Source organism: Eumetopias jubatus, unplaced genomic scaffold (genome assembly GCF_037043125.1).
Source record: "Eumetopias jubatus isolate StellerSeaLion01/CBP00866 unplaced genomic scaffold, mEumJub1_p1.0 scaffold_8, whole genome shotgun sequence".
In the NCBI taxonomy this organism is placed as follows: Eukaryota; Metazoa; Chordata; class Mammalia; order Carnivora; family Otariidae; genus Eumetopias; species Eumetopias jubatus.
The window spans coordinates 138,553,586-138,670,103 of NW_028274814.1; the positions used below are offsets into that span (position 1 = coordinate 138,553,586).

Consider the following 116,518-nt stretch of genomic DNA (forward strand, 5'->3'; position numbering starts at 1 on the left):
AGCCAGAAGGCCAGGGGCTATGCCCATCCTGCTACACCCCTGCTCTTCCACAGCTCAGCATGTGACCTTGGCCCTAACCTCTCCTGACCTCAGTGGCCTCATCGCCTCCACAGATGCAGGCCTGGGCACCTCTGGCTCTGACCACAGTTGTAGGGTTGCGGTTCGGGGGGTCCACCCAGGGGCCACAGCTGGGGGAAGGCCTCACAGAGCAGGGCAGGAAAACGGGCGCTTCCGAATGACTTTAGCCAAGGCCCCCCAGCCGGCCTCGCCCCGTCTGGGATCTGTGGATCCTGAAGGTGCTGCGGCCTGGTCCTCAGGCCTTCCCCCTCCAGTCTGTCTTCTCTCCCTTTCTCCCTCCTTCCTTCCTTCTTTCTCACTGATAACCTTTCAGTTTCTCCAAGCCAGCTCCCTCCTATGGACGGAGGGCATGGGCAGGAAGGCGGCCCTCTCTCCCTGGCCTGCGTTTGGGCGGGTGCGGGACGCTCCGGGCCCTCCCCGGCTCCTCCTTCACAACTGGCATTAAAGCCTTGCCTGGGGCCTGGCGGTCCTGGGAGCCGCTATGTGCTGGGCCTGGGCTGGACCCTGAGTCCTTGGGGATATGGCTCCAACATCTGGGGACAGATAAGGACAGGGATGAGCTGGAGAGAGGAGATGTGTAGCACAGGGACCTGCTGTGAGAGCATGTGGGCCCGCACCTCGCAGGAAAGGCTTGTGGGAGGCTTGTCTCAGGGGAGGCTTGTCCCAGGGGATGGGGCTTGTCCCAGGGGATGGGGCTTGTCTCAGGGGATGGGGCTTGTCTCGGGGGAGGCTTGTTTTCAGGGGATAAAGTTTGTCTCAGGGAGGCTCTGCCAGGAAGACTTATCCTGGGGCTGGGGTTGTTGGTGAGGAAGGGAGCCCGGCAGCCAGAGGGGTCAGCCCAGGCAAACGTTCAGAGAGGTGTGTTGTGGCTGGAACGGGCCACAGGAAAGCGTGCCTGCCCAGGGCTGCTGGAGCTCCAGGGAGACCAGCCAGGGCTGCCCCACAGGCTCACCCTGGCTCTGGGGTATGACAAGGGAGGGGCCAGGAGGCTGAGCAGAGGGCCTGGCAGGCCAGGGGCGGTTCAGAGGGCAACCGGAGCCCCTGCTGGGTTCCCACACGGGACAGTGGGGCAGGTGTGGCCTCAGGGTCAGCGAGCGGCGGGAGGCTAGGGAAAGCCCGGGTATCTGGCCCGGGCAGGCGGGCTAGAGCCTCAACCAATTAACCTGCAATCGCCCGGGGAGATGCTAAGGGGATTTGCCTTTTGTCTGGCTAATTATTCTGCATCTACACTTTCCCTTTCCTAGGGAGCTCAGACCCTTTGCAGAGCTTTAATTAAAAGGAAGCCGCTTTCTCAATTACCCCAAGGGTGGGGCAACCAGTGAAAACCCCAGAGGTCGCCCTCCTGGGCCCAAGCAGAGGCTCTGGGGCATCTTCCCAGGGCCCGGCTCCAGCTCCCACAATGCTGGTGGGGATTATCCGCCTGGCTAGGAGGAGGCCTAGGCCCCAGAGGGGAGCTTCTGTCCTGAGGCCAGAGGCCCACCAGCACTGGCTCTCCCACCTGCCCCCGCCCCGGAGCTCCAAGTCATCCCCAGAAAAAGGCAGGAGGCCCTGGTAGCTCAGGGGAGTGGAGCTGTGGCTGTCTGGTTGTGAGGTCTCACAGAGAGGACCCGGGGAATCTCCCAGTCCTGTGACAAGAGGGCCACTTCCTGGGCCCACCAGACCCGAGGGGCATGAGGCAGGCGTCAGGTCCAGCCTGTGAGACCCCCACGCGCCCAGTCCCCAGCCCTACTGGACACCCAGAAGGGTCAGAGAACGTTCACTGCGTCGAGAAGAAAGACGGGAGGCCACAGAGGTCAAATCGCCCTGTTGACATCGTTCCTGCAGCCGCCACCAGCGTGGGGCACTTGGGACCTCATAGAACCCTGAGATTACCCTGCAGGGTGGGCACAAGCCCCATGTACAGATGAAGCCACAGGCCAGAGAGAGTGAAGGAACCAGGGGCTTTCCCTTGGGCGTGCACAGGCCCCAGGCTGAGGAGGACCCTGCGCGCGGAGAGGCTCAGGCCTGCTGGAACTGAGAGCCACGGGGCCCAACGCGGCAAGGTCAGGTGCAGGGAGGAGGAAGAGCCTCCTATGGGGCAGACCCGGCAGCCGCCATGGGTCCAAAGAGCCTCATTCACACTCTCAAGTTCGATGTATCTTTGGGGTTTAACTGCTCCGCCCACAGCTCCCACTCTGGAGCAACGGCTTTGGGAAGCCAAGCGCTTCCTTTATACCTGGGGTTGTGTCTACCACCTTCCTTACCTGGGCCATTTAGACCTCATGGAGCTTGAGGTTAGAAAATTCCCACTTTACAGAAGAGAAAGCTGAGGCTTGCAGAGGTTAGGCCGCCCGGCCCCAGGTCTGGGCAGAAACAGGAGGGCCAGGCACGGACATAGAGGCCACACTCTGCCACCATGCCAGGCCCTCGTGTGCAGGAGTCTCTCCCACCAGAAGCAAGCCCCCCAGGCCCTGCTCCGGGCCTGCATTCGGGTGGGCGCCTGGGGCTGCTGCTGGCGGAACGACAGTATAGCCCCTCACAGCCCCTGGCAACCCTGGAGCCCCTGCTCCTGCCCTTGTTTGCACAGCACTGGAGACTTCCTGGAGGAGAGGATGCATGAACCGGTCTTGAAGGATGCGTAGGAGTTTGCCCAGCAGAGAGGACTCGAAGGTCCCCTTAGGCAAGGAACGGTGAGCCAGTCGGCCCAGGGGGAGCAGGTGCACCAAGAAAGGAAGGGGCTCAGGGCCCTGTGGATTTGAGTATGGGCTACTCCAACCTGCTGGGGGTGTTCAAGAAGCCAGCAGTCAGCGAGGCCCTGCAGATCAGAGCCCGGGCTGAGCCCTGTGTAGCCCCTGGCAGGGTCCTACATGGGTAGGGCCTGGAGTCTTGCTCCTCTGCCCTCCCTCCCTCCTTCCCTCATTCATTCACTTATTCATCCTTTGGTTCATCCTTCAATATTTTATTCTTTCACTTGTCACCTTTGGGAGGCCTGGGGGCAGGTGCTGGCTGTGGGGCCCATGGAGGAGAGGTCTTCCTGACTACGTGGACAATCAGTAGTGGCAGCTGAAAGCCCAGAGTGAGAAGTGTGAGAGCATCCACTGATTTGACCCCCGGGTCACCAGGCCACGGCCAGGATCACCAGGGGTGGAAGCAGAGTCAGTGGCCCGGGCTTGATATTCAAGGCCCTGAACACTTAGACCCAAACCCCTGCTGGCCTAAGAACACTGGGACGGTCTCCCCTCAATCTGGCCCTCAAGCTCCCTGAGCTTTCCTGAACTTCAGCCTTGCCTCCAGAAGTCCTTCCCCAGCCCTGCCAGTCAGATCACGAGGGTTGAATTCTGCTTAGAAAGCTGTGGGGTGGTCTGCCTTGTCTGAGCCCCGCAGCGCTCCCTCCCCCCAGAGGCTTCTCTCTGGGCCCTGGATCCTTGTCTGGTTTCCTGGCGGGCAGCTCCTTCCAGCAATGCCAAGCCTTTCTCACGCCACGGGGTCCAAACAGGAGGCCCAGGGGGTCTCTGGAGTGTTGGGGGATGGGCTCCCCTGTCGCCTCATGAGATTGATCACGGGGCACGGGGGGACTCTGCCCGAGCTCCCCTCTCCATGGGGTGACACCTAGCAGTGGACAGTGGCAGCCGGCCCTCCCAGGAAACAGCAGGAGTGTCATGGACCATACTCCCAGGTAAGCCAGCCTGCACCCAGGAACAAGGCTCCCTGCGCCGTCTACTCTGACCCATGAGCTCAGTTACCAATTAGCATATGCCTAAAAGTTCTCAAAGCCTTCCTGCAACTTGTTTTTCCTGGGACGATCTCACTGAAGAACATTCGAGCGCAGTTTCCTGGCTTTGACTTTCCACCGGGACTTTGCTTCGGGACCTCCAGCTGAGTGCGGGGTGATGGGATTGGAGCTGGGCTGCTCTGTCCCAGGCCAGCCCTGGGGGTTTGGGAAGCCCAGCTTCAGGGAGCCTCTGTTTGGGGTGGAGCCAGGGGACCCGTGCAGCCTGTATGGCCTGGGGCAGACCAGGTCCCTCTCTGAGACTTGCACACCTTCCATGGAACTACAGAGTTGGTCTCCCTTCGTGGTTTTCCAACACTTTTTTTAAAAATTTGTTTTTATTTATTTGAGAGAGGGAGAGAGCCGGACAGGGAGGGGCACGGAGGGAGAGGGAGAATCTTAAGCAGATTCTGTGCTAAGCACAGAGTCTGATGCAGGGCCCGATCTCACGATCCCGAGATCATACCCTAAGTTGAAACCAAGAGTCAGATGCTTAACCTACTGCACCGCCCAGGCGCCCCGATTTTCTGACATTTTTAACAGGGGAGCCTCTTCGTCAAATTAACGCTTCTGTGGAAACCTATCAAAACCGGCCACAGCAGAGGTGCCCTGCGGCGGTGGGTCTGAGGGCCAGAGCCCCTGCACAGAAGCCGGGGCTCCTGGGGCACAGGAGAACAGCCACGGGAGGCACGCCCCACCCCACATCCTCCTGCTCTGCCCCAGGCCCTGTCACCGGGCCGCGATGATGAAAAGGCAGCCGTATCCCATCCAAGCGTGAGCGCGCTGGCAGAACCAACCAGAAGCCTGGGGGACGAGCTCCGTGAGAGGTCGGGGGAACAGGCCGCTTCTAAGCGTGGAGCCTGGAAGGATCTCGGAGTCGGTGGCCACCACGCTGAGCCCTGAGGAGCAGGAAGGCGGCCACAGCCATGCAGTGGTCTTTGAAAAGAGCGTCCCAGTCAGAGGATACGTTTCACCCCCACAGGCAGGCCGGGGGACGGGAGGAACTCCAAGGGTCCTGGGCAGACCCTAACCAAGTTGGAGGTGAACCCGACAGCCCTGGGCAGGAGGGAATGGGTGGGGACAGAGCCGTCTCGAGAATGATAAGAGACACGGCTTACCGAATGTTTATTGAGGCAACACCTCGAGGGCGAGGGAGGACCCACGGAGCCAAGGACCGTGGTGACCCGCATGGCTTCTTGATGGCTCTGGAGTGTGAGGGATGCCAGCCCAGGCCTGTTTCGCCCCATCGAGGCCCTCAACTGCCTGGTAGCCCGTGATGCAACAAGAGCTTGTGTTTCTCTCCAAACCCAAATTCTGGGTGCCGCAGTTTCTGGTCTGCCCTCTGCCTTGGTGGACTTCTCCCTGCTTTGCCCACTTCTCTTCCGGGAGAGTCTGTCTTCATGGAGACTTCACGGAGTCTCTCAGCCTCAGGGACATCCAGGTTCTAATCCCAGAGCCTGTAAGTGTTTCCCTCTATGGGACATGTGATTAAGGGAGGGTTTTGAGATGGGGGATGACCTGACCCTGGATTGTCCTCGGGCCTAAAATGCCATCACAGGGGACCTTCTGAGAGGGAGCAGAGGGGGGTCTGGTGCACACGGAGGAGCAGGGCACACAGAGAGACGGGCAGATGTTGGCCTTGGAGGCTGGAATGACACGGCCATAAGCCAAGCATGCTGGCAGCCGCCGGGAGCTGGAGCGGTCCTCCCCTCGAGTCTCAGAGGGAGGCAGTCCTGCGGACACCTTGACTTTGGACTCTGGTCTCAGAACCCCCAGAAAGTAATTGTCTGTTCTTCAAAGCTACCCTGGCTGCTGTCATTCATCAGCGCGGCCCTGGGCAAGGCGCCCAGCACGCAGGGAAGCCAAGTTGCCATCCTCGTGGTGCAGCTCAAACATTCCCGTGCCTCTCCCTGAGGCCGTGAGCCCCCTGGGGATGTCCTCCTCACGTCTGCTTCCCTGGGACACAGCTCGGGAGCTGACACGGAGCAGTCAGAATGGTGCTCCTCAATAGGGCTGTCTGCCCCCCCCCCCCCCGCCACCGTTGTTAACAGAAGGGGCTGGGGGACTGCAGGGAATCCGAAGCAGGGGAAGGCTTCCGCAGAGCAGGAATTTCTAGAATGCCAGATTTCCAAGCCGGAGGCCCGTAAAGAGAGGGGCTGGCGGTCCAGGCCGGAGGGACACCAGGCTGAGCAAGGCGGGAGGCGGGAAGTTGCCTGGCTAGTTCCGTAAAGGACAGCAAGGGTGGGTGGGGCCCCGAGAGGCTCCTGGAGCCGCAGGGTGGGGTCCCCAGGAGGGAGCGCAGGGTGGGGCGTGTGGGGACAGGCGAGGCTTCCTCCAAGCCAGCGTGGCTCAACCAAGCGTGTGCTTCAGGCCCCAAACCCGCCACCCGAGCCCTTTTAAGAATAAAAACAAATATTTGTGTTGCATGTTGTGTGTGTTGGGGTTTAGTTTTCCTCTGGAGGCTAAAAATAGGTGCATCTCAGCGTCCCCGCGGGGATTCCTCCCCCTGCGCCCCACCCCGCGTTGTGCAAGGCCTGGCCGGGCGCTCTGGGGCTCGTGCCAAGTTTTGACTTAACTGCCAGTGACAGGGGTATGAAGGTATCAGAAGATGATTATGGGATGAAGGTACCCATTACGGCTGCGCAGGAGGCAAGTCCTCGCCGGCCAGCCACACCCAGGTGGGCAGGCGGCAGGGCCAGGGGCACGCACCCTTCACCCGACAGCCGTCACAATCACCCACCCGCCTTTCAGAGTAAACGGACAACAATAACATGGCCTGATGGCGGTAGTGCAGGGCACCTGGTGCAGAGCGGGGCATCCCAGAAGAAGTGACCTCAGGGCCACCAGGAGGGAGGCCGGAGGGCCCCAAGGAGGGTGGAAGGGAGGGGTGGGTGAAAAGCCTGAAGGCCTGTGGGGGATGGAAGGGAAGTGGGGAAATGTGATTGGCCAGTTCAAGGGGTCTGAGCAGGGTGGGGGCCCACCAGACGGCCCAGGTGCCCCAGCTGCACAAGGCGGCATTCCAGGGGTACAGCTGGAACATGAACCTGGGGGTCCTTGGGGAGGGGGGTCGGCCAGGCTGCAGGGAGGAGTCCCGGGCAAGAGGCCCCAGGGAGTCCCAGAGGGACAGACGCAGTTCGGCGGGATGTGCTGGGTGCCTCTGGTGGGAGCCGATGGCCAAAGAGATCAGTGGCCACGGCAGCCAGAAAGACAGACAGCTTCCTGGCCATGAAAGCCCCGCGAAGGGGACAGGGGGGGACCCTGGGGTCCCTGAGGCCTAGCCTCAGTTGGGGGCCAGCCAAAGGCAAGAGACCCCCAGGAGGAGATGGAGAGGGGAAGGGCACCAGCTTGTAGGGGGACGCTTGAAGACCAGGGAGAGGCTGGGACCTGGGGCTTCCAGGCCCTGAGCCAGAATATAGTCCTGGGGACCTCCATAAGCTGTAAAGTGTAGTGACTACACGAGGGCAGGGCGCTGGTGTCTTCCCAAAGCGCTGCATATTTCTTAGCAGCCCCGATGCCTTCTCAGGTACCTGTCTTCCCCGGAGAGACAGTCAGGCTTTCACGTCAGGGAAGGATAGGGAGGGGTCTGCCAGGCCCTACAGCACCCCTCCACTGATGAGCCTGCCCAGTGAAGGGGCCCCTGAGCAGGTGGGAGGTAAAGGGGCTCCCCAGCATTAATGTTTGCCTGTCAGCTTGAGGGGCACGTTCGCCCCTCTGTTCCTCAGTTGGCCTGGATGGTGAGGGGGGGGCGGTGGGGGAGGGGGCGGCTGCTGACTTCTGCTGACTCATCACTGGCCATCCCGTGGGACCCTCCTCACAGTCCCTAGGCAGGCATTCTCGTCCTACCTTACGGAGGGGAAACCGAGGCAGAGTGGGGCTGAAGTCCCACAGGCAGGACGTATGGGACCCAGAGCCCCAGCGTGCTCCCAGGCACAGCTGCCCTGGCCACTCCTTTGATCCACAGGCTACACGGGGGTGGCGGAAAAGGGCAGGTGTTCCTCCAACATCCCTCTGAGCAGCAGGGGGGCCTGCGTCCTGGTTCCTCCTGATCCTGCACGAGCCCTGGGGTAGGTCCTTCCCCACTGCCCTCAAGGGACAGCCGGGGTGCCCAGCCTGGGCTGAGCCTGGAGTTGGCCTCCTCTGGCCTTCCCCTTTCTGGGGATTCCTGTCCAAGGCCTGGGACAGGAAATGCATTGGGAAATGCTGCTGATCTGCCTGCCAAACCCACCCAGAATCCTCTGCTTCTCCCACGGCACTTCCCACCTGGACTAAGTCAGTCGCCCCCTCACCCTGTCTCCTTGCTTCCTGGCTACAGGGAGAAGCCCCTGAGACCTTTCCCATCTCTCATCCTATGAGAGATGAAGGTAGACCCATAGCCCTACCTGCCAAAAACCTTGCAGTGCCTGTGGCTGGGAGAAAAAGCTCAAGACCTCACAGGTGCCCATGACCCAGAGCTGCTGTCTGTCCAGCCACTTCCCTGCTCTCCCTTCCCTCACTCTGTTCCAGCCACGGCGCCCCTGCAGCTCCCCCAGCCTGCCCCTCATTCTCTTTCCTCCACACCTCTGGCCTGGCTGTCCTTCTGCCTGGAAGTCCCTCCACGTCTTCCTGGTCTCCCTCATGCGCTGGCTCATCCACGTGGCCCACTCTGACCCCGCTCATCTGACGTAACCTGCCCTGACTTTTTCCTTCTGCCTTGCCAAATACTTGATGGTTCGTGATGTTTTCCCATTCTCGGTAGATGCTTTTTGCCTAGTGCACCCTCCAGACCATCGGCCCCCCCTTGGTGGCTTCCCCAGCACCTGACACATGGGGGTGCACAATATTTGTGGAATGCATGAACAAAGGTGAGGCAAAGAGCGTCTCACCTCCAGAGGGAACTCCAGTGTCAGGGCAGCCTTCTCTGAGCCTGGCACAGTCCGCCCTCCTCCCCGACCCAGAACTGTGATGTCTCCCAACCACAGAACCTAGAGTCCTGGACCCAAGCTGCACAGCACATACTCTCCAAGTCTGAGAATCGTGGGATCAGAGTACCAGAGAACTGCATACCTCCCTCTCCATTACATGGAGATCAAACCATACTTGGATTCCTCCAGTGACTGTCAGGAACTCCCTCTTTATATAGCTTTGGCTGTGAGAAAGTTCTCCTAATATGGCCTGAGGCCTGTCCCCTGCTGGGCCTCCCAAGGCTGTCCCAAAGTCTCCTCAATGAGGCGCTGGCTGACCCTGATGGCCTGCAGGCCCCTCCATGAGAGAGGGGCCCTTTGAGTAAGGGAGCACCCCACTCTGCATCGGGCACTCCCTTCGTTCCCAGAGAGAATCAGCTCAGCTATGTTGCCACCAACTTCCCCGCCTCTCCCAGAGTGCTTGCCACTGAGATTTAATCGATCTCTCTTCCCTGGGAACCCAGAAGGGGAAGCGGGTGTTAATCACCCCGCCCATGTCAGGACACATCGACAAGGCCATCCCCACTCTCTCAGCAGGCAGGGTGTGCCCTCCCAGATTGGAAGACAAGGAGAAGCTCAAAATCCTGGTGTGGCCTTGTTAGCCCAAAGAGGCCAGCCCTGGGGGTGGCCTGCTCAGGGCTCACCCAGGCTGGGCCCATCCTGGCTCTGATGAGGACCCTAGGATCAGCCAGTCCAAACAGAGCAACTGAGGCCCAGGGAGGCCTCTCCTCGAATGTTTTCACTAAGCCGGTGGGACCTCATAAAGCAGCCCAAGGCCTGGAAAACCCTTGGTAACCAGCAGCCCTGGCCCTCTATGGAGCCCAGCAGAAGGACGGGGAGGTGGCCAGGAACGGCCTCAGGAGGGCCCCTGGTGCCCAGCCCTCACTCCCCACCCCCTTCACAGCCCGAGAGCCCTTATTTGAGATACTTTTCTACTGGAAAACCGGGGCTCCAGACAGAGTGTCAGGGAAGCCAGCTGGTATACAGGCCCTTTGCCCAGAAGGCATGGGATTCTGTCGGCCACATGGGGAAGGGTGCCCGGAGTGTTCCTGCCAGATGCTGAAAACCGTGAGGTTCAAGTGCAAGGTTCCCTCATGGCCTTCCAGAGCCTTCCGGAACCTTATCAGGTGTGGGGCGGCTCTTCAAGCTCTGTTCTCCCCCCTGCCCAGCCCCCTAAGCTGCAAGCTCCCCATCCACAGTCACCCCAGGCCACGTTAGAGCCTCTCCCCTCCAGCCTCGTGCCCGAAGCATCGCTTTTCCTTCTGCGGCCCCCTCCCACCCCCTTTCTCTCTTCCCTTTTCTTCTGGGCCTCGGCCTGGATGCCAGCTCCTGTAAGAAGCCTTCACCCTCCACCCCAGCGTCCACCCAAAGCTGGGTTCCACACTTCTCTGCACTCCCAGGCCCTACTGCCCTCTGCCGCAGCCCTGGGTATGGGGGCGCCGAAGGGGCCTGTTTGTTCACCCTTCTGACCCCTATCCCAGCCTGGGACTAACTAAGAGAAGAGCTCATCTCACATTCAGCTCTGGAACCCCCGGGCCGTAGCCAAGCACTGGGCACTGAGGAGATCAGCAATGATGGACAAAAGAACGTGTGAATGGTTGGATGCCGTATCCTGCCCTGCTCGGTGGAAAAGCCGGGGGCTCAGGAACCAGAAGTGAGGGTTTGAGCCAGAAACCAGGGGACAGACCTTAGGCAAAGCCCCCCTCCTCACCAGCCCACATTGGGGTGGATGGAGTACACAGGCCAAGCCAGCGGAAGGGCCCCGGTTGTGGCCCAGACCCAGCAGCTCAGACAGGGGGCTTCTGGAGCTGCAGACACCTGGAGAGGCCTCCCCAGGTGTCCTGCCCGGAGGTGCCAGCCTAGACCCCCTACTGGGTCGGTCCTGGAAGGACTGGCGTCCTAAAGGCCACCCTCAGGCCTCAAAGTGGGTGGGCTGGCCACCCCCGGGAGACCAGCGGCCCCAAGAAGGCCACCTGTGTCCACCATCTGGAGGGTGTCCCAGAGCTGCCCTGTCGGCCACTGGCATCTGCCTGCAGGTGGAGTAAGAGGACCCCTGATCCTGGACCTGCACGGCCTGCCTCTGGGTTCCTTCCTTGCAAGGCCATGAGGGCTTTTTTTTTTTTCTACCCCGTCCCAGACGGCTGCAGAATTCGTGCCATGTCCAAAGACACAGGGGAAGGGCCAGGCAGGGGAGCCAACCAGGCAGTTCCGGCCTTATCCCGGGCGGGCTGTAAGGGAGCCCCAAGCCCCAGTGTCTTTGCCAAACCCCGACCACCGCCCAGGCCTCTGTTGGGCCCTGCAGTGGCTGCCAAGCCCACAGCCCTCTCGGGCCTTCCGAGACTCACAAGGGCCTGGGACGCCCAGGCCAGACTGCTGAGTCCCCGGGCCCTGCAAGGCCAAGGACTTGATGGGCAGGCAGGCAGCACCCCAGAGAAGGAAGGTGGACACAAGCTCAGACCCAGAGGAGGGAAGAGGCCAGGACGCGGCAGCAGGCGAGCTCCAGACTGACATCCAGCTGGACCTCTTGGCTCCTGGCTGTGCCCCATTCCTGGCTGGCCTGGTGCCTCCCAGGAGCAGCCCTGGCCGCCCCACTCAGAGGAACTCGCACTTTCCCTGTTTGCCTGAGTACGAGGAGCCCCAGTCTCCGCTCGCCTCTCTTCCCCAGCCCACCTGCCTCCCAACTCAGGGGAGGTGTGAAGTTCACCCAGACGTGTAACCCAGATCCTGCCTGCTGCCTGCAACCTGGTCTTTCCAGTTCTGTCCTCGGCCAAGACAGAGCATGGCCATCACCTCCTCCCCAGGACTTGCCTCAGCCATTCCCTTCCCGCTCGTCTCTGTACGGCCTTGGGCAAGATCCCAGGGCCTCAGTTTCCCCTCATGGGGGGAGGCATATGAGTTGGGTAGAAGGAAGACCCTGGAGGACAGGAGTTCAAATCCTGATTCTGCCTCTGCCGGCTATGTGTGACCTTGGGCAGAACGCTTTTGTTCTCTGTGCCTGGGTTTGCCCATCTGTAAAATGGAGCTAGCCCTGACCTGTGTAGGGAAGGGGTATTGTGAAGGTGGTGCGTCCCTGTGAACCAGACCCCGTGTCCAGCATAGTGGGAGTGTTCAGGGTTCCATAAAGCCTCTCACTTCTAAGGCCCCTAGGCCTGCTGGGTGCAGGGACAGTCATGGCAGCGACAGCCCTCTCTGTCAGGGTAAAAACTGGGCTGGAGGGTGAAGGAGGGAGCAGGGCCCCAGCAAGCTTGCTGGGAAGGTGGGCATTATGGGAAGGAGGGGTGTGGGCAAGGAATGTGGTAGAAAGGCCATCCCGGTGGGAGGGCACAGCACGGATGGAGCCTGGGCAGGGGCAGGAGGTGGTGTGGAGCTCCATGGGGAGGCTGGGGAGGGCTGGCTTGCCAGCAGGGCAGGGGGCTCTGTATGGAGGCAGGGTGGAGATGGGCTGTAGGAGATGGACTCTGAAGGCCACACCAAGGAGCAAACCTCTACCTACCAGGGCCACGGGACCCTGTGAGCTCCCACCACAGACAGCATCTGGGTGGACAGCCTGCGCAGCCCTGGGCGGGGGGCAGGTGGGAAGTGGTCCTGGTGCTAAAGCTCAGCTCGTGAGCGAAGTGTGGGCAGGGGCACCCTCCACACAGAGAAAGAGGGAGCCGGGCCTGGCCGGGCATTTCTTGCTCCCCTATACCCATTCTAGAGAGGAAAACTGAGGCCCAGAGCTGTGCAAGCACCCACCCAAAGCCTTTTCCTGTCTTTCAGGCTGTCTCAGCCAGCAGCTGCACCTGAGAATAGGTGGCTGCTCAGGGCAGGGGAGCCAAGTGAAGAGCCAGAGCCCCTGGAGGTCAAGGCCAGGCATGAGCCCCCACTGTTCCCAGGGCCCAGCCTCCAGCGCCACAGAACAAGTGAATGCGCAAGAAATGAATGAATGCCTGGTAGCCTGCCCACATCCGACACCTGCTTGGTGACTGCCTCTTGGAGCACAGCGGGAAGGCAAGTCTGGAGAAGGAGCGCCCCTGGCAAACGCGGAGAGGCAGGAAGGCACCTGGCATGCCCGGGGCCAGCTAAGTGCAAGGCGACCAGAGCCAAGGGGACAGGGACGCCACTCGGATGGGAACGAGCCACTGTCGGGGCTGGAGGCTGCCTGGGGATGCTCCTGAAATCTTAGCCTCAGAGGCGGAGCCCGGGGCTGGGGGTCAGGTGGGTCCCCAGGCAGGCTGGGCCGTGTGAGCTCGATGCCTCAGGCAGGGCCCCTCGGAAGGATGTGCCGGGCGGCCCTGGGAGGCCGGGGCTGGGGTTGAACCATGGCCAAGAAGTAAGTACAGTCTGGGCACCGGGGCCGTGGCATTCTCGAAGCTCTTTCCTCATTCCTGGCCCTGTGGGAGTAGCCGGACCCCGGCGTTCTGCTGCAGCCACCGCCGCGGATTTGCTTACCGTCTCGCAGGGAACCGGGGCCTCCTGCCAAACTGCCCAGCCCAGGCCCCAGCCCCACGGGCCCCACTAACCACCAAGTGCTGGCCTGGGCCACCTCCTGCTCTCAGATGGGGAAACTGAGGCCATATATCGGGTAGGGCCACCCTAGTGGCTGTCCGTGCCCGGGTGTCAGAAGGGAATGGGCTTCGGCTTCAAGTCCAGGGATTTTTGCATCTGTCTCCCCGTCTCCACACCCTCCAGGGACACGTGCTCCTCCAGAAGCCCACTGGGTGGCCCCTCCACTGGGATCTGGGTCTGGGGCCAGGCTCCGTGGGTGCCCCGGCGGGCACAGTGTGGACGGGGTCTTGTTGGATCAGCGGTTCCGCCCGATGCCAGGCTGCCGGGACAGCGGGCAGTGGCCAAACCGGCCCCGCCGCATGCCTTCCAGCCCTCGGCAGGAATGCCATTCATCCTCCTGTGCTCACACGGTTACCACAAGTGCGGAGGCCTGGTGGCACCCAGGCCTCTAGGGAGAAACAGCAGGGCCTGGTGGCCAGCCAGGGGCTGCCTAGCTCCCAGGGGCCTCGGGCTGTCTTCCCACGCCCGGAGAGGGCTAAGAGCACCCCAAGGGGGGCACTTGAGCCAACACCCCCCCCCCCGCCAGGCACAACTGATGGACCCGTAGGGATCCTAAGACCTGTCAGGGTCCAAAGCAGAAGGGAGACACAGAGGGAAACAGATGGAACCGGGGCCTCCTGGCTGCGGGTCCCCCACCTCCAAGCCCCCCATTCTCCTAAGAACAGTCCCCACCCAGCCCCGTGAGTTGATTCTGGCACCAGACCCGTGGCCTCTTCTCCCCATACCCGGAGCCCAGGCTGTCCAGAGAGGCCTCCGGGTCTGTGTCCAGCCACCACCAGTGGCCCTTGCTGGGTGGGGTGGCCCCCAAATGTGCCTGGAGGCTTCGATGGCTCAAGGCCTCCCTTGGGACCTGGGCAAGGTAGAAGGACGGAGGTACATGGGCACAGAGCCTGCCCAGCCTGCAGGGAGAGGTAAGGAAGTCAGAAAGGTGGGGCACCTGAAGGCCAAGGCGCTTGAGACTCAGGGTCCTCCGTGGACAGCACGTACGTCCCCACCCCCAGGGGAAAAGAGCTGCAAGGGCGTCGCATGGGTTCCACACACACTCACTTCTGATTCCAGCTTTATTGGAGCCGGGCGCTCCCCTCCAGGGAAGGCAGGACACAGCCCATCCGAAACCCACCAGCTCTCCTCAAGTGTGAGCGCCACAGGGACACACGGGGCCCTGACCGCCACCGCCCCACCTGGGCCACATTGACCCCCTCTCCCCCAAGGGAAGGGCTGCCGCTGACAGACTATGGAGGAGGGTCTCGGCAGAGGCGCCTGGACAGTGCGCTTGTCAATGGCATCAGGGGTCCCAAGAGTCCGTTTCAAGCAGAAGGAGGAGCCTGGCTCGGGGGAACGCACGAGGCTGTCCCCTCCCTCCAGTACCCAGTGTAGGTCACAATAATTTAAAAGACATGATAGACATTTCAACGCTATAAACAATATAAGTTAACCAGGTTCCTTGGCAGAGGGCGCCGGGCCCGTGGACTCAGAGTGTCCTGGGACCCGGGGAGGTGGGGGGGCCGGGGGCGGGTCATTCACCGTGGCCTGGAAGTACCCGGAACAGCAGCTGATGGAGTGTCCTGGCATCGTCGGGGGCACATGGGGTAGATGGCAGGGCCGGGGCCCGGACAGGGTCACTCGGCCCAGGCTAATGTCTAGCCCACTTGGCTTGTCAGCTGCCTGAGGACACATTTCCACAGGTTTCTGCAAGAAAATACCGTAAACCTGGGGCAGGGAGTGGGCGCACGGGCAGTGGAGGGCAGCACACCAGAAGCCACCTTGCCTCCTTGCCGGCAAGTCACCCCCTCGATGCCTCAGACTCCCCGAGGGACAGTGGAGTGCTCACAGAGGACACCTCAGCCCCAAGTCCCAAGGCTCTGGCCTCTCCCCACAGCATGCACGGTTGAGACCTGAGCGGGGGCCCCTTCTCGAGTTTCAGGGTGAGCTGAACTTCAGGGGAGCGTGTGCACCCTGGGAGGGTCTGGAGGGCAGACACCTGCCGGGACAGCAGGCAGGGCCCTGGCCAAGTGACACCCTGGATCCGAGCTTTCCCAGCATCGGAGTCAGGGCCCAAGGAGGAGGACTGGACATGAGGCCGCTAGAGGAACCCCGGCAGGTACCTTTGGGGGTGCAGGTCCCCGTGCAGCTGACGGCAGGGGAGGAGGGGCACAGCCAGATCTCTCAAATCACGGGGGCAGTCTCATGCCACCATGGGGGTCCCCAGGGCACGCAGCCCAGAGTCATAACTTTAGGGTCTCTGGCTCATTCTCGAGCCCTTCTGGGCCTCAGCGCCTGCATCTGTCAAAGAAGGAAGACAGCCCTGAACCGTCCCCACCCCGCCATCCCACTGCCAGCGCAGGGCTGTCCGAGGGTTCCGGCTGGCTCCCAGCGAGGGGCAGAGGGGAGGGTGAGGAAGGGCGGGGAGGGGGCTCTGTAAACTGAGGCTGCCAGGCTCGCGGGGGCGCTGGGCGGGTGACAGCATCGGGGAGGGGACACAGCACTCCTGGAGCCTGACGTGGGTGACATTTTGCTTTGTGTGATATGACGTTCAAGAAGAAAGGTCCCTGTCCATGGCTCTCCTCAGAGGCCCTCTCGGGGCAGGGCCAGAGGGTGCTGTGCACGGGGATGCTCCGCCGGGCCAGAGAGGCGGGGAGAGGAAGCAGAGGGCCACCGGGGATGCGCTAACACGGAGTACAGAGTTAGGACTGGCTATGCCTTGGTGCTAAGAATTCTCTTCTGATACTAAGAACACATAAATAAACTTTGTCAACATCTGCCCAGACCACCCCGAGGCCCCGGCGGCTGATGGGGTCCCGCGTGGCGTCGGCCGGCCGGCATGGCATTTCCACGTCCGTCCGTCCATCCGCCCGTCGGTCCGTGCCGCCAGGTGGGGGAGGGGGACGCTCGGAGTCTCGTCACTCTGCTTTTTCCAGGAGGGTTCGCTTCCCCAGAGAAAAGCAGAGGAACTCCCTGGGCCCCAGAGGGACACCAGGGCCGTCGGCCTCGCCCTCTCGGCCGGGTCTGGGGCACGGCTCGGCCACAGGAAGCGCCCAGCGGGGCGGGAGGAGCCCCTGGGGGCGGCGAGGGGCGCCCGGCGCGGTGTGCGCGTGCGCGTGCGGGCGGGCGGTGCGGGCGCGGCGCTCACTTGCACGTGAAGACCTCGGTGCGCTCGCTGCAGGTGTTGCACTTGACGAAGCAGCACCAGTGGAACTTGCAGTTGCACTGCCACACCTTGGTGTACTGGTGCGTGTTGTAGCCACGGCCGCAGCACATGGTGTCGCAGCCGTCCGCGCCCAGCGACGTGCGGTTGCACAGGCGGCCCTGCGTGCCCACGCTGCCCGTGGCCGCGTCCTCCTCGCAGTAGTTGGGCGACTTCTCAATGTACACCAGGTCCGTCTCCATGGGCTTCTGGTAGCTGCGCAGCTGCTTGATGCGCAGGAAGGTGGGCTGCCGCAGGCGGCTGGCCCGCACCACCTCCACCTGCACGGCCGCGTTGTACTTCTCCTTGAGCATGTGGCCCACCTCGCGGAACTTGGGCAGCGTGGTCCAGCACGTCTTGGTGGTGCACGAGCCCGACACGCCGTGGCACTTGCACTCCAGCTTCATGCGCTCCTCCAGGACCTGCGGGCGACAGGGCAGGAGCTCGGTGTGCGTGGACCACCCCCCCCCAACCGCCTGGGCACCCCACCCCCACCTGCCCTTGCCTCCAGCCTGGCCCCGAGCCGGCACCCCGACTTCCCGCTGCAGGACCACGCCGGAGTGCCTCCCCCTCCTGAGCTTCCCTCTCCTCATCCATGTAAGGGGGCTGCTGACCGTAGGTCCCTACTGCGGGCGACCTTGTGAGGGTCCAATGAGAATGTCCAGGACTTGGCACAGCACAGTATATGTTTATCAAATGTGGTTCACTGAATTCTCACAATCCTTCAGGTCAATGCGCTGATGGGGAAACTGAGGCTCGGGAGCGTGGGGCTTGCACCCAGCCAGGTGGGGAGGAGGTGCCTGATGGTGATCCCGGCCCAGCTACAGTAGGTGCTTATTAACTACAGATCCCCACCTCTCCATCTCTGTCCTCCCTGCCCTCATGCCCAGGGTAGGGCCCAGCATGTAGTTGGTGCTTAATAAATGGCTGTTCAGTGAAAGCGTGGTATTTGCATGGAGCTCTGTGCGCGTCTGCTGAAGGATGGGAGGGGGCGGATGAGCAGGAGGTGAGGGCACGGGTCAGCGAGGCCCAGGCGTGCCACCTGCTGGGAAGCCAGCCCCCGACAGTGTTGTTCTTTCTTCCCAGCTCCCCGAGGGCCCACGATGGGCGCAGCCGTGTGTTTTCCTTGGGCCTCCCTCCGTGGTCCCGGAAGGCCGATTCCCAGAGCCAGCCCTGACCCCAGGTACTCATTTACCTGGATCGAAAGGGCCCTGCCAGCCGGCCTGATTAAAGATGGGGAATCATTAGCTGCCGCCCCACAGCTGAAGAAGGGCCATTTGTCAGCTGTCCCGGCTCTGCTGGCCTCACTTGGGCAGCCCAGCCCTGAGGGAACTTGGCCACCCCCTGCCTCCTGGGCCAGAACCCCAGCCCTGGCCCAGACTAGGAGCCCCACAGTGAATGAATGAATGAATGAATGAATGAGAGGAATATCCCACAGAGCCAACCACTATCCCGATCACTTTCCCTGCCCTACCCTCATGGGCCTCTGGTCCCGGGCAAGGACCACGGGGGCTCGCAGTCCAGCACGGGGAACGGAAGAGGAAGCCTACACAAACCGTCAGGTGGGAGCTCTGGGAGCCGCCCCCCGCCATGGTAAGGGGGGTTCCTGGAGGAGGGGTGCCTGCATGGAGTGTGGATGGAGAAGGAGGAGCTACTCATTCGGCAGAGAGGAGGATGTTCCAGGAGGGTGCAGTGTAGACAAGACCACGTGAGCGTCATGTGGGTGCTGGGGGGGCCCTGAGGCTGATGTCCTGGATCTGGGGTTGGGGGGGTCCCTGAGGCTGATGTCCTGGATCTGGGGTTGGGGGGGGCCCTGAGGCTGATGTCCTGGATCTGGGGTGGGGGGGGTCCCTGAGGCTGATGTCCTGGATCTGGGGTTGGGGGGGGTCCCTGAGGCTGATGTCCTGGATCTGGGGTTGGGGTGGGCCCTGAGGCTGATGTCCTGGATCTGGGGTGGGGGGGGCCCTGAGGCTGATGTCCTGGATCTGGGGTGGGGGGGGTTCCTGGTCCAGCATTCTGTGGATGATGTCCTGAGGGGGGAGACCCGGGAGGCTGGGATAGGAGGCGGGGGGAGGCTTATGGTCCACCAGGGAAGGACTGAGCAGGAGAGGCCCCCAGTGTCAGGAGGAAGGAATATTCCAACCCGGAACTGCAGGGCCACTGGGTGTCTGGGTTGAGGGCATGGACCAGAAATCTCTGGGGTCTAGGGAAGGGTGGGACCCCCTCCAGGGGAAAGCATATCCTCTCTGCTTCCTGCCCCTCCCCCCTCCCTCACCCCCACACCATGTTCCTCTTTGCTTCAACTCCCCCCTCCCCAGAAAGACCCTGCTCCCACCAACCTGCCCTTCAAGGCCAGGAAGCTTCTCTTGCCCCGGCCGTCCTGCCTGCCATGTCCGCCCCTCAGGCCAAGAGCTGAGCAGATGGGTGCCCCTCTCAGAGTCCCCAGCGTGGGGGGCAGTGCACCCCACCCCAGGCTGCTGGCCCAGATGATTCCTCCTCAGATAGGCCGTGATGGCCTGAGACCTGCCAGGGGTGTCCAGGCCAGGTGACCCAGGCTGCCCCCCACCTCACCCTGCCACCTGCCCCCACCTCCCTGTCCTCACCAAGCCCTCGCAGCCCTGCCCCCACCGCCTGCTCCGCTGTCTGCCCGCCCAGGCACATTCAGCCCCTGCACGGCCAGGCCGGTGAGAATCGGCAAATGAAGCCGATTGGGCAGCTGTCTGCAGAGCAGGGAGCCGCATCCTCGCTTGGCTGGGTCCCCTGGGACCGAGCCTGTCCTGGGAAGTGATCACAGGATTCAAGAATGTGCCGTTTCCGTCTCCAGCGCCCTCAAGATAAGAGTGACAGCGATGGTGGCGCCAGCCCTGCTGCCCCAGGAGACCACCCTGGGAGGGTGCAGAGTGACCCGGCCTCGCCCAGGGGAGTGGGGCCTCGGTTTCCCCCGACCCGGGTCACGTGGGGGTGGAATGGGGGCCTCCAGGAAAAGGCCGACCTGGTATTCTTTCTGGAATAAGGGTGTGGCCCAGGCTCTGGGAACAGTGCTCAGTTGTGGCCAGGCTGAGGGTGGGGGGGTGGTCACAGTCCTGGCACCCACGGAAGCCACGTGACCCACCATTCCGGCAGTGGCCTCGGGCAGGTGGGAGGGAAGCGGCACACGCCCTGGGCCGTGGTATGCCTCACACTTTTGTTTCTGGGCCCTCAGTGGTGGCCTGACCCTCCATGGGTGTGTGAGGCCTGGGCGGGGGGGGGGGGGGGTTGGTGAGGCCCACGTCGGCTTCACCCTCTCGTCCAGGCCGCAGTGTGATGGGCATGGGCACCGAGTGAAGAGCCCAGGCCATGAGGGAGAGAGGGGGCCAAGTGGCTCCAGTTGCCTGGGGGCCCAGCGTGGCCAGCAACTTCTCAGCCGGGGACTTCGCAAAAGTCACCTCTCCCTGGACCCTGGGTTTTCATCCAGACAACAGGAATGATGTGCCCCTGGGGCAGGACCAGCTTGGAGCCTAGACGAGGTCAGGTAAGAGCTGTGGCCGCCTAAGGGGGGGTCCTGCCCGAGCTCCCAGTGCTCGGGCCCTTGTCAGCGATGGCTTCAGACCTCTGTCACCCACAAGAGGAGCCCGGAGCCCTCCTGACGACAACCCCCAGGCCTTCCCAGCTGGGCAGGCTCCTGCCTTACGGGGTCGGTAGGTGCAGAGATCCGCTGCTCAGGCATCACCGCCTTCTGCACTTGCCGCCCCTCTACTCGGGACCACACAGCAGGGTAGCTGCTCGGTAAAGGCCACGCTGCCCACGAGAGGGCTAGGCAGGGCGGCCTTGGCCTAGATCCCGCAGAAGCCGGCAGTGAGCGGGTCTCCTGCTCAGCCTGTCTGACCCTGGCCCACCGGGGGCATGGTGGGCTGAATAATGTCTCCCCACTCGGAACCTCAGGATGCGACCTTATTTGGAAATAGGTCTTTGCTGGTGTAATTAAGGCTCAAGATGAGGTCATCCTGGATCAGGGTGTGTCCTAACCCCAAGGACACATGTCTTTGTAGGGACAGAAGAGAAACTGGGCCCAGAGCTGGAGACCATGTGCAGATGGGGGCAGACGATGATGAGGCTGATGAGGCCACAAGCCAAGGAGCCTCTGGAGCCGCCGAAAGGCAGGTAGGGTCCTCCCCCAGAGCCATCAGAGGGCGCGGCCCTGCTAACACCTGGATTTAGGACTTCTGGCTCCAGAACTATGAGAATAAATTTCTGTTGCTTTTAGCCCTCCAGGCTGTGGGACTTCATGTGGCACCAGTGAGCTTGCTTCCCACCCAACTTGCTGAACTCTGGCCCTGGAGGGCCAGAGGTAGCCTAGACAAACTATGATGGGGACCAGGAAGAAGATCCAGACTCAGTTGTTAGATCCGGACTCAGTTCTTACGGAAACCTCAAAAGCCATAGCCCCCCACCCCACCGCTACCACCATGATCAGAGCTGCTGGGAGCAGAAGGACCCCTGCCCCCCAGGGCCACGGCTGCCACCACCAGTGGCTTTCGCCAGGGGCTCAGGCTACATGTGTGCTCCACAGCTCAGGATCGGGGGCTGTGGGAAGGACAGCGGGGGAAGGGGACAAGGTATATTATGTCCACTGTACGGATGAGCAGACTGAGGCTCAGAAGAGGACTTGCAGACAGCCAGGGACAGTGCTAGCCCTGGCCCTAGAATCCTGGCTGCTGACCCCTCGAGAGCCCTTTCCTGAAGCCTCCCTGCCCTGCCGGGCCCTCTCCCCCACAACCTGCCTCTCCCCCACTCCCCGTCTCTGTTTCCAGCTTCATGGTTCAAAACCCGACGTGCTGACCCTCCTACACGCAGGCCCCCTGGCCCTCAAGCCACTAGCATCACTGCCTCAGGGACCTGCCATGACGCCCGTGGCCCAGAGGCCAGAATCCAGCGTGGCTGTCGTGGCCCCCTTCACCAAGAAGCCCGTCCCATGCACCAGCCTCCTCACCTGCCCCTGAGCTGGGCCAGCAGCCTCACTGCACCGCACATGTGACGCGAGGCGCACCCCCACCCCACCCGCCCCAGCCCCCCAGCCCTGCCTCGGTTGTGCTGGTCCCTCCGCCTGGAGGGCCCTTCCCCACATCTCTGCTGCTTCCTCGGACACTTCTCCACAAGCACTAACCAGAGCTCAGGGCTCGGGAGCCACCAGGGCCTCTGCTGCCCACTGTGGGCCTCCGTGTCCTCATGCGTGAAATGGAGATAGTGAGACCTTCCTCCCAGGGGTGCTGGAAAGCCCCTCCTTGGGACCTAAGCTACGGCAGAGGCTCAAGGGGCGGTGGTCCCGTCGAGGGCTCAGTGCACCTCCTCCTCCAGGGAGCCCTCCTCATACTTCCAGGGACGTGAACCTTGCCTTCCTCTGCCTCCTGTGGTATAGATGGAGATCTGACTGTCCCTACAGGCTGTCTGCGAGCTCCTTAGAGGCAAGGACTGTGTCACTCCTTTTATTCATCCATCCGTCCAACCATTTGCCAACAATTTAATAACCACTGGTTGCTTACGACTACAAGATAAAGTCGGTCCCTTGGCCTGGCCTTCAAGGCCTGTCCCAGCGTTTGCTTACTTCTTGAGCAGGCTGCCCCTGCTCCGAGTGCCCTACTCCTTCTGCCTGGGCTCTTCTCAGCGCCGACGTGTCCTTCAAGGCTCTGCTTGGACATTACCACCCCCAGAAACTTCTGCTCCCTCCCCGAGGGTCTCCATGCTCTCGCAGCTCCTGGCTATGTCCTCTGCACCCCTCATGTGGACCTGGCTGGTGCCGTGGGAGTTCCTACGGCCAGGGCGGTGTCTCCCTCCTCCTTGTCTCCCCTGCCCAGCCTAGCTAACGCCTGGCACAGAGAAGGGGCAGGGAGTGTTTGTTGAGTGAACAAGTGAGCAACGGGTGGCCTCTGCAGTGGTCCCTGGGGCAGAGGGCAGGCACACCCGTCTCATGCCTGCAGAAACCCGCAGGCCCTGGTGCCCTGGGCGCAGCCCCCGGGGCTGGGGAGCCAGACCTGGAGAGGCGTTCCGCTCGGCTGGTGCCCTATCTCGGGCCATCTTGCCGCCATGGCGGCCGCTCCTCCCAGCCCAATATCTGGGGCCCTCATCTCCCTGAGACGGGGCCAGGCTCGCCCTGACTTCTGCCCCAGTGTGGTCCTGCCCGGATGTCCTCCATTATCGCCCCACCACACTGCTCCGCCCCAGGTGTGAAGCTGGCAGCTCCTCGCAAGCCCCCCGCTTGGAGTTTCCACCCTTCCTCAGGCTGCTCCAGCCTCCGGGGAACATCCCTACCTCCAGTCTGTCAGGGCCATCCAAGCCAAAGGCGGCCTCCTCCAGGAAGCTTTCCCGGTGTGCTGGTACGACCCGTCTGGTACCAGGGCAGGGATACAGTACTGTGGCCCAGGGGCCACCCCCACCCTCGGCCCTGGTCTCCGCCCTGCCACCCAGCCGCTGAAGACCGGAGCCCTACTCCCAGCCTCAGTCTTCAGACCTCTGGAAGGGGAAGAGTCAGGCCCGCAACTTAGAGCTGCCGGGAGGGTCAGGCAGGACGTCGGGCCCAGTGCCCCCAGCCACACAGCTCCGGGGCCCCAGCCCCCAAGCACCACCCCCCCCCAGAGGCTCAGTGCAGGGCAGAGCCCAGGTGGGGCCACAGCCGCTCCCCCTGCCCCGACCGCTCCCCCACTCCCACCCGGGGCAGCCCTACCTTTCTGCCGGCCTCATTGTTGTGCAGGTTCATGAGGCGCCGCGCGTTCTTCTTGATCTCACGGGCGTCCACGAAGCGCCGGGAGAAGTCGATGCCGTAGCGCACGTCGGCCGAGCAGCCGCCCCACTTCCAGCCCTCAGCCTGGTTGTAGTAACCCTGCTTCTCGCGGTCACACCCGCAGTTGCTCAGGTTCCCCTGGCTGCAGGCGGCCGTGACGGCGTGGGCCACGCCGGCCGCGGTGATGGCATATGTGAAGGCGGCCTCGCGGCTCCCTGCGGGGGGGATCGGGTGCGCTCGGTGAGGCCCCGCGGGTCTCAGCCCCGTCCTGCTGCTGGCCCGCTGTGCGCCCCTGGCCTGGGCGCTGGCCCTCTCTGAGCTGCTGGCTCAGCAACGTGGGGCCGACGGATCCCATCTCGCAGGGCCGTGGTGAGGACAGTGCCCCAGCCCTGCCACCAGCACGTGAGACCACCGTCACCTTGTCTCCCTGTCCCAAGAGCCTGGGCTGGAGAGGTGTAGTTTCCCCAACGTTGGCAGAGAGCCGTGGCAGGCCCTGCGAGGAGGCCTGTGGGGTCTGGGCCCCGCCCCCCTCCCCTCTGCCCGCCTCTGAGTGCTGCTCTTCGAGAACCAGCCACTTGTGCTGATCTCCGTGGCACACTCACCCACCAGCCGAGAAGCAGGCAGAATCCACGCAGCTCGGAGCGCCCCGACTCCAGGCTCTTTGTTGCCTCCTCCCTGTCTCTGACCACCCCGTCATCCCATCACTCAGCCCCAGCTCCCCGGGCCTCTCCTCTCTTCCAGCACCCCGGCCTGGATCAGAGACCCCCCTGAACTGCCCAGATCTTGGGCGCCAGTCCTCCCCGGCTCCCTCACGCCCCTGCCACCAGCCCGGGGGCCCACAGTGCCGTTTGGGCACCTCTACCCTGCACCTTCACTGCTTCTCCTCTGCCTGAGCTGGGAAGGGAAGGCCCTCCGTCCGAGCCCAGGGGGCTTCCCCGTCCCTCTCTCCCAGTCCTTTGTCCAAAACAACAACTCTTTCCTTCCGCTGCTGCTCATGTGCTCCTGGGTTCTCCTGGTCTTTTTAATGGAATTTCCTTCCCCTTCCCAAATCCTAACGACCTTCCAAGGCCAGTTCCAATGCCGCCTCCTCCAGGTAGCCTTTCCAGACTGCCAGCCAGCAGGGGGCCCTGGCTGCCCCGGCTCTCTCAGTCATAGATCTGACTCCTCTTTGCACTTGACCCCGTTCACCTGGTTAGCTCTGTCGCTGGGCTGTCCTGGCCCCATAGGGGCCCATGGCCTCCCAGATGGATGGGTCCAGCGCTAATCCATCTTTATTCTCCACGGGCTCTGGCAGCGCCCCGGGCATCCTGCCTCCCTGGCCTGGCCTCTCTTGCCCCTGAGCTCCGAGGCTCTCTGCAGGCCACGGGCAGGTTTGTGTGGCCCTGAGCGGCTGGCACTCTGGGCGTGGAGATCAGTGAGGTCCCTGTGCTTGCCCAGACCCCATGCCTGTGACCACCGCTATCCCCGTTACTGGAGCTAGAGGGATCGCCCCCAGATTGAGAGAGGGTTGAAGGTCAAGTCATGTCCTTTCCGTGAACATCCATTAAGCACTGCCTGCATGCCCCCTGTGATCGGCCTTGAATATGTGCTCTGGGGTCCACCTCCTCACCTACCAGCCTGCTGGTGGGGAGCTTCCCCTGGGGGGCCCTCCCTCTGTGAGGTTCCTGTTCCCTGGGGTTTCTCCCATCTGGGCTGAGGACCAGGGTAGGACCTGCTGGTCTTGGAGGCCCAGTGTAGAGGAGGCTTTGGTTGACCTCTGCTGCCAAGGAGGGGCCAGGGCTCCCTGGAAACGTCCCTCCTCTGAGAAGAGCTAAGGGAGAGTGGTGTTGGGCATTCCTTCCCCCCCAGCAAGACTAGGGTCTGCAAAGGACACAGGGCTGCCACAGCCTTCCTGTCCAGCCCCTGCCCCTCTCCGGGTGCTTGCTGCCCACACCCGCCCCCCCCACCCCACCTGGGGTCAGTGCACGACCCCCCACGACCTGCCGACCCGCAGCATAGGGTTCTGCTCCCCTGCCACCACTCCTGTGAGAAGCGTCTCTCAGCACTACTGCCCTTTGGGGAGCACCGAGGAGCCCCCGGCTGGGCACGTCAAGGTGGGCTGGCTGGGAGCTCCCAGGCAGACACAGGGTCAAGCACAGGGAGAATATGGGGCTCACCCTCCCTGGCTTCAAGTTAGGTCCAGGTGATCTGAAAGGAAGGGCATCGGGTTACTGAGCTCCCTGCTGTTGCTGGCCTGCTGACAAGCTCACGCACATGGACGCATGAGGCACACACGGCAGGGGAGCGTGCAGTAAACTATGTCGGGGGTTCCAGGAGAGAAGGTGACCACAGAGCTCTGCAGGAAGGGGCGCAGGGGTCAAGGAACCTCAAAGGGTGTCCCCACCTGCCTCTGTGAGGGGCGGAGTCAGGGAAGGCTTCCTGGAGGAGGTGACACTTTCGGTAAAGGGAGTCTTAACAAGAGGTTAAAGTTAACTCCCTGCAAGTGCATATGAGTGTGTGTGTGGCATGGGTGAGCGTGTACGTGTATGGCGTGTGTCTGCGGAGTGTCTGTGTGGCCTGTGGCCGTGTGCAGTGGGTGTGTGCACTCCTGGCAGTGGGCATGGCAGGACCAAAGGTGCCAAGGTGTGAAACAGTTTGCTGACCTGGAGCTAGAAGTATGAGCTCAAGCGTAAGAAGGAAAGAGGCCGTCGAGATCTAGGGGGAGCCAGTCGTGGGTAGCCGGAGACATCCCCTGAAGCGCACGGTGCTTTCTGTCCTGGTGCCGGGGCCAGGGCGGTGGACTTGGTGCCCGAGCCTGCTCTGGCTCTGGGAACGATGGAGAGAGCCGGCCCCAGAGCTGAGCTTCCCAAATCATTGCTCTCACTCACCAGCTCTCCCTGGGCGCCAGACACCCTCACACTCACGTGTGAGCCCCTCAGACTAGGGGTTAGTGGCCGGAGCAGGATCTGAACCCAGGCAGTGGCATCAAAACCCTCCAAAGCGAGGGAGGGTCTCTTTGCAGCTAAGCGACTTTGGGCAGAAGAGAGGACAGAAGAGGCACCGACGGGGGCCCTTGGGGAGGAAATGCTGCTTTTGGACGATCTGTGAACCCTGGGGCCCAGCGACTGGTCAGCAGGTGAACGCAGGTGGGAGCCAGCCTCACAGAGGGCACGTCCCAAGCTCGGCGCCTGGGAGGTGGGGCGGAACTCACAGGATTGCGCAATCACACCCAGAGGCCTGGCCGACGGCGTTACCAGTCCCGCGACCAAGCCCTGCCTGAGTTGGGACGGTGTGGGTGTTCCCTCGGAGGCCCTGGGACCTGCCACCCGACCCTCCGCTGCCCAAAATTCAACCTGCTGCCTCCCACGCCCCGCTGTCCCGAAGCCCCCAAGCAGGTAAACAGGCACAGAGGCCCGTGCGCTTGGAGGACATTTCTCGAAAGCCTCCCTTCCATCCATTGTGCGAGTTCCTGGCATCCCCTGGTTCATACCCATGCCCAGCAGACTCCCAGTTACTCATCAGTTACTCACAGGGTGGCCACTCCCACTAATTTCTTTTTTATTTGGTTTTAATGAGCCAAACCCTCTGTCTCGCCGTGAAGACAAGGGGGCGGTGATCGGGGAGCAAGTGGCGTTTGGGGGAGAATCACGGAAGGTGACATTAGGTCTTAGATCGGGGGCTTCACGGCCCCCTGCTCTCTGCACACACACCTCATGTCATTCACACGACAGCCCCACGGGCTGGGAGCATCACTGTGCCCACCCACCCACAGAGCTGGATGCTGCCTCGTGGGGCTTCACAGTGTGTGCGGGCATGGGGGGTGGGGGACAGTCACTCCTGGGGCCATTTGCCAGCCCCCGGTGCACTGCCTGCACATCCTCCTCCCGGGGAGAACGAGTGGGTGTTGGGTTTAGAAAGAAGCCCCTCGAACTTCTGGGCTTGCTCAGCAAACGCGGGTAGCTCGCCAGACCTCTGAGACGACTTCAAGCCCCTAGGATCTGACCCCACCCATCCCCACCTGCCATTCCCCCCAGCCTCGCTGGGCCAGGCCCACCCGGGGGGCAGATGCGGCTGCCTTCAGTGCACACCACTAGCCTTGAATAGAGGATCCGCCTGGTTCCCTGATGCCTGCCCAGGTGGGCGCTGGCCCGCTGCCGCCCAGGTCCACGCGGTCCACAGCTCCCCGCGCTCGGATGCAGCGGGGATGCCCCTGCTCCCAGGAGCCCCGACAGGGTGAGGCAACCTCCTCTGCGCTCCTGCCAGTGCCCCTTGGGCTGTAGGGGTGGAGGGCTGGACCCAGGTCTGATGACTTTGTGTCCCCCCCAACATTGTCCCCAAGCCCTGCACACGAGCAGGTCTGGGGCTGGGCGCTTTACACACTTTGCCTTCTTTTACCTCCATAGCAACACCCTGAAATCAGTCCGGTTGCTCAGACCATCTCAGGGAGGGACGGGAACACGGAGCCAGCCTCCAGGCGGGAAAAGCTTCGTTCCAGGTGACGGGGACAGCGGCCATCTGAGCTCAGCAGCTGCTTCAGGTGTGTCTGGTGACGGGGAGCTGGGTAAAGGCTGCACGGGTGGTCTGCTTGCGTCCAGCAGCAGTTCGGGGGGGCACACATTATTCCCGGGAGGCCCAGGGCCCCTCCTGGGATCCAGAGCCCACCCCAGCACGGATCCGCACCCTCCGACGCCGGAGCCAGCATCCGCATCCAGTAGTATCCCTGGGAAATGCTAGAGGCAGGCAGGCTGCTCGTTGGCTGCCCCCACCTCCATGGCCTCATGAGCCCTGGGTGGGTCCCTGCACACACTGGCCCTGAGGCAGTCACTGCTATTTCCAGGGCCATCTGCTTCTGGTGCCTGGCAGGTCAAGGCGAAAACCATTGCGAGAACCTGCAAGGCCCAAGGTGTCAACAAAGCAGAGTGAAGAGTGGGACACTCAGGCCGGAATAGGCAGGAGAGCACTGGACCTGGAGTCGTACCTGCTGTGCAGCTCTGGGCAAGTCACTCACCCTCTCTGAGCTTGTGTCCCCAGCGGCCCAGTGGGACTCACAATTCTCACCTGCTCCACTGCCCCAGGAGCAGCTCTGAGAACAAACAGGACAGACGGGCATCACCCCAAATGGTGAGCAGGCCTGAGGAGGCTGGGGTTGACCAGGTAAAGCCCAGGGCTTCCAGAACAAGCCCAGACATCACTCTGCTTCCTCCCAGGGGCTGGCCCTGCCCCGCTACCCCCTCCCCAAATATTCTGGATAAACCCAAAATATCTGGAGCAACAGAACCCTCAGAAACCACTGCCACATGGGTAAAAACTGAGGCACCAGGCCCCCTTGGGGGCTACCCAGCTCTATTCCTTCTTTCTGATGGATTGTTCACAGCTCAGCCCTCGCTGACCCTGCTGGGATGCCAGGCTCAGAGAGAGCAGATGCAGGCCCCTGCCCGCTCCATGCCCTCACGGTGCCAGCCAGACCTCGATACCCCGGGTGAGGGGACCTGCCCGGGGCAGTGGGACCTAGTCCCTCCGTCATCCCCTCACTCTGACCCAAAGGAGGACACCGGGCACCAGGCAGATCTTGATGAGCAGCTGCCGGAGGGGACAAATGTCTCCTGAGCAAAGTGGGACAGAACTGAGCACTCCCTACCCTCCTGGGATGGAGCTGGGGGCTGAGCCCACCCTCCCCATGCCCCAGATGCTCCCCCCACTGTCCACTCAAAGCTACCTGCCACTTCGGGATGTGGCGTACTATTTTTAGAAGGCCATAAGTGAGCTCCTAATGACCTGATTAACTGCAGGTCTGGGGAGGCAGGGTGTGAAAGGCACTTGGTTCGCTCTTGGAAGGCAGGCCAAGAATCTGGGACCTCAGAGCTAAGGACCACCCAGGGCCATCCCTCTGTCTCCAACCAGGAGCCGGGGGCCCAGACAGAGTGCGCATGCTGCCCCATGTCACACAGCAGCTCGGGGAGTGGGGGAGTGCAGACCCGAAGTTCTGAAGTGACTCGGGGTTTCAAAGGTCTGGGGCCACACACACTCCGGGGGGGAGGTCAGAGTCTGACACCTGGAGTTCAAGTCTAGACCCTAAAATTGGCCAGTTGGGTGACTTTGGACCAGTCAAGGGGCCCTTCATGTCTCTGTCTCCCCACCTGCCAAATGAAGATAATAGCTCTGATATGGCCGGGTGGCTGTACCAGAGGGCCTGGGGGGCAGGCCTGACCCCCACGAATGACACGCCACACATGGGGTCTCCGTGGGTGTACCTCTGCGTGCATGCACACGAGTGTGGCCCTGGGCATACACCGGGGCTTACGCATGAATGTGGCTCCCATGAGTGTGAGCAAGCACGTGCACCTGTGCATGTCCCGGGCTGGTGGCCAACGCCGTTCAGTTCCCCTTGCCTCTCCACCAACCTGTACTGGCCCCTCTTAAATATGGCATTTCCTTCTTTATTTTTAAAGATTTTATTTATTTGAGAGAAAGAGGGAGAGAGAGAGAGAGAGAGAGAGAACAAGTGGGGGGTGGGGCAGAGGGGGAAGCAGGCTTCCCGCTGAGCAGGGAGCCTGAGGTGGGGCTTGATTCCAGGACCCTGGGATCATGACCTGAGCCGGAGGCAGACACTTAATGACTGAGCCACCCAGGCGCCCCAATATGGCATTTTCTACAACTCAATAATAGAAAGGCAAACAACCCAATGACAAATGGGCAAAGGATCCGAAAAGACATTTCTCCAAAGACGGTATAAAAACAGCCAGTAAGGACAGGAAAGATGCTCAACATCCTGAGCCATCAAGGAAATATAAATCGAAACCACAGTGGGATGCCACTCCAGCCCCACCGGGATGGCTCAAACAAGACAGACAGACAATAATAAGTGTCAGTGCGGACGCCAGACACCAGAACTCTCACGTGCTGTTGGGCGGGGGGATGGAAAATGCCACAGCCATCATAGAGTTACTGCAGGACTCAGAAATCCCCTGCAGGGTGCAGCCCCAGGAGAAATGAACACACAGAAATTTCTATGTAAATACGGCAGCGGCGTTTGCAACAGCCGGTCCGGTGCCCATCGGCAACAAATGGATAAACAAGAGGTGGGCTGGCCACAAAACAGAATAGTCCCCCGCCACAGAAAGGACTCAAACACAGACACACACTACAACAGGGAGAGATCTCAAAAACATGTATGGAGTGAAAGACGCCAGCCACAAAAGGCCACCTAGTGTATGATCCCACTGATGGGAAATTTCCAGAATAGGTACGTCCCTAGGGACAGGAAGCAGATGAGTGTTGTCAAAGGCTGGGGGCTTGGAGGATGACAGCTGAGGGGTTCAGGGTTTCTTTTCGGGGTGATGACAACGTTCCAAAATTGAAGGTGGTGATGGGTGGACAGCTCTGTGAAGAGACTAGAAACTACGGAATTGGACGCTTACACAGATGAATTGTGGGGTATGTGGATTCTACCTCAATAAGCTGTCTTAAAAACATACAGCACTTGATGGTTTTTAGGGGTTGCGCACAACTAGTCCTCGATTTAAACACCCATGGTTAGGATGCTGGGCTCAGAGTAGGCAGGTGACGGGCCCTAGGTCACACAGCAGGCCAGCCACAGAGCTGGGATCTGACCCGGGACCCCAGAGTCATGCTCAGATTGCTCCCTGCCCGCCGGACAGGGAAAGCACGCTGTCCTGCCTCCCATCCCACTGACCACGCCTGCGACTTGGGCTGGCCGGCGCCCGCCCCTGCCATCCTCTCTTACCATCCGGTGCCCCCAACGCCAAGCACAGCCTGCCCTCCGGCCAAACCCCCAGAGCCCCAGGGGTGAGGCCCCCAGCTCAGGGCCAAGCACACAGCTGGGAGGGGCTTCCCCGAGAGCATGGGCAGAGGGCCATGGTCACCACGAGGGCCATCAGGACAGGTGCCTGGGGGGTGACCAGGGAGGGCCCCTCTTGGGGACATCCTGAATGATGAGAGACATGAGCCATGCACAGGTGCAGGGAACAGTGTGCAGGCAGAGGATACTGCAAGGTTAAGGCCCTGAGAAGAGAACAAGATGGGCGTGAGCAGTCTGACCCCACGAAGAGGGTGAAACATGAAATGGGCCACACCGCGTCGACTTGGGGAGCTCAGGGGGAGGGGGCTGGACTTTAAGAAGAGGGGGAGCCCCTGGAGGGTGCCGCTGTGACCGACATTGAAAGGGCCCCTCCAGCTGACTGTGGCCAGCACGGTGGGAGCAGGGCACAAGGGTCTGGGTAAGAAACACTGGTGGCCGGCCAGGTGGAGGCGGTGAGGACGGCCGGCTTGGGACACAGTCTGAGGGTGGAAGCAACGGAGCAGCAGGTGGACTGAGTGAGGGTTTCAGGAAAGACGAATCCAGAAGTCTCCCGAAGTGGGGCCTGGGCAGCTAGGCACCAAGACTGTGGGGCAGAGGACCAGGTTTGGGGGAAATCAAGGAGCTGCCTTGACCACAGGGAGATTGGGGCACGCAGGACACAGTGGAAGCGGAGGCTGGGCACTCAAGCCCTGCCTGGGGGGCCCCCGGCCCTGCTGCTCACCATCACGGGTGCCAACCCAGGTGGAACCAGGGGCCACCCAGCCCTTCACTCCCCTCAGCCTCAGTTTCCCCATGTAATACGGGAGTGAGGCCAGTGCAGCGGGTTCTAAACCTCTTTAGCAGGGAGCTTTTGGATCTCCCTGAGAAGCAGGTCAGAACAGGGAAGCCGGGGCTGAGGTGGGGTAGGGCCATGGATGGTAGGGATGGAGTGGGGACCCCGAGTCTTCCAGGCCTGAGGCCTGGCCACTGGGACACTGCGAGCTGGTGAGTGCGCCTGAGCCCCCGCGCCCACCCCACCCGGCCCCCAGGCTCTCCCAAGCCTAGAAGTGGCTGTGAGAATACTGTCCCCACCTCCCGTCTATGGGTGGAGACGCTGAGGCGAGGGAGACCAGGAGACACCCCAGGCCAAGCCGGCATCTCCTGGTGTCACCCAGGCAAGCAGGTGCAGCGCCCATGTCAGGTGTTAGGATGCACAGGAGCTGGGGGGAGAAGCCCGGGGGCCCAGGGTGGGCCCAGCGAGGCTTCCGGGCCCCTTGGCCCCAGACGGGGCTCGGTCACCGGCCCTGGGCATGCAACTGCCTGCCTGAGCTTATCCCAGCACACGCGGGGCTCAGGCTCAGGGGCTCCGGAGGCAGGGACAATGGGGGTCCGGCGACCCCAGAGACACCTCCAAGCCCAGCGAGGTCCCAAATCCCTATGTGTGCAGTTGAAGATGGCCTGGGGTTCCCGCAGGGGCCTGGAGGGCCAGGGCTCTGCCGGGGGACAAGTGGGCGGGCTGCCTCGGACGCTCATGCCTGTCCCTGCACCTGTTAAAGAGAGGTAGTGAAGCATCCACCCGCAGGGGCCCATGCCGCGTGAGTGAGTGCAGTGGGGGGCTCGCAGCAGCTGGGCGCGGGAGGGGCTCCATGCCCATGGGCTGCTTTCACTCTGCGTCTCAGGACGGGCTGAGACCCTGGGCCTGGGGCAGACGTGTGGGTGTGCGTGTGTGCACGTGTGGGCGTGTGTGCACGTGTGGGCGTGCCTCTATGTCTGTGCTTATGTTGCCCTCTGTCCCTCTTTCTGTGTGTCTCTGTCCCCATCTGTCCCTCTGTTTCTTTCTGGCCCCACCCAGGCCCCCACCCCAGCTCACCTGTGGCTGAGTCAGTGTCTCCACACGAAGCTCTTCCCTGCCCTTGTCATAAACAGAGCATTGGAAAAAGCCACACCAGGTCCGAACACGCCGGCATCCCCGAGTGCCCGAGGCCTTTGTTCTGACCCAGTGAGGCCCTCACATGCCACGCAGCAGCCGTCGAGGTGGGCCGCGCTCCAGCTGGGTACGGGGGTCAACGGGTGGAGAAGGGGCAGAGCCTGGCTTAGGACCACATCGTGAGGGGCAGCATGAGCTGGAGCCTCGGGATCTGTGTCCCAAGCTGGGATGGCTGTCCAGGAGCTTCCACCCCTCCCCGGAGCTTTGGGGAGCCTGAGAAGGCCTCTCGTGCAGGCCTGGCTTCCAGCAGCCCCTCTTGTTAGGGAGGTCAGCCTCGGACTGCCTGCCCTCGTGCACAGCCCCTCGTCCCGGCGTGTGGGAAATTAGCAACTGCTCATGTGTGAGGACGCGGTGGCGTCCGAACCCCTTCCTCCCGAGGCTATCCTCTGGCCCCCTGGAGTCTAGAGTCCTGCTGGGACACCGGGCTGTCCTGCCAGGTTCAAATCTCTAGGCCCTAGCGCTATGTGACCTTGGGTGTGTCATGAGCCTCTCGCGAGCCTCCGTCTCGCCATCTATGATATATGGACAGTAGAACATGGGATGAGCCGTATGGAAGGGTCCACCCACAGCCGGCCTTGGAGGCGGCTGCAGCTGTAACAGAAATCATCCTCTCAACACCGAAGCAGGAGGATGGGGCTTGGAGACCGGCCGAGGTCCGTCCAGGCCTTGACTTTCGGAGGCCAAGGGTGAAGGCCTGCCCACCCTGTGATCTGGGTCCTGCCTCCGTAGACCAGAGCCCAGAGCCCTGGACCCCTTGTCCACTAGACTCTTGGGCAGAACCCCAGTGTGGGCGCTCAGGAGGTGGAGGGCCTTCCTGCCCTAAATCCTGAGGAGAGACCCCAAGTTCTGGCTGAATCCTGGCCCCAGCCTCAGCCCACCGGTATGGGTGGGTAGACAGACCAGGAGAGCACGAGCCTGTGACCAAGTTACACAGCGGGCCCCGAGCAGCTAGCTCGCTGGCTCCCCCGGAGCATCCTGGGTGCAAGGTTCCAAGCCCAGGGCCAGGTGGTCTTCGCTCCACCTCCTGGCACCCTTTCCCAGGACTGACATACAGCAGGCGCTCAATGAATGCAGGCTGAACCCCAGGGGCCACCAGGACAGTCACCCTCACACTCCTGCCCTGCCCCAGGAAGCAGCCGGCGAGTGACCCTCTGCCCTCCGTCTGCTGCGCCCCGGGCTGGAGGAGACAGTCGGATCTGGGTTCGAGTGTGCACGCCGGCCCTGCCCAGGCTGCGTCTGGACAAGCGTGTGCCCCTAAGCGCAGTGCCACCCAGCAGAAGTCTCACGTGAGCCACATATGCCATTTAAGGAACGGGAGGATAAGCAGGTGGACTTCATTTTGGTAACATCATTTATTTAGCCAATATACCCAAACATTACCACGTCAACATGGGCTCGTTGTAAAGATCAGTAGAGATATTTTACTTGCTCTTTTCCTTTGGAAGTCTTCAAAATCTGTTGTGTACCTGACACTTAGGGCATTTGTCCGTTTGCACCAGCCAGCCGTGGCCCTGGAGCCCTCGTCCCTCCCGGGAACCAATGTCACACCTCCCCTGGGCCCGGCCGGCAAAACCCCAGGCAAGGCGCCCGGGCACACAGTCAGCCCCCTCCTCCAAGGATTCGCCAGTGGCTACTTTGGAAGCCTCGAGACTCTCATCCCTCAGTCAGAGGTAAGTCACTCTGCCCCCTCGGATTGTCCAGGAACCAACGGCCTTTGCTAAGCCCCTACTGCAGACCCAGCCGCCAGCCCCAGGCAGCCACGTGAGCCAGGATTAGGGGCGGCCCCTATGCCTGGTCATGTCTGGGGCTGCACATGATGGGCGGGACTCAGTGTTGCTTGGCAGCGGGGTGGGGGTGGGGGCAGGAGTGCACAGAGCTGCAGTCCCCATGCCCCCTGCCAGTGGGTCCCACGGGGCTCGGGGCTCGGGCGAGGGGTGAGGCCGTGGCTGGAGGGTGCCAGTGTTTGAGGGAAGTCCCTCTCCTGCTCAGAACCCTCCCTGCCTTCTGTGGGGCCCTTGGGGTCCCTGCGGCCCAGCTCTGCCCCCTCTTCTGGGCTCTGATCTTCCAGCCTTCTGGTTCACCCTCTTACAGTCCCTGGAAAATACCATCCACTTTCTGGCCTCTGAGCCTTGGCATTGCTGTTCCCTCTGCCTGGAACCCCCTTCCCTGCGCTCACCCCAGGCTGGTCTGGGTCACCCGAATTCTCACTTGGGTCTCATCTCATAGGTCACCCTGTCAGGGAAGCCCCTGACAACAGTCCCAACCCAATTACTGTGCCTGTAAGAAATGCTCTGTCTTGCTCTGGGTCACTGGGGGCCCAAGTTTCTAACAAGCATCCCTGGAAGACAAGTTCACCCCCCAGCTCTCGTGTCATTCCCCCCTACCCCAGGACAGAAGAGTTGAGGACACATTCACCCCCCCCTCCCCAAGCTCATTGCCCCCTAACAGAAGAGATGGGTCAAGAGGGGCCTGGCCATAAGCATCTGTCGCTAAATGGGGAAATAGGCCTGGGGTGGGCTCAGGTTGCCAGAGGGTGGGGGCCGCCAGACACGAGGTGACACCATGGGTGGGTCTTGACTCCCTGAAGGGAGCAGAGCAACTGGTACCTGGGGGGCCTCAGGGCAAAGCCAGGGCAGCAGCATCATTAGAAAGATCTAGCTCAGGCGCCTGGGTGGCTCAGTTGGTTAAGCGACTGCCTTCGGCTCAGGTCATGATCCTGGAGTCCCGGGATCGAGTCCCACATCGGGCTTCCTGCTCAGCAGGGAGTCTGCTTCTCCCTCTGACTCTCTTCCCTCTCGTGCTTTCTATCTCTCATTCTCTCTCTCTCTCTCAAATAAATAAATAAAATCTTTAAAAAAAAAAAAAACTAAACATGCTTTTAAAAAAAAAAGAAAGAAAGATCTAGCTCATGTGGCGTGGTGAGCTCCCCGTCCCAGGAGGTGTACAAGCAACAGCACCAGGTGCTGGAAAAGGGATTGGAACCTTGCACAGGGGTTCATTTGCCCATTGAGGGGTTTCCCTTCAACTCTCAAGATCTAGGCACAGCCCAAGGTCACAGGCAAGGCCTGAAGGGGGCCGTCCCTCCGACCCAGGCCATCCCCCCACTTGGGGCCAATCATTAATTGGCATCGCTTGAGTGGCTGCTCCCACGAGTCCCCCGGCTGCCTGCCAGCTCATGGCCCGTCTCCCATCTCGTGCCCGGGGCAGCCGCATGCCTCTGACATGGGCTGGCTTTGCCACTCGGCCCCACTTCCTGCTCGTGACTCCCAGCCCCTGAGTTCTGGGAGGAGCAGGGGCCTGCTCAGACCACCATCACGGTGCCCACAGGACCCCGCAAGCCAGAGCCCTCCTGGCTGAAGTGGGAGCTGGGCCTTCCTTCCCGGGGGCCAGCCTGGAGCCAAGGAGGGCTTTGAGCAGGGCAAGAGGCCTCCGCCCAGGTGGTAGGGAGCCGGCCCCTGCCACCCCCGGGGCAGAGTGAAGGGAACGCTGAGGCAGGTGCTGAGCTGGCCCGGGGCTGAGAGACTCGGGATGAAGCTCCAGGATGTGTCTGGCCTGGCTGTGGACAGGAAGAGCCAGGGAGGGGTGAGATTTCCTTCTCCAGAGAAATCAGATGTGAATAAGCAGAGCAGAGGGGAAGGGCCTCCCAGGGTTACAGGCAGTGGGGGCAAAGTCCCAGAGGAGGAAAGGGTTGGCATGCTCTGGGAAGAGGAAGAAGTCAGCCAGGGTGAAGCCAAGAGAGGTGGGGGTGATGTATGACAGGGATTACCCAGACTCCAAGCTAAGGAGTTAACTTTATCCTGGAGCAATAGGGAGCTACTGCAGGTTTTGGAGGAAGGGAGTGACATGGCATGACCAGGGCTGGAGGGGAGGCAGGGGGAGGCACTGACAGCTGCCAGGGGAGACCCAGAGAGGCAGGCCCTGCAGGGGCTGTGGGGCAGGGTGGAGGGATGGACAGGGAAACACCGGGTTTCTGCTGAGACAACAGGAACTCAGGTCAAGGGGAAGGCCAAGAACAGCAGATTTAAGCAACAAGATGCTGAGCATGTTGAGCCAGAGGTTCCCAGGGAGCGGCCACACTGGTCTTGGTCCCAGGGGAGAACAGATTGGGGCAGGGCTCAGGGCTCAGGAGACCCAGCCAGAGAGACCAGAGGAAGCCAGGTGAGCTGGGGCCCCGGCAAGGAAGGGGGGCATCGGTCAGCCACATGAAGGTCGTTAACGGCCTGGACAGGGGTGGCAGGAACAAGACGGTGAGGGATGGGGGCGTATCGGGTGTAGACAGCTCTGCCGAAAAGTTTGCCTCTGAAATGCTCATGGAAGGGAGAGGAGGTGCCTTAGGTGGGCTCCCTAGAAGCAGAGCCTGAGACGCCTATTCCCAAGGGGAGCTCAGGGCATGAAGAGCACTGCAGAGCACCCCCACCCACAAGGGTAGAGTTCACACCCTCTGCACCAGTCCGTCCATGGCTGTAGCTGACCCTCCCCGCGGGCCAGGCTTGCAGACCCTCCCAGGCTCCTACTGGGCTGAGGGCTAGTCTCCAAGGAGGAACAGCTGTGAGCTGTTAGCCGTGATCCAGGGGATATGTGACGGCCAGTAAAGGTAATCTGGGTGGGGACTGGCGGTGTCCACTACGGGGGGACGGCGCGGGTCATGGGCTGGGGCCAAAGCCACTCCTCTCGGGCTTTTTATTGGCATTTATTGTGGACCACCGGTGAAGGCCCCCCCCCGCCCCCGCCTGGGACCTGACCATGAGAAGGGGCTCTGAGTGGCTGCGTCTCCCTCACTCCCTGTGTCTCATGGTCCCGAATAAAGTCCGAGCCCCCACCCCTCTGCAAGCCATGGGACCATGTCCACTGCCCATCTCTCCACACAGTGAAGAAGCAAGGTGAATAGGCCAGGTGGCAGGTGGGGACCTGGATCTGAACCCAGCTCCGTCATGGGCAAACCTTGTGGCCGCAGGCGACCTCACCACTCAGCTGCATCCTGGGGGTGCTCACAGCGGCCTCAGAGCCCAGAGTCTCAGGGGTGAGGGGCTGGGGAGGCAAGCGGACCCCCGGCAGCGAGCAGGCACCAAGCAAGCACTGGCGCCGACGCCCCCCCACCTGCGGAGGATGGGGCAGGCAGCCCCGCCCTCCCCAGCTGGCACCTGCAGGGAGGGAGCTGCACTTGGGTGGTGGGGCCCCAGGGAGGGGGTGGTGCCACCCTCCCACCTGTGCCAGGTGCCACCCACAGGCTGCTCACCGCAGAGGGGCCCCGGGGGCTTTCCCCTGCGCCACCCCCAGCCCTATGCCAGGCGTTCCAAGCCCCGCAGAGCTTGGCTCTGGCCTGGGTCCCAGCAGCTGTGGCTCCTTGGCCCGCTGGGATCGGAAGGATGTGTTGTGCCTACAGGCTGGGGTCTGAAATAACAGGGCACCCCCTGCATGCCTGGCGCGGTGCCCCCAAGTTATCACGCCCCCATCTGACCCTCCTGGAAGGGCAGGTGGCATCACCTCCCCACCCTCACCAGTTCAACAGCAGTTTATGCGTACCTACTGCGTGCTGGCCTGGGAGAAGCACTAGGGACCCAGATGAGGGCCCGCTCGCTCAGAGCTCATGTTACAACTGAGGACACTGAGGCCCTGAGCGGCCCGAAGTGCCATGCCCAGGGTCACGCAGCTGGATTCCAATCAAGGTCGGGCTCTGGAAGTCCCACTTTTCCCTGTAAGCTCCCCCCAACCGGGCCTCAGTCTCCTTCTCTGTAAAATGGGCACCAGGGAGCCTCCCTCGGGGCTCTGTGAGGACACGGAGATGGAGCATGTGACCTAGGGACGGTATATGGTGCAGTGGGACACAGCCGGCAGAGACCTGGCCAACCCTGCTTGGCATCCTTCAGTTGCTGCCACTGCCCATAGCACTGGAGGCCCACCGCCTTCCCCAGCCCGACTCCACCTGCACCCCCCCCCCCGCCCCCCTGCCCTGCCCTCCAGCCCGTCAGACTCCTCGGCGCTCCCACACGTGTGCACAGCATCCCACGCGTCTCTGCTTGCACTCTCCCTCTGCCTGGAACGCCTTCCACATAAATGGCACTATTTGCCTCCAGCCCCCACCCCCACACCAAAACCCCACGCAGGAAGTCCTGCTCTTATCCCATTTCCAGGTACAGAACGGAGGCAGGGAGCGACGAAGAGGCGTGCCTAGTTCCGCTCGGCCATCGAGCAGGGCGCGTCTCTAACCGCTGCGTGGCGCTGCCCGCCCGTGGGCTCACAGCCTCGCCGGAGCGCCGTCCTCCAACCCTACGGCCCGGCGAGACACCCCTCGGCCACTCATACGGTTGGGTCTCCCTGGGGTGCTGGGCCCCCTCCAGGCCAGGTTCGGAGAAGGGCGCAGGGCAAGCTGCTCTAACAGAGACACTGGGACTGGTGTGGCCCGGGGAGCGTGCGCAGCCCCATGCAGCCTTCCGTGGGGACGGGGGAGTGGCCTGGCCCCTGGAGCCCCGACCGTGGCTGGGTCCCTGCAAGCCCGGAGGCGCCCTTACCTACTCGGAGCTCTTGCCCGAAGACAGTCTTCTCGCCGAGGGCGGAGCAGTTCCAGCGTCCGAAGCGGAACTGGTACTGGCACTCATTGATGCCCATCTGCGCCCCCTCCCCGATCACGATGATGGCATCGGGCCGGCTCTGGCAGATGGCGCGCTGCCGCGGGGCCAAGCCAGGAATCTTGTTGCAGATGATGTTGGCTCCCAGGGCCACGACGGACGACAGTGCTCTGCGGAGAGGGGAGAGGACACGGGCAGGTGAGTGGCGGCACAGGGCCTCTCGCCCTCCGCCTGCCGTCCTGCCTCGCTCAGTCTCTCGGTCAGCCAGTGGGCTCCGGGCGCCCACCATGTGCCAAGTTCTTCCTAGAGATTCCCTAGAGAATCCATTTCCCATGGACCAAAACGCATGATCCCAGCCTGAAAAGGCACTCACGCCCGTGCCTTCTCAGCCTCAGCGTGGCCAGAGCCATGGGTCACAGGTCCCGGGAGTCAACAGTCCCACGGAAAGCAAGAACCCCAGCTCCCCGTGCCTCTGAATCAGACACACAGACCCTTCGGGTCAGAGAACCTCGCGCCTGGGATTCGACAACCGTCAGCTCCAAATTGTCTGCAGCTACCCCCGAGAGCAGCCCCAACTCCTGACCCCTGGGCTTCCCCATCACTTGTAGCTCCTGGGCCGGGAAGGCTGCTGAGCTGGCTGGCCCTGCTGAGAGTCAAGCCCACCGGGTCCTGACTCCACGTGCAACCCGTCTGTAATCTTGGGAAGGTGCTCTGCCTGAGCCTCAGTATTCACATCCATGAAATGGGAGTATAAAACATCTGACGCCCCCCCCCCATCACCACTTCCACCACATAGGCTCAGACCGGACAACCACAAGGAGAAAGGCGGCACCCATGGGGCAACTGCAGTTGTCATTCACTCGTTTCTGGACGACTGGGTAGACTCGGGGAGGAATCAGGAGCTCATGTGAATTGAGCATCTACTGTGTGCTGGGCTGGGCAGGGTCCTCTTTGCAACACTGTATCCTCAGAGTGGTCCCCTGGGCGCGCAGTGTAATTCATCTGGCGCCCTCCCAAGACCGGAGGGCACTTGCCAGGCTCACTCTGCTCACTTGAGGTGTTACCGGCCTGTTTATTTTCTGAGGGGACCTACCGTACAGGTAACCATTTTGAAGGGTACAGTCTGCAGCACTTAGTCATGTTCCAAGATATTTTCACCACCCCCAAAATGAAACCCCATGCCCCTCAGCAGGCACTCCCGATTCTCTCCCCTCCCCCAGGCCCTGCAACCGGGAATCGCTCTTTCCATAGAGATGCAGTCACATAATATGTGCCCTTCCGTGTCTGGCTGCTCTCACTTCGCATCGTGTTTCCCAGGTTCGGCCACATTGTGGCAGGTGTCCGTGCTTCCGTCCCTTCTGTGGCTGAGTAATATTCCATCACGTGCAGGGACCACCTTCCGTGTATCCACTCACCAGTTAGTGGACAGTGGGCTCCCACCACCTCTGGGCACTTGTGAACAGATCTGTTACAAACACGGGCATATAAGGTTTTGTCTGAGTCCCTGTTTTCAATTTTGGGGGGCATATTCCTAGGAGTGGAATTGCTGGGTCATGTGGCCGTTTGTTTAGCTTTTTGAGGAACCACCAAACTATTTTCCACAGAAGGGGCACGAGTTATTTGGTTTTGAGCACCCAGAGGAGGGGGTGGACAGCAAGTAGGGAAGGAGGTGGGGGCTGGTTTGGGCAAACCTATGGGCAAACAGCCGAGTTTCAGAGTGGCATCTGGCTTCCAAACCAGAGACCAGACTGGCTTAGTGAGGGACAAAGTGTGGGGATGAGGGAGACCACCAGGGGCTCCCCAAGCTGACATCCACGGCCCTGGCCTCCCAGTGCCCTGAGTTCTCTGCTCCTGCCCACTGGCCGCCAGCCCCTTTCTTGAGAGGAACAAGTCAGTGTTTTTCCAGGGCAGCCAAGCACCCACAGCCAGCTGGGAAAGTCCCCGTGTGGTGCGAGCCCACAGCACGTGCTGCAAGCCGGGCCCCCCGGCGACACTCAATCCCCATGGCCTGCCCGCCCCACTCACTAATCTGGCCAAGACCCCCCTGGGTCTCCCACGGGCACAATGGGCAGAAATGCCCGAGGCTGGCATGGAAGAAGAGCCTCTGGGCGGGCTGGGCTGGGAGTGCGCTGGAATCTGGGGAATTCAGCCCAAAGTAATTGTAGATGCTCAGAAAACCGACCCGGGGAACTGAGATGGATGGGAACCAGCCTCCAGGCCTCGGGACGGAGCCCACTTTGGATCCTGGATGCTAAAAGCAAGCTCCCCGTTCCCAAATTCTTCCAGCAGTCTCTAGGCTGCAGAGCACCCCCCCCCCACTGCCTGGGGTAAGAACCCTGTTGGGGGTAGGAGCTTGGACAAATGGGTTCTGAATGGGGGGCACCCAGTGGACTGAGGATGGACCCCAGGGGCCGAAACAGTCCTGGTCTCCTGCCTCCAGGCAGACTCCCAGCCCCCGCCAGCACCCAGGTCTGACCATGTCACTCCCCTGCTCAAAGCCCATCCATAGCTCCCCAGGCTCCTTGGTGTAGAATCAGAGGCCTCCCGGGATCTGGCCTCCGACCACCCTGCCACCTTTGCTTGTGCTGGTCCCTCTGCCCGGGATGCCGTTCGTTCTCCCTTTTCTGTCCGGCAAACTCTACCTGCCTCGTGCCCAAGTGCAAGTCCCCTGAGCTCAAACCCCTTGGCCCCCAGGCATGGAGGAAGCACACGGTGGGCACCTGTCTCTCAAGTACCACCCTCACCCCTGGGCCCCCACTGTGGCCCTTTTCACAGCCTTCCCAGCAGACCACAAGCACCTGAGGACAGGGCCAGGTCCCAGCTAAATCCGGGGTTCCCAGGGCTGCCCCCTGTAGCTGCCCATGACTGTTTGTGGCATTACTGAACAAATGAGTAAATACTCAGATAATGTCTGAAAGAGCTCCCGCCTCTTAATAACAAAAAGATAATCAATTTAAACATGGTCAAAGGACCTGAATAGGTATTTCTCCAAAGAGCCGTAAATGACCAACAAGCAAGTGAAAAGATCCTAAATTCACTCATGAGGGCAATGCAAATCAAAACCAGCGAGGTGCCACCTCACACGCGCTAAGATGCCCCTGGTCAAAACAAGAGAAAGTGCCAGGTGTTGGCAGGCTGTGCGGAAATCGGAGCCCTCGTGCATCGCCAACAGGAACGCGGGCAGCCACTGTGGATGACAGTCAGGAAGTTCCTCAAAAAGGGAAACATAGAATTACCATAGGTCCCAGCAATTCCGCTCCTCGGTCTATGCCCAGAACTGAAGACAGGTATTCAGACAGAGACTGTCCACAAGAGCCAGAAGGAGCCAAGACCCCGGATGTCCACCAGGGGCGGAAGGGGCAGACAGACGGTGGTCTATCCATACTGTGTATGGAATGCTACTTGGTCATGAGCAGGAATGAAGTATGGATCCATGCTCCATGGAGGAACCTCAAAACTAGTACGCTGAGTACACAGACACACAGACTACACATTGGATGATTGCATTTGCATGAAGTGTCCGGCAAAGGACAGAAGGTGGACCCGTGGTCGCCTGGGGCTGCAGGGAGGAGGCACCGGGAGCGCCGGCTTGGCAGGTGTGATGACAAAGTTATGCAGCCCAATTGAGGTGATCGGGAATGCACTTATACCCCTCTGAGTGACACACTTTCAAATGGTTAAAGTGGCAAATTTTATGTGTATTTTAAACACAATTTTTAAAAAGTCCATCTACACACAGGCCTTCTGCACCTTGGACATCAGTGGGATGGGTAGCTGGGGACAAGAAGGGCCTTGCCCAGCTAATCCCGCTTGTATGCTTTCCCAGGACACGTGGAGCTGATGGAGCAGGGGGCACGGGGGCCCCCAGCCAGCCCCCAGCAGCCGGTGTGCGGGCCAAAGGTGAAGTAAAGGCGTCGGAGAAGACAGTCACACAGTATTTTGTGCCAGGAACATAAATACTGAGAAATGGCTAATTCAGAAGTCAATTTGAAACTGTCTCCCTTAGAGTGTGGGGGTTTATCCACTCACAATTTAAATACACCCATTCTGAACGCTAGCCGCAGACCCCGCGGGCCTCTCCTGGGTCTCAATCCTCTCTCCTTACATCCCCATGTTGTAGCTGTGCAGACCGCAGCTCAGAGAGGCGAGGGGATGTGCCTGAGGCTGCACAGCCAGACTCAGAGCCCAGTCCCTGATTCCAGAACTCAGGCAGAGGCAGCGTGGTGCCCCATAGCAGGGGCATACCAAGCACCAGAGCCTAGAGCGGGAAACAGTGCCCACTTTTTCGTCTTGAAACACAGCTTTAAATCTTTCTCCTGCTCAAAATCCTCCAAGGTCACTCACGAATTCAGTTCCGGGTTGATGGACAGCTTCCACTGCTGGAGTTTGAGGTCTCAGCCACCCTGCCCCTTCCCTCCCCTACGGCCCACACGCTCGCAGCGAGCCCGACCACTGCCCTCCCTGAGAAGGCCTGGCCCTGCCAGCCACACCCCTAGCCTTGGCCACACTGTTTCTTCCACCTGGAGGGTTAGGCGGGGGCTGCAGTTATGGGAATCCTCGTTAGGGAATCCACCAGAGTGGAAAGGGGCAAAAATACATGGTAACTTGAAATTGGTGATCTGGAGGAGGGGCAAGGAGGGTGGAAGGAGGGGGGGAAGGGGAAAGGGGACATAGGGGGAGGGAGAGGAGTGGGGAGCAGGGAGGAGTGGAGGAGGGGCAAGGAGCAGCAGGGGAGGAGGGCGAGTGCAGGCTGCGTCCTGGAATAATTGGCAGTTTGGGAGCGAGTTTGGCATCTCAGCCAGCCGCCCTCAGGGTGGGCCTGGCTCTCACCCCCAAGCAGCAAGATAACCCCGGGTGGCTTCTCGGCCCGCAACTGCCCACCAGGTGCCCCGGGAGAGCTAGCAGGGAGGTTGCGAGTGGCCCTGAGCACAGAGAGGCCGGGCTGGCCGCTCCGGTTTCAGTCGCTGACTTTTTCCGTGGAAAACTCTGCTCCAGATTCATCTCCTTGCGCTATTCGGGGGCCTCGGGACAAAGGTAAGATGCGGAGGAGCGGGCAAAGCTGAAAGTCTGGAACTGTTCCTCAGCCCTGGCCTGGGCCAGCCCCACGAAGGGAGCCTGCAGGACAAGGGGCTCCTGTCTTGTCCCCGGGGACTGATCTCCAACCAGAGGTGCCGAAGCTGGCAGAGGACCTGCAGGGATGCGCTTCCCTGTTGTTTCCTGGCACTGGGCACGGGGTGCCAGCAGGGCCTGCCGAGGGACAAGACAAAGAGCTTCCTACCTGCCAGAGGCCCCAAGGGATCAGGGCTGCCTCTAGGACTAGGGGATGCCAGAGGGTGAGGGGCGAGGTGACCACTGCCAGGCGACAGATGGTGCAGAAGAAGCCAGGAAGGTGGGACGCTTGCTATGACATTAGCCGGGTACCACATCACCCACCGGGCAGCCCTGTGGGGCAGGGGGTGGGAAGGTGAGTGAGACCTTTGGTAAGTTGCTTAACCTGCCTGGGCCTCGGCTTCCACATGCGCGGAGTGACTCCTGATAACACTGGTCCATCGGGGCTGCTGGGACGAGTACATGACGTGGGCCGATGACGAGAGGGCACCGAGGTTGGCCATTATTAACACTCACTGGGGACCCATCACTGACCTCCATTCACTGAGCCCCCGGGATGCCGTCCCTCGTGGGGATCAGGGACCAGCCGTGCTTATCGCGAGGACCAGTGCCCACACGGGCAATTCGGAAGCCAGTGGGTGTCCACACCCACCACTGCACCCACCACAATTGGGTTCATTCCTGGATCGGCCCTTCCTTCTGACGCAGCGGATGCAGTCCAGGGTCTAGACACCCCGGGGAAGCTAGTGCTCACATTCGCCACAGGGCAGGCACAGGTGTCTCCAGCCCAAGCTGGAACAACCACTCGGGTGTCCATCAGCAGGAGGATGACAGAGTTGACATACTCACACGGTGGGAGGCTACGAAGAGCTTACGTGTGACAACGTGAGTGACTCTCCCCCACTGCCGAGCGGAAGAGCCAGGCAGGAGAACATAAGCTCCAGAAGTCAGCAGTTACCCTTAGCTCGGAGGCACGGACAGGGAGGGGGCCCGAGGGAGCCTGCTGGGTTCCAGACTGTTCTCTAGCCCTAGCTGAGAAATGGTTTACGTGAGTGCCCACACACGTAAAAACGCATCAAGCTGTCCACTCGCGATTTCTGTACTTTATCTAAGTTATATCTCAACAAGAAAGCAAAATGTGGCAATACAAAACGTCATAGGGCTGGCAAAATCAGAATGAAAACTCTCGTGTTTTCTTATAAAAGTTAAAATAAAGAAAATACACGTAAGAAATACAATATGAATGTTAACAGTCATCCCCTCGTGCCTTGTCTGTGTGTGCCGGGCCTTGGGGGGTCCTAACCTCTCCTGCAGCAGGTGCTGGTGGAGACCACTGTGAGCTGGGCCAGCCACCCCCTGCAGACAGCGCTGGGCTGGGCCAGAGTGCAGCCCAAATCTGGTTAAGACCTCATCTAGGTCAAGCCCCACTCTGGCCAAGGCCCAGCCTGGGGGCTCCAAGGGGCATCCCCCCTCCACTGACTTCCTTGGGGAACAATACCTGGGCGACCTCACAGTCAGGGACCCTGAGGCTCAGCGAGGAGAGAGATGGGGGAGCCAGTGTCCCCCCTGTGCCCAGGGACTAGAGCCATCCTATCTTCCCCCGTCTCCACAGAGGACACCGCTGCTTCACTCAGGAGGTCACAACCCTCCAAATCCTGTCCCGGGAGCCAAGTGTCTAACCTAAATCCCTCACGCCATTCAGAGTTAGTGCCTCAAGGCCGAGTGAACACCTACCATGTGCTGGATTCTGGGATAAGAGTTTCCCTCAGTGGGAAGGCGGTCTATTATTATTACTATTATGGCCGTCGTTGTTGTTGTTCTACTGCTCCCTCAGAATGGGAACCAGAGGTCCAGAAAGGCCCAGCCACTTGCTGAGCAGCTCAGGGAGGGAGGGTAGGGAACAAGGTTTGGGACCCACACTTCCTGACCCCAGACGCGTCTGTGCCTCCTCATCCCTGTCCCTGACCCTCAAAGATAATTAGGGGGTGCTCACTTGTTTACCTGGAGAGCCAGCCTCCCCCATTGGTCCCTAGGGAGGGCAGGAGGCTGCCCTGGGGGCCAACCTACGCCGGGGAGCCTTCACCAAGTGGTTCCTGAAGGAGGACCCCAATTCGTGCCAGCGGCTGAGTCACGAACTCTCTCCAAACAGGCCAGCCCCCGGCCCTGTTGCTGGCCCCAGGATGGCAGGAAGCCTTGTCTCATCCCCCACTGTGCTCCACGCTGGGCACCGACCCTCAGTGGTCATCACGGAACGAGTGAATGAAAGAAGGGCAGAGTGAATGAGTGGAATGCACGAATGGAAGCCTTCACACCTGCTGAGGGGGCCCCTTCCAGGGACAGCTACCCCAGCGGGCACAGGGAGCAAGATGCTGCTGAGACATCCTCAGTGGCCCGGGGGGCTGCAGGCTGGGTGGGCAGGCAGCTGGGGGCACTCATAGCATACCCCCGCTTTCACTTAGACTGCTACAGGTTGGTTAAAAATTAGCTTTTATTCCCATTTTACGTATGATTGAGAAAATGTCAGCCTTCCATGTGAAGGCCTAGCGCATCAAGTCGTGGGAGGTGGGCAGAGTGGGTCCAGGGCCTGTGGGGATAAAGCCACCCCAAGGTAGCCCTCAAAAGGGCTTTGATCCGTTGGCATTACCAGGCACTGGACAAGTTGTGCCTTTTTTATTTAAAGAGCCAGAGAGAAATGCTGTCATCACAAGCCCAGGACCACGTGGCAGACCAGCCTCTCAGACCCCGGGGAAGCCTCGTGCCATCTGATCTGTGCACAGGGCCCTAAAACTATGGGCACCGATGTGGCCGCGTGTCCTGAGGAGGCCGCAGGACCCAGGCAACTCCACCTCAGTCCCATTTCTCTATACAAATTCCCCAGCAACCGACCCCACAAACCACAGGCCAGGATAGAGATGCCCCAGTGGAGGGGGAATGCCCCCCCCCACATCAGGGCCCCCTACCCAGCCCAGCCCGAGCTCCTCTTCTGCACCTACTCTCTGGACTGAGCACCAGCTGTAATGCAGCCCACCCCCACTCCCAGGCTTCTGGGCTGGGGCAGCCCCTGCCCCGAACCAACCACAGAATCCTGGGAATGTTCCTAAGGCCAGGACCGGGGCAGCCCTCCATGGGCAAGACGCAGTATCCAAGTGCTTCCCAGAACTCAGACCTCATGACGGAGCCTGCTGGACCTCAACATCCCAGCCCCCTCCCCCATAAGCCACAGGAACCAGAGGGGGGCCACTGGGGGACACCTGCCCCTCCCTGGGTCCCCCTCCCCCTGCTCAGGTGGCGAGTACCACTTCTAGGAAGGTCAGCGGTGATGAGAAAGGGCTTCCCCATGGGCAGCCCACCCTCCGCCTCTGCCCTCTGGGCCACCCACCTCCCTGCCCCGCAGAGCTGGACAGCAGCCCCGGAGCCTGAGCCGGGCCTCCCAGCCCTGCGCTGTCAGGGATGTGTGTGTCAGCCATGAGGTCAGCCCCAGGCGCCCCCTATTTGCTCCTCCTCCATCACTCCGCCCTTGCACCTTCGTTCTCCTTCCAGACCCACTGACCTCCCCACGGCCGAGCCCTTCCTCCTCGAGACCTTTCCACCCACCCGCCCCCCAAGGGGCCAGGACTCTGTGCTTGACCCCCTCAGGCCTTTCTAAAGACATTGAAGGTAAGGTTTATCCACCCCCACAAGCTATGAGTTCCCCAGGGCAGGGATCCCCAACACGGCCCAGCACCCACCCCAGCCCTGAGCTGGCCTTGGACATGAACTCCCAGCCCAGCCCCAGCGCCCTGGGAGGTGGGGACAGGCTGGTCGGGCCTGGGCCAGATCCCCTGTCTCCCTCTGGGGCCCCATCCCCGGCCCTGGCCCCGGCTGCCCAGCTGCCCAGAGCTCCTACAGCCCACGCTCCTGGCCCCGGGCGCTTTATAATTCTTCCTTCTCGGGCATCCTCCGGCAAAATATTTGAAGAATGTTCTAATTATCTGCGATCAGCCAGGGAGGCGGGCCTGGGTCCACTTGTCCAGGAAGTAACTCGGCAAATACCTAGGAAGATGGCAGCTGGCCCCCGCGACCACCCACCCCATGCCCCACCCCCCCAGCTTCTCTCTCAGGTGGGCAGGGGTCAGCCCAGAACTTCCCAGCCACAGGTGGGCCGGAAGAGGCTCTTCTGCTCTGGAGCCGGTGGGAGTCCCGAGAGCCACAGCTGGTGGCAGCCTCAGTGCTCCTGCCTGTCAAATGGGGATAAGAATGTCTTCCAGGTCTCGGGTCACTCTGCAGACCGCTCAAGCCACCAGCACAGTGCCAGAGCTTGGCACCAGCGGGGTCCCCACAGCCCTCCTCTGTGGGGTGGAGCAGGATGACACAGAACAGATGGGGCAGAGCTGGACACGGCCGCTGCAAAGGCCCGGGGGCATTCAGCCCACCTGTCCTCCTGGTGTTCCTTAAGTCTGCTCACCTCCCTCCCCTGCTGGGGCTCTCGGTCCTGTTCAGTGGGCAGCATGGGGCCTGGGGACATGCCTGGACCTCGGGAAGGCCGCCCTCACGGTCTGTTCTGAGCCTCAGTCTTCCCATCTGAAAATAGGGATGATCAGCCCTGTTTTGGCCAATGGCTTCTCCCCCTACTGGCCTGGGCGGGAAGAACTTGGAAGGGGTGGGGGGATGCCCTGCAGGGGAGGGACAAGCCAAAATGACCCCCCTCCCTGAGTGGTATCCCCCGCCCTGCCCCACCCCCCCCACCCCTGCCCCGCAGCAACTCAGGGTGGACCTTGCCGGCCTCACTTTACAGATGAGGAATGGGGCTCCCAGAGAACACCCAGAGGGAGCCGCATGGCTGCTGGGCAGGGGTTCCCCAGTGGAGGTGCTGAGAGAGGGTGGAGGCAGGAAGGGGCCCAGCTGGCAAAGGAAGCCATCCCTCTACCCCTCCCTGCCCTGCCCAGGCCTCAGTTTCCCATCTGCCTGTGTAGTGAGGGACCAAAGCGATACCTGTGGCTGAATCCTAAAGAGGGTTCTTGGGGCTTGGGGTCCTGTGTTCGGGGTCTGCTTGGCCGCTGACTCTCACTGGCCTCGGTTTGCCCATCTGTCCAATGGGGAGAAGAGCCCCTGCTCGCAGGTGGGGCTCCTGCAGGCTGGCTCCCTCCACCACGGGTTCCCCCTGCTGCAATCTTTCCAGCCCACTGCCCCGCTCAGCTCACTGCCCGCAGTGTTCCCGGGGAAGAGAGCGGAGCGTCCGCCTGCTCCCTCGCGCCCCCGGCGGGCGGGCAACCGCCCGCCCTCCCCACATAGCTGGCATTCCTGGCCTGGCATTCTGGGACCCCACCCTGGAGGGAAACCAGGCACTCCTGGGAGAAAGCAGGAGTGGACCCCAGTGGACAGGGGTCTTGGGCAGGGCTGAGGCTGCTAGAGGTGGGCAAGCACAGCCAGGGGGGCACAGGGAGCTGCAGAAGAGGGGGCACGGGGTCCGGAGGGTCCATCCAGCCCCCACATCTGTTAAGTCAGTGAAACCAGAACCTCATCCGCTCCCTGTGACCACAAAACCGCAGGTCATTGACCTCTGACCTCAGAAACTTCCAGACCTCTGTTGGGCATCCAGGGCCCATCACGACACTCCTGACTTCAGGCCACACTGACCAGCAAGGAGAGAGGTGCCCAGACCCCTCCAGCAGCCAGGCAGGATTCCAGGCCCGGCTTGGTGCCTCTTCCTCCGAGAAGCCTGCCCCTGGTCTCCCCTCTGTCCTCCCTCCCAACATGGTCACAGCTAAGCCAGCCTCCTGAGGAGGCTGCTGGGGGCTGAGGTTCGGCCATACCTGTCCGGCCAGGCCATGAACATACTTCCTGCGATTTCTGTGGACCTTCCCAGAATTACCCCTGGCCTTTCTCCTCACTTCCCGTGGTACAGGGGTGGACGCTGACACCACAAAGGTGCATGACAACTGAGGCCACATAGGGGATGAGACCCCCAGACCTGGCCTTGGCCTAGGCCCTAATGCCCCAGATCTGTCACACCGGGGCACCCTGCAGGCCTGGGTGACCAGGACGGCAACCTGAAACCTCAGGACAGAGGGATGGACAGACAGGCGAGGGGAACAGGCGGGAGGAAGCCGGCACGGCATCTGGCCCATGGCCGGGCTGGGAGTCTGGGAACGCGATGGGTCGGCCAGCACCTCAGCCTTCCGGGCTACTCTGGACACGGTCTGAGCAGTGGGTTCAGGGGCTGAGTCCCTGTAAGCAGAGGACACCGGGCCATCACCTCGTGCAGAGTGCAGAGCAGGGCTGAGTCCCCAGTCCCGGGACCTGGCCTCAGGCCAGCATCCTGGGGGACCCCTTTCCAGGAACGGATGAAGGTGGGGGCCTGCCTGGGCCACGGGGCACCTCAGGGCAGAGCCCAGCCCCAGCCAGGCTCTCCCCAGCTCTACAGCCCTGCCCCCTGCTCTCACCAAACCTGGGGACCCCTCTGGGCCAGAGCACCCCAGGCAAGGCTCCTTCACCACCCACGTCACTTTTTAAGCATCCCACTGCTCCCCGTGAGAATTCCTGGGCCACCGGGGCACCCCAGCCAACTGCCTTGGCTAGGATGCTTTATGGGACAGGGTGCTCACTCCCCCACCCCAGGAGCAGCCCGCTCCGCCCTTCATTAGTCTTGGCTGTGATGAGCCACATGATGTGGCGAGCGGTTATGGGGGCTTGCACCTTCAGAACCCCTCCCTGGGCTCAGCAATCCCCCCTCCCACCACATGCCCTCACTAAGTGGCCCGGAGTCCTGAGCACCGCCCCTGCCTTCCGCAGCCAGCCTCCACCTCTCGTCCGAGGCCACACAGACACCTAGCAGGGGTTAGGTATCAGCGCCAAGAGGAGGACCCAGCCCTGCGGGCTTTCTCCCCACTTCTGGGCTCTCTGCCCCAGGCCCTAAGGACGTGTTTCCTCAGCCTCCCCCTCCTGCTCTCCTCCTCCTCCCCCTGCAGGAATGTCCACCTCTGAAGGGAGGCAGTGAGAGGGAGCCAGGGGTCGCTCTGGGCTCACACTCAGACTCGCCTGGAGCCCTCGGCTCTCCCCACCCCTCTAGAAGGGGCTGGCAAACAACCTGTGGCCCAGGTCCCCTGGGGCAGACGCTGGGCAACAAGGAGGATGTCCCCAGCAATGCAGTCATCACACCTCACTCCCTGCCTCTTGGCTCCTGGAGCTGCCGTTAGGAGATGATGGAAGGGGCGTGGGGGAGTCCACCCTCCAACCACCACTCCAGCCACGGCCTGGAGTGAAGCCCTGCCTGATCACAAGGCCAGGCAGGCAGGGTCTGCGACAGAAGACACACGGGAGCCCCGGGGCAGCTCTCAGCCCTCTGCCCAGCACCCCTCCCCAGACAATGACCAACAGCAGGCTTGACCTGGCATAACCTGGGGTCCCCCACGTCCTGTGCTCTGAGCTACTGGGCACAGAGTGAGCAACCAGAACCAGGCTGCTGACTCCGTGCCCCCCAGGCTCCCCGATGTGTACTCCTTGGCACCTCCTTGGCACCCCCCCCCACAGGCTGGCTGCTGGTGCCCTAGCCTGTGTCATGGGTGCAGGCATCGTGCTCCACCACGGGCAGTGCCACCAAGGGGGGCAATGACTCTGCCAGGGCTGTGAGGGGGGCTTGGCCCATAGGTGTGGCACTCGAGCCCACCGTGGGGCCTGACATGGGTGGATGGCCCACAGGACGGGCCCCCAGGGAAGAAGGGGATGGCAGGTGATAGACGTGGGCTCCTTCCAAAGGGGGGCGTGTCGGCAGCACCTGGAAATTCCCGGTGCTTCCCGCCAGCAGTGAAGTCACCCTGGGCAGACCTGAGTCAAGGAGTCAGGAAATCACCCAGCCCCCTAGCCCACCCTGTGCCCACCCACGCGCACTGGGGGCCGGCACACCTGGGGCCATCCACTGGGCAAGTGGGTCCTGACCAGGTCGATGGGCCTCGCTGGGACCGACACAGGAGCCACCATCCGACCATCCAAGAGGGTGTTTCCTGGGCACCACCTTAGCACCAAGTGCTGCACTGAGTGCTAGACGGTGGGGGGCGGGGGGGCAGGGAGGAGTGACCTACTTGCAGCTGCTACCACAGGCCCGGCCTCCAAGTGTGCTGACGGCACCCCCTCTGCCACACGCTGCCCCCCATCCACCCCGTGGGTCCTGCCTCAGGGAAACCCGTCCCCTGTCCTCAGCCCCACCCGCATCGGACATGGGCAGCAGGACCAGCCTCCCCCCCGCCCCGTTTCCCCTGCTCTGCTCGGTGCGCACTCATACCCAGGGGCCCTCCTTAGCGCGGGTGAAGCAGCTCATCCCTGCGCTGCTTGAGACCTGCCCTCCCGTGGCTCCCCAGGCCTGGGGCTGCGCTATCACCACTGTGACCTCACCTCCCACCGCGACAGCCTGCTCCCCGGGCCCCCTGCCCGCCCACGGCTGCCCCTCAGCCAAGAACGCCACTCTCCCCAGCACATTCTTTAGGGCCCAGGTCGGAGGCCACCTTCTGTGAGGGGTCTCCCCTGATCCGCCATCACTGCGGATGGGTCGGGCTCCTGCTCTGTAGGACCCCACAGGGCTTTGTGTACATGACGGGGAAGGAGGGGCGCTTCCCAGTTACACCCGCATACACGGACAGCCTTGTTCGCCTGGCTCGGGGGTTGCAGTTGCTGCTAAGAAGGGCAAGCTCGGAGTAGTGTGGCAGGCCTGGCAGGAAGGGCAGGTGGGGACAGAAGGGGCCTGAAGCACTGAGACTCACCACCCACAGCGACAGGCCAAGGCAGAAAACGGGAGGGTTGGGGGGGCGCCTGGGCGGCTCAGTCGTTAAGCATCTGCCTTCGGCTCAGGTCATGATTCCAGGTCCTGGGATTGAGCCCTGCATCGGGCTCCCCGCTCTGGGGGAAGCCTGCGTCTGAACCCTCTCCCACTCCCCCTGCTTGTGTTCCCTCTCTCGCTGTGTCTCTCTCTGTCAAATAAATAAATAAAATCTTAAAAAAAAAAAAAAAAGGAGAACGGGAGGGTTGCCCGAAGTCCATGGTACATGGCAACTACACACATGCTGGCCCAACTTAGAAGCTCATGAGGGGCCAGCGGGGACCACCTTCTCTCTCTGTGCTCAAGGGGGTCTCAGGGCCCCTTGGATTGGGGCCCAAGGCGGAGAGGGACCCCGGAGCAGGAATCTGAGGGCCTCTTGGTCCCTTCACACGCCTGGAGGGAAAGGTGTCCCTCTGGTTCCAAGTCTAAACATGTGGAGGTGGGGGCGGGGAAGAGAGAGAGACAGAGAGAGAGCCCTCGCTCAGAGCCTCGTGACTCCTGGTCCCTAGACAATTCTAACCAGCCGGAGTAGTTGGTTTCTCTTACAAACAGTGAATGAGAAGACAGACAGGCCTGGGTTTGAACATGAGCCCAGCCACCTTGAGCGTGACCTAGGGAGTTACTGGGCGCTCTGCCCCTCACACTCCTCACTTCACCCCCCCCAAGGTGGGGGCCCCTGCTTAGCTCCCCCTTTCAGGCAGCCAGGGAGGAAACAAATTCAGAGCAGACCCCAGCTGGTGTGCACCCCTCAGCCCCGGGACAGAAGACCTCTCCAAGACAACCTGAGTCTTCCAGAAGTGGAACGCAGAGCCGTCAGGGGTCTGTCTGGTGGGCAGGCAGTTCCTTCTGGAGGAACTCCCATTCAGAGGGGCTTTTCGTCTGTTTGCCACTTGGGACAGTGAGGGCTGAAGTCTCAGCTCTAGACCCCTCAGCCCGGTGGCCCCCCACACCCCGGCAGCCCCAAGACCTGCTTCGGGGCGGGCAAGCTGAGGCACCGCCCACCCTTGTTCCAAGGCTCCTTCCCCCCGGGGCCCTGCTCACTCACAGCTCCCACTGGGCACGCAGCAGGACTGCAGCACACAGGGCACCTCTGGTCTGAGAGGCTGTGGAGGAGGGTCTGGGCCAGGGGCGGCCTCGGGGGGGAGCGGTGAGGTCTGAAAAGCCCTGGAGGCCCCTCGTCTGATCAGGATGGGACTGCCAGGGGGTGCTGACGTAGGCCCTTCCGGACCACGGCTGATGCCTGGGGAGCTGCTTGCCGGTTCGGCTGGTGTCCTCTCCGTCCTGCTATGGGCACCTCGCGGGCTTCGGGATCTGCAGGAGGATGGCCAGTTGGCTGCATGGTTCTAGTGTGTTCCACTCACATCCTCCGACCGAGTGCTTCGTGGTGTCAGCAGCGCTCAGAGTCTGACTGCTCCGCCTCTGAGGCTATGGGATGACCTTCCCGGGGCCTCCACATCCCTAGTCACAGAGCGGGCCAGCCACACCCCGTGGCTGCCTTGCACAGAGGACGCGTGAGTGCTGGCCTCCTTCCAGGCAGGGCTCTTGCCCAGCATCCCTGGCCCTCAATCCTGCATCTGCTTGTATGCCTCCGGGGCTGGAGAGCTCACCACTCCCCTGCCAACCACAGGGCTGGCCCAGTGGCCCAGGCCTGGGGCACCCCCCCAAGTCGGAGGCTGAGGATACCCCACGTTGAGGGCAGGACCGGGGAGGGGGGGGGCCGGGCAGGCTGAGCAGCTCTGTGATGGAGACAGGGAAGATGGAGGAAGCGCACCTGTGCCCACCCCCACCCTGTTAGCCAGCCCAAGGGGAGGCCCCAGACCCGCGCCAGGGAAGGAGGACAAACGGAGGTTTTGTCCTTGACCAGCGGGCGGCCAGCACCACACAATGACCCTTTCATCAGGCTGAGGGAGCCCTGGGTCGAGGTTTCATCTGACAAGAGAGAGCTCCGGGCCTCTCGTCCCTTTGCTGGGGAAGTCGGGGCCGGGGGGGGGGGGGGCGGGGGGGCTGAGCCCTCTCTGAGCCGGACCCAGAGCCATGCAAAATGGAGGCTCCAGGGCAACTAGATGAAGCCCCTCCATCTGCCCCGGTCGGGGGGAGAGGTCCCGAGAGTCTAGGTGACTGGCCACGGGCCTCACAAAAAGGGGCCCTGTTCTGGGTACCCCCCAAACCCGAGCTGATGGGGGGTCTGGGTCTGTACAATCAAGACCTCCGCCCCATCCCATTCCCTCCCCTGCCACCACCCTCGGGGTCTCGCCCAGGCTAGCCTGACAACAGAGCCTTGGCCCAGACCCCCAGCAGGAGTTCTGGGTTCCCCACAGGCCATGTGGCCCTGGCCCCCTGCCCCCGGAGGCTGGCGTGAGGCTCCGGGCGACATGGTGTGTGATTTGCTGGGTCTGTGTCCACAGCGTCCCTAGAGGAGCCAAGTGTGGAAACACTGAGAAGTCAGGGCCTCAAAAATCGCTTCCCTTCACGGTGGTCTCCTCCCCGCAGAGCATCTCGCACCTGCCAGGATCACCCCTGGAGGCCCCAGGGGCCCGGGCATGCCTTTCTCTGTTGGACCACCGTAGGGCGAATTTCTTCCCAAAGGCAGTGGCAGAGCTGGTTCCAGAGCCGGGACGGCCATTTTCCTGGGTTCTATGTGACCTCCAGAGTGCCTCTCTGCTCACCTAGGTGCCACCTCCTCTAGGAAGCCCTCTGAGACACCCCAGAGAGTTCAACACTCTCCCCTGAACAAATACAGCCACCAGTCCTCCCTCTGCACCCCAGCTGCCCAGCCTCCCTGCTCCTAATGGCTGAGAGTGACCCCATCTCTTGAGCACCCACTGTATACCAAGAACCCGGTGGGGCACATCTCTGCATTTGCTTGCCAAGTCCTCACGGCCACTCCAGAAGTTTGAGTCCCACTGGCCCTGGCCCCCCAGGGCACAGCTGAGTTACAGAATGCACCTGGGCAGCAAGAGGAGGAGCAGGGATGGGAAGCCCAGAGTAGGGAGGCCTCAAGGGAAACTCGGTCAGAAAGTGAGCCTTTCCCTTGCGGGGGCCTCAACATGGCTGCACGGCACACCTGGGCCTGGAGGAAGCACATGAGCACCCACCTCCCCTCCTGGCCCTTCCTCCCCACACACATAGGGTCAAAAGTAACCTCCAGAGCGCACCATCCGCCCTTTGATTCGCAGTTGATGAGCCGTGCCCACGTGGCAAAAGCTCTGGGAGCACTTTGTGATGGGAGAAACTCCATTTCTGCAGCCCAGGCCAGGGGTCCCGGGGAGGTCCCCGGCGCTAACCCCCTGGATACGCCACTGCATGGAGCCACACGTGCCTTGGAGTCTCGGTGGCTTGTGGGCCCAACGTGAGCCTGCAGAGAGGAAGCATCTCCATCTCCCGACCACCGATGAGGAGACTGGGGCTCAGAGAAACCCCTGGACCCGCCCAAGGCCACACAGCAGGGCAACTCCCACACCTGGACAGACGCAGCCTGCAGGCTGGGAGCTGCTCCTCCCAAGGGGAAACCAATGCACATGAAGCTGGGCGGTCCCGTTCTGCTGCCACACAGGCTCCAAGGCCAGGGGAGGGGGCCTGATTCAGCAATGCCCGCCCCCCGGGGTCGTGCCCACAGCGTTTCTGGGACTGCGGTTGGCACCACCAATAAAGCCACAGCGGTGGAGCCGGGAAGAGGCCCAGCCTTGGCAGGGCAGTGGTGAGCGCCCCCCCAGCACCCCCCACAGCCAGGTGGTCGGTGAGTAACCGCCCCGTCACCCATGACTCACTCAGCTCCCCGGAGCGGGCGGTCACCATGAGAGGCTCGTCCCGGAAGACCTGGGGGGATCACGGTAGCCAACCTCCGCATCTGGGAGAGGGAGGCCAAGACCGGAAGGGACCTGCCCAGGACAGGAGGACAGCCTGGTCCCGGCACGAGGCCCCCAGACCAGCTGACCAGCACCACAGCCCTCTTCTTGGCCTGCGGCCCCCCACCTGCCCTCCCTGGGGCCCTCGCTGATCCCCCACTGGCCGTGGAAGCTTCTGCCCTGACAACAGTGGCGCAGAGAAGGGTAAGGCTGGCCAGAACTGCCTCACAAGGCCAGCCAAGCTCAGCATCAGGCGGGGGCTCAGGGCCCTTCCAGGCCAGCACACCCGTCCGACCCAATCAGTGGCAGGGGCCCAGGCATGCATCTGGGATTCGCTATGCACGGACCACAGCCCAAGACAGGGAGCTGGGAGAGCAGCCCAGATGAAAAGGGCAGGATCAATTGTCCACCAGTGTCTGTGATCCCAGCAGTGGGATGCCTTCTGGAAAGTTCTCTGAGGCAGAAAGGAGCCTCCGCCCAGGGCCCCTCCTGCCCCTGGCATCCTCAGATCCCACAGGGCCAACCTGCCTAAGTATTCCCGGGGTAGTGAGGTGGGCTTACTGTTGACCCCCAACTGTTCTCAAAGCACTTTTGCAAAGGCCGCCTCAGCTGCACCCGGATATCAGTGCAGAGCCACCCAAGAGGGTCTTCCCACCATTCTCACTGTCATCTGCAGCCCCGGGGCCCTGCTCTCACCCGTGGCCTCCTCCAGGGGTAGGGGAAACCCCAGAGCTCCTTCTCTTGCTCCTGGGAGCAGCTAACTGAATCTCTCCCCAGGAAAGCCTGGCATCAGCACTTTCTTTCCCCGGGGTGGAGAGGGGGTCTGATGGTCAGGCTGGGCTGGTGCTGGAGCAGGGGTCGCCGAAGGCAGGGCAGGGGGCAGAGTCTGCTTTGCTGCCCCCCACCACCTGCCCTGGACCCCCGCACTGGCCCAGGAACGTTTGGAAAACTAGCGCCTTTGGAGAATTTTTCCCAACAAAGCTGTGGCAGTGAACATGCAGGGAGCGAGCCCATGTGGGCACAGATGGTAATCACTGCAGGCCGGGATTGGGGGAGCCAACCTGAAGGAAAACTTGGGGTCTACCTACGCATACTGGCCACCACCTGCCCCAGAGCCCCTCACTGCTGCCTTGGTCCCGCTCTCTCCAGCTCCTGAGCCCCTTGTCCACCTTCTCCTCTCAAATTCTTACTCCAGACACCCCCTGGAGGACTCCTGGTTTCCTACCCCTGGACACCGCCCCATTAACGCCAAACCTCAGCCAGCTGGCTCCAAAAATGGTTTCTTAAGGCATAGTAGCTGCTGATTCTCTAGCTTAAGATTGAGATGCGGGGATTTTCAGGGGGAGGGGGAGGCTTCCCGACCTCTGACCTCTGACCTCTGAGAACCGGAGGCTGGGATTCCAAGGCCCCCTTGGTTGATCCATTTCCCAGGAGGGCTGCAGGAAGCAGGACTCTCCTAGCCTGATTCCCCAAAGATCAGGAGGTCCCAATCCGGCCCCTCTCCTTGCCTGGGGCGGCCTGTTCCCCCCCCCCCCACCTTCCCCAGGCGATGCCTCTGCAGCCGGGCTGCCCGCCGGGCCTGGAGCACTCTCTGCGCCTGGACCTTGTAATTATGTCCCACAGCCCGGGAAACCGCGGGCCTCGCAGCATCTGGCTGCGGTTGCGAACTTTTGTTTCAAGATGCGCGACTATTTATAGAAGGAAAACGGGTAGGATAGTAATTTCCTAGGAGCTGGAGGAGAAATTGGCTGCGCCTCTATTAAAAGGGGGTGGGGGCACGGCATTTATTAGGATTGCGGGCGCGCGGGAGGTGGGGGTGGCGCACGGAGCGGGAAGGCAGCGCCTGCCCCCTCTGGCCGCGTTAGGCGACCCCGGACGTGGCCCGCGTGCAAAGGAGGGGGGAGGAAGAGGGGAGGAGGAGGGGAGGAGGGGAGGAGGGGAGGAGGGGAGGAGAGAAGGGGAAGGAGAGCTAGCTCTGAGGTTTAATCAGTAGCATCCAGCTTAAATTCCCCCAAACGGCGGTTCCATAAATCAAACTTCTTTTTAAATCGGAGGCCAGCGCATATGCGTCCCATTAGGAATCGGGCGAAGCCACTGCTGCGCCGACGCGCCCCCTCGGCTCCCTTGGCCCGGCCCGGCCCTGCCTGGAGCTTCCCCGGAGCCCGGTGGGCGCTGCGGGTCCCGACGCACACGCGCGCCCACGCTCCGCGCGCTGCCTTGCTTGGCCAGGACCCCAGGGCGCATCTCGGCCAGCCGCACGCGCGCTGCGCGTCCCCCTCGCCCCCAGGTGAGGAGCAGGCAGTTGCTGGGTCGGGCGGCTCAGCGCGGCGGGAAGGCGCGAGAAGCCGCAGCCGCCACCGAGGACAGCTTGGGCGCTGTCTGGTGGGGCGCAGAGGGCACGTGTGCGCCGGTGTGTACGCGGGGGAGCGGGTGTGTGCGTGCGGCTCTCCCGAGGGCGGCCCAGGCGGGCCGACCCCGTGGATTTATACGGGAAGGGGATCCCGCTGGTCCGGGACTCCCGGGGGGACCGCGCAGGGAATCCCCGCGCCGCCGAGCGCCCTCCCGCCCTCGCGCTCGGTGCGCGCAGTCTGGTCCACCCGGGCAGTAGGGCCTCTGGCGGGCCACGCTCTCTCTGACCCCAAAGCCGTAACTTCTCACTGCTGCGGCCGCCCCCCACGTCCTCCACCTCGGCGCCTTAGGCAGACGAGGAGACCCAAAGTCCCAGCCTACCGAGCGCGTCGGGCACCCGGTGCCCCGCCCAAGGACTCCGCTGCCGAGTTTCCTACCCGCCTGGCCCCTGCGCTGGAGGCCGAGGAGAGGGCTTCCTCCACCACCACCCCCTCCCTGCCCGCCCCGCGTGCGGCCCGCGGCACTCACAGGTAGCTGCCGCTGGACAGGATGAGAAAGATCTGCGGGCAGTACACGGAGAGGAGCGCGCCGCGCGGCGACAGCAGGAGCATGGTGGGCCGGCGCTCCTGGAAGGGCTTGGCGGGCCCGGCGGGCAGGGCGCCTGGGCCAGCTGAGGCCGGGGTCTCCGCGGCCCTCCCCGAGGTGGGGCGGCGACACCAGGCGCTAGGGACCCGGGCGCGCGGGCCCCAGCGCAGTATTCGTCCGTGCCCCGCCGCCAGGGCCGAGCATCGCGCTGGGGCTGGGGCCGGGGCCGCGGCGGGCGCTGGGGCTGGAGTGTGGAGCGAGGGGACGGGCAGTGGGCAGCGGGTGCGCCTCGGCGGCTGTCTAGCCCTCCGTCCGTCGATCGGTCGGAACCGGCTCTGTCGCTCGCTCTGGCTCAAGTCTCCAAGTCTCTCGAGGCGCGCAGCTGCCATTGGACGGGCCGCCCCTACATCCGCCTCCTCTGCGGGCGGGTTTTTTAAAGGGGAGGCTGACCGGAGCGTGCGACAGGAGCCGCCCCCAGGGCTTGCCCAAGCTACCTTGGCCCCTGTCCCCCCACCTCCCCGCCCAACTTCAGCGAACCGCACAGCTCTGGCCTGCTCTGGAAGGTGCACCTGGGGGGAGGCACCGCCGCGTAACCGCGCGGGGGCGTGCGCTCCTCTTGGGGGGCTGTGCTCGGTAGTCTGTTCTCGTGTTCGCATGCATGTGCCTGCACGTGCCTGTGTGTGCCCGCGGGAGCGTGGGCGCGTCTGTGAGGACGCAGGTGTGTGCGCACAGATGCACTGTGTGTGCTGCCCCTTCGGCTGCGCGCGCCCCTGGGTTTGGTTAGGCTGGCTGTTGAGTCGCACACTCTCACCCTAACCAACCAGGCCCAGCCAGGCAGGGTTCACCTGTGCACATGCGCACTGGTGTCTCTGTAGGGTCCTGCCTCAGTGCCTTTGGAGAGGCAGTGAGAAGGCACCCCTAATTGGTTCGCAGAGGCCCCCAACTTTGGCTTCCCCGTCTCACTTCATTTGCTGTCCTTTGAGGGGTCGGTTGGGATAGGTGTAGGGAGGAGCAGCTTCGCAAGGACACACTTCCTAAACAATCCTTCTTCTTCCAGTGATTTTTTTTTTAAAGGCCAGAAACCCACCTCCTATTTTGAGGTTTTGAGTCCCACCTCCTGTTGTCTGCCAAGCCTGGCTATATATGAATGATCTTCCAGATACAGTGTAGACCCTGTCAGCTGGGGCGAAAGCACAAGGCAGGGATGATGACAAGAGAGGTCTGTGCAGATATGGCCAGTGGTCCAGGGGTGGGGCATTTCCCACCTTCTAGACCTGGCATGCAGATTCATGCCCAGCATCCAGAAGCAGGGGGCTGCCCCCTTCACCTTCATCCCACCGGATCCCTCTGCCTCTCCCAGGGTAGGAATGGAGCAGGGCCGATCCTGGGACTTTGTAACCCCATTCCAGTGGACAGAGGATGCCCGGATTCCAAGGGCTTGTCCCCGCCCTGGCTTGGCCTCCCTGAGGGCTGCAGCCTGGAGGCTGTTCAGTCCAAAAGTGAGGAACTGTGACTCCCCAAAGCCATCTGTTTTGAAATTGCTCAAAATCCAAGGCAAACCGACTCTTGAGGCCCTGATCCCCAAAGGGATTGTGAGGCCGGAGTTCTCCATCCCTGCTGGTCTGGGAGCTTCCCCCAGGGGCTACATGTCTGTGTGGTGGCTGCGTGTGCACGAGTGGGGGAGGGTCCCCATGCACATTCATAAACGTACACACACAGGTGTGGGTTGGGGGGAGGGCATGATCATGGAATATCCCCCCAGGGCATGCAATCTCTGACGTTTGCTTGGAACGTCTATGGCCCCAAAACCCACTACCTGGAGGAGTCCCCAGGGTGCTGATACTGAGGTCATTAATAGTGAGGAAAGCTTGGCTGTGCTCACAGGTGTTTATTGGGCCCCCCTCCCCCCAGGGTGCAGGCACCCAGGACGAATCTTCACAGTACCCGGTGAAGGACGTGCTACTGTGATCCCACTTCTCAGATGAGGGAGGCAGACGAAGAGATTAAAGCCTCCAGCCAAAGCCACCAATGAGGAGTGAGGGGGAGAAATGAACCCCAAACCTCATCTTTACTGCACTGGACTCCCAAGTCACTAACCCCTCGGGTCACATCTGGGCCCAGCTCCCCCCTCCTCCCTGCCTTGTGTGGCCAAGATGGCTTGTAAAGAAAGCAAGACCCCTGCTCCAAGGTGGGCAGGCAGGTAGCGGCCGAGGCTGAGTCCCCTCCCTTTAGCAGATCCCATGGTGGCTCCCTGGCTTTCGCGGATGTGGTTCCACAAGGTGTTTGGAGACTAGGTTTTCTCCTCTCCCCCCAGGAGTGTGTGTTTTAGGGGGCACAGCGGGGACGGGGGGAGCTTCCCACACCAGGACTCCTGAGTGGAGGCAGAAGGCAGCACCTGGCTCTCTTGCCCTCTCCCAGAGAGGCAGGCACACAGGCCAGGTCTCACTCACTGATCTCTCTCTACTCAGACATGGGCCACCACCCTGTTTAGGATGGCCAGAGCCACAGTCCCATTTACAGAGGGGAGAGGGAAGCTGCCTTGTTTCCGCAGGTTGGTAGGTCCATCATGTAGGCCTCTGAGCCCTGCAACCAGCCCTGGGAGCCCAGGTCGGGCACCACCTCAAGCTCCTTTTGCTGCCTGGGGTGGGGAGGGAAAAGTCATAGAGCACTTCCCACAAGCTGGGGGGGCCGGGTGGGGGGTGTTCTTTTGGATGACTCCTGTTGAGAAACTGGTGCTGGTGCTAGGAGGAGAGGTCAGTGGTGGAGGCCGGAGCCAGTCCCAGCTCTGCCTCTTACTCTCGGGGACAAGTGACTTGGCCTCCCTTGCTCAGTTTCCTGATCCTTAAAACGCGGACCTAAATCTAGGATGGCCAGGAGCAGACAAAGCCTTAGACCAGAGAGAGCCTCATTAGGGGCTGCCCATTACTTTGGGGGGTACAGCGAGAGGAACTGCAGGGGCTGCTGGAGATCCAAAACAGTGCGTCCCTCCCAACCCCCACCCCCTGGCGGACTCAGTGCAGGCACCCTCACCTCCACAGACAAACACCCAGGGACACAGCCTACACAGACCCACAATAAACAGAACCACCAGCAGCGGTAGGCATGCCAGCCCAGGCCTGCAGAACTGAGGCTAGGACAGGGTCTTTCAGCCCTGCCTTTGCAGCCCCCGGCCTCAGTTTCCCCATCTATAAAATGGCGGAGGGGGCGACAGAAGGACCGGCAATAGACGAGATGATTATCAGGTGGTGCTTCTACCTCTCAGCCTGGGAAGCCGCGTCTCCGCCTCCCGCCGGGCTGTTTGCCGGCTCTGCTCTGGCCAGGGGCCGGCCTGCCTCCTGGCCGCCGGCGGCGCACAGTAGGGGCGCAAGGCGCGGCAGGGCCCGCGGCCGTGGGCGCCCCCGAGCGACGTGCACCGCACCCCCTCACGGTCACATCGCTCCCCCCACCCCCACTTTGAGCAAGGCCGAGACAGATTCTGTCTAAAGGAGATCGCAGCTCAACAGGTAAGGACTCGGCTGGGTTCAGGAATGTGGAAATACGACTCGGAGCAGCTACTGCTGCGAGCAGCTAGCGCGGCCCGCCGGGCGCCCGCCCGCCCGCCCGGCCGGCCGCGCGAGGGGGAGCGCAGCGAGAGGGGGCCGGGCCGAGGGCCCAGGGCGGGCGGGGGCGCGGGCCCCGGACCGAGCCCGGGGCGGCCGGGCCCGCCGCGCGGCCCATCCCGAGCCAGCCGGACGAGTTGTCAAGGCAATTTCAACACGTCCGGGTGATGGATAGGGTCGAAGGGCCCAGGCAGGTGCCCCGGCCTGCAGGCTCGCTGCCGGGGTGCTCGCCCCCCCGCCCGCTCAGGTCTTCCCGGCCGCCCGACGCCCCCGGCTCCTGGCCCCGGCGCGCCCTCCAGACGGCGAGCGCTCGGCCCGGGCTCGGCGCCCAGCGCAGCCCGGGGGAGGGAAGGCGCGTCCCACCCCCAGGGCCTGGAGCCCAAACAGGTGAAAGTACGCGCTGGGCACGCTCGCCGCTACCCGCGAGCCTGGCCGCCGCCGTCTGCGCGCCCTGCTCTCCTTCCACCAGCCCTGGACTCGGCGCACTTCGGGAGTACGTTCGTGGGGCTTGGGGGCGTCTCTGCTGGGCCGGGGCGAGGGTCCGACACACAGGCCAGCCCCGGATCCCCAAGAGCCGCCTGTGCCCCCTCAGGCCCCACGTCTCTGCTGCGACCCTCTGGAACCGGTTCCTCCCGGCTGCCCCTACCCGGGGCTGCGGCCCCTGCCCACGGGGATACTCACCCGAGCTTCACGTAGAGGACGCCAAAGCAGAGAAACACGTAGAAAATCCACTTGCGAAAGTTTCTGTGCATGATCCAGGGAGGGGGGCTGCGCCATAGACAGCGGCGGCCGGAGGGGACGCGCGGGCCGGGTGGGGAACTGGCAAGGGCAGGGGGCTTCGGTGGACCGCTCTCAGCCAGCGCTGCGGCTCGGGCGGCCGGCGACGCGCGGGCACTCGGCGCGCGCTGCCACCATGGTGAGCCCGGGGCGCCGCCGCCGCCGCGTGCGCCTGGGTAGTGACCTGGGCCGGGAACCGCGACCTCGGAGCTGGGCTGAGAGATCGCTGGGCACGACGAGCGCCGGCGGGGGCCGGGCCGGAGCACTGCAGGCGGGCGGGCGGGCGGGCGGGCGCTGCCTCCACTGGGCGCAGCCGCCTGGGGCCGTGCGCGCCTCGCCGAGCGCCGCGGCGGCCAATGTGTCCGCACTTGTCCGCCTCCCCAGGTGACTCGCGGCCCCGGCAAGCGAGCTGCGAGAGAACGAGCGCGCCCCAGGTAGGAGGATCCGCCTCCCGCCCGCCCTCCTCGCTCGCCGCGCGCTCTCTCTCCCTCGCTCCCGGGCTCTCCCCTCCCTTTTCTCCTCCCTCCCCCGCGACACACAAACACATCCACCCCCCCCACACACACACACACCCCTGCCCAGGCCCGCTTCCTTCCGATCGGCCTCCTGGGACTGGTCAGGGGGAGGGAGATTGGGTGCGCGGAGTTGGGGGGGCGGCCCGCAGGGGAGGGTGCGTCTCTGAAGAGACACCTGCGGTGGGGCTGGCCGCTCCTCTACGCCTGCAAGAGTGGGGGTGGGGTGCAGGAGAACGTCCCGTAGAGGTGGTGGTGGCCACTGGGCTTCCAGTCTCTAGTGGGCGTGGGGGTGGCAGGGCGGAGACCACCCACCCCCATAGCCATTCTTGGCTCGCTTCCCCTCCCCCCAGCAATTATACGCTTGGGGTCCTCCTGGGCCACACCCTTAACCCAAGTATCGCTGCCTCCCTTGCAGACATGGATCAGAGCCCTCCCCCAGCACCCAGGGTCACCCCCACCTGTGCCAGAAAGACTACCTCAGAGGGGACAGGGAAGGGACAGACAGGCCTGGCCTGATGCAGGCGGATGGCTCGCATGCCGTCCTGCAGAAGCGTTTGGACGAAGCACCATGATGGGGACGGATAGGAGGATGTTGAGGGGCCCAGTTGGCTTTGGGAGAGGCTCCTCGCCCCCAGGGGTTCCCTGCTTCGCTTCTTCCACTGCCTCTGCTCAGTCTCCTCTGCAGTGCCGGGCTCAGTGTTCACGTTAAGAGCCCAGAGCACGAGGTCTACCCGGCTGCGGTGCCTCGCACACCCAGAGCGGTCCAGTTTGGCACAGCCCCAGGAAGCTCTGTCTGTCCTGAGGGGCAGGCCGGTGACCCGCCGCCTTAACAGCCATCCTGGCCAGGATCCTCTGCTGTTCCGCGGGTTCACAGCCCTGAACGCCCTCAAGCGTGCCACTCTTGGGCGAGGGGATGGAATGGGGAAGCGCTTAATTGCCGAGGACCAGCCAGACCCGAGACTCGCTGGGGAAGGGTAGGGTGGGGGCAGTTGCTTCGAGCCACCCTGGGTCCCACCTAGCCAAGCCGGGGCGGGAGGACTCTAGCTCAGAGCCCACCTACCCGCACCCCTGCAGTCCTGCTCAACTAAGTGCCCCATTGCCTCTTAATCCTTTTCAATTCCCTAAACCTTTGCCAGGACCACCGCGCAGGCCATTCCTTGGCCCCTGGATCCGAGGCCCGGTGGTGCCGCTGTACCGGGCCAGGTGGATGGGGAGGGTTCCCAGGTGAAAAGGGCGTTGGAAAGGAACCACAGGCAGGGAAATTGAGGCACAGAGAGACGCGAAGGGACCGTAGCAGCCTCACTCACAGTGTTGCCTGAGCCCCAGCGCCCCGGACGTCCCGTTCAGTGAGAATGGGAAACTGAGCGCTGGAACCGGAGGGTAGGCGCGGAGCCCCACGTAGCCGGCCTGCGGCCGGAGCGGGGCCGCTGGGGGTGGGGAGCCGCGGGAGGAGCTGCGCGCGCGGGCGGATGCTGCCACCCGGCGGCGACACCGCGGACGCTCGGACACGGGCCGCGGGCACTGCGGGGCCGGGGTGTCGCGGGCCTCCGGCCCACGCTGGCTGCCGGGCTGAGAAGTGAGGAGTGTCCCCGACCCTATTCTCACAGAGTCGGGGGACCACCCTGCGTCCCCACAGCCGCCAACCCCAGGCTCAGTGTCCGTTCATGGGGCGAATCCTCAGGAGCTGTGGGGCGGTGGTGGGGCTTCCCAGCTCAGGTCGGGGCGACCACGCCGGAACCCCCGGCCCCGCGGACCCCCCGCCGCCCACCCCAATCCGATCCCGAACCGGAGGTTGGGTTGGCTCCGGAAGCAGCCGGGCAGGGTGGGGCGGGGAGAAGGGAGGGTTAAGGCGGACGAGCGGGCAGGACGCCTGGGTTCGTTCTTGTTCTCAACCTGTCTCTGTGCCTCAGTTTTCCCGGGAGGACGGGACGTAAAGCAGCGCCTTTCCAGATGCAGAGGGACGGTAGCGCAGCGTCGTGCTGCCCCCTGCTGGCCGCGGCGGGAGGCGGCGCCGGGGACAAAGGTAGGCGGAGCAGGGCTGAGTTCAAGACCTGTAAGTCGCTCCCTCCACAGTGTGTGATTTCTCCTCGGTGTCTTCAGGGGAGTCTCTGAATGGCTTCAAGATTGGGAGAAATCTGGGATGGTAAGAGCTCTATGATTCCCCTTCCTCTGTGTGTGTGTGTGTGTGTGTGTGTGTGTGTGTGTAGATAGGTGCACACACTAACACACATACCAAACTAGTTCCTGCCCCAGGGCTTTTGCACTGACTGTCCCTTCTAGTGCGGTGCTCTTCCCCTGGTTCTGTGTGACCCCAGCGTAAATATCGCACATCGCAGGGGCCCACTCATTCCTCCTCCCAAACATATTCACTGGTATTCTCTATCCTAACAATCTACTGTTCTCTTTGTGACAGAGGACAATATGCCATTACTTGTTCCCTGTCTACCACCAGCCTGTAAGCTCTATGGAGACCATCTTCACATCTGCTTTGGTCTTCGCTCACTTAAGTGCTCAATAAGCAATTGTCAAATGAACAAATGATTTTCCAGGAGGCAGCCGGCATCCATGACCCATGATGTTACAAGCCATGGAGAGCAGGGACCTGACATTGACTCCTTTAAACCTTGCGATCGAGCTCAAGCACCGTCTCCAGCATCGACCACACCCCCTATTGCTGCCTTTCTCCTGCCTTGCTCTTGCGTCTTGTTACTGGCTTCACTGACAAGTGTTTTCTGAACCCCCACAACTCAGGTTACACTGAGTGTGTGTTGGACAGTCTAGATAAGGAGCAGATGCCCGACTACAGGACCTCACGCGTCCTTGTGCAACGGTGCTATCAGACTCATTGCACAAAATGAGGAACTGAGGTAGAGAAGGAAATGGTTGGCCAAGGTCACACCAGTTGGTGAAGCTGGGACTCGAACCCAGGCCCATCAGGCCCAGAGCTTGGGCTCCTTCCATTGCACATCTCAACCGCCAGGGAGACTTGGCCTGTGCCTCATGGAGTGGAAGATATGGGGCAAAGCACCCCCATCCTGATGCTGGGAGTCCCCAGTTCGATGGGGGAGCACAATGTGGCACGAGGCCAGAGGACAGCAGGTCCTGAGGAAGGTACCAGCAGCACTGGGCAAACCCCTGGGGTAGTGAGGTGCATGAGAAGGGCCTGGAAAGGAGTGGATTTGTGGTAACAGAATTCCTAATGGCCCCCCAAAATGTCCCGCCCTAATCCCCAGGACCGTGAATATGACAAGATAGCATGCCCATTCCCGTACATGGCAAAGGTGTGACGAGGCTACTAATCAGTTGACTTTTAGTTTGTCAAAAGGGATCATCCTGGTGTACCTGACCTAATCCCACCCACCATGATAAGCAGGGAATATTCTCGTGGCCTCGTGGCAAGGAATTCGGATGGCTTCTAGGAGCTCAGAGCAGCCCCCCGGCTGACAGCTGCAAGGGACCAGGGACCTCAGCCACCAGCTAAGCCCCTGCCTTGCCCACATGTGGGTTTGCACATTGTGAGACCCGAAGCAGAGAACCAGCCACACCTTGCCTGGCTTCTGAGCACAGAACTTTGGTGTAACAAACGCATGTTGTTTTAAGCTACTACATTTGCGGCAATCGGCCACACAGCAATATGAAACCAATACAGTATGATATGGACATGCAGAGAGAGGGAAGCAGAAATCCAAATGATCGAACAGTCTGAACAAGGGCTGCTGGGTGCTGGGAGGTCGTGAAGCAGAGTAAAAGATGAAGCCAGGAGGAGACAGGGGCTCAGACACAGAGAGGCCAGAATGCCAGGCTGAGGAGCATGGACTCAATTTCATGGGCACTGGGGAGCTATTGAAGATTCATGAGGGAGAGAGGCCCACCTGAAGTGGGCCCTGAATGCAGTGTCCCAAGCTTGCCTGACCAGCCAACCCCAACCCCTGAATCCAGACCTACTTCTGCAGGATGTCCTGGGGAAGGGGCTGGGGATCTTCATGATGAGTAAACACTCAGGTTGCTCCGGAGATCAGCACATTCGGGAAATGCTCCCACTGGACAAATGTACAAACAGTTGAAAATTCTGAGTCCATATCCCAGATAGTCTCTGTGCACAAGGTTTTCCAAAGCCCCTGTCAGGGGGTAGGGGAGAGTTGTGGGGAGGAGCCCCCCTTTTGTGGGAGGGGCAGAGCACCCTCTGGTGAGTGGAAACCAGAGCCCACCTGGGAGAAGAGCATGTGGGAGACAGATGAGCTCCAGCAGAAGCCCGAGAGAGCCTTCCGGGGAGTCCTCCTGACTGCCCCCTGTGTGCTGCCAAGGGCTCCCCTGGAAAAGGGCAGACAGAGCTTCCCCCTTTCCCAGGGTGAGAATGAGGACCCCACTGCCCACCCAGAGCTTGACGAGATTGCATGGGGTGCCCAGAAGCCCAGAGAACTAGAAGGAGTGAGCACCTGGAGCCAGCATCTGTTCACCAAGAATAAAATGTGCAGGCTATCCTGTGACTTCTGATCTCTGCAGGGGTTTTGAATCCAGGATGTGAGGAGGCATTTGCTGGTGGGCTCAGGGCCACCTTGGAACAAACTTGCTGTTTGGCTCAAAGGTGGTAGGGGTCGGGTTGGCCCCTGCAGAGGGAAGCATCACCAATTGCTACCTTGGTGACTGGGGGTCCTCCACCTGTCTCAACAATCGGTCAGTGTCATCACCTGCACTTACAGGTGCTGGGCAGACTGAGGAGCAGAGAGAACCCCGCCAACCCCAGCTGAACTGTGATGAGAGAGAGAGAGAGAGATCAACCTTTACTGTATCGATCCCGCGTGATGGGGACCTTGTCTGTTATAGCAGCTGGCCTGACTTAACGCTGACTAATGCAGACCTCGCCTGGACAGGTGGGCTGACTCCCCCTCGATGTGGCACTTGAACACGAAGAACCAACAACTCAGCCTCAGGGCCGGGAACGTGGCCTAGCAGCCCCTGTTCAGACCTCCAGCTTCCAGTCGCTTCGGATGAGCCTCTCCCACTGCCCACTAACACAACTACTGGAATACAGAAAATAAGTCTTGCTCCGAGCAAAGCCCCCATTGTGAAGCGTGGCTTGTAGGGGATCCACCCTTCAGTAGTCAGAGGCCTGCACCTGCCCCCAAGGGAAGTCGGATTGTGACAGCAGGAGGGGAAAAGAGGGGAAACTGTCCCTGCCTAGTTTTGAGGCTTCCGAACCAGGCTTTTGCAACCCAAAGGGAGGGTCTAAGAAAAGCAGAGAAAGAGTTTATATTGTGACGATACAATTGAGAGAGACCAGGCGCCACCTACTGGAGGATGGTCATTTGGCCTGGGTGAGCTGGAAGAAGAAAGGACATGGGACCCTCAGGATCTGGGCCTGGAAAGGCGGAAGGGGGGCAAGGACTAGGGGCCAGCATTGGGAGGACACTTGGGGACAGCGGGGGCCAGTCTTTGAAGAGTTGCTTGGACATGATCCATCCCTTGGAGGCTCAGCCAGTGCCTGAGGATGGCCATCATTAGAACGCCGCACACTTGCCCGGGTGGAGGAGCTATGGTTCGGATGAATGACCCAACCATCCCAGGACAGAGGGGGTCCCCAGGATGAGAGACTTCCAGTTATAAAGCCATATAGTCCCAGGAAAACCGGGCCACGTTGGTCACCCTAGCTGTAGCACCTCTTTTTCTCATTGCTATGGATCCAGAACCTTCCATCAGTTCTCTGCAGCTGCAGCACATAATCCATGAACTTTCCATCGGAAAGGCGTCTGTCTGCCTGGGACCCAGGATTTCCACTCCCTGCCAGATGTCCCTGTGCAAACACCTTCCCCTCCCTCTTTTCAAAGCCCCAGGACACTTAGAAGCCCCTCGGGACAGAGGGTGGGAGCAGTCATGGGCAGCGAGTATGGAAAGAAAGAAGGAAAAGTGGCCATATTGGTACTTGAGTGGGAGCGGAAGGCAGCCAAAGCCCTCCTCGGGCAAACGCACGGCTCCCACCCCGAAAGGAAAGATGAAAATGGGTGACCCAAGTCCTGAGAGTAAGAATTTTGATAAGAACTGTATTAATCCAGGATTCGGCAGACCTCTGCAAAGGGCCAGACAGCAAAGCGTTCCGGCTTTGCAGGCCCACACACAGTCTCTGTCATGCAGTCTTCTCTAATTCGTTCACTTTCTTTACAGCTCTGTAACAGCGTAAAATCCACTCCTCACTTGGGCATTTGGCCCCTGGCCAGAGCTTGCTGACCCCTGTATTAGCCAGGACTTTTCCCATCGCAGATAACAAAAGCCACACTGTAAGGAATGAAAAGGGAGAACCACAGATTCTCATAACTGAAGCGTCCAAGGCAAGGACGGCTTCAGGCACAGCTGCATCCAGGGCTCAAATGAAATTACCAGGGATTTCTGTTTCTCCTGCTGTCCGTCCTGCTCACCTAGAAGTTAGCCTCAGCGTCAGGCAGGCCCTCTCCACCTCACCCAGCAGCCCCTCCCAGCTCAGGCCTCTGTCTTTGCGGCTCCACAACGGCAGAGGAAAGAGCTTCCTTTCCCACCTTCCAGCAGCGCATCAAGATGGACTGTCGCTGCCTGTGAGTGGTCTGGCCTGGGTCACAGGCCTGTCCCTGAGCCAGGCACCATGCCCAGAGCGGGAAGCACGGGCCTGGGTCCCCGGGGGTTTTGGAGTCCAGGTTAGGGTCGTTCTCATCCAGATGGCACAGACTCAGAAAGGGGAAGGGGTGGCCCCTTGAGGAAAATGGAAGGAAGCGAGTGAGTGCCGGGCAGGATGAGAGCCAGAGTCCACCACACATTATAAATGTTGCATTTAACACACACGTATAGGACAGGCTCCATTCATTCGTTCGACCTCAGTGCAGCCCTGGGGAGGGCTTTCCACTACATTTTACATTTTACAGCCCAACTCTGACCACTGACCTCTCGAGCTGTTAGGCTGGGTCAGGCCATGAAGGACACTGAAAGCCAGGCCAACACCTTGGACTCTGTCCTAGGCAAAGGCCGAACACTATGCACCCGGCTGCCCCAGTAAGCTGGAGGTTTTCAACAGTGGCACCATGGATGTTTGGACCTGGATCATTCTCTGTGGTGGGGGCTATGCTGTGCCCTGTAGCCCCCACCCGCCAGACCCGTGTATCGCCCCTCTTCCCATTGGGTCTCCAGTCATTGCCAATGTCCGCTGGGGGAGGTGGGGGCAGAACGGGCTGATACAAGGCTTGGACTTTCCTGTGTGGAGGATGCAGGTTCCACACCCACTGCCGCCCCCCCCCCCCATGGTACTTACTGTGCTTCTCTGGGCCCCTCTAGGCCTTCGATTTCACAGCTTTGGGTCTGGAGGGTGTGGCCCCAGCTCCTTAGCTTAGTGCAGGAGACCTTCTCCCCAGGGTCAGGTCCTGCACTGACCTGCCCAGTCATCCCGCTGGTACCGTGTGATCCACTCAGACCCTAACGGCAGTGCGTAAACAAGATACGTGTGTATTTTTCTTTCCCATAAAAGAAGTTGAGATGTAGGAAACGTAGGACTAGTATAAAGGCCGTACATGTCATCCAGGACCCAGGCTCCTGCCAGCTCCTTGCTCTGCCTTCTTGAGCATGTGTCCCTTCACCTCCAAGTGCAAGACGGCTGCTGGAGCTCTGCCATCACATCTACTTTCCAGGCTGCACGATGGAGGAAGGACCAAAGAAGGACATGCCTTGCCTGATTCCTGGACACGCCTGCTTGCTTCTCACTGGCCAGAACTTGGTCACGTGCCTGGTCCTAGCTGCAAGGCAGGCTAGGAAATGTAGTCTTTTAGCTGAGCAGTACTACACCCAACTAAAATTAGAGCTGTTATGAAGGCAGATGGGGAGATGGATATTGGGGCACCCAATCACCAACCTCTCCCCACCCTGTGACCTACTCAGATGTCCCCAGCCTGGGTCCACCCAGCCTGTGGGCAACTCATTATTCAGACCTCCTCCCTGGGGGGTTCAGTTCTGCCTAGCCCGCAGCCAGGTCCAGGAATTTTGTGCTAAAGAATAAGGGAACAGGTGGACACCCCCCCACCCCTACTCCCAGCCATTCCTGTTCTCAAGAAGAGTGTTGAGTAGGACCCCCGCTGGGCTGATCCAGTCAAAGCCATTGACGCCGGCAGGGCTGGGGAGGTGCAGGAGAGAGGGTCGCGGCTCTGATGCAAACACTTCTGTTTTCTGCTCCTCGTCCCTGTGCTCCTACATCTAGCTTCATGCACTTTTCATGCCTCCAAAACCAGGTATATTCTTTAGAAACCAGGACTGAGTCCCTAGCTTCCCCAACCACTCAGGGAGTGACTGGCGATCATTTGGGAGAGTGGGAAACTGAACCAGGGACTCATCCTTAAAAAGCTGGATTAGCTGCTGAAATGTAATTGCAACTGTAGCCATAATCCTATTTGCCAGGTTGATCGCCCCAAACTAATGGGGTGTTTGTTCTTTGTCTCATGGCACCAGGGCTGACCACTGACTGCGGTGACATCTGGGGATCTGCGTCCACGCCCCACATGACTCATAGTCAAAGTACCAGGTCAGAGCCCTGGCTCTAAGGGTGGGAAGAAAGCAGCAGCTCAGGGAGGGAGAAAGCTGCCAGGGTCACCGGGTGGCCAAGCAAGGACTCACAGCCAAGTGTGCTGGCCCCAGCATCCAAGGGGGTCTCCTGGGGTTCTTGCACCATAATCCTTCCTTTAGCTGCAGCAAGCTGACCCAGCGTCCTACCCACAGGCTGGGGTCCCTGGCCTGGCCACATGGACTTCCTCGCCTGCACACATCCCCCAGTGCAGGGCTCCAGCGAGGTGGGGGCCTTGACCCCACCCCTCAGCATGCCCCCCTCCCCGGGGGCTCTTCCTCTTGGCCTGAGACACAGACCACCAGAAGACAGCTGCCAGGGTGTGGGGGCAGGATCCAGGCCTGGCCCAGGAAATGCCTTTGTAGCTCAAGTTCTGGGTCTCAGTTTGGTCAGCTGTGAAATGGGAGATTGTCACCAAAGCTGAGGCCTTGGCCAACCCCAATGCCCTGTGAACCCCCCCCAAATCTGGACAGCATTCCCATACCGGTGAATGAATGAATGAATGAATGGGGTGATGGACCTGCCCTGGCCCATCAAAACTTGTTTCCCTCCTTGGCACCTGGAGGGCTCTCCCTCTGCTCCCCACTCTCACTTCCATCGAGGTTTACCTGAGGGAAGCACCCCATTCGGAGCTGCTGCCCGAGGCACCTGGGGGCTCCCGGTCTCAAGAGTGGGTTTGAAGCCGGTCGCTCCGCACACTCCCTGTGGAGCTCGGTTGCACCTCCCCAAGGCGCCACATCCGAAGGGGCACTGACCCCCACATCGCTGGGGGCTCCCCGGGGCTATCATAGCTGGGTCCTGGGCTTGCGACGAGAGAGCAGGAAGTAGGGCTAGAGGATAGGATCTGGAGCTGGGGTCTGGGGGCCTGGCACACATTAGTAAACAGGAGGCTTCTTGCCTGCAGATGACAACACTTGCAAGCACTGGGGCATCTGCAGGTGCTTGTAATGCGGAAGCTGTTCTGCAGGGGGTGGGGGGCTCCTCTGCAGAGGAACTGTGCCCAAGGGAGGGGGCCGGTGGCACATGCGGTTGGCAGCCCTGTTTGCACGCTCCTCCTCTTCCAGGTGGGCAGCTGGGCCCCCGGTGGAGGGACGAGGGTGGATCCCAGCCAGGGCTGGGCACAGAGCCCTACCTCTGGGAAAGTGGGTCCAGCCAGTGCGCCCCGTTTCCTGCCTGCCTCCGACCATGCGGACACCCCACTGCATTTCACTCTGTCACTCCTTCGTGCTGATGGTGCCCCTGCCCTCCCTGCCTGGTGAGCAATGGCTCGACACAGGGCCCAGAGGTGCCTGGCCGCAGGAGGCCAAGTTCAATCTCGCTCCTCCTTCCCTTTGTAAAGCCTGGGACTTTTAGGGCATTCTCCCCAGAGGGAGGAGGATTTCGGGGGTGGGGACCAGCTCAGTGCAGATAAACGTGCCTTGAATGCACACATCTCACTGGATCCCTGGCTGGTTAAAGTATCTGAACATGGTCCTCCTTTGGAACCCGCCGGGGAGGACACTGATCCTGCCCAAGGCCCCACGAGCCAGTGTGGATGGAACGAGAGCTCGCAAGGGGCTCTGGGTGGGCCTGGAATGGAATGATGTCGGATGTCCTGTCCTTCACAGGAGGACAGCAGCGGGAGCAGATACATACGTGTATAAAGCAAATACATTCCTGGGCGCCTGGGTGGCTCAGATGGTTAAGCGTCTGCCTTCGGCTCAGGTCATGATCCCGGAGTCCTGGGATCGAGTCCCGCATCGGGCTCCCTGCTCCTTGGGAGCCTGCTTCTCCCTCTGCCTCTCTCTCTCTCTCTCTCTCTCTCCCTCTCTCTGTCTCCCATGAATAAATAAATAAAATCTTAAAAAAAAAAAAAAAAAGCAAATACATTCCTGGGATGGTTTGGTTGACAGGGTCCACCAGGCAGATGCATCTTTCTCTGGCCTGGGAAACACTCTTATGAGCCCAGAAATAGAGGTGCAGACTTTCTGAGGCCCTGAGACATTCACTATTCCCGCTGGGACCTGGGACCCAGGACTGGTAAGTGTGGAGGGCCCCTGGGATGAGGGACAAGCCTCCTGTCCCAGCAGGAAGACCGTGAGCTACTTTCCAGCCTCTCTGGGCATAACATTGTCAATCATTTGGGACCGGGCTCATTCACTAGCCCCGGTGACAGCAGGAGGGGGGAAGACCACCATCCGTGTCTGATGGTGGCCCAGAGCCCAGGGGTCCCAGGGGGAGCCACAGAAACTGACAAGGGCCTAGGGCTATGGGAGCCCCAAGGAGGCCTGCACCAGACAGGGGTGTTGAGGGACAGCTTTCTGGAGGAGGGTGGCTTGTTGCTGAGCCCTGAAGGATGAGCCAGGCGGCCTGTCCAAGGAACAATCTTCTGGGCCGAGGGACCAGCATAAGCAAAGACATGGATGGGAACAAGAATAAGGCCCATCAGCTGAGCATGGAGGCCACATGGGTCTTGCTTCCCCTCCAGTGTTAGGTGAGCAGCTTCCTTTCAGAAGCTCCAAGGCTTTGATCTATAAAAGGGGATACAATGCCTGCCTGTGCCCATAGCGTCCCTGTAGGCACCTCCCTGTGGTTCCCAGGAGAACTGTCCCTGCACCACACCCTCATCAAACCCACTTGCACTGAGGCTCCAGCCCCAGCCCCCACCACCCCCTCCAGCTCAGTGAGAGGGACCCCTCACGGTCTGTTTTGGGCACATTGCCTCGAGCATCCTCTCCCAGCCCTTCCTCACCAGGAGACTCCCGAAACGCTTATTCAGCCCACTGAGGTGGCTGGCACCTCCTCCAGGCAGCTCTCCTGGCTGCCCCAGGTAAGCCCGAGATGCTCCCTCCCCTTGGCCTGTACAGCCCCTTTGCCCTCCATCTCAGCCTGGATCCCTATGCACTGTATCTGTCCCTGTCCCTCCAAGAGAAGCCTCTAAGCAGATCTGGGACTAATGACTGCTTGCACTCTGCTTTACCCCCAGCAACCTGAGTCCACAGTGGTGCCTGGGCTGTGTGGGGGGGGGACAGGAGCATGACTCTGTGGCCAGGGCTACTGGGGGCTGCCCCACGATGACCTCGCAGAGAGCTTCTCTGGCAAGTGATGGCTGGGGTGGCAGAGGGGGTGGGGGTGGTGGAGGAGAGGGTGGGATTTTAGAATATACAACAGGAAGGAAAACCTCTTCTCTACCCACTGGGTCCAGTTTTGAACCTGGATTTGCCCCCACATGTTACAGGCCCTGGACAAGAGCTACCCACTTCTGCCTCAGTTTCCCTGGAAGTGACGGGAGGAGAGGCGTTAGGTGACCTGGTCACCTGTTAAAAAGTTCTGCAACCAATTCTGATGTGAGGGTCCATCCCCCCACCAAGCAATCCTTGGGCACCAGCCGGACGCCCTACGGTTGGACTGGGCGTGGCACGGTCCACCAGGGGACAGAGTCGGGCCCCACGGGTTAAGGGCCCAGGCCCACACATCTGCCCCCCACCTTCAGACGCCAGTCACAAGTCCCCGTCGTCACCTGTGCTTCTGACTGACAGTTACAAGTCAGAGGTTCCCGTGACCCCCTCCTCGGGTTCCGTGAATCTGCCAGCGCGGCTCACGGAGCTCCGAGAAACGTCGCGCTGGCCAGACCGCAGGCTTGCAGGCAAGGGTGCCCTCAGCCGCACGCAGCTGCAGGGAGGGGGCGCCACTCTCCCGCACCTGCTCCTGCTCACCAGCCTGGAGGCTCTCCCAGCAGGCGCTCCGGGGTCTTGACTTCCTTACTGGGGCCTGAGGGGCGACATCACTGGCCCCTGGTGACCCATCCGACCTGCACCCCCGTGGCTCTGCTCTAGAGGTCCGGGGAGGGGGTGGGGAGGGCGGAGACCGACAACTCCCACCCCCTAACCACCCAGGGGGGTCTCCTGGGGACCAGCCCCCGCCCCCAGGTGTGGCCAGAAGCCGCCTCGTTAACACGACAAAAGACGCTTTGTGGTTCTGGGCGCTCAGGAAATTCCCGGGGGGGCTCTGTGCCAGAAACGGCCTGAAGACCAGCTGAGTGTTTCTTAGCAGGAATCCTGGTATCGCCCCTCCCAGCTCCACGGGTCAGTCCTGGGCCCAGGGCCTCCTCGCTCTGTGAGATCACCCTCTTACCCGTGGGCAGTCAGGATCAGGGCTGGGCCACAGTGCCCCCCGAAGGCTGGCCTGCCTGGGGACAGAGGCGAGTGGGAGGAAGTGGGTCCCTGTGAGATGCGGACCCAGAGGTGGTTCTGCATTGACAAGCCCGGTGACACCCCCTTCCCGGGCTCACAGCCCCTTCTGGGCAGTAACACCACTCACGCCTGAGAAATCGGACGTTTCTGCCTCCCCTTGCGCCCTGCCTGCTGTGCTTCTTGACCCGTCCCCAGGACTCGTGCCTGCAGGTCTTTGTCCCCAGGCAGCCCTTGACCTTGGGGCCGGCCCCCTTCTTGGTTTCTCCTCTGGGTCCCCGACAACTCCCAGTGTGCCCACCAGAGGGCGCTGTGCAGCCGGGAAAGGATGTGGCCAGGAGCTTGGGCAGTGAGTCAAGACGGGTGCTGGAGGGACAGTCGCACAGAGGGCTGCGTGACCCCCGCAGGTCGTTCACCTCTCCGTGGTGGTGCCTGCCTGGGGGGTGGGGGGGCTGTGAGGAGCACATGGTGAGGACCCGGGTGGCTTGCGGCCGCACCCCCGTCCCACCGTGGGGGCCACTGAGACCCAGTGGGCAGGAGGAGTGGGGGGACCAGTATTCGAATGTGGGGTCCCCATGGGGCCAGGGGCAGGGAATGGGGCCCGCAGAGACCACCGAGGTGGCTGAAGAAGGGCTGTGCCCATGGCTCACATTTTGTGCATGCACTCCTCCATTGGTGGACACGTCCATGGTGTGTCTCGTGGGTCGAGCTGCAGTGAACGTGGGTGCGTGGGGCCTGCTGGAGGCCCTGCTCTCTGCTCTTCCGGGCTTTGCCACACCAGGAGACCCCCCCTGGGTGGGGCGTGGGGCTGCGGGTCAGAGACTGTGTTTCACTTTTTTTTAAGATTTATTTGTTTGAGAGAGGGAGCCCTGGGGGAGGGGAAGAATCTCAGGCAGACTCCCCGCTTAGCGTGGGGCTTAACGCGGGGCTCAATCCCACGACCCCGAGATCACGACCTGAGCCGAAATCAAGAGTCAGGGCTTAACCAGTGGAGCCCGCAGGCATCCCTGTGTTTCGTTTTTCAAGGAACTGCCAAACCGTGTTCCCCGAGACTGCGCCCGGTACATCCCCGCGGGACGGCACCAGGGAGGGGCCCGGGTTGGCTGCATTGTGTTGTTAGTTTCCCTCGTGTCTTTACCTTTATTATGATTATTTTAGCCTCCTGGTGGATGTGAAATGTCTCTTTGAGCTTCATGCCTTTTTATGGTCCAATAAATACCCTGTGCGAGAAAGCCAACCCAAACCCCTGGTGGCCAGGGCAGTGATAGGGGCAGCAGGGCTGGGGAAAAGTCAGCACTTCGGGGAAGTTTCCGGAAGGCCCGAGGGGCGAGGTGAGTTGGCCAGCAGAGCAGGTATGAGTCTACTGAGCTCCAGGCTGGGGAAAGCTGGGCAGTGGGGGACGCGCGGATGCTCCTCCTTGACGGTGGCAGAGACGGTGGGGAGTCAGGGGTGTGAGCTACACACACTCTCTCTCTCTCTCTCTCAGGCTCTGAGGACCAGGGACCATGCCGCCATCACAGCTCCCTCACTCAGCAATATGTCAACCAAGGACTTTTTTGCAGCCTGCTGTGTGCCAGGTTTTATGCTAAGAGATTTTGGAGATACCAAAATAAGCAAAAGCTTGAACACCTTCCCCTTGGAGAAAACAACAACAAGAACAGAGCCGAGTCTGGCGGCGAGAAACCCGGTCAGAGGTGCTCCAACCCCTGCTCGGTGCGGGCAGAGTCTCAGACGCCAGAGAGAGTGGCGCCGGCAGATCTCAGAGGGCTTCCCTGAGGCAGCCCTGCTTGGCGGGGTCTGTGGGGTGAGGCGCAGAGCCCAGAGTGCTGCTGGCACAGGGTCCAGGACAAGCAGGGCCCTGGGTATGGCTGGCTGGGGGACCCGGCTGAGTGCCACAGACGAGGGCCAGCGCCAGCACACAGGGCCTGAGGCCTGGGAAGGAGCTGCGTCCTTGGCTGGGGAGCAGGGAGGCTGGGAAGGTCTGCCCGCTGGAGCAGGGCTGTGGGTGCTCAGCCCTCGGACCCCGGGGCTGCGGGAGGGCAGCTCCTCAGTAGACGTCTGCTCCCTGCGCTCCCAGCAGGCTCTGCAGGCCGGCCTCCTGGGCCACGGACCGGCTGGCTGGGCGATCATCCTGTCTCAGGGGCCAGCCCTGGAGTCACAGAGGAAGGGGGCGGCCAGCGGCTTGGACCCTGACCAGTCACTGGAGTACCCAGCCCCCGGTTGTTGGGCTGCACCAGGAGGGAGGCTGGTCTGTGGTTAGGAGCGGAGGCCCGGCCAGGTCACAGCCTCCTCGCCCAGACCGCTCTGCCGAGAGCCTGTCTGCTCCCTTGGCCCAGGCTAAGGGGGCATTTCCATGGTGGGGAGACCAACCCACAGACAAACACACTGGGGTGTGGTATGGGGGTCATGATCACTGAGCCCTGCAGGGTGTGGAGAGGACTGGCAGGTGGGGCTCGGGCAGGGTGGGAGTGATTGGGGAGAACTTACATAGTTCCACTGGATATGGCAGGAACCAAGACAGGCGGGTTCCAGCACAGCTCAGAGCCAGTGTTGGGGGAGGGGCGTAGCAGACAACACATCAGCACATTTAACAAGAGCAACCTGACGGGGTGGGACCCTACTGGAAGGGCAGAGAAGAATGCGAGCCATGGGGGAGAATTGTAGCTGAGACCTGGAGGAGAGCATGTTAGGCAGAGGGCACAGCTCATGCAAAGGCCCTGCGGTAGAAAGAAGGGCAGCATAACCCAAGGGCATGGACTGTGGGAGAGGCACAGATGAGGAGGGTGAGATTTTCTAAAGCCACCCACCTACCCCCCAGGCGGGGTCCTAAGGCCCCTCATCATTTTAAAGCTGAGAAGAATCAGTTTGATTCAAATGGAGAGACGCCTCCTCTGGGAATCTGGCACCCTAAGTCCCAGCGCCTGGCTGCGGGTTCACTCCAGGACACACTGTCTTCCTGTGTGGCTGGGAAGGGGGTGGGGGGGGGGTCTGGCCCCAGGCCACCCCTCCCGCACTGGCGCATTGTCTGTGCTGCGGCCGGAAGCAGCCCCTGCCCAAGGCAGGCGGGGCGTGGGGACAGTGAACCCGTGACCGGCTCCTTGTCCACCCAGAAGCCTCGCGTGGCGCCACTGTCTGTGATCAGCACCCCCACTCCCTGGCCTGGACATCGGGGCTGGGGTAGGGTGACCCGCCCAGGGCCCCCAGATCCACCCAGAACCTGAAGTTGAGGAGGCTGGACATGGCAGGCTGGCCCCTGCCTCCTAGCACAGCCACCCAGGCCGAGAACCCTTCCCTGTCCTTCGGCCCACCCCAGGACCACCCAGTCATCAACTGGGCGGGTAACCAACCCAGCATTGCCCCTACTGCAGATGGCGGCCACTTCCTGGCCAAGACAGAGGGGAGAGAAACGCCAAGACCTAATTTACAAGTGAAATGTCTCCAGGACTGGCCACCTCCTCCGCCCCAAAGAAAAACAATCCAGCTTTTACGTTCCCACTAAGCCAGTGTAGCCACAGAGCCTCACTTCCTGGCCCCATTGGAATTCGCATCCAAGACCCCCAAGTCCAATTGGTGGGGATCGGTGGAGGGGGGGTGCACGGGTCTAATCTGGGACCCTGTAGGCGTCCACTGGTCCCCCGTGGTGCACTCTGGGCTGGGGGCCAGAGGAGCTGAGACATCCCAGCCTGACCCTCCCTCCGAGCACTCTGTCCCTGGAGCATCCTTGAGGAGGGATGGACACGTCCAGCCCAGGGAAATGGATGTCATGGTTGAATCTGCATCGAGAGCTCTTCGCACTCATGATGCTGGTCAACAGGGTAAAGTGAGTCAGCTCAGAGTCCTGCTTCTTCTCCAGCAGCACCTGACTGCTAGAGCATCACGGCCAGGGGCATCCAGCTTCAGACACCAACCGTCCAGACAGGCCTCAGTGACCGCACGTTCTCCTTGGGGAGTCGAAATGGGGACCGGCTCTTGCGGCGACACCAGCAGGCATAGGCCCGCACTGCCCTGTCCTGAGGGTCAGCGACCCTTCTCAGGCCCAGCCCCTCACCCCGTCAAGCCTGCAGCAGTGCTTTCTCAGGGTCACTGGCTCACCAGCTCCCCGGAGCTGCTGTTTGGGACCAGAACTCAGGTTGGCTGGGGCTCTGGCTTCTAGAAGCTTCTTTTGTTGTTTTTCTTTCAAAATGTCTCAGCCATGCTTTCCAAAGTCTATTTTAATGTCAAAAGCTGGCAAGAATCTCTGTGATCCCTCCATGAGATATCTCCCTCCTCTCTGCTGCTGCCTGGCCGGCTGTGGGTGCCAGTGTTAGAGAGACCGGCACATCCCCCATGCCAGGCAAGGGTGGTTATGCCCCTTTGTCAGAGGAGTCGTGGAGTCCAAGTAAATGAGCAGATCGGAATTGCGCATTCAATGTGAGCACCCGAGGGCCTGGCACATACTCCCCCCATTACCTTCCGTGGCTCCCCATTGCCACAGCCCACCTGAGCCTCCTCCCCAGGCACATGGGGGGACCCCTCCCGGTCTTTGCCCACACAGGCCTCTCTGCCCCAGCAGCGCGAGCTCGCTCCCCTTTGAGGCGCCCTCCTGATGGTCCCCGCCTGCCCCCAGGCTCTCACAGCCCCTGGGACTCCATCCATCGCCCAGCACACTGCCTCCTGGCCGGACCGTGGGCTCCTGTGGACAGAGGCTTGGGGTGCCACCCGAGGGGCTCATCCGATGAGAGGAGGCAGCTCAGCATGGGGGGACAAGGGGCACTTTGGGGGTGCCTGCTGTACTCAGGAGCCCGGGGGCCAGGCTGAAGGAGAGGAGCCGAGAAACAGAACAACAGGAGAAGAGAGAGAAACGAAGCAGACAGGTACCGTTTAACCTCTGCCTGGGCACTCCCTTCCTCCTCAAAGCCTTACATGTGCACTGACCACTGAGGGGGCACTTGTGCGGGGGGAGGGGGCCCTGACACCACATAGAGTAGGGGAGCAGGGATTTGAGCCCAAGCGCAGGGCAGGAGCATCCCAGCCCCCACCACCACGCTTTCCCAGATCACTCAGGGGTGGGGACAACTAAAGGGCTGGGGGGGGGGGGCGGCTAAGGAGCCTGAAGAAAGGAGTCAGGCCTTGCCCAGAAGAGATCTGGGGGTGCAACAAAGATGCTATAGGACATGTAATTAAAACAGGAGGTAAAAAAGGAACGGAAAGCGAGGGCAAGAAGTTGAGTCTAAGTGGAGGCAGAGACGTGCCCACAGCTTTGGTTCAGAGCTTCCCAGCAGGCCAGGCAAAAAGGGAAAGTGGCAATTTACCCAAATGACAACTGCATGGGTAGAGTTCGAAGGCATCGGGTTTTAATGCTGCAGCTTCCCTCCTGGGGAAGGTGACATGGGGACTGGGGGTTAGTGAGGAACTTCCCTTCCATTCTTTATACATTCTGAGCAGCGGCTTGGGCCAGACCTGGGCTGAGCTTTGAGTGAAACCGCAAATCAGGCTGCTGGGACATACTGGTCCCCCACTTGCCAGGCCCTCACACGTGCCCGTCCCCATACCTGGCTTCAGCCTCACAATGGCCTGGCCCCGTGTCTATCTCTCCTTCAATTGCACAAGCAAGGAGATGGAAGAAAGGGGCAGGCTGACCCTTAGGATGCGGCTGGTCCATCTGTCCTTGGAGCAGTCTCTCAGCTTTGACTGACCCCGTGACCCCGCAACGGGCACCCTGAACCCTGGGCCGTGTCCCTTGTCACCTCATCACCCCAGCCGGGTGCCTGTGGCCACGGGCCTGTGCTGGAGGACGTGGCCCTCTGCCTGACTCCCTAGCACTGTCCTTCCCTGAGCTGCCGCCCCACCCAGGGCCCTTGCAGGCTAGCAGGTGCACAGCCCATGTAGGCCGGCAGGTCTCATTCGGAGAGAGACCAGAGAGACTGCTCACAGATGCCGGGTGCCAACCTGTGTCTTGAGGTTTGTTCCAGTTGCTGCATTTGCTGCTAACAGATTGCCCCCAAAGCTGGAGGCTTACCATGGCCATTTGATTAGGCTCATGGGCTCCCTGGGTCCAGAATTTGGCGGGGCACAGCAGGAAACACCTCCTCTCTGCTCCACCGAGTCAGGGGCCTCGCCGGAGGTGGCTCAGCGTCTGGGAGCAGGAATCACCTGCAGGTAGGTCGGCCGACCACTGCCCGCTACAGGCTGAGACCCTTCCATGTGGTGGCTCCCGACCGGCAGGTCCCAAGAGGGAGCGCCAAAGGGAGCCAGCAGAAGCATGGGGCTGCTCCAGCCCTTCTACCGCCTTCTACCCTGGGAGGGGAAGGGAACTAGACGCCGCCCCCTGACGGGGCCTGGCAAAGTTCTAGAAGAAACGCCATAGAGCTCCCACCTGTCGCCGGCTTTAGGCAGCATTCTCAGGGCTTCTGCAACAGGAAAATGCGTGGCTGCTCTGGACAGTCTCTCGAATGCCGAGGGGCACTTGGAGTTGCAGTCTTGCTTCTCGGGGCCTTTGCTGACCACTTGCCCTTTATGTTGTCAGGCCCACCGCCCACCCACCCCAGCCGGCCCTAGAGGCTGGCCTAGACGGATACATGCAGGCTCCTGGTGCACCGATGTTGGGCTCAGCTGGTGGAAGGTGTTGGCAGAAGGCCCGAGGCTTGGGGCCCTAGCCCCCCGCACACACATCTCGCTGCACCCCCAACAGACTCCGTCTCTGAAACTTTCCTCAGCTCTGCCCAGACCTGTGTCCCTTTGTTAAATGCTCCTCAGTGACCCGAACCGAGGGTGCTATCTGCTTTCTCTGCACGGGGACCCTGTCCAGATGCAGAAACCACAGGGGGAGAAGAAGAGGTGTCCACTCTGAGGGGGTCCCCCCCGCCGGGGTCCCACTGTCCACAGGGCTCTGGCTGAGGGCTGACCCACAGCCCTCTGCTCGGTGGCTGGCCCTGTAAGCCTCCTACGGAGAAATCCTGCTTCGAGGAGGTCACTGCCCAGGCGTGGGGACAGGGCTGAGTGTTTTAACTCCAGAAAGACCAGGCCCTGGTAGGGGAGCCGGCGCCAACTCAGACAGCTGAATAAACAGCCACAGTCATGTTTGCAGGCCCTGCAGCCCGGCTGCCCCGCATGCTGGGGGCCACTCAAGGCCAAGAGCAGGGCGGCATCCCTCTCGGTGGAGGTGGGGGCAGCTCCCGGTCCCATAGCCGGTGCTGCCGTGGGCAGCGGGAGGGAGGGACGGACGGGCGGAAGGACAGAGTGTGGAGGCTGTACGGGGCCAGAGTGGGGGTGCAGCCTGAGCCGGGCAGGGACTGGCGGCAGGCAGACGGAGCTGGGATTTGGAGGGTAGGGCAGGAGGCACCCATGCCCTCTGTTCCGGCAAGGCCAGGCCTGGTGGGTGGCGTCACCCTCCCTCCTCTTTGCCCACATCCCTAGAGTCCAGGGACCCCACTTCCCAGGGCCTAGGGGGGCCACATCATGAGAATGCATTCTTGAGGGGGCCTGGCCAGCACCTTAGGTGGATTCGTTTTGATTTAACCCCCAAATAATAACTTCTCAGCTTTCCTAATTGCATCCAGGTGTGCAGGGCCGCCAGGCATCACGGTGGCTTCCCTCCCACCTCGATACCGCCGGCCTGGACCCGAGAAGGGAGACCGTGGGACGCGGGGGTGATGGGGGCCAGATGCCTCCCGTCTGTACCAGGCCCCACGGGGGCGAAGCTCACCTCGGCCGGGACCATGTGGGCACCGTGGCCTTCTGGGGAGGAGACGAAAGGATGGCTTTCCCGGCCATTGTCCTGAGGGCCACTCAAGGCGCAAGGTCAGACCTCCCAGAGCCTGTCAGCCCAGCAATGACCTCTCCCTGCGCCCCCAGCCTCCTGCGCCCCCACCCAAGCCTTCCGTGACGCCACGCTCCTCCTCGGGGCCAGTTTGGTCCCTCCCCAACCTCCCAGCCAAGCCCCACGTCCCCAGGAACGAATCCCTCTCTCCTGCCCCTGGCTGCCAGGGAGAGTTGACAGCAGCCATACGACTTCCCCTCAGACTCTGCGAGAACCCCAAGAGCAGGGCCACACCTTGCTCCTCCCCAGATCCCTCATCTCCATCCACCAACGACGTTCCTGCCCATCAGGCACTCCAGCATCTTCCGTGTGCTCACTGTGCTCTGTGATGGGAGCACCACCATTACCTCTCTGTGGCACAGAGAGGTTGAGTGGGCTGCCCAGTGACACACAGCCAGATAGGCAGGGGCTGCCCAAGGATGCCCGACAAGCAGCTGAAGGGCCAGGGGTCAGGCCCCGCCCTGGTGTGTTTGTGGCACGACCGTCTTGGGTCTGGTTACGTCTGTGTGACTTGAAGGCCTAGGTCACAGGACAGCAAGACAGCTTCACCTGGATCACCTGTGTGTGCTCCCTTCCTCCACGTCAGAGCATCCGATCAGGGTCTTGCCCCCAGGGGACCACCTCATGAAACCCTCACTTCCTGAGCGTCTGTTCGCTCAGAGGCCAGTGTCCCAGAACAGTGGGGGTTGAGGGCACCTAAAATGACATCAGAGGTGATGGCAAGACTGGCTGCCTGGCTGGGCCCTCGGTCACTGGCCTCCGAGGCTGAGTGCTCCAGAGACAGCCAGGGCAGGAGCAGGAGCTTCAGCCCCCGCCCCTTGCCCCCTACCAGGACCAGGCTAAGCATCCCACCTGCCGGTCTTGCTGTTCCCATTCCTGTCTCCTTCCTGGTGGGAAATTCAGGGAGACGTGGAGGGGCTTGGGAGAGGCTCACCTGCCCTCCACCTGCCCTGTCCCCCTGGGGACTCAGTGCCACGGATGTGGGGCTGGTAATCAGACCCCCTAGAAGCTGGCCCTGGTCCCACCCCAACTGCGTGTTGGGCCCATCCTCGGCCTGGTCAAATCCTCCCGCTATCCGGGCCTCAGGTTCCCCACCAGCGAAAGTTGACGCTTGGGTTCAGTTGGAGGATGGCCCCTCTACCTCTCAAAACATATGGCTGTGCTGGATCCCTTTCGCATCCCCAGCCTGGTGCCAGCATCCTGCCCATGGTGAGGGGTACCCAGGCAGGGTTCCAGGAACCAGGGAGCGGGCGGGTGGTGAAGTGTGGTTGAAGGGCCTGAGCATGCTTCGTGGATACCAGGGAGATGAAGGGTGCCAGATATTAGAGACCGGGGGCATCATGGGAGCAAACACCTGGAGGCAGGACCCACCGGCACATCCCTATAGCTACTGAGCAATCAGCCCTCCCACCTCCACCCCGAGGATGCTGCCAGGAACGTGTGTCCCCAGAAGTGCATTCCACAGTGCGACCACCATGTACCCTTAGGCAGGTGGCTAGACCCCTCTGCACCCATTTGCCTCTCCTGTGAAAGCCCTCGGTGATCAGCACAGCCTCCAGCCGAGGGCTGGCTCGTGGTGGGGATGCATCGAGTGCAAGGCCTGGGCCTGGAGGCTAAAATCTGGTGGTGGATCTGGGTACTCCTGGGGTGACTATGGGCCCTTGGCTCCCCTCTGCCCCAGGGCTGGGGGGGTGTCTCAGGATCGTGGCACCACCTCATCCCTGCCTCTGCACCCAGGGCCCAAATGCACACCTTCCTGTTCCCATGAACTGAGCCCTTCTCTTCTCCAGGTGGGTGACCACCCCCCCCCCCCCACGGAATAGGGAGCCTCAGCGCCCTCATCAAGCCCCAGGTGGCTGCTGATTGGGGTGGGGCACTTTTCCACTTGAGGTGTGACCGCAAACATCACCAGCCACCTGATGAATCATCTCCCTGCGGGGCCCGCCCGTCTGGCCCACTGACCCCTCTGAACCTCTGTACCCTGTCTGTACAGGGGTAGGCATGACGATATCCGGCCTATGGGGGGACGAGAAGATCCGATGAAACAAAGCGGATGGTGTTCTCAGCCAGGGCGCCTACTGGGTGCCTTGTGGGTACCTCTGGGTCTGTGGGCGCCCCAGCCCTGTAGGTGTCCCGATACTATAGGGGCCCATATTTGTGGGTGCCTTCAGCCTGTGGGTGCCGGGTTTGGGGCTTGGGCCGCTATGTGCCCCTATAGCCACCAGGGGGCAGCAGAGGGGAGCAGTTCCGCTCCAGGAACAGGAGTCTGGCCCCCCCACCCCCCCCACCCCCCCACCCCCCCACCCCCCGCCGCCAGCCCTTGTTTTGTGCAGGGAAAGCATCAGGGAGACGGAGGAGGCCCAGCGGGGTCACTCTGGGCCAGCAGAGGAGTCTGGGCTCTGATCCTGGCCCAGCCACTAATCCCTGCACCACTCGGGCCTGCCTGGCCCTCCCCTGTGCACCCGGTGCCGCTCTGTGGTCCCTGGGTCCCTTCCAATGCGGAAATGCAAGGCGAGACCCAGAGAGAGGCCTCCCCCACACAGCTGCAGCCCTGGGCCGACAGACCTGGGGGGCTCCTGGCATCCGGCTGAGGCCCCCTCTCTGACCCCGGTCCCCAGGCGCCTCCAGTCTGCAGATGGGGAAATTGAGGCCCAGCCAGGAGCAGGGGCTTGGCCCCTGTCACTCAACAAATTTGAGGCAGACACAGGACCGTCAGGGCCTGCAGACACCAAGGCCTGCCCTGCACACCACCAACATCCCAAATTCCACCCAGAGCAGGGGTCCTGCTGGGCCCACCCTGAGAGGTGACCTTCTGGCTCTCAGGGTCTGGGAAGGGCCCCACGAGGCCTCTGTGGAAGTTTCGGTCCTTAGCATCCCTTCCTCCACCTGGGAGGGTGGGGGCTGCTAGGCTATGCTGGGCCCATGGCCCCAGCCACCCGGCACAGGGCCTGGCAGGGAGTGGGGGAGCCGCAGGGGAGGGAAGTGAGTCACCCCTCGGGACACTCCCTGCTCAGTTCCCATGGCCCCCCAGCGTCCTCGGCCAGGAGCCCCAGGAAGGGGAGCTGGAGGCTGCCTTCCACAGGGCCCAGAGAGGCCCGGAGGGGACACAGGGTGGCCAGCCTCGGCAGCCCTCCGCGCACGCCAGCTCCGCGTTTCCTCCTGGCTCAGGCACCAGGAGGCGGGTGGCCTCGAGCTTTCTGCTCTGTGGCCGGAAAAGACTCGTGTTCTAGAAATATGCAGCCTGGCGGGTCAGTGCAAGCACATGGTGTGGTTCCCGGCCCTGAGCTGGGCCGCAGGGGCCCTCCCTCGCCCCCCAGGGGTGCGTGCATTCCTGCTACGGTGCTGGGCAGAGCACGCCCCCTCTGGGCCTCTGGGTCCCCACGGGGTGGTGACGCAGTCGCAGGGTGGGGACTCTCGGGGTCAGCGTGAGGCTGCAGGCCGAGGCTGGGGCCCGGGGGCCGAGGCCAGGAGATGAGTGAATGTCTGGGGTCTCCCAGCTGCCTCCGAGGGAGGCTGCCAAGCGTTCGGGCCCAGAGTCCCGCTCCCCCACCTGGCTCCCTGAGTCCCCATTTTGGGCAGCACCGGGCCAGGCCGGGCAAGGAGGCCACAGGCCGCCATTTTCCAGCCGCGCTGGGGCCTGGCCAGCAGCGTTTCCCAGTGGCCTCCTCCCGCGCTCCAAGCTGCATTACCTCATCAGGAAGCCATTCCGGAAAGGAGCGGCAAAGCCCCTGGGAGTGGGAGTGGAGAGGAGCTTTCCAAGGGCCCTCCTGGCAACCTCGGGTGCCAGACGAGGGCAGGCGTCACGCCTCCGGGTGTCTGCCTGCCGAGCGACCGCTGGGAGGGCAGCTGGCTTTTGTCAGCTCTTCGGGGTGACCGGGCCAGGCTGGAGCAGGCAGGCAGCGTGGCCCTGCCCTTGGCCGGCTGGCTACCAGGCGGGCCGAGGATTTATTTCAAGAGCCGGAAACGAACGGCTGGGCAGGAGGGGATGTCACATTCGAGCTCAACGCGGAAGCCCAGCCCTAGCCCCTTCTGGGCCTCAGTTTCCCCCCAGTCCAGCATCCTCCTTCCCCCTTAGTGCTTGCCCCCACCCCCACCCCACCCCACCCGGCCCCGTGGCCACAAGGAGCACTGGACGTAAGTGAGCACGTGACCATGCTCCCTGCTGCCTGCTGATGTAAACCAGAGGCCCGGCTGCCTGCAGCTGGCTCTGAATGGGCTTCTCTGGGCCATGTGGTCAGGGCTGAGAGGGGTGGGGAGCTGGGGGGTGCAGCCGGGGTGCTGGGGAGAGAGGAGGGGCTTCCCACACTGCCTGAGGTGGGTCCTGAGGGATAAGGGTCTGTGGTAGACAAAGGGAGCACCCAACCTGGGTCCCAGCCTTCTCACCCAGCTTAGATTCCAGAGAAACCTCTCAGCCTCAGTTTCTCATCTGTAAAATGGGCTGAACAATGGCCACCCACCCGCCCCAGAGGATGGTTGAAATGACCCTTGAAACCGTGTAAAACAGAGAATAGGAGGCAGAGGCAGGCAGACTTCTGTGGGAGGCCTGTGGGCAAGCCCCAGCTCCTGTCTTCAAACTGTCAGGGCCGGGGGGGGGGGTCCTCCCAAGACACAAGTCTGTTTGGTGCCCTTCCCGACTAAACAACCCCTTGCCCCAGAGTATGCGAAACTCTGTCCTCCAGCCACTACTGACTGTGCCCATACCCAAGCTCACCATAGCTTTTTGCCAACTCTGTATGTCTAGAGAACTCCTACTCATCCTGCAAAACTCCAGGTGAGATGCCCCTTCCTCTGAAATGTCTCACAAATTTGCCCTAAGAACCAAAAAACACACACGTGTGAATACCTGGGCACAGTGCCAAGGTGAGGGTGGCACATTCATGGCCGTCCTTGGGATTAGTTAGAAAGAGATCCAGAAAGAGCTACTGGGGCAGGAGTTAACAGGAAGGTTTTCTGGCTTGGGATTTAAGCCAAGCCTCGGGGGAGGGTAGAATTTTCAAAGAGGAGAGGAGGACCTCGCAGGCTGGGAATAGGGAGTAGTGTGGCAGTTTTAAGTACGGCTGCAAATTCCCTGGTGCTCCTCCCATTGAAAGGTGGGTCTGTGTCCTGGCCTCTTGCATCTGGGAAGGCTTATGACTTCTTCAGCCAACTGAGTGGCCGCAGGTGCTGGGTGACTTCCAAGGCTGAGTCATAAAGGGCCGCACGGCTTCCACCCCGGAGCCCCGTGCTGCTGCGTAACAGGGAAGTTCAAGTCCCCCGAGGCTTCCATGCTGTGAGGAAGCCCACACTGCCCAGAGAGCCCACAGGAGGCGTGCTGGCTGACAGCTCCAGCCCACGAGTCACCCCAGCCCAGGTGCCAGACCTGTGGGTGGAGAAGGACCCCACCGGCCACAGTCCTTCGAGCCCCAGCCACTCAAGGTGTCCCGGGGGTGGCACCGTACGTCACAGAGCACGGGAGAGTTGGCCCCCGCTGGGCCCTTCGGGGCACTGACCCGCAGATTCCATAAGCAGAATAAAATGGCTGTAGTTCTACGTCACTGTTCCGGAGCGCTTTGTTACGCAGCACTAGCTGACTAGGCCAGGTGGCCCTCAAAGCCAGGCCCCACGGTGAGATGGTCCAAGCCCGAAACTCAGTTGGTCCCAGGAAGTCTCCCCAGATGCCCCAGGCATCTGCAGCCCGGCCCGATCCATAACCTATACTGGGGAGGTTTCCTCAAATGATCGGATCACATCTAGCCTCACCCCAGCCTCCTCATAGAGCCATTCCCAAGTCACTCCCCAAACCCGGGAGGGAGTGTCCCCTCCTCAGAGCTCCCGCGGGCCTTCGTAGCTTGGGTAATTGTGGGCCCGGAAGCTCTGGGGAGTTATCCAGGCTCCGTGTGGCATGTCTGTTCCCTGTGCCTCAGTTTCCCCACCCGTGGCGTAGGGCACTGAACTCATAATCTCTGTGGTGTCTCTGGACTCTGAATCTACCTGACTGGGGATAGTTGTTGGCTTGTGTCTCCCCCTCATGTCCTCTTACCCACGGACTCTGCCTCCCAAGAAGGCAGGGACCCTGCCAGGATCTTGCCGCTCATGCTCGGCACCCGGCACCAGGCCTCAGCCCGAAACAAGGGTGCCACTGCTGTTGACCAAACGAATGAATGAGTCAGTGAGTGAAAGTATGAATGGAAGAATCCTTCTGGTGCTCATTCATTCAAGCAGTGCATTGCCACACCCGTGACAGCTTCCCTTATATAAGTAGCACCAGGAGTCCACTCTCACATGTCTCGTGTGACGGGGAGCTCACCACCTTACGAGGTAGCCTAGTTCTTCTTGGGGCAGCTCTGATGGGAGAGTCATTTCCCTGAGCTGGCCTCCTTCCTGGGCCCCAGGGGCAAGTGGCTTGAGAAGGAGGGAGGGAGCACGTCACAGAGGAAGGAGCCCTCGGTAGCCCGGTCCTCAGAGCCTGTGTGTGAGGAGCACTGGACAGCTAGAAGCCTCTGGGCTCTCTGCAGCCCAGCTGCGGCCCTGGGCCGGCGGGACAAGGGCAGCTGGGGCAGAGCCAGCACCCCAGGAGGTCTGCGGAGACCAGGAAAGCAAGCGGGCCGAGAACAGAGCTGGGGCGGGGCAGGTGGTCTGTGTTGTTTCCATGGCTTCGGGGCCTCTGCCTGCCCAGCCTGGCCTGGGAAAAACAAGCCGGGCACTGAGTGAGCCACGCCTGTGACCGCCGGGGACAAAGGCTGGGCTGTTAGGCCCTCCTGGCGGCAAACTGGGCCTGCCTGGCGCTCCAGGGGTTTAGACTAGGCCGGCAGGGCTGAGCGGCCAGGCCCCCAGATGGTCCTTGGAGCCCCTGGGGAGCGGGCGGTGGCTGGGGGGCCTGGAGGGGGGAGGCGAGGGGGGCCGGGGGGCCAGTCACACAACTCCCTCTCTGCCGAGCCTCTCAGGAGACTGAAGACAGCGGAAGCTCCTCGGGTAAAGGAGAAGCATTTCTCCCTCCATCTCTGAGTGATGGGCCAAGAGACCAGGGTGTCAGCGGCCACATGCCCTTGGGCCACCCCACCCGTCTAGGGGCACCCCCAAAGAGGGGCCAAACACAGGCCTGCATGGGAAGTGTTTTCGCTGCCTCTGTGGACGGAGGCTGTCTCCGGGCCGCAGGCCAGGCAAACCCAAAGTGGCACCATGCTGGGGCCCCGAGGCAGGCCCCCCCCCGCCCCCCGCCCCAGGGATGGGTGGAGTGGTTAGACAAACCCCCCTCAGCCGGGGACCAAGTCCCGGCTACCCTCAGAGGTGACTTGCTGGTGACACCCTCTGTATTGGCTGTGTCCCTCCCTGCCACCTCCTCTGCTCCCTCCACATGTCTCCTGGGATCCCCTCCCAAAGAAGCCGGGCTCATGTGAATTTGTGCTCTGGGGCCGGCTTCTGGGGAGACCCAGAGCAAGCCAGGGGCTCACGGAGGGTCTCTGCGTGCATTTCCACCATGGGGGCTTCCACCATCCTGGGGCCCAGAGACTGAGGAGGAGGGGCCACGTCATTCCAGTAGCTGTGACTCTGGGGAGTGTGGGAAACCTCAGCAAGGAGGGGCATTGAAGCCAGAAGGACCCGGAAACCATAAGCCAAGGGATGCTGGGGTGCACTTACAGGGAAGGGGCTCAGAGCAAGGGGTTCCCCCGATAGCAGCTCTCAGGCCTATAGAAGCCCCTTACTCCCCTCCATCTGTGCCTCCAGTGGGGCCTGGGGCGGGGGGGGACGGTCCCTGCAGCCCTCACCTGCTCAGATCTCAGCCCCCACAGCTGAGAAAGGTTGGTGTGCTCGACTCAGCCTGTGCGGCAGTATGGGCTTCCTGGAGGCCACTCCGAGGCAGGCTTTCGGGAGCAGGATGTCAGTTAGGAACAGCCTGGGGTCGGCACTGTGGCCGGGGAGCAGGAAGTGAGGGGTAAGCATGCAGGCATGGACAGAGGCCTGACCGTGCAGGGGTTCCTGAACACGAAGGGCCCCTGGAGCTGGCCTGAGTGGGCCAGGTTTATACTCTTGCCTGCATCCATCACGGGGTGTGGCCGGCCCAGAGAGGCCCTGACCTTGAGCCAGGCCGTTCTCTGCAGCTCGAGGCCAACCCTGGAGGGGGAGCCCTGCGGTGGGGGAAGGGGAGGCTCAGAGCACCCACAGGCCGGCGCTGCCTGTCCAGCGGCCCCGGACACCCTACCAACCCCTCACACTCAGCCTGCCCTGGCTGAGCTCCTCACCGTCCCCAGGCTCCTCCTGCCTGTGGCTCCCAGTCCAGGAGAAGCCCCAGTTCCACGGTGCCAGCCTGGGGCTCACCACCTCTTCTCCCCTCCCCCCCACCCTTACCTGTGGGCCTGACCTCCCAAAACTGAGCCTCCACTCCCCAGCCCAAGTGACCTTTCCAAACACTGTGACTGTCCCCAGCCACCTACACATCCCATTGCCCTTGACCATGCATCCTGCTCACCTCCACCTCTGTCACCTAAAACCCTGCCTTGCCCTTTCTCTGAGTCACCCCTTAGCTCACAGTGAAGTTTTGGGAGGCCTTCCCTGGCCCTTGGCCCCAAATCAGGATTCTCAGCATCGTACTGGCTTTGCTGTTATAAGGAGGATAACTCATGGGGGCTCAGGGACAGGGGCCCTGTCTGTCTCCTCCGTGTGCCCAGCACAGGTCCTGGGGCATGGCAGGCCCTCACTGAACACAGGGAAGGAAGGAAGGAGGGAAGGAGGAAGGAAGGGAGGAAGGAAGGAAGGAAGGAAGGAAGGAAGGAAGGAAGGAAGGAAGGAAGGAAGGACGGACAGGAAGAAGGGAGAGAGGGAGGGAGGGAGAAAGTTGTGAATGAGGGAATGACATCAGGGTGACTGTGGACAAGTTGTATCACACTGAAGATTCCCTTTAGGACCGCATGACCCTGGAGACCATGGGACCAGCTCAGAAAATGTCTTTGAACTCGGGGAGGAGGATAGAAGCCACCTTCGCTGAGGACTAAAGGGCACTCTGGAACCTTCCCAGGAAAGCGCTCTCGGGGGCAGGGCCGAGTGGCTCCATGATGCGCGGATCCCGCAGGACCCCTCCCGCAGGACGTCCCCAGTGGTAGCCGTGCTGAGTCGGGGCCTGAGTCAGCTTCCGCCTCCCAGCTGCCTCCCGCGGGGCGATCGGCTGGGCCTGCGGAGCCGCCACCCCAGCGCCGGCCAAGCCCTGCAGCCCCGGGCGCCCGCAGCCGCTGCTGACGGGGCTCTGTGTTGGAACTTGTACGTTTCTGAACGCAGATGTCCTTCCAGCCACCTTCCCACGGTGCTGCCACCGCCTGTCAGATTGTCCCACAGATAAGTCCCCATCCCAGGTGCTGGGGGTGGGGGACGGAGGTGGTAAAAGGCGGTCCCTTGACCTGGGGCAAGGCGCTGCCTCGCCCACCTGCTTCTCCGAGCCATTCCCTTGCCTTCCACCGCCAAACCCGCCGTGCAGGAGTCCACACCCTCCCCTCCACGTCCCCACCTGCCCGTCCAGGCCCTGTCCCGCCCCTCCGCCTTCTTGGCAGCCTCCTTCACCTCTGCCACATCTCCCACCGCTCCCTTCCCTCCAGCGCCAGGCACACGCGAGCCGCTCCCTCCTGGGGGGGGGGGGGCGGGGAGCACCGGCCAGGCCACACCCACCTCCAGATGCGGCCACCTTCCCCCCCCCCACTTTCACCGCCAACCCCGTCGCATCCACCAACACGCCCCTTGGCCACCCTCCACCGAAAGGCCGCCATCAGGGTCAGTGATGAGCTCTCTCTTGCCAAAGCCAAGGTGATGCACGTTCCCAGAGCTGGGCGCTCCCTCTCCCGGGCGGTGGCTGGCTGGCCTCGCGATTGGCCTTAACCACCCCCAGACTTTAAGGACCAGAACACACTGAGGTTTCCCATGGCCACATCTTCAGCCCTGCCCCAACCCCAAGGCCCCCCCGCAGTGTTTCTGCAGGGCAGAGAAGAGGAGGGGGCTGGGGCTTACGGGGAACACTGAGTGAGCAGCAGTGAGACCTGGACCATGAGACCCCTACTGCCTTGCTGTGTAGGCAGGTGGCTCTGTCTCTACTGGGCAGAATTCACCTGCAGATCCCTGGATGATAATCATCTATCCGCCTGATAATCAACCTTCCCCGACTTCTACTCTGAAAGAGCTGGTATTTACAAGGTTTCCTGAGTACTTTTTGAAATATATACCACTCTATACTATTATAATATGCTTATAATTATTTAACAAACTACTAGTAAAGTGAGTTATGATTTTTTTTATAACTTTAGAATGTTTCCTCGCTCTCTCCTGAATGACCTGAAATCCCATTATGATGTAGCTTCGTGTGGAATCTTGAGATTTTTTTGTTCTTTCATGTCTCCTGCTTGGCAGTCACTGAGCATTTCCAGTCTGAGCACTCACATCCTCCTTCAGTTGTAGGGAATTCCTGTTTAGTATATGACTGTTAACTCCCTACCCTTCTCCCTAGTATCTACTCATGGGACTCTTCTTATACATACAAGACAACTCTGGATTTTTCCTTCTTGGTTCTCGATGAGAAGCCAAATGTCAATGACATCATAATTTTCCTTCACAGAGAAAGTCTTTTTTTTTTTTTTTTTGTTCCAAACCTTTCAAGATTTTCCCTTTTCCTCTGGCTTTCAGAAGTGGTTTCTCTCGGGTCCCTCTTGCTTCAGTTTGTGGAGCTTTTGGGATCTGTAAGCTGATGTTTTCTATTAATATCCGAGAAGTTTTCACAATTTTCACAAATTATTTCCTTAAAAATTTTTAACCCCCTACATCTCCCTCCTCTCCTTCTGAGACTCCAATTACATGAATTTGGACCACCTGATATGGTCTCACAAGTCTTCAAAGTTCAGGGGTGTTTTTGGTTTGGTTTAGTTTGGTTTGGTTGGTTGGTTTTGGGGTTTTGGGGGGGAGGGGTTTTTTTTTGTTTTTTTGTGGGGTTTTTTTGTTTTTGTTTTTGTTTTTTGCCAATCATTTCTCTTTTCTCTTTGGGTTAAATGCTTTCTGCTGATTTGTCTTCAGGTTACTGATCCCTTCTTCTGTCATATCCAGAACTGGAGCCCACCTAGCACCTTTTTTAAACTTTTAGTTATTCATATTTTCAGCTCCAGAATTTCCATTAATAATTTCCATTCGCCCATGGAGAGTCCCTATCTGTTTAGTCATTGATGTCATATTTTCATTTAATTCATTGAACCTATTTTCCTCTCCACACAGTTTCCTTTAATTCTCTGAATATATTTACAGTAGCTGCTTTGAAGTATGTGTCCTCTCCATCCAGAAGCTGGGCTCGCTCAGAGTTCACATCTGTTGACTTCTTTCGTGAGACCCACTTTCCTGTTTCTTGGAGGATCTAATAATTTGGGGTTGAAAACTGGCCATGGGAGTTCATACATTATGGAAGCTCTGGAATCAGGAGCTGAGTGAGGCGAGATCAACAGGGGCCAGAGTGTGCCAGGAATCAGTGATGTGGGAGGGTAGGGAACACGCCCAGAGTTCATCAGAACTTTCACATTGTCCTTTCCTCTGCCCATGCCAGTTTGCCTCACCACACATCCCACTAAATCCTCATTGTGCTAGAATTCCCCCTTAGGGAAGTCTCCCCAATCATCCTGAACAGGATAGGACCCCTTGCTAAACACAGTTCTAAGTACTTGCTACAACTGCAGTAATTATGAACTTATTTGTGTACTTCCTTCCTTTATATTTGTCTCCCCCACTACACTGGAAGGTAAATGAGAGCAAGGATGAGCAGTATGTTGTTACCACGTGCCTGCCACACACAGGAGCTCCATAAATATGTGTTTAACGTATGACTGTTGCCCACTTTGCCTCCAGGACATTTTCCCAATTTGCTGTCTCCCAGCAACACAGAAGAGTGTTCGTTCCCTGAACTCTCACTGGTACTTATAATCTTTTATAAGCATGTTCTTTAATCTTTTTATAAGCTTTTTCAATCTAATAACTGAAAAATTTATCTTAGTTTACAGCCTTTGAAACTAAACCTTTTCGGGCGCCTGGGTGGCTCAGTTGGTTAAGCAACTGCCTTCAGCTCAGGTCATGATCCTGGAGTCCCGGGATCGAGTCCCGCATCAGGCTCCCTGCTCAGCAGGGAGTCTGCTTCTCCTTCTGACCCTCTTCCCTCTTGTGCTCTCTATCTCTCATTCTCTCCCTCTCAAATAAATAAATAAAATCTTAAAAAAAAGAAATTAAACCTTTTCATTGATATATTAGAAATTGAACTTTCCCTTCTGTTTCCTTTCAGTTTTCTTCCCATAGCCTTTGCAAATATTTTGTCTCATTAATTTGCAGAGGGATTTTTTTTTATATCAAGTTAGAACTACTTTGTATGGTACATATTTTTTCCCAGCGATAGCTTACTTTTCAACTCTGCTTATATTGTTTTTTCCCAATGTGGGAACTCTGTTTTTTAATATTTATTTATTTTCAAAATGTATTTATTTAAGAGACAGAGAGAGCAGGGGGAGGGACAGATGGAGAGGGAGAGAACCTCAAGCAGACTCCCCGATGAGCATGGAGCCCATCAAGGGGCCCCAAGCCACGATCCTGAGATCATGACCCACGCGGAAACCAAGAGTCAGACACTTAATCGACTGAGCTACCCAGGTGCCCCAACTTTTTTTAGTAAGTATAATTAAATACAGTGTTATATTATTACTTTCAGGTGTACAATACAATTATTCAACAGTTCTATATATTACACAGGGCTCATCATGATAAGTGTATTCTTTTTTTAAAAGATTGTTTTATTTATTTGAGAGAGAGAGCACACACTCACAAGCCAGGGTAGGGGCAGAGGGAGAGAGAGAGAACCTCAAACAGACTCCCCCCTGGGCACAGAGCCCAAGGAACTCAAACCCAAGACCCTAAGAGCATGACCTGAGGCGAAATCAAGAGTCTGATGCTCAATGAACTGAGCCACCCAGGCGCCCCAGTAAGTGGACTCTTAACCCCCTTCATCTATTTCCCCCATCCCCCTACCCAACTCCCCTCTGGAAACCACCAGTTTGTTCTTTGTATTTAAGAATATGGGTTTTTTGTTTGTGTGCCTCTTTTTTCTTTGTTTGTTTTGTTTCTTAAATTCCACATATGAATGAAATCATATGGTATGGAACCTATTTTGTTCATGTATGGTTTTGTTTCTCTGATTGACTTATTTCACTTAGCATTATACCTTCCAGGTCCATCCATGTTACAAATGGCAAGATATCCTTTTGTATGGCTGAGTAATATTCCAGAGTGTATGTATGTGTGTGTGTGTGTGTGTGTGTGTGTGTGTATATATATGCACCCCATCTTCTTTATCTAGTCACCCATCAGGGGATGCTTGGGCTGCTTCCATATTTTGGTTATTGTAAATAATGCTGCAATGAACATAGGGGTGCATATGTCTTTTCGAATTAATGTTTTCATTTTCTTTGGGTAAATACCCACTAGTGGAATTACTGGATCATATGGTATCTCTATTTTTAATTTTTTGAGGAACCTCCATACTGTTCTCCACATTATAAGACCCATCCCAGAGACAGTCTTAGAATTTTTTGAAAATGTTTGCTTTATATTTTACTGCTAGTAAATCCCACATGAAGTTACTTTATTCTGCTAATATTTACTGAGTTCTTATTTTGAGTCCAACACCATTCTAGGTGCTGGAGATACAGCAATGAATGACACAGCCAAGAATTCTGTTTTCATGGAACTTGCATTCTGTTCATACACCCATTGCTCATCCCTTCACTCTTTGGTGACCAGGGTGTGGCAAGTGTTCTCCACAGTGGCTGCACCAATTTGCATTCCACATGTAGAAATTCTTATTTTTATATAGTAAAAATCTTCATTATTTCCTTTATGACCCAATGTGGGTGTCATTGCTCAGGAAGATTTTTATCCACCTCAAAGTTATGTAAATAATCATATTTTTCTCCCAGTTTATTTATGGGTTTGTTTTTTAAATTTAATATTATTAATGTACCTCAAGTTTATTTTGGTGCAAAAAGAGAGACATGGATATAATGTCATGTCATGTCATTTTTCAGAATGGTTGCCAATTTCACCAGCTCTGGTGGAAAAAAAAAACGTAGACATAAACAGAGAAACTTGTACCCCACACCTTTCTCTCCTTCTAGATTTTCTTTTCTGTTTATTGATTCACCCATCCCAGGAACAGTCTTATAATTTTTTGAAAGTGTTTGCTTTATATTTTACTGCTAGTAAATCCCACATGAAGTTACTTTGTTCTGCTAATATTTACTGAGTTCTTATTTTGAGTCCAACACCATTCTAGGTGCTGGAGATACAGCAATGAGTGACACAGCCAAGGATTCTGTTTTCATGGAACTTGCGTTCTGTTCATACACCCATTGCTCATCCCTTCACTCTCTGGTGACCAGGGTGTGGCAAGTGCTTTCGGTGCTGGAGGGTGGGGGATAAACTCAGACACAGAGTACCGTGTTCCCAGTATTAAGAATACATTGGTCCAGAAACCGAGGGGAGTCCACAGACCCAGGAAGGAGGACTACCTCCTCCGCCATCCCCACAGTCTTAAGATTTGTTCAATTTGAGGTCCTGGTTTCTACAGGGGGATGTATCCACCAGGACACAAACTAAAGATCCCACTGGTCCTGAGGCCTCAACTAACTATTGATGGTTTTGACCTCCTCATGCTAGCATACCAACACGCAAAAAGGTAGCACACTGGTGGGGTGATTGACGCTGTTCTTCATGGGGGCGGGCAGGAGGACTTCTCAGAACCAGAGAATTCGTTTGCAAGATGGTGACATCATAAGTAGGCAAGGACAGTGACCACAGTCCAGCAAGGGTGATGCCCCCAAGGGCTTGGGTCCCCCTCTCCAGGTAAGCAACGTAGACCTGTTGAGATGCTTATCTGGAATCTGCGCTGGAGGCTGGAGGAGGCTGGAGGTGATGGGCCACAGTCATGGCCTCAGACCAGCTGCCATGGTGGAGACTGTCTCACCCCACTAATAATCTTGTTTTCAAAACTTTGAGAGCTTGCAGCCAGCCGCCACCACCTCGAAGGGCACTCTGAAGATTGGACTTGCTCAAAGGTATCCGCAGGTCCGAGGGATACCAGGGGGCCGATGGGATAGGGCACCTGCCGCACAGCATTGCAGAGCCCACCAGGTCGCACCTTGTAGTCCAGGAAACGCCAGCGCCCCCGGCTTCACAGTGGCTTCGGCCAGCTTGGGCCAGCTGCAACCAGACAGCACCTTGCCTTGGGCCATGCTGGATAACGTTTTGCTTCCTGCCCTGGTGCTTCTCTGAGAACATGACTTGGACACCTGGAGGAACCTGCTCTGCACTCACATGGCCCAGGACTCCTGCACTCCAACACCCAAGGGGCTGTCCTTCACCAAGGGTGAGAGGAGCTGGTGATAAATTCTTCCCGAGTTCACTCCCTGGGTAGACATTTCTAAGATGTATTTCCCAAGTACCTCAGAAGTTCCCATAAGATCAAGTACCAGTCCCTGGTGGCAGCGATCAACCTGATAAAGCATTTTTTGTTAATTTCCCCTAGGATCTCATTCCCAACGGAGCTGCCTACAAGCGAGCTTTCATCTCAGGCTCTGCGTTCAAGGAAACCAGATTAGGGCCCATGCCAATGCGGAAAGACAGATGACCATAAATAAGCTCACGATTTTGAATAAATATAGTAAGTGCTCTGAACACATATTAACTCACAGTGATAGGGTGGGGTTGTGACTTAGAGCTATGCTGTCCAAGACGGTAGGAGCTGGCCGGAGCTGGCCGCGTGTGACTATTGAAATTTAAATTTGAGTTGATTAAAATGAAATGGAATTTAAAATTCAGCTTCTCAGTAGTACTAGCCGCAGTTCAAGTGCTCAATAGTCACGTGTGGCTAATGGCTACCGTGTCTCGGCAGTTCAGATATAGAACATTTCGACCTCACAGAAAGTTCCATTGGATAGTGTTGCACTGCATTATTTGCTCAATACCTGCTACTTTGTCCTAGATTATTAGTGTGAAAACGACAGAGTCAATATGTCTTTGGTTTTACTCTCTGTTTTCAGCAACTAGCAGAAGCAGATACTAATAAAGTTGGGAGAGAGAGAGAAAGTGCGGGACAGAGAGGAGGGAGGGAGGGAGGGAGGAAGTAGCTTAGTGGTGGGCACAGAAGGTGACTTCTGGCCGTCTGAATGGGGACCAAAGCCTTCCTTTACCTCGTCCCTTGTAGCCCTCATGCTCCTCAGCGAAGCCTCGGGCTTCAGTGTCTGAGTCTTTTGTCCCCTGGGGCACGAGCCCCCTCTCAGTGGGGCGGGCAGAACAACCCTGGCCAGCCAGCTTTGCCTAGACTCCGTGCGTGGGTCTCAGACACTTGGGCCCCTTTTCTCTAGCTCCCCGCTCATTCCCACATGGAGCAGTTTGGGAGCCAGGCCTGGGTACCAGAGGAATGGGGAAGAAAGGACAAACACGGACAGAGCTCCATGACGGTGTGGGGCTCAGAGAGAAAGACACAGCCGGGGAGAAGTATCAAGCAGATGCTGACATTTACTGAGCACCTCCTATGTGTCGGGCACCACGCTAGGGCCGCTAGCTGGTCTCACAGAGGAGGAAACAGGGCTGGGGAGGCGAGGCAGCCTGACTGAGGGCACAGGACCCGGGAGGCGCGAGCCAGGGTCAAGCCCCGGCAGGCCAGCTCCAGCACTGGCTTCTTGGCCTCCAGGCCCACCTGGGACAAAAACAGCACGGCGCTGTGGGACCTCCCCATCACCCCCGGCCAGCCCCAGCCAGCCCAGCCAGCTGCCCACCAGGATCCCCTCTGCCCGGGTCCCAGCCCCAGGGTGGCGGCTAATTTCACACAGGAGCCCCACCCATGACACCAGCGTCGCCAAAACATCCTCATTAACTGCCCCCGCTCTCGTTGACATAACCCAGCTCCTCTGCACAGGATCTGTGGGGGACCCACCGCGTCCCAGGTGCTCTCAAGGAGCCAGGATGGAAAATATGACTCGCTTCTTCCCCCAGCGTGGGATCACTTTTCCATTGCTAAGTTCCAAGGAATCCAGTGAAGTAGTGGAAAGATCTAGAAGGCGGAAGCCCTGGTTCTCTCCCCGGCCTGCCGTGGTTTTAGACAAGAGCCCCCAGGGCCTCAGTCTCCCCTTCAGCTGGCCAGCCTCCAGGGGCCATGATGCCCAGGGTCCCATCCGGTCTGACTCCAAGATGCCCAGGTGGCGGTAAGAGGCCAAGGGGTTTCAAGGACAGCAGCCAGAGGACATCTGGGGCTTGGAGAGTTTGTGGGTTTTGTTTGTTTCCAGAATGTGTCTTTTGGGAGCGAAGACCAGTCAACCATGACTTACCGATTTTATTTCAGAAATCATATTTATTTCAGAAATCATACTGCTAGGAGTACGAAGGACTTGGGGACTCACAACTGGGTTCCCCCTCTGCAGCTGCCCTCTCTGGAGGTCTCGGCTTTGTCCCTGATGCAGCTGGATCTTCGGCCACTGAGGACCCAGAGAAGGAGCCTTTTGCCGCCTGCCCTGGGAGGCTCCTACCATTTTGCAGCCATTCCGCTTCCTGCCAGAATCAAATCAACCCTTTGCCATCATCTCCTCCAGGAAGATTTCCATGACTCCCCAAGTCCTGCCCAGGCACCCCGCCAGGCACCCCCCAGTCATGGGGCCTGCACCATCCAGCATGTGTCCCCTGGTGTAGAAACCTCCCATGCTGAGAGCAGCCGCCCTGGCATCTAGCCCTGTGCCTGTTACATTTGCTGCCCTGTCAGCAGAAAGAGGCCAGGACCTGGTGCCGGCTTTTGGGGCCACATCAAACTGCCGCCTCCTGTGCACGTAGCGGCTCCTGAATAGCACCCCAAATCTCGGGGCCGAGAAGTGTACAGAAAGTACACTTGCTCTGAGGGCAGGAGTACCCGCCCTCCCCCTGCCAAATCCTCAGGAGCTCAAGCAGTTCTTTATTCACCGCACCCCTCCCCCATCTTGTTCTCCGACCCTGACATTTCTGTCAGCCGGGCCATCTCCTGTATTTTATTTTAATTTTGCTATTTCTAGGGCTGCTGGCCACCCCTGAGGCAGAGCGTATAAATGCGAAGAAGAGGGGAGATTGGCCTGAGAAAGGGACTTCCCTAAAGCACATTCTCAGTGTCCTTTGCCTTTTAGAAGACTTCCTCTGCTGGGGGTGCTCCCTGTGTCAGGAGTCCTCCCTCTGCTGGGGGTGCTCCCTGTGTCAGGAGTCCTCCCTCTGCTGGGGGTGCTCCCTGTGTCAGGAGTCCTCCCTCTGCTGGGGATGCTCCCTGTGTCAGGAGTCCTCCCTGTGTCAGGAGTGCCCCCCCGTGCCTAGAGTTCTCCCTGTGTCTGGAGTCCTCCCTCTGCTGGGGGTGCTCCCTGTGTCTGGAGTCCTCCCTATGTCAGGAGTGCCCCCCCCGTGCCTAGAGTTCTCCCTGTGTCTGGAGTCCTCCCTCTGTTGCGGGTGCTCCCTGTGTCTGGAGTCCTCCCTATGTCAGGAGTGTTCCCTCTGCCAGGATGCACCCATGTTCTAGGAGCAACCTCTACCCACAATTTCCCCTCTGCCTGAGGCACTCTCCACTCTCTCCTCTTCTCTGACAAGAAGCTACTCATCCTCCTTAAGACTCAGCTCAGGCTGCTCCCTCCCAGCAAGGTTCCGGGAGCCCCCCCACTGCCTCCTCTGTGCTCCGCCTACAGTGTGCCCACCACTCACCATGCCTTGTCTCCAGCACATTCGCCATCTGCTTCCTCACCCATCCCTTCCCACCCCTCCTGCCTCCAGCTGGGCTCTGAGCTCCCCAAGGACAGGGACAGGGTCTCATACACTTTAGGGGGTCTGCTCCAGGTGTCCAACCCAAAGCAGCCCCCCTGAGTGAATTGGCTGCTGGAAACCAATAATGATAGTGCGTTCAGGAGTCCTGGCTATGAAGGGTGCAGCCCCATGTCCCATTCCGTCTTTAAAAATTGGTCCTACTTATTCATTTACAGGTAATTGTTGAATGTTTTGTATGTCGTATGTGTTATATACTGTGTCCTTACAATAAAGTAAGTGAGAGAGAAAATGTCATTAAGGAAATCATGAGGGGGCATCTGGGTAGCTCAGTAGGTTGAGCATGGTCTGAGCTGAAACCAAGTCTTGGTTTCAGCTCAGACCATGATCTCAGATGGAGCCCCAAGTTGGGCAGTCTTTTTGAGATTCTCTCCCTCCCCACCCCTCTCTCTCAAATAAATAAATAATCCTTTTTTTTTAGATTTTATTTATTTATTTGTCAGAGAGAGAGAGAGAGCACAAGCAGAGGGAGTGACAGGCAGAGAGAGAAGCAGGCTCCCCGCGGAGCAGGGACCCTGATGCGGGGCTCCATCCCAGGACCCTGGGATCATGACCTGAGCCGAAGGCAGACACTTAACCAACTAAGCCACCCAGGCGTCCCAAATAATCCTTTAAAAAAAAGAAAATCAGGGGCGCCTGGGTGGCTCAGTCATTAGGCAGCTGCCTTCGGCTCAGGTCATGATCCCAGGGTCCTGGGATCGAGCCCCGCATCAGGCTCCCTGCTCCACGGGGAAGCCTGCTTCTCCCTCTCCCACTCCCCCTGCTTGTGTTCCCTCTCTCGCTGTGTTTCTCTCTGTCAAATAAATAAATAAAATCTTTAAAAAAAAAAAAAAAGAAAATCATGAGGGAGAGAAAATGCATTTACAGTCCTGTACTGTATTTATCGAAAAAAATCCACGCGTAAGTGGACCCATGCAGTTCAAACCTGTGTTGTTCAAGGCCCACCTGTGTATCTAAGAAAGCTGAAAGGGTGCTTAGAGATCCTCTCTACGAGCCTCTCATTTAACCCGGGGAAACTGTGGCCCAGAGAGGAAGTGTCTTGCCCAAGGTCACCTCCTCTGAACCTCTTGCTCCTGTCCTGGGCCCTCTCTGCCGCAGAAGTGAGCTTCCCAGCCCCTCTGTGGGAATGGACGTGTGTGCATGCACACACAGGGGCCTAGCTCACACCTGGGCAGCCTCATGGACCCGGGGGACTGACCCTCATACCCACTATTTCCGTAAGATGGGCTGTCAGGTGACAGACCCCTTATCAGATGAGGACACTGAGTCCCCGGAAGACAAGTGTGCAGTCGCAGCCATTTTCAGCTCTGGGACATCTGATTCTGGGCTGGGGCTGTGTTCAAGTCAAATTAAGAGAAAGTGCTAGAATTGCCCAGTTGTGCGCATGGACATAAAGACCAGTGTAAAGCTCCCTTCCTGGCATATGTGCTTTCTGACGTACTGCTTCTTGCCTCCTTAGTCACAGGATGAAGACAATCTCCAGGCTGGTGAGGACAGAGGCCCTAGGGCCCATATTCCGGCCTGGCACAACTCTTCTGGGATCAATTTGGCAACTCATGGAGATGTCCCTCCCCGCGTTTCTCTTTGTACAGCTACTTATGGGACGGACTGGTAGGCCCTGTAGTCCCGGGGGCAGCAGGGACTGTCACTCAGCCAAGGAAAATACTGTTCAGTGTTTAAAAGACCCATTGGTGAAAGGCGTCAACGACAAAAGGAGACGCCTGTCCAGGGACCAAGGCAAGTGCTGGATTGCAGGAGTTGACCCTGCACGGGGCCGGGGGGGGGGGGGGGGGGGGGGGGGAAGGATGCCGCAGGGAGAGAGGCCGGGCCAGAAACCCACCAGGGGAGCACAAGTCCTTTCTTGGTGGGGCGGTTACTGGGGCGACATTTATGCCGATACCGATCACTTAGAGGATTTTAAAAATAAAACGAATAAAAGAAAGGTAGGGAAGGCAGGAGGGCAGGAGGACGGGACAGTCACCTAAAAGAGCCTGAGGTCTGGGTCACAGCCGCAGAGGCCCGGGCGCGCGGCGGGGGGCGGGCTGCGGGGCGCGCGGGACGCGGGCGCGGCGCTGGGCCTCCCGGGCCGCCCCCCACGCGCCCACCCCACCAGCCGAGGGGCGCCCGCGCCCAGCCCCGAGGGTCGCCCCCGCCCCCCAGCCCCGTGGGCCGGGCCGGGCGAGCCCGCATTGGCATTCCGCGCCGCGCCGCCGGGTGCGTGCCCGCGCCGTTCCCAGCCCGCCGCGCCGCGCGGGGACAGTGGCGCATTGTTCGCCCGGACACCCCGGGCGGCGCAGCGCCCTCGGGGCTTGGCGCGGCCCTGCCGCGATTTGCATGCGCTCCAGTCACAAAGGTTCAAGGTCAGGAGCGCCGGGCGGCCGAGCCCCGCCCGGCCCAGGCGCTATTCTTCGCCCCGGCGGCGGGAATTCCTCGCCGCCCGCGCCCGGGCCGCCCCTGCGCGTGAATGGCCGAGCGCCGCCGCCGTCTGAGGCGCTTTGTGTCTCGGCCGGGCCAGCTGGGCCCGCGAGGGACGTGCCAGCTCGGCCGGCGGCGCCCCCCGCGCCAGCGCCCCTCGCCCATGCTAATCAGCCTGGCAGCGCGTCTGGGCGGGCGGGCCCGGCGGGAGCCCCCCATGTTCCCTGCTAGGAGGCCCCCAGCCTTTCCCTGCTGCCAGGAGGTCCCCAAGTCCCCCGCCAGGGCCCCCCCCATCCCCCTGCCAGGTGCCTTCCACCCCTCCTACGGAGGAGCCCTCCATGCCTCCTGCCGGGAGCCCCTCCTCTCCAGCTGCTAGAGTCCCCCTGCCCGCGTGAGAAAGGCAGGAGCGCAGTGCGGGGAGCCCGGGCCCAGGACCCTGTCCCTGCTGTGATGGGACTCTTGGCGGGGCCTAGGGCAGCCTCTCTGGGCCTCAGTTTCCCCAGAACAATGGGGCAGATTGACGGTGCGTGATCTCCAGAGGCCCATCTGGGCCGCGGGCGTGTCTTCCAGTTGGCTGCCAGGAGCAGCCCTCCCACCACCTCTGCAGCCCTCCGGCCTGGTGGTCTGGGGACATTCACCCTTCCCTAAGTTGCCGTCAGAGCAGATGTTTTGAGGACTCTGAGCCCGACGTGTGGCTGTGTGGGAGCTGCCCTCATGAGCATCCTTGTCATAGAATGGCGCCGTCTGCACACTCCCCATCGAGGCCCCACTCGCACCGAGTTTCATTGTCCCCCACTCAGCTGGACGCTTCTTATGGGTAGGAGGGCTCAATCCCCACAGCTCAGCCGCGCACAGGATGAATTTATTGACTTTATTAATTGCATAATCGGATGAATGAATGCCAGGCGATGTGGATTACACTGTGCCATGGCGGGTGGGGATGGGCAATGGCATTTGGTATTTCCAGTACTTGGAAAGAGGCACAGAGCCTTTCTTGGGAGGTAGAAGCAGGCCTCTGAGCTCCACTGTCCCCCAGGAGTGTCCCCAACCTCTGACCCTCTGGGGAGGCCCAGAAGTTGTCTCTCCGCAGAGGGCTGCCCCAGCGGGGCACCTGTGAGGAGGTCTAGAGCCTGAGGCTGCCCAGGACCCTCCACTTTCTGCAGCATCTGTGCTCATGGCATCTGTATGAAGCCAGTGATCCCACGAGGCACCAGAGGACAGAGGAGGTCCAAAGGATGGGGAAAGGGAGCATCGTGCGGGGCAGGGGGCGGAGGGCGGGGGGGGGGGGCGGATTTCCATGGGGTTTCCAGCAGCAGCCAAGGCTAAGCTGGGCCTCACTGCCAATCCACCCCAGCCATCCCAGGCCCAGGAAGGAATGTGTTGGTGGCATAGGGCACCAGAGAGGGGACTCCTATCACCCCACAGACCCTCAGGTGGCAGAGAGTCTGGCCTTTGGAGTCAGAGACCCGGGTTCAAGTCTCTTCCCCAGCAGTCACTCACTCTGTGCCCCTGGTGAGTCCTTCCTTCCCTCCAAGCCTTATCTATGGGCACAGTTATGTTTTCCACACTGCTTTGAGAATTACTTAGGACCCTGATGTGACACTCCCTAGTCTTCTGTCTCCCTGGCTTCCATTTCCCATGTGTCCCTGACCCTGTCTCTGTCAGTGGATCCCACTACCGGGCGTTTTTCAACCATCCCCGCACTTGGTGCTTGCCTGCAGGGGACAGCTTCTCCAGCCTGCCACCTCTCTGTGCCTCTCCCAGCACCCCTTGCCATCCAGCACAACCTGTATGCTTTGGTTCAGATAGCACCTCCTCGGGGCGCCTGGGTGGCTCCATCATTAAGCGTCTGCCTTCGGCTCAGGTCGTGATCCCAGGGTCCTGGGATGGAGCCCTGCTCCGGCTCCCGGCTCCGCGGGAAGCCTGCTTCTCCCTCTCCCACTCCCCCTGCTTGTGTTCTCTCTCTCACTGTCTCTCTCTGTCAAATAAAATAAAATGAAATAAATAAAATAAAATAAAATAAAATAAAATAAAATAAAATATACCACCTCCTCCAGGAGTTGCCCCTAATCCTTTCTCCCTTTCCTCCTCTCACCTGCCTATACTTTCCATGTCATACTAAGAAATGTGGCCCCAAACCTGAAGGTAATAGGGAGCCACTACAGTTTTGGAGGGAGGGGTAGCAACTTGGTGAGTCTCCCTGGGGACCTCAACAGTGAACGTGCAGAAAGGTGTTTTCAGAAATACTGGAATTCAGACTGGTCAAGTCTCAAAGGAGATATTGAAGGCCTACTGAATTTCTGTTTTTCCACGTGGAGGGCTTTAGAAAAATAATTAATTTTAATTTCCTTTTTTTAAAGGTTATTTTTAAACCAAGAAAAGTAGGAACACAACCTCGAGATAAAGGCCATTTCCTCCCGCGGAGCACACACGGTGTTTAACTTACCACATCATCCGCACATTGTCATTTCACGCCGGCAGTCACCCTCGCGGTCACGGCCAGGCCCTCACGGTGGGATCCCCCTCATGCATCCCTTCTTCCCTGGACTTGGGGGGGGGTCTCCTGATGGGTCCCCTGGCTCCACTGGGGCCCTCTAACCTGGCAGCTCTCAGAGGCCAACCTGGGGCGTCCCGTCAATCAGTGTGACAACAGCCGGACCACAAAGAGGCCTCGGCCAAGGAGGTGGCCTGCAGCTGTGACACAGGTCTCTCAGACCGCGAAGGTGGAGGAGCCTTTATGAGGACAGAGAAGAGGGGATAGAGCACAGATGCCTCTGTCTGTCCCCGCGCTGTGAGATAAGGAATTTGCAAATGTGAGTATCCACTGTGCACTTGAACATTCGACCCTCCCGCCACAGGCCAGCAGGCTCCAACCACTTGACGGGGAAACAAGCACAGGGCCAGCACAAGAGCAGGGCCTGCACTGAGCCTTGCAGAATGTTCTAGAAGGAGACTCATCCTCACTTCCAAGGGCAGGCTGTGCTGTGGACATTTTGCTGATTGGAAGGCAGGCATCGTTGGTGAATAGCATCAGAGTCCTGAGTCCAGCCTCAGAGCTGGGAGGCCCTGGGTGACCACAGAAGGCAGCTGGGTATTGACCAGAGGGGGTGCCCAACCAGGGACAGCTCTGGCCTGCGGTCACACAGCAGGGTTATAGTAGAAAGACAGTTGCTCTTTTAGGAGACACGGTGAACCTTGTTTCCAGCTTCCCTTTGCTTTTTAATTTTTCTTTGCCAAGAACAAATTTCAAGCTTTCCTGTTCCCAGACAATCGCATGTTTGAAACAGGATGGTCTGAATTAATTTCCAACCATCGCCGCTCTATCAGCACTCACCACTTGCTTTTACCAGCTGTGCCATCTTGGACTTCCCACTGACAACAGGCCCTGGGGCTGGGTGCTGAAGACACAAGTCCTTGCTCTCTAGAAACTCACAGCCCAGCGGGGCTCTGGGGTAAGGGTGTGGAGCTCTTTCCCCAAGGCAGGAAGAGCCGGGCACCACAGGAGCGGCTTGTCATAGCCAAGGGACGCATCCCAGAGAGCTTCCTGGAGGAAGTGGTAGCTGAGCTGAGCCTTACACGAGGTACACGCTCAATAGCATCAACTACTGTTGTTATTCACAGTAGGAGTAAGGGGCGCCACCAGGAAGGCAACTGTGAGTGGAAGACCATCCCCATCTACGGGAACAGCTGCGAGAAGAGGCAGGCAGTTCTCTGTGGCAGGAGAAGAGGGGAGGCACGATGGGGGAAGATGAGAAGAGAGAAGCTGGGGACCACCCTGGGGTGACAGAGCATCAAAGGGGTTCAAGAAGGCTAGGGACGGGAGCTGTGGGTTTGGGGAACCACTCCGGCAGCCACACTGGAGGAGACAGGCAGCAGTCAGGGAGGTGACTGTCCAGATGAGGGGAGCCTGCAGCCCTGGGCAGAGGACAGGGACCTCAGAGGAAGGATGGCCAGGGCTCTGTTATCTCTGGTGTCCCTGGTGGCCTGACTCGAAACCGGGATGGACAGATGCAGACAGTATGCCTCACACCAGCCCCAGGTATTGGGTTAAGCCCCTGTGTGATGGGGCCAAGAGCGGTGGCCACCAGGGAGTGTCCGGGACAGCCTGCGCTGTGGCAGGGGAGGCTGTGGGGCATTCCCGGTGGTGACCCCTTGATCCAGAAGTCCTGCTTCACAGCAGAGATGTGTCCACGACTGTTGGCCCTACCGTGCCGGATGCCATCCAACCAGCCACAAGCGAAGGGCCAGGTGGGCCTATTGGAAAGTTGCGGGGCCTGCCACACCCCACACCTGGGAAATGGTTCAGGCAGTCCTGGCAGTGCCAGCAAACAGTGAGAAGTGGCATCCGGGGGCAAGTGGGAGTCAAACCTTTGCCATTCAGGTGCCTTGGTCCAGGGCTGTGTCCCCACCAGAGCTCAGAGCCCGGGGCCTCCCTGCCCACCTCTCCTTGGAATTCAGCAAAAGTGAAAAGACAGGGGTCCACAGCGGGCCCATCCTGGGACAGTGGTGTTCCTGCTGTGACAGCTCTCCTGCTGGGTAGAACTAAGACATCTCTAGGTAGAAACCCACCAGCACATACTCATATGCTACTGGGGCTGGAATAAACCGTTCAACTTTCCTGGAGGGCCAATTGGTAATATACACAAGAGGCTTTAAAAAGCAAATCCTCAGGGTGCCTGGGTGGCTCCGTTGGTTAAGTATCCCACTCTTGATTTCAGGGTCGTGAGTTCAAGCCCTGCATTGAGCTCCACGCTGGGCGTGGAGCCTACTTAAAAAAAAAAAAAAAAAAAGCAAATCCTCTGTGAAATTATAGTTATTCTTCTAGGAGCACCTAAAGGGGATTTCTGATGATGCTCAAGGAGGATGTTCATCACAGCACATTGGTAAATCACCTTGGCGGCCAACAGTGGAGAATTAGCTACAGACGCTATGTATGGGACATCTGAAAAACAGATTATTCTGCAAACATTAAAAAGTGGGCTATAGAAATAAATGTGAAGTCAAGGTGAATTGTTCATTGTGTATCAGTGAAACTGCAGATTACAAAACATGATATATGACGACGGTGATTTTAGGTACATATTATCAGTAGAGAAGAAAGCCACGTCAAACAGACACTCAAAAGTCAATTGAAGTTTCTCTGAGTTGGGATTCCACATGTTTATTATTTTCTCATGGGTACTTTTCTGTGTTTATAAAATTGTCAACCGTAAATATGTATGTTTGTAATCAAGACAAAAAGGTGCATGTGTTTGTGTGTATCTCTGTGTTTGTGTGTGTGTGTGTGTGTGTGTATCTTTCAGTGGCCCAGAAAGAAAAGGCTAAGTTCAGATAAAGATCTATAGTGACTCACTGCTTCCCCAAAGCAGGTTTCTAACTCCCGGCTTGGAAATTATCATGGAAAATGCTGAGTGTGTAAGGCCTGGCTTGGCCCCTGTTTCCCCAGAGCAGAGGTCCCCAGAAGGGCTGTCCCTGACCACCTGGCAGTGTCACCCATAAGGAGCTGGCCACATGTGCAGACCTTGTCTTACCCAGGCATCCTTGGAACTAGAATCCAGAAGAGATTCATCACCACCTTCCCCCCGACCCCCAGAATATCTTGTGTGTGTGTGTGTGTGTGTGTGTGTGTGTGTGACACGTAAAATGTACATCACATAAGATTTACCACTCACCATTTCAGTGGCATTAAGCACACTCACAATTTGTCGTGTGACCATCACCACCAACCATTCCAGAACTTTTCATCATCCCAAACTGAGACTCTGCACCTATTAAATAATAACTCCCCATCCTTCCCTCCCCCCAGACCCTCACAACCACTGGTCTACTTTCTGTCTCTATGAATTCAACTACTCTAGGTACTTCACATAAGTGGAGTCATACAATAGTTGTCCTTTTGTGCCTGGCTTATTTCACTGAGCACATATGCTTTCAGGGTTCATCCTTGCTGTAGCAGGTGTCAGGCTTCATTCGGTCTTAAGGCCGAGTAACATTCCATTGTATTTGTATACAGTGTTTCTCCATTCATCTATTGATGCACATTTGTTTCCACTTCTTGTCTACTGTCAATATGAACATGAATGTGGATGCATAACTATTTGCTAAAGTTCCTGCTTGCAGTTCCTTTGGGTGTATACCTAGGAGTGGAATTGCTGGGTCCTATAATTCTGTGTTTAATGTCTCAGGGAACCAGCATATTGTTCTCTGCTGCAACTGCAGTACTTACATTCCTACTAGAATGCATGAGGGCTCCAATTTCTTCACACCCTCACCAATGCTGGTTCTTTTCTGGGTTTGTTTTTTGTCTTTTAATAATAGCCGTCTTAGTAAGTGTGAAAAGCCATCGCATTTCATTGTGATTTTGCTTTACATTTCCCCAATGCTTAGTGATGCTGCGCATCTTTTCATGCGTTTATCAGCCATCTGAATATCATCTTTGCAGAAATGTCTGTTCAAATCCTTTCCCCACTTCCTAATTTGTTGCTGTTTAACTGTAGTTTGTTTTTTTTAATGTATTTTGGATATGAGAGATTTATATATATATATAAAGTATCCTTGGGTCATACCCCTTGCTAAAACATTCATTTACTACTTAATTTTGGAAAACATGTAAAGAAAAAAAGTATACAAGAAAGATTAGTGATTATAAACTTTGCTTTAGCGATTGTGCATCTAGGATCTGTCATGAGGAATTTTCCTGAACTTTGCACAGAGATTTAGCTACCAGGTAGTTCATCCTAAAGAGGAAGCCAGACACAGATGGGAACTGTAAATAATGATGTCTGATCAGAGCATGTAAGTGAAGTAAAATAATGACCCCCCCAACACAGGGCTGTGTGATTACAAACAATGTAGATGCACACAAGGATGTGAGGACATTAACAATACGGCTGCCCATGAAAGGAGAAGTTTGTAAAACGTTTACACTACAATCCCAATTATGTTTCAAACATAGGTGTAATTCTGCAAAAACAGGAAGGAAAAAATACCAAAATGTTAGCACTGGTAACCTCTATGTGGTGGACTGTCAGGTCATCTTTAATTTCTTCTTTGTATTTTTCCATTTTCCAAATTTTCCACAATAAACATGTGTGACTTTTACAGTCAGAAAAAAATTTTAAGGCATCCATAAATATGTGTACAGTGCTTTCCAGATTATGTAAAAATCTATATATTTACCAAAAAAAAAAAGCAGCTCTTGGCCGTAGTTTGGGCTGTGAGATTCTGAAAGCTTTCTCATTTTTTATATGGACTCTCCTGGATTTTCCAAATTCCCTACTGTCTGGTTGTTTTGCTATCCGATTAGGGAGGATGTTAAAAGGCAGGAAATTGTTAAACTTTTTAAAAATGGAAACCTAAAGTAAATGAAAATCCGAATCAGACGAAATTTAGCTGAAACATCTCGGGCATGCCAGCGAAGGCCAGGCCAGGCTGTAGGGCGTGGAGGGCGTGGAGGGCGGGAAGAGCGGGAAGAGCGGGAAGGGCTGGAAGGGAGGGACGCGGAAACTGAATCACCCTCGCGGTCCCTGCCGCGCCAGGCCCCGCCCACGGCCGCGCAAGGCTCCGCCCCAACCCCTCCCGCGGGACTGCGACGCTACGTCCGCACTGCCCGCAGGCCCGGCGGTCGGAGAGGGCAGCGCGGGGGCCCCGCCCCCAGTCTCGTCGAGACCACGCCTTCTTCCCCGCCCCTCCCTCCCGCGCCCCCCGCCCCCGCCCCCGCCCCGGCTGCGCCGCCGCGTTCGCGCCTTTGCCCGCCGCGCCTCCTCCTGGGCTTCCGGAGCCGGCCGCGCGGAGGCCCCGCCCCCAAGCGCGTTGGGCTCCCCGGCCCCGCCCCCCGCCGCCGCGCTGCGTCCGCGCCGCCTGTCGCGCTAGGGCTGGCTTCCGGAACGGGACGGAAGGGCGGGCGGCGGCCAAGGCCAAAGCCAAGGCCGGCAGGGCCGAGGCCGCCTAGGCCCTGCCGCGGAAGGGCGCGGCTCCCTGGGGAGGGGCCGCGCGCACTTCCTCCTGTCCTCCTCGTTCCTGCTCCGCCCGCCCCCAGGTGCACGGGCTGCCGAGGCCGCCCGCCCGGGGGGAAGCGGGGGGAAGGAGGGGCAGAGATCAAAGTGGGGGCGGGGAGCGCGCCGCTGGCCGGCCGGGCCCGGAGGGGCAGCGGGCGGATTAAGGCGCGCCGGCCCGGGCTGGCGCTACCGCGCGGCAGACGCAGCGCCCCTGAGCCGCGATGTCGGCCCTCCGCCTGACTTTGCAGGGTGGAGGTCAGGCCCAGTGAGGCGCTCGGCCCTGCCTTCGCTGGGCGCTGCCCCGCGGCCGGGATTACAGAGCCCCGCCTCTCTGTAGGCCTTGACCCGGGCCTGAGCTGGGAAGGGATGCTGCAGCTACAGTGCCGCTTCAAAGAAGTTTGACGACCCAGACTTCCTAATAGCTGCCGTACATTGAAAACCACGTCGCGGCAAACGGGGGGTATATGCCTTTATGTCATCGCATGACTCCTCATTGCGCCAGGAAGCGCTGCCATAGTCAGCCCCGCTTTCACAGACTTGGGCGGGGCGGTGTAGACGGAGACCAGAGAGGTAGCTTGCCCAAGGCCTCGCAGGAGACGGGGCACAGCCGGCATTTGGACCCAGATCTCCAGTTCTGCATCTCAGGCTTTTTTTACACTCTGCAAACCCGGCTTCCGGGATACTAGCTTCCTTTCAGTGGGCACAGCTGGCTGCCAGCTCTGTTACTTCCCTTAGCTCGCTGCTGCCGCATCCCCAGCAGGAAGATCCTCCTACCCAGAGGGAAGCCCCACTCCCCGCTTTGAAGGTGCCCAGCATCCGTGAGCTTGACCCCAGGAGCCTGGAGACCTCGTGCCAAGTGACACCCACCTGTTACACTCCTTTCGCTCAGGTGATGGGAAAAGACCTCCTCTGTGCAGAGAGGGTGTGGAAAAGTAGGTGATTCCAGGATGGCTGGTGTGTCGGTCACAGTCAGCCAAGCCAGTGGCACCAGGCTGGGGAGTGTGGGTGCGAGCATCCGGGGACATTCACACACATAGCCACGGACTCCGCGTTGAAGAAAACAAAGCCCCAGTTCTATCGAGACTGCTTGCCTCTCCTCTCCACCCACTGCTCTCCCTGGGAGACTCTGAGAGGGCATTTTGGCTTTTCCACGTGGCTCCCCAGGTTGATATAGGAAGGCCACGTGATGCTGCAGGTAGGCAGCACACAGGACGCAAGGCCCCAGCCCAGGCCAGCTCAAGGCCCAGAGCGGTGTGCCTGCAGCAATCCAGATTTTCCAGCCTCTAAATGTACCTCAGAAAGGAAGCTGCACATTTGATTTTTTTTTTTTTTTTTTTTGGCTCCATATTAAAGAACAAAGCATGGGAACTGGACAGGCCTCTCTGTAAACAGAAAACACATGTTTTCTGAGAGAATGGGCCTTTCCTTTCCTGATCTCTTCTACCATGGACAAAGGCCTCCTTAGGCCTCTTGGCCTTCAGGAGCAGAGAGCCTTCAGACCCAGGGTTGAGAGGAGGTGATTCTTCTTTGCCCTAACTCAGGGAACAACACCCACATTCTTAAATAGGGGCA

The 116,518-nt window shown here is 60.0% G+C and overlaps 1 protein-coding gene across 2 annotated transcripts; it reads right to left on the minus strand.

Moving 5' to 3' along the window:
* Positions 1-16,440: 16,440 nt before the first annotated feature.
* On the minus strand, positions 16,441-64,609 carry WNT7B (Wnt family member 7B). 2 transcript variants are annotated; one of them, XM_028115309.2, is made up of 4 exons: positions 64,539-64,609; positions 39,526-39,752; positions 23,196-23,467; positions 16,441-16,920 (listed from the first exon to the last, which is right to left on the minus strand). In XM_028115309.2, the coding sequence occupies exons 1-4, from the start codon at positions 64,607-64,609 to the stop codon at positions 16,441-16,443; spliced, it is 1,050 nt and encodes a 349-aa protein (XP_027971110.1). The 2 variants fall into 2 exon arrangements, with proteins under 2 accessions (XP_027971110.1, XP_087881808.1); XM_088025682.1 differs by lacking the exon at positions 64,539-64,609 and adding an exon at positions 60,202-60,284.
* Positions 64,610-116,518: the final 51,909 nt, after the last annotated feature.

Excerpts from the sequence above, each read along its gene's own strand:
- WNT7B (XM_088025682.1), bottom strand. The coding sequence starts at position 60,284 with ATGCTCCTGCTGTCGCCGCGCGGCGCGCTCCTCTCCGTGTACTGCCCG. Across the intron at positions 39,753-60,201 it reads CTGTCCAGCGGCAGCTACCT|AGCACTGTCGTCCGTCGTGG; the intron begins GTGAGTGCCGCG and ends CCCTCTCCGCAG. Across the intron at positions 16,921-23,195 it reads ACAATGAGGCCGGCAGAAAG|GTCCTGGAGGAGCGCATGAA; the intron begins GTAGGGCTGCCC and ends TGTCGCCCGCAG.